General features: G+C 39.9%; 4 protein-coding genes and 1 non-coding gene across 5 annotated transcripts; 3 read left to right on the top strand and 2 right to left on the bottom strand.

Moving 5' to 3' along the window:
* The first annotated feature begins 45,017 nt into the window (after positions 1-45,017).
* LOC149023978 (uncharacterized) lies at positions 45,018-48,156 on the top strand. Its single transcript, XM_089144396.1, has 2 exons — positions 45,018-45,359; positions 45,919-48,156. Exon 2 carries the CDS (start codon positions 45,949-45,951, stop codon positions 47,449-47,451), a length of 1,503 nt encoding a protein of 500 aa, XP_089000522.1. The 5' UTR covers positions 45,018-45,359; positions 45,919-45,948; the 3' UTR covers positions 47,452-48,156.
* Positions 48,157-58,545: 10,389 nt separating this feature from the next.
* On the bottom strand, positions 58,546-61,388 carry LOC149023977 (heat shock cognate 70 kDa protein 2-like). Its single transcript, XM_089144395.1, has 2 exons — positions 61,071-61,388; positions 58,546-60,439 (listed from the first exon to the last, which is right to left on the bottom strand). Exons 1-2 carry the CDS (start codon positions 61,282-61,284, stop codon positions 58,704-58,706), a joined length of 1,950 nt encoding a protein of 649 aa, XP_089000521.1. The 5' UTR covers positions 61,285-61,388; the 3' UTR covers positions 58,546-58,703.
* A 17,750-nt stretch (positions 61,389-79,138) lies between these two features.
* On the top strand, positions 79,139-98,221 carry ALB3 (63 kDa inner membrane family protein). Its single transcript, XM_089144392.1, has 11 exons — positions 79,139-79,606; positions 87,243-87,353; positions 88,313-88,387; positions 91,035-91,095; positions 94,400-94,473; positions 94,568-94,672; positions 95,354-95,461; positions 95,561-95,664; positions 96,088-96,237; positions 96,319-96,445; positions 97,949-98,221. The coding sequence occupies exons 1-11, from the start codon at positions 79,277-79,279 to the stop codon at positions 98,054-98,056; spliced, it is 1,353 nt and encodes a 450-aa protein (XP_089000518.1). The 5' UTR covers positions 79,139-79,276; the 3' UTR covers positions 98,057-98,221.
* Positions 98,222-98,781: 560 nt separating this feature from the next.
* Positions 98,782-99,564, bottom strand: LOC149023975 (CLAVATA 3/ESR (CLE)-like protein). The gene is made up of 3 exons (XM_089144393.1): positions 99,448-99,564; positions 99,204-99,271; positions 98,782-99,081 (listed from the first exon to the last, which is right to left on the bottom strand). The coding sequence occupies exons 1-3, from the start codon at positions 99,557-99,559 to the stop codon at positions 98,989-98,991; spliced, it is 273 nt and encodes a 90-aa protein (XP_089000519.1). The 5' UTR covers positions 99,560-99,564; the 3' UTR covers positions 98,782-98,988.
* A 20,786-nt stretch (positions 99,565-120,350) lies between these two features.
* Positions 120,351-120,422, top strand: TRNAP-AGG (transfer RNA proline (anticodon AGG)). The gene has a single exon. It is a non-coding gene; the product is annotated as a tRNA-Pro (tRNA).
* The last annotated feature ends 23,757 nt before the right edge of the window (positions 120,423-144,179 follow it).

The raw sequence follows: 144,179 nt of genomic DNA, 5'->3' as shown, positions 1-144,179 counted from the left end.
CGTTGGAAACCCTGTCTTGTTCACTGTTTGAGCACCAACAAGGGTGCCTGATAGGGGTTGCCCTAGGTAATCCTATCCCCTAGAGTTGATTGGCAAGGGTCTCCCTAGACTACCCTACTCAGGCTACCCTACCTCCTGTTGTTTAGTGTTTTGTTTCTATTTTCAATGCTTGACTTCCTAGTTTAATTCTAACTTGAACCAGTGAATAATTAGGATAATTTGGGACGCATTAGGCCATCTTTTGTTTTGCATTGGAAATGTTATAATCTACTTGACAGGTGAGGAAATTCAACTATGTATGTTTACATTGAAACTTAATTTGATATTGAACATGCACATGCTACTATTATATGGTTCTTTCATTTAATTTATACTCTGAAAGTACTTAGAATCATTTTCTATTCTTGTTATAGTGAAATATGAAGTGACATGGTGGAGTTTGAGAAAAACAATGTTATTCATAGACTTAAGCTGGGTTGTGGTATGACCATTGCCGCAAGAACCTTAGAATAGACGTGTAGCTTAGGTTGCACATATAAGGTGTCTAGCTGTACATGGGTTAAGTAACACCCATCATATTGTTATCCTATTGACGAGGGTATTGATGCCAAATGACCCATGGCAATAGTGTTGGGTTGGTGGACACCTAAGATTGATAACCAACCCTTAAGAGGACACGAGAGCTCCTCCTCTTCTCCCATCATATGTGGATGACCAATAGGGTTAATACGAGGCATAGTCCGAGTTGGTCGATGCCATAAGATACATTGATTCTAGATAGGGAAGGACACTGAATTGAGTTGGTCGGTGCAATAGGGGAAGTATCTGAACCTAGAATGATGTGATTAAATAGATGACTTACATTAGGCCAATACTCATGCCAATGATCATGGTGAGAGAGAGAGGACCCAACCCTAGTCATGGTCAATGAGAGACTGATATCCCTATACCTTGATCATAACATCCAATTTGGTCGAAGGCATTGGGGTTTATGTGAGACTACTCAGAGTAGGCTAGTGGCATACCTAATATGTGTCTACCTAGATAGAGACTTGCATTGGTTAGATTAAAGGAGCATTACTTTATTGCATTACATTTTCATATCATATTTTCATATTTGTACTTTCTCATGTTTTGATTTTGTGGTTACATATACATTTTTGAATTACTCGTAGAGTTCTTTGGAACTCATCCCTTGTGGAAATGTTATTTTTAGATGGTTGCATAGGTATTGAAGAGATCCCGAGTTTAGAGGTAGTTCCCCTTGAGGATTCAACTGAGGCACTGGTGGGAGTTGATTATGACCTATGGTTCCATCTGTGTGCCAATCTAGAGCACTCTCACAACTCTAATCAATAGTGACAAGACCCACTTAGTTTGCTGTAGGGATTATGAACAAGAAATAGACCTAATGATGAAAACTTTTAAACATTAAGAAAAGATTATTGTAAACCTTGGGATTATTAAACTCCCCATTATTTCAAGTTTAACTTTCCAATCTAGATAGACAATTTGTCAATTTTGATTTTTCTTCCGCATGATTAAGATTCTTTTTTTGAGATTCCTTCCAATATTATTGTTATTGAGTATAAAATAATCATTGGATTTTATTGTTTTGCCCATTATTATGTTATTGTGTCGATTGGTTTGGTGATTGCGTGTGAACCTGATCTATTGATCGTGGATCACTCCTTGGGTATTCAAGTGGATCAGATACCAGCTAGGTAGATGAGACAGAGTGGTATCAAAGCCAAGGTTCATAGACAATCCTAACCTCGAAATATGATAGCTAAGCTTCCTTGGGTCATAGATCCAGAAGTAACCCAAAAATACTAGAGTGAATAATAGATAAAACCAAGAACTATATATCAAATCAAAAAGAGCATAAAACATCAAGTCTAATTAATATACAATTATCATGGTGAAATAAATGTGTACATTTCATACAAAGGGAAGAAAGGCATACTATATAATAATTAAAGTGAGACAAGCATAAACTAAACTCCATTAATTAACTGGTGAATATTTATGTAATCGACGAGGTCACACGCTATGTACTAAGTTAAAATAAAACTAGCTATAACTAAAGTCAATGTAGATCATAATCCTATAACTAATAGCCAATTGTGGTGGATACCCCTGGAACAATGTGCTCCACTGATCTGCTTGGGCACATGTAAGGCAAACCTTATCCTCTACCCGAGCTAAACAGGAATCCATCTAAGTCAAGCAGGCCCCCATCTACTTGTTGAGTTTAGTGGAGAAAAGCTAGGACCATTGAGTAGAGTCTGCAGGTGGTGCGTCTATAGGCTAGTCAAGAAAAGCTGATGTAACCCCAACCTTCATCTAGTGAGGCAAAACCTTATCCTAGTCCTCACCCTAGATGTCCTCCTGCTCCTCTACCTAGACCTAAACTTGCTCGTTGGCCTAATACTCGTCCTGCACCTCCTAGTCCTCCCCACCCTGGTCCTCCACCATAAACTCCAATGACCATGCCTCTCCATGGAGACCCATCATGGAGATCAGTTGCCTCCCGGTAACATTGCCCAACCTGCTGGTAAGCACCACCCTAGCTCCTCTACATGGAAGATCATAGCTCTCTAGATAATGTAGGCTAACTTGATATGATAGCCTATGTAAAGAGTGAATGTCACGAAGGCTTGCATGGAAGAAATCTTGTCCCAATGCCCTCTCTAGGCACTTTGTTCCTGCCTTTGATGAGGGCTAGAATGCTGGTAGATGGAAGCATGTTTGTACCACTAGTGATACGGTTGCACTCATCATCACATAGAGTGGAGTAGATAGTTGTGCACTTAAAAGGAAAGAGGTAGTCACCATCCTTTGCGACAGAAGGAACCCACAACGTTGATCTAAAATATAAGGCATGTGTAGGATGCGCGCCAAAACCCTAAAATATAAGGCATGTGGAGAAGTGAATGCAAGTCTCACATACTCTAGTGGAGACCACAAGTCACCAACCGCCCTAGCCATCATCCTCCTCTTGGTATGTTAGGTTAATAAAGAAATATCTAACTAACTCTAGATAGACTAGCTCATATAAGTACAACATACCCTCCCATCCTAGAGCCTGGAATCTCTCCTCTAGTCGAAAGGGCAGCAAATCTTGTGTGATCACTAACCTCCCATACTCAATGGGAGAGTTCTCAAAATAGGTGTGGTATAAGAATTTCATGTGCTACAAATCAAGGAGATTTGGACACTCAATATCCTATCCAGGACCCGATGCATAACCTCTACCATGCATGGGTCCATGGCATCCTCCTCAGTAAGCCATAAGAGTAGCTTTGGTAAGAAAAGACAAAGGAAAGATCAATTAACAATGAAAATTCAGCAAGAAGCATTATATGGGCAAAGAAGGAATAATAGGGATTTTTCGATTTGTAAGTTTTGGTTTAAAAAGCATTATAGGTGTTGGGGATTATGTTTTGAAGTAAAGTTATTGCATAAGAAAAGGTTTCAAACAAAAATCTCATTGCATTTTCAGTCAGAGATAAAACCCACCAAAAAATTGATCAATTTGTTAAGGAAATGTCAAGATTTGTTAAAAGATATGGGAAAGAAGTTTGGAAGATAGTGTGGATGGTGGGAAATGGTTTGAAAGTAAACAAGAACACTTCTAAACATGTTTCAAACAACAACTCAAGCTTATCTCATGATTTGAACCAAAAACACGATGAAACTAAAGTGATCTGAGATGAAACAATTGCTTACCCATGATTTGTTTTGCTCATAATTATGTTATTGTGTGGATTGGTTTAGTGATTGTGTGTAAATCTGATCTTGTGACTCTGGATCACTCCTTTGGGTATTCGGGTGGATTGGATATCGACTGGGCAGATGTGACACATATCGCCTTTTGCCTATAGATGTGCTGGCACTTGTGGAAGGCTAGGAGTGATATCGTATTTAACAAACGGCATTGGACTCAAAATAAATTGGATGGGTCACATGGAAAGCACCAATAGAATTTAGAGATGTCCATTTTTGGAGGAATTTAGATGTAACTGGATCACTATTGATCAAATACCTAAACATACCATCACTTAATTGGGTTCTCTCTTTGTCTTTTACTCTTTCTCACTTGATGTTTAGTACTAAGTTCACTTATCACAAATCACTTGATATCCTCTGGTCATCCTTTGTCACAAATTCTAGCTAATTTGCAACGTTGTAGTTTTATTTCTAGCATCCTTCAAGGCATATTTCTTATCCAACACAACCCAAATATACTGGGCACTATCATAGGATGCATAATAAACATAGTAAAGCTCATTGGACAATGAATTCAAGATGTGATTTTTCCATTGATAATCTGTCAAAATCCAAGCTTGCTTATGGGCCTTAAAGATGGTGTCATCACTATTGGCTAGCAAGGATGAGTTGAAGGCTAATGAGGCAGATAATTGTTCAAGAACAAACAACATTATCTATCTCCATCTTTTGTAATTTGGACCATCAAATTGCTCAATTTTTCCAAGTCAGAGATGATTTTTAGATTTTCCATTGTTGACACAATGTTATTGGTCATATCAAAAGGATATTGGCATCTCAATAAGCTGAATCTACAATCTTAAGTATTGTAGTAAAGTGTTTCAGAATATTGAGGCATTGAACTTAACTTTTGCCTCAAACGAAAGCTGGTTTTATAATGTCTCCTTCAGCGACCTTCTTGATACCTATAACAAAAATTATTAGAAAAACAAGTTTGGGCTAAGTAGTGTCAGATGACATTGTTCTTAAGACCATAGATGTCCCTTATAGTGCAACCAGGAAAATGCAAATTAATCTCCAAGATAAAACAACCCTGGCTCCCCAAATAATCATGCACTGGACTACTGGACCCCTTCGAGTGCTTTTAGGGTTGTACTCAACCTATTATAAAAACTTGTAATAGAATAACTTCCAAAAACTCAAGAGACTCTTGATGAGGTTTAATAAGGCTTGACACTTTTTTCTTCAACTCAAGATACGCTTAAGCACTCCTTAATGTATAGGCAAAGAATGGTAGCCATGAAGTGGAATAAGAGGTGGTAATTAATATCATGAAGCTGAAGTTAATAAAATCACAATTGGGTGTATGAAACAAGGGACTAAAAGAACTGAAACATGAAATTGAAGTAATTAAACGAATTAAACTCGATTAAATAAATTAACTTAAACTCTTAAATAAATATTTTTGATTCTTAAATGTTTTAAATTAAAACTGACAAATACTAATCCAACTCTTTATTGTCATGTATATCTTGATTCCAATTTTCAGTGAATGAAGCTCTTGCTACCTAAGTAACAATACCCATTGCAGTTGTATAACCTGTGCTGCAATATATTCCTCCAGCTAATCCAAATTTAACACAGATGAGCAAACAGTGAAATCAGGAGAAAGACCCACATAAGCAAGACTGATACACCAGAAGTGCTAGTTTTATGGTCTTGACCTATCATGAGAAGAAGCAGAGTTGCTACTTTTCTTGGGCTTGGCTTTGGCTTGATCATCAATCCATCCATTGAACTTATGAAGAACTATATTTGTAGAGGTTGTGCGGGTTGTGTGTGTGTGAAAGAGAGAGAGAGAGAGAGAGAGAGGCTTCCGAAACTGAACTCTTTCTTTGGAAAACGTATTATTTTCCTGAACTGATAATAATCTGTATCCATGTATTTGGCTGGTGTGGTGGAGGTAGGTGGACAACTATGGTGGCTGGCCCAGTGATATACCATTGAAAGTTCTAAAAGACATTATGATGGAAGAGTAGATACGCAGGAAATTAAAGAGGTCTAGTAGAGATATTGTGAGAGACTGACATGATAGAGAACACCTTTTAAAGATCCATCTCTATAGTAAGGCACTGAGCCACCTTCTTGACATCCTGATCAGCAGCTTCTCTGATTTGCATATGCTTTGCAGGTCAGTTTTGAAAGAACAAATTATATATACTCCCCCTGAATCTGTAGATTGTTTGGTTATATCCTTTTGAACCTTTTTTTTTTTTTTTTTCATTATGTTTACACCCCCTTATGTTTCAAATTGTATATCAATTGTATTCCTATCATCAGAATAGAATATTGGGTTAAGTAATGACTCAGCATCTATTGTGTTTTCAAAATTTCCATATTAGCCTCCCTTACTTTGCAAGAGTTGTGGATGTAACAAAAAAAATGAATGAGAAATTAGAATATTTTGAATGTGGAAATTGTGTACTCTAGTTACTTTTAGTTAGGGGTGTTAACGGATCAAATAGTGATGATACCATATCCGCATCCTATTACATTCTGATAGATTCAAATAATATCCTATTGGTTTTTGGACGGATTCAATTAGATTCAGATGATAGTCAAATAGTATCATACAAATTGGTTTTTGAATTCAAATTTCTATGATACAATTTGAATTCAAGTTTTCGATTACCTATTGATATCTTTACCATTTTTAGGCTTGAAATTTAAGAATTTAGCAACTTTCGTAGTTATTTTAGTAGAAAATCTAGAAAAACTGTTACATATCTCAAGTGAAAAATGTATGAAAATAAGAAAAACAAATTGAAGTAAGTAACTTAATCGGATAATTTTATCGGAAGGATAATAATCGGTAGAAAAGAGGAATACTATATCCGCATCCTAGTAGTGATCAGATGGATTCAGATGCCCCTAAACGGATGCAGATGCAAATTCGGAGATAGATTTCGGTTATCTATTTACACCCTTACTTTTAAGTACTCATCTAATTTTTTCTTTTGTCAAAAAGTCACTTTGTTTTTCCAATTTTTATCTCAATTATGGGAAGATTCAATAAAAGGAAAAATGTTATTTTTTATTTAAAACTAACAATGTTACACGTAGGGGGACATTTGTAATAGAAAGATTCAAAGGGCTTTATGTAGTAGTTATAAATCTAGGAGTTAAAGATGTAATTTGCTTATTTTAATTGATGATTGGATTTAATTTAAACACTTGACACTATCTAAACAATCACAACAAAATAGTAGATGTTAGGGAACAGAGGATCAAAATCGAGCTTAATCCTCTATCCCTGAGGGTAGAAGATTGTGCTCTCCTCCTCCACCTTACATTTAGGAGGAGCACACTCTGAGCACTAACAAGGTAAACCAAAGGTGGAGTCTAGATTCATCTACCCTTGTGGGAAGAGGATTATGCACCCCTCACATGCATCCACCCCATGCACATTTAAGAAGGAGGTCCACTTCTAAGCATTGACAAGAAAAACCAAACATGGATCCACTTCCTAAATATGTGATAGAAAGGTGTGAGGGAAGCACAATCATATATTCATTAACATAGGATGATAGGCCTGTATTTTATATAGTAAATTACTTTGGCACCGCTAAATGAATCTGGATCACCTCCTCATTAGAGGAGCATTATGTGCTTCCCTAATGCTTTTTGACTACACATACATATGTGTGGGGCCCATGTGGGACCCACTGGGGGTCCTACATCTAAATTATTTTATTATATTTTCACATGGACCCCACACAATATGTGTGGTGAAAAAGTGTCAGGGGAGAACTAATCTAGACTCCCACAAAACAAAGGCCTTTAAACATTGACACCCATTTTATCTTCGAAAAGCACATGACTCAATTCCATTCAAATGGTCAGTAGTATAGTTGTAAAACCATTATACCTTTATGCAATGTACGAAAGTTCGGCAAGCAAGCGGATTTCTCCTACATTTCGACCAAAATGTCGGCCAGATTTCAACCCCCCATTTCAGGGGGTATTTTAGGTCATTTTGGGCCCAAATTTGGTATCTAACCTAATTTGATGCCAATAAACAGAGTGGGATTGTTAGTCTGGCCTAAAACATCACCTAAATTGTGTTCTTGATCAGCACATACTCGACTACATACATACAAAACTGGAACTCTAGAACATTATTTTAAACCAAACTAAATATGCAAGGATGTAACAAATATCATTATACAATGCAAGTATACAGATATAACTAAGTAGTAGCCTATGATGGCTCCACCTCCATCATGTCAATACCATGTACTATGCCTTAGTGAATTCATCATCTGTTGTGAGTCCTATGACTTTTGTCCCGTGTCAAAGGGCCCCAAATGTACTACTATGCATGATCCCCTTGTTCAACATATTTTTATAGTCATCCCATGACATGTTATGCGGATGTTGCTCGAGGTACTCACAAAATGCAGCTCTGTAGTTGGCATCATCCATAGATGCAAGAGTACTCCTATCAGGAGGGTAATGAAAACAGGCATACGGAAGAGGCTTTGATGGGTGTGGGGTGCTGATGCATAAGGTGGTGGCATACTCTATATATATATATGGTGTGTCATATGAGACTAGAATTTTGAGAGACTGATATGCTAGAGAACACTTTTTGAAGATCCATATCTTTGGTAAGGCACTGAGCCACCTTCTTGACATCCTGATCAGCAGCTGCTCTGATTTGCATATGGTTTGCTGGTCAGTTTTGAAAGAGCAAAATATATATACTCCCTCTGCATCTGTAGAATGTGTGGTTATATCTTTTTGAACTCTTCTCTTCTTATTTTTTTTTTTTGTCAATGTTCACACCCCTTATGCTTCAAATTGTATATCAATTGTATTCTTATCAGTCAAAATAATTGGGTTAAGCAATGACTCAGCATCTATGGTGTTTCTAAAATTTCCACATTACTCCCCTTTACTTTGCAAGAGTTATGGATTTATAAAAAAAAAATGAATTGACAAGTTAGAAAATTTTGTGTGTGGAATTGTGTACTCTAGTTACTTTTAGGTACTCTTTTAATTTTCTTGCTAACAAAGGTTTTTTTACATTTTTTTTTTTTTTTATATTATTTACCTCAATTGTAGGAAGATTCAATAAAAGCAAAAGTGTCATTTTTTTATTTAAAACTAACCATGTTACGCACAAGGGGACATTTGTATTAGTAAAATTCAAAGGAGGAGGCCCACTCTAAGCACTGACAAGATAAACCAAAGGTGGAGTCTGGATTGTTCATCTATCATTGTGGCTGGAGGATTGTGCACCACTCACATACATCAACCCCATATTTAAGGAGGTCCACTTCTAGGCATTGACAAGGAGAATTAGATAGAGACCCCCCCTTCTAAATATGTAGTAGAGAGGTGTGAGAGAAGTAAGATCATATAACCCCTAACTTAGGGGGTATAGGCCTATATTTTATAGCATAAATTGCTTTGGCATCAAAAAATGAATCTAGATCACCCCCAGTTGGAGGAGCATTATGTGCTTCCCTAATACTTTTTGATCGCATATATTGTGTGGGGTCCATGTGAGACTCACTGGAGGTCCCGCCTTTGAATTATTTTATCATATTTTTACATGAATCCCACACAATATGTGTGGTGAAAAAACATTAGGGAAGCATTGATCTAGAATCCTGCAAAATAAAGGCCTTTAAACATTGATACCCATTTTATCTTTGAAAAATACATAGCTCCAATTCCATTCAAATGGTTAGTAGTATAGTAATAAAATTGTTACACCCTTACGTATAATAGGGTGAAAATACCTCATTTACACTTCTTCATTAGACTTATTCTCCAACAACTCTTCATGATTTCCTTCGCATCCCAACCTCTTTATTTTCTTTTGTTTTTTAAAATTGTATTTAGGTTATCTCATATAATTCAAAGGGTAGTTCTGGGATTTAGAAGAAAAAATAGCAATGGGTTTAAGAGCATTTAATAATGGATTGGATAACAATCCAATGAAAATCCAACTTTGGGGTGTTTTCAATAATAAAATCTCAATGTTTTAAAGACTCTATCTTGTGGTGCCAAAGCAATATTTGACTTCTTCTTTTTTTGAGGGGGGGGTGGGGAAGGGGGGATTGAGTTTCATCTAGGCCACTTTATTCTATTTTATATACATATGAGATCGTATTTTACGTATAGAAACCCAAACTCAAGGTATACGATGCACTATATTTAAGACAAAACTGATAATTAGGCCCTATCATTCTTTCTTACTATCACCACCTATAACTCCTGGAAGGTTTCGACACTGGTTTGGGACATCCTTCACCTGGCTACAATCTTCACAAAATGTCATTCTACTCATGTTCATTGAGAGGCTAATTTTACTACGGATGTGTTACCAAAAAGCACAGCTAAAACTCGGGATGGTTTTGTTCTCAACTCCCCCCCCCTCTTTTCCCTTATATATTGAGTCTTACTCTTTGATGACTTCACATTTAAACTTTCTCATGATTTTGTTATTAATGAATCACCCTCCCCCCCCCAAAAAAAAAAAAAAAAAAAAAACCTTGGAGGGTCTTCATGTAATTTCCTTTATTAGAATTTATATCATTATTAAATTATCCATTGTCTTATTCTTAATTTTTTTTAAAAATTAACATTTTTATTTTTTTTTGGGGGGCGGGTGGGGAATTAATCATCATTTTTCTATTTTATATACATATGAGATCGTATTTAAATTAGAAACCCAAACTCAAGGTATACAATGCACTGTATTTAAGACAAAACTGATAATTAGGCCCTAGCATTCTTTCTTACTACCACCACCTATAACTACTGGAAGGTTTCGGCACTAGTTCGGGACATCCTTCACCTAGCTACATCTTCCCCGTTTCCCCCCCCTTTTTTTTTTTTTTATTTTTTTTTTTTTTTTTTTAATAAATAATAAACCCCCCCCCCCCCCCACCAAAAACCCCGGGGGGGGTGTTTTTTTTTTTTTTTTTTTTTTTTTTTTTTTTTTTTTTTTTTTTTTTTTTTTTTTTTTTTTTTTTTTTTTTTTTTTTTTTATATTTTTTATATTTTAAGAATATAACACACATGGTATTGCATATGCCACCTAACTTGGTCCCCCACCTTAGTTGGTAGGGTTTCTAAGTAACTTAATTAACCTTTTTATATAAAAATTAGCTTAACTTAAGCCTCTCTTTTCTTTTTTTTTTTGGTTCTAACCACCCAATGCTTATAATCTATAAATTATAAGTCTTTGTTCGTATTCAACATCTATATAAGAGACTTCCTCTCCACTTCCTTTCATAGAAAACACCTCACTTTTCACACTTCTCTATCTAGACAGGCTCGATTTGATATTAATATTAATATTAATTAAAAACTTCATTAAGACTTCAACTATAGATAAATCCATATATAGATGCGGCGCTGTTTGAACACTAGAAAATAGTGGTGCACAAATTTATATTAATTTTTCTTTTCCACTTTAAAGGTCACTTGAATTATTACCACTTTCATGATGGCATTTGATTTTTATAACCTATACTCTCTCTCTCTCTATATATAGATATATGGTGTGGTCATATGAGACTAGAATTAATTTCATAAATAAGAAGATGACGGATGCATATTGACGTGTATGAAAGTGATATTATTAAAATTTGACAATTTCATGATGAATATCTAATTCTAATGTTGTATATATTATGTTCTTAAGTGAGAATAACAGCTATGATTACTAGTTACAATGCACTTGTCATCATGTGAAGGCAAGAAAATATTGTCTTATTACCAAAAGAAAAAATGAAACACTGTCTTTTATATTAAATAATGAGAGATTCCTTAGGTTGAAGATTGATTATTCAAAGATATTTAAAATAATATTGATTATTATTAATATGTACTTTTTTCTTATTATTATTCAGTGTTGAAAATTAGGTATAGAATTTAAAAATATACTTCGATATATAAAGAGTTTTGTGGATATAAGAGACCAATGATATTCTTATCTAATATGGTCATAGGTAAAGGGTTTATCAAGCTCCTTGGATTTACTATATCTATTTAAAGGTTGCTACCACTTTGCTAGAAGCACATATACTTGGAGGGGTTTTTTTTGGGTAGATGTCGATCAACAATGTGAAATTATGAATTATTTTATTGTTTTTAATGGGGTCAAGTTAAGATTTTAAAAAGCGGGGCCAACGTTATCGTGGTTCTAATATCAAGTGTGTGATACTAAGAATTGGTTTTAGTTTGGTTTGGGTTAGATTTTAATGCCTCTAGTTCATTTTTCTTTTTTTCTATTTGAGATTCATCTAGACCAGCTTATGCACCTCAACTATATCCTTAGAATAGCATTTGATACATAATTTAAATATAATGTGGAAGATTCAAATCCTTACCTCATACTAGTTGTAATATAATGATGTAACTTGTCTAGAAAATAATTATAGTACACCTTATTATTAGTCATGTACACAGTACATGTTCCTAAAACAAGCTTATTTGCTAATGAAACATTAGATTACACAAACACTTTTACTAGAGCTGCAACATGGCTGGACTTTTGCAATTCCAAGGGCCGATATATTCTAATTAATCTAAGTTCATTCTCACCCTGACTCTAATTTAGGGCTAAGGATTATTTTCCCTAATCCTAAGCCCTACAAGTCCAAGCCAAGCCCATTCCCACCCTAGTTAGGCGGGGTTGGCTCTAGCCCTGATTGGCCCTATCCTTGACAAAGTATGTTTTCATCCAAAATTATTCAATAAATTAACATCCATATCCAAACAAAGAAAAAAAATCCCTATTCAAAACCTTGTTAACAAGTAAATCAATAGTAAGAGTAAAAAAAAAAATGGTATTTTAGTTACAAACATAACAATCAGTCATTGATAAGTTTCTTTGAGGCACAACATTAGAAAGAAATGAAAGTTGTCAATATTTCTCGGAACTAAGAATGATTTAGGTCGAACCTCAAGGGGTCCAAATAAAAATTATCTTAAAAAATATATAAAAAATGAACTCAAAATCTAATATGATCAAAATGACTCAAGGTCAAAATCAAGGCTTACATTAAGGTTAATATAAAGATTAAGGTGAAAATCAAGGACATGATCAGGGTCAAGATTAAGGACAAAATGAACATCAAGATTAGGGCCAAAATTAGGGTCAGGATCAGGGACAAAACTAGGGTTAGGATCATGGACAAAATCAAGGTCAAGATCAGGGCCAAAATCAGGACTAAAATCAGGGCAAAAAATCATGGACGAGTTGGGACAAGCCCAATGAGCCAAAAAGTAATCACAAACCCGCCCTTGGCCCTAGTCAGGGCCAGAATACTTTTGCCCTGACCTACCCTTAGGGCCAAATATTTGGGCTCAGAGCGAGTCAGGGCCGCCAGTGCCAAACTTGCACCCCTAAATTTTACTCAAATGAATGTTCTTTGTTCTTGCAAAAGCTATAAATATATTTATTAATTTCTATAGACAAATATATTGATTAGCTTAGGGTTTAGGCAGGCCCAACCCATCCCTTCCGATTGACACCCCTATCTTTGAAATGGGTTTAAGGCTAGAAGATGGGATTGGGGTCCTCCCTATCCAACACTACAAGATGTGTACTTGTCACATCCACCCAGTCGGTACCCTATCTGGAATACTCGAGTGTGTGATCCATAGCCCCAAAGATGAAGTTAAGGGCTATCATATCCCACATAGCACAATAATACAATAAATAACAATAACAAATCATTGTAAATTAAGAATAATAATCAATAAAGGATCTCAGAAGGATCACAAAAGAATATCAAGGTGCGGATAATGGATATCAATCAAAAAGATAATTGTGGAGTATAGTGGAAATATACCCTACAAATAAACGCGGAAGGTAGATAGAAAAATCTAAAGCAAGGTCTAAAGCTATTATAATAAAAATAAAAGTCTAGAAGAACAAGAGTAAACTAGTCAACATCTTCCATAGGCTCTTCTTCTTTTTCAGTCTTCATCTTCTTCACCCTAGGATTGTGCTCTTGTAACTTCGGGTCAGCTTCTAGTTCACGATCCCATTAGCAAATAAGACGATGTCAACTGCCGTCAATAGAAGCCATCAGTGTAGTCCAAACCTGTGTGCTGGTCGCACCATTGGTCATGATCTTCTCCATTGATTTTGGAAGCTATACTATGTAGGGAAGGGTCCTCTGTACCGAAGCACGGGTTAAGCTCAAAAGAACTTAGCAAGTAGTTCAATCACAATAAACACTTACAAGCAATTCAAAGCAAACATAAGTGCAATGACATGAGATAATGAATGCAAGTATGCTTCTAACTTTATATATGCTGGTCTCTATTAGCAGACACACTTTAATTCATAGCACCATACTCCTCTGGGTAGGTCTCAAATCACTCTCCCTCAACCTTCCCGGTATCTTGTGTTCTCCGTTGATAATTGGGTCCTGCATCCTTCCATGACATTCCATGGTTGGGGTTTAGATTACCACTCTCTTACATCACCATTGGTCTGAATATTGGCGCATGTTCAGGGTTAAACTTAGCCCATGCAAGGCATCTACTGAGTCACATCTACTTAGGGTTAGATACATCCATTCATCACTTCCCGCAATCCTTTCCAGTATCCTTCCCCCTAAAGTCACCGTCTCCTTCCCGGCCACGTAGACTCTTAACCCTATTGGTCATCCACAAATAGTAAATGGGAAGCTCTCATGTCCTATCACGGGTTGATTATTGGTCTTGAGAGCCTATGAGCCCAAGTCTACTACTGCAACCCTACCAATGAATGGCCTCCATAATGTGATTCATGTCCTCTTATGGGTTGGTTACCGGTCTTGAGTGCCCCCAAATCCCCATTGCTACCATGGGTCACTCAGTCTTAATTCCCCTTCCAATAGGGTCAGATATGACAGGGGTTTCCTTAGCCAAACACTTCTAAACCAATCCTAGGTGTGTCAACCAGTAGAAACAAATCCAAAAGATCGGAGTCAAAACAGACACTAAAATAGGGAAATCTACTATCAGCAACATGCTTGGTCAATGGGATCAACCAAGCAGACAATGTACGGACAAAATCTCTAATTTTGATCAGAAACTCGCCGAAACACATCGGAACACTCCGAAATTAATAGAAAATTTCTAAAACAATATACTAAGGCTATCTATGATGATCTAAACATCTAATAAGATCATTGAAATAGAATTCTAATAAAACACCTAATAGACTAAAACTGCAGATCATCACGGAAAGGCTAGAATGAATGGGGATTCATTCAAAGGGATAAAAAATAGTAGATCAATCATAGAAAACTAATGAAACAAGTCAAACATAGATTAGAATAGAAAACTACAGTAATAGTAGATCATGCTATCAATACTAGATCAAATACATAGAGAAACACCATATGGCTTCAAGGGAGAACATAGAGTGAATATGGATTCACTCTAAGACTAAGAAGACCAGAGGTTGGGTCATTACAGTAGTGTAATACCTTCCTAAAAAACAACAAGAGGATACAGTGGAGATAATAGATCAGAGAAGAAAGAGATTGAATACTAACCTTGAAAGAGAGAAATCAAAGTAAAAACATTAGTTGAATGCTTGGGGATCTTCCTTGGCTTGAGGAGGAGGCTCTAGGGTTTTTCCCACGTTCTCCAATAGTTTAGAGACAAATTTTTTAGGTTTAGAACAAGGTTGCAATATATAGAGAATCCAAGATCCAAAATTTCCAAAATTAGAGTAATTCTGTTTCCGAAGCTGCTTTGGTCGATGGTATCGATCAAGGGAGGATCGACCAAAGGGTCTCCCTTTGTCAACTTGCTGAATTTTAGATCTTCAGGGTCAAAACCAATACTTGGGCCTTCAACCAACATAGGGAAAGGTCTGACCTAACTTCCTAGGACATTCCAAAGATATCAACACTGTACTCAAGGTCCAACTTCTAGGTCAAACATCATTCAAATCACTTCTTCATCCAAAACAAACAAGGTGTCCAGATTAGGGTTAGGTTGGATTTCACAGTACGCAGTGTATATCCAACCATTGGATGTTTTCTCGGCATATCTTGTCCGTACTCACAATTGAATCAAAATATGATTCATGAAAGAGAGGATCCAATGGCTTGGTTGGACTAGGGTTCAAATTAAGTTGACATCAAACCACATGAATACGGTCCTTAACCTTGAAAAAGTAAATAATAAACAATGTTTTCTATTTATAAACCACACATCTAGCTTCATATTTTTCAATATGAATTAAAATTTGTGACAAAAACCATCACACAAAAGAAAGGGATACAATTGATACATTTTCCCAATAAAAATCTAAATTAAACACTACACTAAAATGATATTTTATTGAAAATGTTTAAAGCTTACGTATATTTTATTTTATGATTTTTGTCGTTAATATTTAGTCTCACATTGTATAATAAAGAGCTGGTTATTTGGTTTGTATATAGAAAGCACATTTGTTACTTAGCTTTGTGGTAAGGGTCATACCATGTGGTATGGTGCAAACCCATGTGCGATGCGAACCCAGGTTGAACCCTAGTCCAACCAAGACACGATAATATAGTTTGTATATTAATTAATATTAATATTTCTATGTATATGACATGGGTCATGGGTCATGGGCCTTTATCCAAGAAAACCCATTGGGTCATGGACCTAGATCCAGGTTAACATAGAGAGATGTAATTAGATAAGTAGCTTTCCATAAATAGGTACCATCACTGTGAAACCCAGCCCTGACCCTAATCCGGAAACTCTGTTTATTGTAGGTCCAGTGACCCGAAGTAAGGCAAGAAGTCATCTTTGGGCCATTTCTGTTGAAGACTTGATGGCTGGATTGGAATCCATGAGTGTTGATGCTAGTGTTCCAATGGTGGAAACTGCACCCGGATGAAGATTGGATTAGTTGATGGTCTTGGAGTGGTCTCTGTATTGATTCAAAGGCATTTTTAACTCCTAGGTATGTCATTCTAGAGGTGTGCAAAACCCCTTGATGTTTGGACTTGATCTGAGCCTTCAATTCCCTGTTTTGAAGTTGCTGTCTTGATTGGTCGACTCATTGGTCGATTGGACCAATCGACCAATTGATTCTGTTTTTGAAATTTGAATCCTGTCACTTCTATTTAAGTCTAATCTCGGGAATACTCCGCCTCCTCTGCCTCCTAAGCCTCTAGAACGAGTTAGAACCCTAATCTAACCCATTCCCTTGCATTCTTTGGTGATCTCTTTCAAAGACTTGAAGAATTCTTCATCTTTCTACGGCAAAGGTATGATCTCAACCACTCTCTCTTATATCTCTGATTTTCTTTCTTTTATTCTGTTTTCATTGAGATCAGAAAGGTGATGAAGCATTCTTGTAATCATCAATTCTCTGATCTCACCATATTCTTTAAGACTCATGATCATCATCATGTTCTTAAACCCTACCTATTGAATTCTTGAAAACCCTAACCCTAATTCTTTGAAACCCTAGTCTGTGTGATTGTCTGGAGAACTTTTGGTAACCTCCCTTGTGAAGGAAAATCTTCTTGAGTAATATTGTGTTAACCTAAACTTCATCATTGAATGACCCTTCTTGTTATTCTTGGCTAACAATTTATCTCCCTTCATCCAGATCTCACAATTATTTTCCGAGGTAACCAAAAAGGGTAAAACCCTAATTCTTGGGTAAGATCAAGAACCTCTAGTTTAATCATGGTAACCCAATTATTATGTTTCCTTTACTAGATCTGAATTCTTTCATATCCTAGTTCATTATCTTTAATCTTTCTAATTTTTTTTTCCCTCCTAACCTATGATAACCCTAATCAGGTTAACCTCATGATTTCTAGGTTGTAACTTGAGAACTGTTTTGAGTTATGATTTGATATCCTCTATACCCTAGAATACTACCATGATAATTCCCCTCTTAATTGTACCCTTTTGAACCATCGAATTCGGTTCTGGATTCTCAAAATCCGGATTCTTGCAGCCATCACTTGTCTGCATTGGTCGACTAATTGGTCGACTGGTCCAGCTAGACCAATCAATCGACCAATGAGTACAGCAACCTCAATCTTGGTCTGTTTCGATTGATTTATGATCTTTTCCTTTATGCATCTTTCCTAACATGTTGTGTGCACTTGTTTAGGACTGTCTTCTCAGGTTTAGTCAAGATCATACTTGATTCTTTAAGATTCCATTCAAGTTAGAAGGTAAGGACAGTTGATTCCTTAACTACATAGATTGCTTGTTCTCTTGTTTCTACTTTATGAAACTATGAGATTACCTACATCTTTATTATTGTATTTTAATTCCGATCTCCTACCGTGGGAACAGTAGCACTTATTTATATCATCTTTTCATTGTTTATGTTATATGAATTACTTATTACTGCTTAATCTGATGTTGCTTTTACATTCTCTTTTATATGATGAACTACTAGTTGTGTATGTCATGACTGATCTAAGAATGTGTTTGCTTAATTTTGGTTTGGGATTGGGAAGTGTCCTTTTGACACTTCTGTCCTTGGACATTATCGAAAATAGTATGGGATGTTTCCGGGGTTGCCCATCGACACTTTCCCGAATCAATGGTTGTCATACCTAGGGATGTCTAGTAGTGTTTGGCTAGGATATACCCCTGTTATATCAGACCCGATTCGGAAGGGTATTGAGACCGAACGACCCGTGGTAGCAATGGGGATTCACGGGCACTCAAGACCGGTGAGTTATATCCGTGAGAGGACGGGAATCACATTGTGGGGGCCATTTATTGGAGGGTTGCATATGGCTAGACTTGGGCTCATGGGCGCTCGAGACCGGTGAGTTATATTCATGAGAGGACATGAGAGCTTCCCGTTTACCATATGTGGATAACCAATAGGGTTGATGAGTCCGGTGAGTAATATCCGTGACTCTAGTGGAAAGGATACCGGAAAGGATCCCGAGAGGGGAGGAATGGAAGTATCTGGACCTGACTTGATGTAACTGAGTAGATGACTTGCATTGGGCTAGGTTTTTCCCTGACATGCGCCAGTAGTTATGCCAAATGGTTGTGAGAGAGTGTGTTGACTTAACCCCCTACCATGGTTTGTCCGAGAGGGATGCCCAGACCCACTACCAACAGGAGCCGTATGCGTGACCTACCCAAAGAAGTATGGTGCTATGACTTAAAGCATGTCTGCCATAGAGACCAGCATACATAGAGTTTAGATGCATTCATACATTATCTGTTTCATACTGCATTGCATCATGTTATGTTTTGCCACATGTTATCTATGATGTTATGGATTAACTACCTTACTGAGTTTCTTCGAAACTCATTCCTGTTGTATATTTCTTTTTGTTAGATTATCATGCAGGTACAGAATACTATGACAAGCAGTACAGCGAAGCACAAGCTGATGAAGCGTATTACACGCAAAGTGCTGGCAACGATCAAGATTACTTTGATGATCCCCTGGCGGATCAAGCTGCATACTACTTTTGAGAACGGCATAGAGTTAGAACGGATTCATTGGATTGATGAAGTCCATACTTATGAAGACGTTATCTATAAACTTGAAGACGCTTGATCTTAGTTTATTTATTAGTACATTTGTTTCAGTTGTAATCCCTTTTGATTTTTATACTACGTTCCGCTATTTTGGTAAAGTGAGTTTCCGCCTCACTTCACTCCTTTTTGATATCATTGGATATCTGGTATCTTTCCGCACTCTGATTATTCTGATTGTTCATTTCTTGTTTTGAACCTTGTTTATAATATTAAACCTTGATTTATTTCTGTTCATGATTATGTTATTGCATATGTGGGAGGATGATTTCCTCAATACTTGATCTTCGGGGCTGTGGATCACACTCTCGGGTATGCCAGTTAGGGTACCGGCTGGGAGGATGTGACACTCACAAAGAGAAGTACATTACATTTTTGCTTATAGCTTTTTGTGCTCTATATAAACCCAGATTGTAGCTCATTTTGAACAATGAATTTTTCTCCTCTCTATCCCTGTTGTCATTCTGTTTAGCAGTGAAAACAACCTAATTGCACTTAAAGTAACATTTATGGGGTATAACCTTAAGGTTGGGGTTAACTGATCTTGGGGTTGAAGACACATTTGGAACCTGTGTTACACAAATTTTGGTGTCTAAATACTTTAAAGTAAGTATCATTGGTACGTTTCTACTCCATCAAGTTCTTGATTGCAACAGCCTTACAAGTCTTTGTGTAGAGTCTTTTTCAACAAGTTCTCAACATATTTTAACAATACAAGATATGTTATTGCATGCACCACCAGACTTGGTTCCCCACCTTTGTTGGTAGGCTTCAAAGTAACTTAATTCACTTCATTAACATTTTATATACAAATTTGTTTAACTTTGAGCACCTTTTTCCACCCACCCAATGCTTATAATCGATAGATTAGAAGTCTTTGTTAATATCCAACATCTATATGAGACTTCCTCACCAGTTCCTCAAATAGAAAACACCTCAGTTTCATAATTCTATCTAGACAGGCTTGATTCGGTTTTAATTAAAAACTAAATAATTCAATTATAGATAATCCTTAGATTCGGCAATGGTTTAACACCTGGATTAGTGGTGGAGACTTCAATAATCATTAAAAAGAACCCCACAACTCCCCCAGTTGCTTTTGCTCCCCATTCAATTCTTTTCTATTATCAATGGCCCTCATGCATGAATCTAAATTTAGTTTTAGTTTTAGTTTTTTTTTTTTTTTTTTCACATTAATGGTCACTTGAATTATTACCACTTTGATGATGGCATTTGATTTTTATAACCTACCCTATGGTATGTCACATGAAACTGAAATTTTATAAACAAGAGGATGACGGATGCACATTGATATATATGAGAGTGATACCATTAAAAATTGATAAGTAGCATATCTAGACAATTTTTTGGGTGTCTAACAGCTATGTTGTATGGTCATATAAATTATGGTTTGACCTTAAATTGGTAGTTAAATTGGGTTCATGATCACTTCTTCTTTTTTTTGTACTGGTGTTTTTTTATATTGGAAATGACCAAGGGTCAAACCCACAACCTCTCCACTGAGAAATATGGATCTTTACCACTCAACCAACCCTGCATTGACGGATTCATGATCTTCAATCAAGGAATATATGTCAGTCAGGGGAGCAACCTTGTATCCTCAAGAAACATGACAATAGAACAAAGCAAATGGTCGGAGAGAGAACATATTTAGATCAAACATGCATATCATGGGAAAAATCATTGATCAGGATTTTAGAAATGTAGCTAGAAAGGATCGATACTCTAGAATCGTGTCTAACTAAATGGAATACTCAACATAGATAATGCTCTCACTAGGGAATCCTTGAAGCAGTTATGGGAAGTATATCCCAATATGGGTGTAATACAAACTTAACTCTAAAATTCCACATAAAGATAGAGTTAGAGCTAAAGTGGGAAACTAACCAAGCACACGACAATAGGTTCATCTAATATAATCCTCATCTCAATTGTAGGTAACTGATTCTTATTGAATTAAGCTCATTGCATCTATTATTGCCTTTTCCTTTGGCCCTGCAACTCCTTAGTCGTGAGCTGTTTGCACCCCATTACGTGGGGGAGGGGTTACAAAAGACTTTTCTTAATGGTTTGGTTTCAAATTCACCCATACCACAACAAAACTGGTTCAACCTATGAAAAAGTGAACCTACATATAGATAGATCAAACACTTTACAAGATCAATAGTAGTTTGGATCACTAGAAACAACCAAAAGAACTTGAGAAATTGATCGTATCTAGGGTTTGGGGATCAGTGGGTTGAATAGGTGATGCAATGCATAACAACTATTGAATTTCACATCAAGATTGATGGAGCCTTGACAAAGAGTATTGTGTCGCATAGGGGGATTAGACAGGGTTGCCCCTTTGAGTCTTTGCATATTCATTTTATGTCAAGAAACCCTCACCCAAAGGTTAATGTCCAACCAAGGAATCCCTAGACTGGTAGGCATTAGAATTATACATCAGGCCGGAACCTGAAATTAATCATTTATTCTTTGCAGATGATTATAATATTTCTCTCCTGCGTCCAGATAAATATTCTATTACAGGACTATGAGTTCATAACAAGGTTATGCATGAACCCAAATAAATCAGGGGTGCTATTTAGCACCAAGGCTCCCCCAAATCTAAAGTTGATATTGTGTCAGCCTTGGACATCAAAGAGGTGCATTCCCATGGGACATACTTAGGGCCCCCATCCACAATTGGCATATCTAAGATTCAAACATTTCTTTCATTCTAGATTGATTAAATGCCAAATTAGTTGGATGGAAAGTGAAGTTTCTTTCACCTACAGGTAACGAAGTCTTAATAAAGACAGTGGCCTATACTTTATCTATGTATGGTATGTCTTGTATTCTCATCCTTAATGAATTATGCTACCTCATGACCCAAAAGATTAGACAATTGTGGTGAAAGAATGAATAAGGTAAGGTATTAACTAGGTCAAATGTGAACCATTGTTAAAAGCAAAAGGGATCGGGGTTTGTGTTTTAGGGATGTACATTGCTTTAATAAGGCCTTACTAACTAAACAAAGCTAGAGGTTACTAACCAAACATATTTCATTGTGGGCCCAAGTTGTCACGCCCTCCCAGCCGGTACCCTATCTGGCATACCCGAGAGTGTGATCCACAGCCCGAAGATCAGGTATCGAGTGATCAACCTCCCACATAAACAATAACATAATCATGAACAATCATAACATGAGTGCGGAAGATAAATCATAGATTCAATAAAGAAAGAATGAATCATAACTGAATCAGAATAATAAATATAATCAGAGTATCAAACAGATAAGTAAAGTGAAGCAAAAATCCCACTTTACATCCAGCGGAAAAGTAGCTCTAAAAGAATAAACTAGACAAAACCTAATCCCAGTAACAAGTACATTGGGTAACTAAATTGTTCTCCACTTTATAGACAACATCCTTGTAAGTGTAAATCTCATAAATAGCACAAGGACGCTTCCACTCAATGGTCGGACTAAGCATCGTACGGAGCATAACCACTCGCGGGATCTTCGGAGTAATTGTGGTAACCGCAATCACCTTCCCCGGAGATATGCCTCTTCGCCTTGCGCTTCTTCATAGGGACCGTCATAGTACTCAAGACTGCAGGATAGTCTAACAACATTGTACAATAAAGGAATGAGTTTCAAAGAAACTCGGTAAAGGCGATTAAAATCCATAATAACATAAATGGCGAGAATTCCGGAACAAACATAAATGCAATATGATATGAGACAAACAATGAATGAATGAATCTAACTCTATGTATGCTGGTCTCTATTGGCGGACATGCTTTAAGCCATAGCACCGTACTTCTTTAGGAAAGTCCACTCACATCCTCAACCATTTAAGATATCTTGGATTCTCTCACGGATCATTTCACCGGTCTTGAGCAGCCGTTTGGTAATGGGTCCTTCATCCCTCGGACAAACCTTGGCAGGGGGTTAAGTCAACACACTCTCTCACAACCATTTGGTATAAGTACTTGGCGCATGTCGGGGTAAAACCTAGCCAAATGCAAGTCTTCTACTTAGTTACATCAAGTCGATCCGGATACTTCCATTCCTCGTCCCCGACGATCCTTTCCGGTATCCTTCACACTAGAGTCAGCGTATCCTATGGCACCAACCAACTCGGACTACGGACTCATCAACCCTATTGATCATCCACATATGGTAAACGGGAAGCTCTCACGTCCTCTCACGGGTTGGTTACCGGTCTTAAGCGCCCGTGAGCCCAAGTCTAACCATATGCAACCCTACCAATAAATGGCCCCCACAATGTGATTCCTGTCCTCTCACGGGTTGGTTACCGGTCTTGAGCGCCCATGAATCCCCATTGCTACCACGGGTCGTTCGGTCTCAATACCCCTCCGATTAGGGTCCCGACATAACAGACATCCTAGCCAAACACTACTAGACAATCCTAGATATGTCATCCAACAGTTTAGGAAGGTGTCCAGAGGGCATCTCCGGAAACATCCCATAATATTCCCGTAGTAGTCCAAGGACAGAAGTGTCGAAAGGACACCTCTCCTTTCCAAACCATACGTAAGCATACACATGCATCAATCCATATCATCACATATATGGTAACTTCATATATGGAAAGAAATCAGTAATTACAATCACTTGTATAACATCGGTAAGTAAATCATACATGAATCAATTTAATATGAATAAGTAATGCTACTGTAATCAAAGTTATGCAACAGTAGTATATCATTGTAAGAATCTAATTTAGGAAACATATTAATGATATTCAAATATAGAAACTATATTCATGCTATCTATGTAATTAAGGAAATAACCATCCTTACCTTTTATAACTCGCAAGGAATCCTAAGAAATCAAGTAAGATCTTGGCAAACTTGAGAAGAAGGTCCTAAACAAGTATATACAACATATTAGGAAAGATCCCTAACAGCAAAGATATCAAAACATCCGAAACTGCACCAAATCCCGAGTTGCCGTACTCATTGGTCGAGTGGATTGGTCGAGTGGTCCAACGACCAATCAGTCGACCAATGCAGACAGTAGCCTATAAAATCAGAGTTTTAAGATATGAAATCCGAATTTGGTGGTTCAAAAGGATACTAATCAAGGGGTAGACTACATCAGTAGTATTCTAACATATAGGGGACCTCAAAACACTAATCAAATCAAGGTATCAAGATCCAAATTAGGAAACAAAAAGTTACCATAATTAACTCAAACATGGATCTTGATGAATTTGAAATAGAAAACAAAGACAAGAGCAATAGGAGGATGGATCATTGCTTTCGGTAATGAAAACATGAAAACATACATAGATCTTCATGAAATAAGGCTTAGAAGCATAAATCTAAATAAGGAAATAAAACCTACCATATATGTAACTATCATGCATCATGAAGAACACATAGTATGGTAGAAGAGAACATCTAGAAATCTATAGATTATGGATCATGGAAAGAAACACAGTAATTACTACTAACATGATCAACAAAAGAAGATCCAAAGAGATCAGAATTCAGATTAGAAGTTTAACAGAGATTAAATCATGGTTTGATCATGAATCCTTCAAAAGCTTGCAATGATCATGGTTAAGATCATTGTTCTAGCCTTAACTCCTTAGGATGATCATGAGAACATGTTCAGAGATGTTTGCAACAGAGAATGCAGCATCTCTTCTACTGTCTCAACTCAAAAAGGAAAGAAAAACAAAGATGGAGGAGAAGAAGAGAGAGTAGACATACCTTTTGATGCAAAAAGAAGAGTTCCGACGAAGATCCGTCAAGAAAACACCAAGGATGCAAGAGAGATGACTTGCAGAGGTCTTTGGTTCGTTCCAGAGGGTTTGGAGGCAGCAAATACGAAGTGGACTCGAGGTTGGACTTAAATAGAGCAAGAACAACCTAATTGCCAAAGACAGCACTCATTGGTCGAGTGGATTGGTCGACCTGGCCCGGTCGACCAATCGATCGACCAATGCCGACAAAGAAGACCAAAACAGGGAATTGAAGGTCCAGATCAAATCCAATCCTAAAGGGGTTTTGCACACAAGTCAAGTGACTTACCTAATAGGTAGAAATGCCTTCAAACCAAGATAGAGAGCACTCCAAGTCCATCAACTAATTAGATCATCATCGGGATTCGGTTTCCATAAATAGAACCTCATCATCAACTTTCATGGATTCAAAGCCGGACACCAAGTCCTCTACTGGGGATGGCCCAAAGCTGACTTCTTACTTTACTTCGGGTCATCGGACCTACAAATAACAAGGTTTCCGGGTCAAGGTTAGGGCTGGGTTTTACATTCTCCCCCCTTAAAGAAATTTCGTCCCCGAAATTGAAAGCGTACTGTGCTTCCAAAGAGGTAAGGAAACTTCTCCTTCATATCTTCTTCCTTCTCCCAAGAAGCTTCTTCAGGGGTATGGTTCTTCCACCGAATCTTCACCAAAGGAATGGCGCGATTCCGCAGCTGCTTGTCCTTCCTATCCAAGATTTCGGCCGGTTCTTCATCATAGGTCAAATCAGCACTAAGTCCTTCAGGTGCTTGCTGCAAAATGTGTTCCGGATTCTCTATGTATTTTCGGAGCATCGAAATATGAAACACATTGTGCACACCAGCAAGAGGCGGAGGTAATGCTAATCGATACGCAACAGGTCCAACCTTTTCCAAAATCTCGAAAGGTCCAATGTAACGAGGGCTAAGCTTTCCCTTAACATTGAATCTCATCACACCCTTCATTGGTGAGACCTTCGTAAAGACTTTCTCTCCAACTTGAAATTCCAAATCGGTCCTTCTCTTATCAAGATAAGATTTCTGTCTCGATCAAGTGACTTAATCCTTTCTCTTATCATATCTACCATAGCACTTGTAGCTTCAATCATCTCAGGACCTAAGACTTTTCTTTCACCTGTCTCACCCAAGACAAAGGTGTCCTACAAGTACTACCATACAAAGCCTTGAATGGAGCCATGCCTATTGTGGCTTGATAACCGTTGTTATAGGCAAACTCAACCAAAGCTAGGTGTTCATCCCAATTATCACCCATATCCACCACACAAGATCTCGAGCATGTCTTCCAATGTCCGAATTGTCCGCTCGCATTGTCCATCGACCGTGGATGATGAGCTGTACTCAAGTTCAATTGGGTTCCCAAGGCCTTCTGCAAACTATTCCAAAACCTTGAGGTGAACCTAGGATCACGATCCGAAACAATACTCAATGGCACACCATGCAGACGAACCACATTATCCACATAAAGCCCGGCTAGCTTATCCGGAGTATGAGTGATCTTCATAGGAATGAAATGGGCTGATTTGGTCAACCTATCAACAATCACCCACACAAGTGTCATTGCCTTTACTTGTCCGAGGCAAGCTAGTCACAAAGTCCATGGAGATATCTTCCCACTTCCAACTAGGAATAGGAAGAGGCTGAAGTAATCCAGATGGAGGTTGTCGAACGGCTTTCACACGTTGGCAAGTCTCACACTTGGCAACAAAATCATCAACATCCGCCTTTAGACCAATCCACCAAAAATGTTCCTTCAAGTCCTTGTACATCTTGGTGCTTCCCGGGTGTACAAAGAAAGACCGACTGGTGTGCTTCCTTCAATATTTCTTTCTTAACTTCTTCGTTTGCGGGCACACACAGTCTTCCTCTAAACAACAAAGCACCATCCATGGATATACCAAAGTCGGGGTCCGACTCAGGATTCGAAGAAATCTTCTCAACTTTGATCAAAAACTCTTGATCGAACTCTGCGAGAGCAACAATCTTATCTCTAAGACCAGATCTTGCCGTCATGGCGTAAAGAATAAAAACAGAATTCTCAGGAACGATTTCCAAACCAAAACTCTCAATAGAAGACCACAATGGTAAACTCAAAGCATTCAAATCCAAAGTCTTCTTCTGGTTCTTCCTACTAAGAGCATCAGCAACAACATTTGCTTTCCCAGGATGATACTGAATATCACAATCATAATCGAGAGACTAGTTCCAACCATCTCCTTTGTCTCATGTTCAACTCCTTTTGGGTAAAGAAGTATTTCAAACTCTTATGATCCGTGAAAATGGCAATCTTCTCACCGTAGAGATAATGTCTCCAAATCTTCAAAGCAAAGACAACGGCGGCAAGTTCTAGATCGTGAGTGGGGTAATTCCGCTCATAATCCTTCAATTGCCGAGAAGCATAGGCTACGACCTTGCCATGTTGCATCAGTACACAACCCAAACCAATCTTTGACGCATCGGTATAAACTGTCATACCACCGGAACTATCAGGTATAGTCAAAACCGGGGCACTTGTCAATCTATCTTTCAACTCTTGGAAATTCTTCTCACAAAGGCGTCGACCAAACAAACTTCTCTTCTTTCCTGGTCAACTTAGTCATAGGAGCAGCCAACCGAGAAAAGTTCTCAATAAACCTTCGGTAGTAACCCGCCAATCCAAGAAAACTTCTTATTTCCGTTACTGACTTCGGTCTCTCCCAATCAGCCACAGCTTGGACTTTTTCAGGATCGACACGAATACCTTCGGCTGAAACTACATGACCAAGGAATACCACTCTCTTAAGCCGTAAATCACACTTGCTAAACTTAGCGAACAACTTCTTTTCCCGCAACCTTTGCAAAGTGAAACTTAGATGACTCGCATGCTCTTCTTCGCTCTTCGAATAGATCAAGATGTCATCAATGAAGACAATCACAAACTTATCAAGCACATCATGAAATACTCGGTTCATGAGGTCCATGAACACCGCAGGAGCATTGGTCAATCCGAAGGGCATGACTCTAAACTCGTAGTGACCATACCGCGTTCGGAAAGCTGTCTTGAAGATATCACTAGACTTCACTTTCAATTGGTGATATCCGGACCTTAAGTCAATCTTCGAGAACACAATCGCACCCTTCAACCGATCGAAGAGATCATCGATTCCGGGCAGCGGATATCTATTCTTGATAGTCAACTTATTCAACTCACGGTAGTCGATGCACAAGCGCATACTACCGTCTTTCTTCTTGACGAACAAGACCGGAGCTCCCCAAGGTGACACACTAGGCTGTACGAAACCTCTATCAATGAGCTCATTCAACTGATTTTGCAACTCTTTCAACTCAGTAGGAGCCATCCTATACGGAGCTTTAGATACCGGAGCAGCACCAGGGACGAGATCAATAGAGAATTCGACATCTCTCGTCCGGAGGCACTCCCGATAGATCATCGTGGAAGACATCAACAAAGTCGCAGACAACTCGACTTCGTCGACTCTTTTCTCCACTATACCCTTGCCTTCGGATGAAGCATCATCCACTAGGGCATAGACTTGCATCAAGCAGACAAAGCACCTTCTTACAAACCCTTCTCTTTTCACCCCGAAATTCAAAGACCGGACTTCCACAAATATGGAACTGAATCTTCTTTGAGGAACAAAGGAACACAGCTTTGTGGGCTGTCAACCAATCAATTCCCAAAATAACATCGAAGTCCTTCATGTCAAGAATCACAAAATTGGCTTCCAAGTTCTTCTCACCAATCAACACAGGACATTTAGATAACCCCTTATCTAGTTTCACAACAGACCAGTAGGTGTACTAATCAATAAACAACTAGACAACTTCTCGTGGATTAGGTTAGTCTTCTTGATGAATGCAGATGACATGAACGAATGAGATGCACCCGTATCAAATAAGACAAATGCAGAAATAGAGGCGACTAACAATGTACCCGTAATCACATCATGGCTTGGATCCCGCTCGCATCGGAAATACCGAAAACTCTACCGGAGGGAGGAGCAGGAGCACTCTTCACCACCATGGGCAGGCTGCTGGGCAGGCGAGCCGCTTCGGACAGGCACGAGCAAAATGACCAGCTTGCTTGCAGAGAAGCAAACAGGATTGCTGGATCCAACAGGGGTGGCTGCAACAGAGGGCTTCCGAACAAAAGGCCTTGCACTTGCACTTGCACTTGCACTTGCCTTGGTGGTCGGTTTCCGCCATACCTGTCTAAACCGGCCGGGCTGCTGAAACCCCGTGTTCCGACCTACACTCTTAGCCCGAAAGGTAGGAGTGGGGTAGGGTGTAGGTCTCACAAAACGACGGTCATTGCGATCCACCAAACCAGAATTCCTTGATCGCCAAGGCTTTTGCACACGAGCACTTTCCTTCTCTCGTTTCTTCCAACTTCTTCGAGTTCCGCACCACTTGAGCATAGCTCACTATAGGCCGGACCGTGAGGTAAGCTTTAATGGCAGGGCGCAGTCCTTTGAAGAACTTCTTTGCTTTGGCGAGGTCTTCCTTCAAAGAATCTGGAGCAAAGAAATGAAGCTCCTCGAACTTCGTTGGTACTCCAACACGACAGAGTTCCTTGAGTCGAATCATAAACTCAGCTTCCTTCGCATCCTTCACCGCCTCGGGAAAGTAGTTCATACAAAAAGCCTCTTTGAATAACTCCCAAGTTACAACTCCCGCATGCAAACCTTCCAAAACAGGACGAGTGGAAATCCACCATGCATCGCCTTCTTGTTGCAACCTCTGCTCAAAGAAACAAAATCTTCCGAGCTTCCGAGCATTGCGGATGTCGGAAAGCCTTCTCCAACTCACGAAGCCACTTGTTAGGAAACAAGGGGTCCTTGGTAACTCCAAAGAAAATGTGGGTACTTGCATCTTCGAAAACTCTCCATCAAAGCAGTATGAGGAGTTCCAGCTAAACCTCCCGCATTCAGGATCGCGGCATGAGGATTCACATTAGCACCAGCCCGGGTCTCATTATGCAGAATCATGAAACCCACCAACATCTCGGTTGAACCGAGCCGCTTGCCGCCGCATCATATTGCCCATAATATTGGCAATATCTCTCAAACTTCCAACATTCGGGGCACCAGGGATCTCATGAGTACCCCGATCAACATTTGGTATCTCACCACCTCCATGAGGTACTTCACCACCTCCCCGAGGTACTTCACCACCTCCATGACCACCGGATTCACCACGCCCACTTCTCGTAGTAACCATTCTCGCAAAACCGAGAACATCAAAATACCGAATTTCGAAGATTCAACATAAACCACAAGTCCAAATGATTTGAAAACTTAAATCATGCTCAAATATATCCATATAGTCATCAAACAATATTCCATAAGGCAAAAATCACATTTTCCAAAAATTCAACAGCAAAAGAGGTCACTGTGACCATTGGTCGAGTGATTGGTCGAGTGACCCAATCGACCAATGAGTCGACCAATGAAGACGTAATGCGAAAATTCGCATTATAAGCCTCATTTTCACATTCCAACCTCATTCTAACTTCTTCCAAAGGTGAGAGAGCTCTAGGGAAAATCTCCAAGAGTTCCCACAAGTGTTCTTGAGGTGATTTAGTGCTTCAACAACAACACCACAACACACCATCTTCACAAACAAGGTAAATCTCTCATTCTTTCTTCTATTTTCATCTTCTCATGCTTGCATTTCAATAAAACCATGCTTTACTTGTATCCAATGCTAGAAATCATGCTTAGGAATGCTTAGAAACATATTCCCTAGGTTTTAAACACAATGCCATGCATAGACAACAAGTTTTAACACATTGGTGCTCATCTCGCAAAGTTTTATACCGAAATCGATATCTTTAGAAAAATTTCGTTTTCTCTCAAACCGCTTGAAATTTTCGCACGAGATCAAATGCTACATGCTCAAGATGACATTGTAGATAGGTCCATACAATTTGATTTAACCAATTTCAACTTTTCAAAAATCCAATTTTGACCTAAATTGCAAAATCCCCAAATTTCTTCTTGCTGAATTTTTCGCTTTAATCCAAGTTTTCGATCGATTTTCATCAAAACAACTTCATAGACATGAAATTCCAAGTATTGCGCACATGCTAGTACGTTCAAATCAAATTTCCCCCAAATTTGAAATTTTCCGAAAAATTACGAAAATACCCTTTTTGCTCAAATCTTAAAATAGCACTAATTGGAATTGTCTCTTGTCTCTTTCACGTATACACCATGCGCAGGGGAGGGCGAGGAGGAGGTAGAGGTCGTGGTCGCATCGTAGGTGCTCTTAGGGGCAGAGGTCGGTTCCTTTCGAGCCTAGAGAGGAGGTTAGGAGACCGGACATGTTTGACACACCTCAGCCGAGTTCCCCGTACGAGGCCTACTTCAGCTATTGTAACATCGAGATGGGACGCCTACTTCACTTACGCCAGCTCAGAGCCTTTAGGATTCGGCAGAGGTTCGACACTTTGCAGTGGACTCATCTCTTCACCGAGGATTTGCCGGTATACCCGGAGCTAGTGAGGTTGTTCTTCAAAGAACCTTACTTACACAGAGGAGGCTCGAGGCCAGGGACATCCACTTGGACTTGTCCTCGGGAGCAGTGGTCTTCCGGACTCGGATTCGCTTCTCTACCCGGACACCGGCTGAGATCTTGCAGGTTCCTTACTATCCACAAGCAGTGTGTGTGTGGATACCCGCAGGAGCAGATCCGGACAGCCATCCGATGCCGTACGAGCTTCGCGAGATATGCTCTACGCTATGGGATAGCCGTCGATGCTTCACACCGTGGACTAGCGGACGGATGACGGGTTCTGCACGTATTATCGGTCGCATAGTCGGCCGAAACATCATGCCGAAAGCCGGACATCACCATCGGGTCACGTTGATGGAGGCCTTGGTCATCTACCGCATCTACATGGGCTTCGAGATCGATCTCTCCTACATCATTCAGCAGGTCATGCTGGACTTAGTTCTCGCGGCCTAGCATGCGGAACCTTTGCTATGGGAGACTACCGACCTTGATCTTCAGGCATTTCGGGGTGAGTTTCGAGGATACACCGATGGACACTAGATCACGGGATACCCCATTGGGACTCGGACCATTCGTCGATGAGACTACATCGCCGAGAGATCTCCCGGTCCGGAGGGTGAGGATGATGATGAATCGTAGGATGAGGATCAGGGATCGCAGGATGGAGGAGAGGATATCGGTCCCGATAGTGATGATCAGGCCGGAGATGATGCAGATATGCGCGAGGGCCGAGCCTCGTGCATCACGAGTTTCCTTCATCACACTTCGAGGTAGGTGGCCCTTCACATGCAGTTCCGGAGACTTCAGATCTTGGTGCACAGATGAGATCGATGACTTCCATGCTAGAGAGGATGGAGGTCGACAGAGCAGATGTACGAGAGGATGGAGTCACGACAGATAGGATAGAGCATCGTGTGACTCAGCTAGCAGAGGAGTTCGAGCATACAGAGATCGGAGCAGATCACCTAGATAGACCGTACCTTAGGATTTCCATTTATGCATTTCAGATGTAATCCTTGTAAAAACTTTTGAAATTAATGAAGTTTATTTTTGTTCCTCTTTAATTATTGTATGTTATGCACCTTTCTTTTCCTTGCATTAGTGACATTTGTTCAAGTATAATTATGGTATGTTATTCGAAATGTTCTCATTATGCCTCAAAGGTCAAGTTTCTAATTCAAGTGTTCTATTATTCACTTCTAAGAGTAGATGAGTCATTTCGGATCAATGACTCAGAATGTTCAGTTGTTGTCTTTTGTGGTTAGGATCTCCTCGAACCTTGGGCTCGATACCAATCATCACGCCCTCCCAGCCGGTACCCTATCCGGCATACCCGAGAGTGTGATCCACAGCCCGAAGATCAAGTATCGAGTGATCAACCTCCCACATAAACAATAACATAATCATGAACAATCATAACATGAGTGCGGAAGATAAATCATAGATTCAATAAAGAAAGAATGAATCATAACTGAATCGAATAATAGATATAATCGTAGTATCAAACGGATAAGTAAAGTGAAGCAAAAATCCCACTTTACATCCAACGGAAAAGTAGCTCTAAAAGAATAAACTAGACAAAACCTAATCCCAAGAACAAGTACATTGGGTAACTAAATTGTTCTCCACTTTATAGACAACATCCTTGTAAGTGTAAATCTCATAAATAGCACAAGGACGCTTCCACTCAATGGTCGGACTAAGCATCGTACGGAGCATAACCACTGCGGGATCTTCAAAGTAATTGTGGTAACCGCAATCACCTTCCCGGAGATATGCCTCTTCGCCTTGCGCTTCTTCATAGGGACCGTCATAGTACTCAAGACTGCAGGATAGTCTAACAACATTGTACAATAAAGGAATGAGTTTCAAAGAAACTCAAGAAGGCGCTTAAAATCCATAATAACATAAATGGCAGAATTCCGAACAAACATAAATGCAATATGATATGAGACAAACAATGAATGAATGAATCTAACTCTATGTATGCTGGTCTCTATTGGCGTACATGCTTTAAGCCATAGCACCGTACTTCTTTAGGAAAGTCCACTCACATCCTCAACCATTTAAGATATCTTGGATTCTCTCACGGATCATTTCACCGGTCTTGAGCAGCCGTTTGGTAATGGGTCCTTCATCCCTCAGACAAACCTTGGCAGGGGTTAAGTCAACACACTCTCTCACAACCATTTGGTATAAGTACTGGCGCATGTCGTGGTAAAACCTAGCCAAATGCAAGTCTTCTACTTAGTTACATCAAGTCAGATCCAGATACTTCCATTCCTCGTCCCCCGACGATCCTTTCCGGTATCCTTCACACTAGAGTCGCCGTATCCTATGGCACCAACCAACTCGGACTACGGACTCATCAACCCTATTGATCATCCACATATGGTAAACGGGAAGCTCTCACGTCCTCTCACGGGTTGGTTACCGGTCTTAAGCGCCCGTGAGCCCAAGTCTAACCATATGCAACCCTACCAATAAATGGCCCCCACAATGTGATTCCCGTCCTCTCACGGGTTGGTTACCGGTCTTGAGCGCCCATGAATCCCCATTGCTACCACGGGTCGTTCGGTCTCAATACCCCTCCGATTAGGGTCCGACATAACAGACATCCTAGCCAAACACTACTAGACAATCCTAGATATGTCATCCAACAGTTTAGGAAGGTGTCCAGAGGGCATCTCCGGAAACATCCCATAATATTCCCGTAGTAGTCCAAGGACAGAAGTGTCGAAAGGACACCTCTCCTTTCCAAACCATACGTAAGCATACACATGCATCAATCCATATCATCACATATATGGTAACTTCATATATGGAAAGAAATCAGTAATTACAATCACTTGTATAACATCGGTAAGTAAATCATACATGAATCAATTTAATATGAATAAGTAATGCTACTGTAATCAAAGTTATGCAACAGTAGTATATCATTGTAAGAATCTAATTTAGGAAACATATTAATGATATTCAAATATAGAAACTATATTCATGCTATCTATGTAATTAAGGAAATAACCATCCTTACCTTTTATAACTCGCAAGGAATCCTAAGAAATCAAGTAAGATCTTGGCAAACTTGAGAAGAAGGTCCTAAACAAGTATATACAACATATTAGGAAAGATCCCTAACAGCAAAGATATCAAAACATCCGAAATGCACCAAATCTGGAGTTGCTGTACTCATTGGTCGAGTGGATTGGTCGAGTGGTCCAATCGACCAATCAGTCGACCAATGCAGACAGTAGCCTATAAAATCAGAGTTTTAAGATATGAAATCCGAATTTGGTGGTTCAAAAGGATACTAATCAAGGGGTAGACTACATCAGTAGTATTCTAACATATAGGGGACCTCAAAACACTAATCAAATCAAGGTATCAAGATCCAAATTAGGAAACAAAAAGTTACCATAATTAACTCAAACATGGATCTTGATGAATTTGAAATAGAAAACAAAGACAAGAGCAATAGGAGGATGGATCATTGCTTTCGGTAATGAAAACATGAAAACATACATAGATCTTCATGAAATAAGGCTTAGAAGCATAAATCTAAATAAGGAAATAAAACCTACCATATATGTAACTATCATGCATCATGAAGAACACATAGTATGGTAGAAGAGAACATCTAGAAATCTATAGATTATGGATCATGGAAAGAAACACAAGAATTACTACTAACATGATCAACAAAAGAAGATCCAAAGAGATCGGAATTCAGATTAGAAGTTTAACAGAGATTAAATCATGGTTTGATCATGAATCCTTCAAAAGCTTGCAATGATCATGGTTAAGATCATTGTTCTAGCCTTAACTCCTTAGGATGATCATGAGAACATGTTCGAGAGATGTTTGCAACAGAGAATGCAGCATCTCTTCTACTGTCTCAACTCAAAAAGGAAAGAAAAACAAAGATGGAGGAGAAGAAGAGAGAGTAGACATACCTTTTGATGCAAAAAGAAGAGTTCCGACGAAGATCCGTCAAGAAAACACCAAGGATGCAAGAGAGATGACTTGCAGAGGTCTTTGGTTCGTTCCAGAGGGTTTGGAGGCAGCAAATACGAAGTGGACTCGAGGTTGGACTTAAATAGAGCAAGAACAACCTAATTGCCAAAGACAAGACTCATTGGTCGAGTGGATTGGTCGATCGGCCCAATCGACCAATCGACGACCAATGCCGACAAAGAAGACCAAAACAGGGAATTGAAGGTCCAGATCAAATCCAATCCTAAAGGGGTTTTGCACACAAGTCAAGTGACTTACCTAATAGGTAGAAATGCCTTCAAACCAAGATAGAGAGCACTCCAAGTCCATCAACTAATTAGATCATCATCAGGATTCAGTTTCCAAAAAAACCCCCCCCCACCAATTTTCATGTACACACCCCCCGACCCCACCCAGTCCTCTCTTGGGATGGCCCAAAGCTGACTTCTTACTTTACTTCGGGTCATCGGACCTACAAATAACAAGGTTTCCGGGTCAAGGTTAGGGCTGGGTTTTACACAAGTTATGTCAACTAAATATTAGAGGGAGTCCTCCCTTTTGGAGGTGCAGGCACCATTAAATTGCTCTTGGGATTGGAGAAGTACTTTGACTAGTAGGGATGTACTACAGCAAGGGATCATAAAATAGGTGGGGAATGTACTTAACACTGACATTTACAAGGACCAATTGTTACCATCCCTTCACTTCAAGTGCCTTTATAGCCCCCCCCCCCCCCCCCCCCCCCACCCTCAAAATGTCATAGCCCCCAATTTGTGCATGATTTGATCTTTTAGCAATCTATGGAGTGGAATAGACCTTTGATTCAATAGTTATTTTCTCCCATTGAAGTGGAAGCAATTCTTGCATTGCCAATTCTTTCTCCTAAGACTATTGATTCTTGGGTATGGAGCAAACCTAAACATGAGAACTTTAAAGTTAAGTCATCTAACTATTAGTGTTTGGTTGTGGTTGACTCTCAAGGTATTATATCATCCTCTTCAACTTCATCTTTTTGTTGGAAAAAGATATAGAATATCCATACACTCCCAAAAATAAAAAATTTCTTGTTGAAAAACATCTCATGAAGCACTAGCCATTAGTAGAATTTGGAATGCTGGTAGAAGACACTTGTTGGCAGTCCAAGTAGAGACCATTGGATTAAAATTAGAACCAATGGATATGGATGGTGAAGATGAAGAATCTGTTGTTTTTCTAAGTTTTAGAAAAAGATCTGACATAAACACAGATGGACTGGGAAGATGGATTGACAGCTCACAGTTGATGCATTTGGAAGGTCCTCAAGTTCAGTTAAGACCCCCTAGTAATGTGTACAAAGTGGTAAGACAATACTACCGAGCAACCACCTGAGAAAACCCCTCCTGGAGTAAATCTGGGGGCGAGGTTGATTGGGTGGTGTTGCCCTGAGCGACCAACCCTAGTGTTCGTGGGTGGAAAAAGGGCATCAGGTTTTTGAGTTTGTGTAACCATATTTAAAGTTGTTTTCACCTTGAAAATGTATTATTTTATTGCCAACCAGGAAAGAACTCCAATATGTGTCAAAGAAGCCGTTTCGGAGAAGAATGAAGTTGTGAAATTGATCCAAGTTTTATTCTATAAAATTGAAGGTAAGTTACCCTTTCAAATATCTTATCAGTTATGTTATTATTGACAAAAGAAATTAATGACAGAAGATCGATTCAATCAAGGGAACCCTAACCTTGATTAGATCAAGCAATAAAAGTGATTCCCTAATCACTCTTAAGTTGTTGAATTTTCCTTCACGGAAAAATATCTGAGAAGACCTAGATTAAGATCTAATTAATTATTTGTTAGATTTGAGATCTAGATATGTTTGTGGGGATTGAACCATGTTTGGAGAAGTTTTTGAGAACCTTTGGGTGATCTAGAAGTTGTCGGAAACCAGAAAACGAAGCAGACGAGAACCTCGTCTGGTTGTTGTCCACTCACCTAATAGAGGTTGCCCCAGGGGGGCTGCCCTAGGCGACCACATCCCCTTGGGGATCAATTGGAGGGGTCTCCTAGGCAACCACCCCCTACTGTTTAGACTTTGAGACTATGTTTTGAGGCATGACTCTATAATTTAAACCATTAATTATTTAAGATATTTTGGGACATATTAGGCCATCATTTGGTATAATTTGAAAGGTTATATTTTTCTTATCAGATGAGGGAATTCAACCATGTATGCATATGTTTAAATTATGATTTTCTATCAAATGTCCATGATGTATTATATATTGTTTCTTTTGTTCATAAATGAACATGAAATTATCTAGAATTATGCTTTATCTATGTTTTGACAAGTTTTATTATGCTATGGATTGAGTGTGAGTTAACTAGGGGTTGTGGTTTGACCATTGCCCTCAAAACCTTAAAATAAACATAAAATTTAAGATACATATATTAGGATGTCTACTTGCACATGGTTAAGTATTACCCCATCATGTCGTTACCCTATCGGTGGAGGTATTGAGGCCGAGTGACCCATGGCAGCGGTTTGGGTTAGTAGGTGCCCAAAACCAATAACCAACCTATAAGGGGACACGACCCACCATGGGAGCCATTTATTGGTAGGGTTACATATGGTAGGGTTGGGCTCGTGGGTGCTCAAGACCATTAACCAACCCGTCAAATGACACGAGAGCTCCCCCCCCTCACATCATATGTGGATGACCAATAGGGTTAAGGGGAGGTGTAGTATGAGTTTCTCAGTGCCACAGGGGAGGTATCTGAACCTATAGCAATGTGATTAAGTAGATGACATTGAATTGGGCAAGATATACTCTTACACGTGCCAGTTCTCATGCAAATTGACGTGGTGAGAGAGTGTGGTTCTGATCCGCAACCATAGTTGATGGGTGGATTAATATCCATATACCTTGGTCGTGAGACTACCTAGAGGAGGCTAGTGGCATACCCTAATGCGTGTCTACCTAGTTAGATACTTGCATTGGTTAAAGTTTAAGAGCATCACTACATTGCATTGCACTGCACTTATGTATCATTTTATAATTATTCATTTTCTCATGTTCTTAAATATGTGGATATATGTTATGGATTGTCTCGCTGAGTTCCATGGAACTCATCCCTCATGGATTTTCTTTTTAGATGGTTGGGCAAGTATCAAAGTTACCCCAACCTTGGAGGTTTATGCCCCTGAGTATGTATTTGAGGTGCCTTTGGGAGTTGATTGTGATCCATGCTACAATTCATGGGCCAATTTGGAATACCCTTATGGTGCCGATCAATAATGATAGGACCCGCCTAGTTCGTCACTAGGACTTTGAGATAAAAAGATGCACTATAGTAAAATATTATAGATGTTAGGATCAGAAGATGTAACGTTATAGTTTGATTATCTTTCTAGTTTGTTTTTAGTCCTAGTTTTGATAACCTTTCGACAATATTCCTTAATACTTAAATTATTTAATTATTAAATTTATTATTCTTTTGCTCATGATGATGTTATTATATGGATTGATTTGTGATTGTACGGTGAATTTGACCTTGTGACTGTGGATCACTCCTTCGGGTATTTGGCCGGGTTCAATACTGGTTGGGTAGATGTGACATAAACAAACTCTTTTAGGTGGTCGTGGTTGTCTTTTATGGGATTCACACAACATTTGTTGTTGATTATTGCTTGGGGAGCAAAAACTTGTTTGCGTCAACAGCAAAACTTGAAGCTATTTATGATGGCATGACTTTGGCTAGAAATGCCGGTGTTTCAGATCTTCAAGTGTACTCAGATTGTCTCCCAACTATCCTTGCCCTGCAAAAGAGTGGTAACACTCTTAATTGGATGAGTAGAAGCATTGCTGCTAAGATTTTAAAACTTCAAAATAGTTTTAATTTTGTGGTGTGTAATTATATCCACAGATCTAGCAATGCATAAGCTGACTTCCTAGCTCATGGAGCTAGATGTTTTATTCTTTGTAAGACTTTATGGGGTATCCAACCCATGTTTATTGTAAATGGTTCTACATTGTCTACCAATTCCTCTGTTCTGGAGTGTTCTACTTGAATGAAAGGAATGTGTTATGGAAACCACCACACCCCCCCCCTTTCCAAAAGAAAAAAAAAAAAGAGGGAAGGGTTCAAGTTTGGCCTTGATGGCATGATTTCTTTAACTCAAATAAGATTTGGGCTCAATAATCTTGCCCTCAGGGCAAGTCAAGATTGGGACAAGATGGCCCTGCACTAAAGTCATTATCGAGTTAGGGTTGAATGTTTGACATGGCTATGCCTAACCCGAATCAACCCTACCACCTTGTAGGTTAATTTTAGTACATATGGTACAACAATATGAAATTACAGATTTTGTTTTATTGCTGTGTGGCCTGGTCAAACTATCAAGGGTGAGGGTCTTGTTAGGATATTCATGTTGTAGGTTAGGATTTTAAAAACAAGGCCCAACCAATATCAAATAAATTGTCATACCCCACCTAGATAGTATCAGACTTACCCGAATACCCATGGTTGTGATCCATCGCTAAGATCTAGGTTCAAGGCCAATCCATAATCACACAATACACAATAACATAGTCCAAAGAGCAAAGGAATAAAAGGTATCCAATATAAGTTATTACAGTCATCCCAAAATGATAATTAGAGTTAATGTTAAGAATCAATGTTAAGCAACAGAAGTCTCAATGTTATCAAATAACCTTGCCTAACAAATAAATAGAGAATTTAACTTGTCACACCCCAACCACCGCTATCGGACCTGCCCAACAACCCGTGGGTGCGATTCACAATCACAAGATCCACGGTTTACAATCAATGATAATAAATGCACGCAATAATAGTCAAGAGCAAGAATAATCCAAATAATTAAATAAAAATGAATTACATGAATCCAATTCTCAAAAAGAATGAATCAGAGAAAAAGGAATAAAGTATTATGTTCCAAAATTTATAGAGTTTAGCGAAGCAAAATAAGTTAATTTGGTTTGATTCTTTTAGTTCTCTCAAGGGCAATGGTCTTTTTCTTCAAATTTAGCAATGAACGGAGTCATCCAGCCTTCCTCCACTGACTTCTCAAAATGGCACCGTTATCTACCTCCATCTGCCATCAATGGGTGCTATAAGTGCACTCCAAGCATTCGTAGGTGGTTTCATGACATACATCTCCACTTCCCATTGGCGCCTCCATAACTTCTTCATAGGGGTCATTCCAGTCATACGGAATTTCTCCTGATTCCAAGATACCCATCTGTATAATATAATTCAACACGCAAAAATGAATGAGTTTTGACGAACTTAGAAAGGAAACACATGTCGCATACATATCGACGTAATATCACGATAAACAATCATATGTAAAGAATGATATAAAAGTATATGGATGAAGCTATAAATCCAACTATGCAAGCCTCTAAATGGCAGACATGCTTTGAGATATAATATCAACCCTCTTCTAGGTAGTTCTAGTCACTCTGATCCCTCACGGTTTCTAATCCAATGCAATGTCATACAGTGACATACTACATGTAGTCTAGATACTTCTCCTATGACACCAACCAACTCGGTTCAGTATCATTCTCTACCTAGGAATAAGAATCCTCACGGATTGGCTACCTCTGTTGGACTCCATTCTCTAACCCTATGGTCATCCACATATTGTTGGGGAGGATGCTTTTATGACCCCTCACGACTCCTGGCCGCTCCTTAGATGTCCATGGGCCCAACCCTAACATATGCAACCCTACCAATGCATGATCAACAGTGGACCACTGAGTCTCCGCATGAACTGGCTACCGCTGTAGGATGAAACAGAGTCACATCACTGCTATCACAGTCCTCTACTGAAAGAGTAATAGCATGTTTGGGTAACTAGCCATGCAATCTAGACTTCCTAAGTATGTCATCCAGCAACCATGATAGTGTTGGGGGCATCAGTAAGCAGTGTCCCATGCCACAACTCTTGATATCTCGAGCAATGGATACCCAATATGGATACCCTCCACCATAGTTACATCACTTCATCAACCATCAACATATAATTAAACATTCAACATCTCATAGTGATTGAAGTATAACTAATCATCATTCACAACACATAATTTAACTATAACTCACATGAACATATTGTTATAGCAAGTTACAATAATACAAATACATTCAATGATACAGGAATTCAATATAGATCATGTCAACACATATATGCAAGAATGTATCCTAACCTAGGAAGCGTAAAAACTACAGTAATTGCAACCGAACCTCACAATTAGAAAGTCCAGAGAACTTCAAAGATTACCTAGAATAAGGTTATAAAAATACATTAAGGACAGGAGTCAAATCAGAGCAACAATCCACTTGACTGGGCTATTGTGACCCAGCCAGTCGCTTATGGCAGTTGGTTGGGCAATCAACTGTCCTAAGCAACTACTCCTATTCCAGACAGCATCTCAAGTCCAAAATTCTAACTTTTGATCTCCCAATTTTAATCTGATTCTAGGGTGATCTAAATCTAAATCTTGTCCTTAAGGAGCCTACATCACAAGCATAAACCAAAACCCTAGAATTTTAATGATTCAATAACCACATCATCTTCTTCAATCAAATCGATCCTTTATTCAAATGCAAGGATCCGTTTTCGGACATGATCTAATCAAATATCACTAATGGAGGAATAGAACCAATCCAAATAACTTACCATAGAATTAAGGAGGATGGATTCACACTAATCTAAGACAAAAGGAAAGGATATAGAGAGTGTGACATCAACTTACCTCCAATTGATTCGCAAAACTGATGAGGGATTGGATCTTCATTGTGAAATACGCTTCCTTCACTTTCCAACACGTGTTCTCTGACTCCTACCCATCCACCGCAGTAATCCCGAATATAATAATGAGAAAAAAGGTCGAGGTTACTTATATATAGTGGACTAGAGAAAATTAGGGTTTAAATCCCACAAACAAACTTGGGCAGTCGCTTGGGGCAGTTGGTTGATCAATCAACCACCCCCAAGTACTTTACAATACTTGGGTGGTACTTGGGTGCTTTGCTTAGCCAGTTGATCCTCAACCCAAACCTAACCCTCACCAACAGGTGGGGGTGTTCTTACCTTGATCCTGGACATCTTCAATCACAACTTGACTCCGACTGGTGATCCATTTTTCCAGTCCATCAGGGTTTCCAATGAATCTCCTACGAGTTCCCAAAATGGCAAGTTCTTCATCAGCAAAATCCAGATCCATGGACTCAAGGTATGGATCATAGACTTCAATCCGGATACTCCACAACTTATTCTGGCTGGATCTTTTGGTACTCGGACCTACAATATGGATCCCAAGTTAGAAATATGAGAATTGTTACATAACTAATCGCAATCAAGGCAACCACATTTCCATAAAATTTCTTCGGGCCTCAGAATGGCTGGATTCCATAAGAGCGGTCTAAGAAGGGGTACAACTCTTTGTGTGACTTGGCGTCCTCTCCTACCAATCCCTCATAGGACTCGTTGACACTGAACTCTCCAAGTAAATGGTGTCCTCATAACCTACAACTGAATAAAGAAAAATATACTTTTGAGGAGTGAGTTCCATAAAACTCAGTGAAGTCAACAAAATCACATATCGTGCATCCGACACATACATATCGTATATAATATATAAGTGTAAGTGAAATGGGGTAATATATGTATATGCAAGTATGTTTCTATATTCTAACAAGTGCTAATCTCTATGGCAGAGAGGTATTAAGTCGTAACACTAGACTCCTCTGGGAAAGTCTCGTCACTCTTAATGGTTACCTCTATTGGGTTCTTGGGTAAAGGGGTTCAGTCACATCACACCATGGTTGGAGATTTGGCGACCTCTCTCTCAACACACCATTGGCAATGAATCGAGATAAGCTTAGTCCAATGCAAAGTCATCCACGTTTTATATTATATGTAATTCGGATACCTTCCCTCATACCTAATGCTCCATTGGTTTTTGTATCGTTCACGCCTTGGAATGTTGTTCCTCACTAGTCGGTCCAGTTGGATTAACATTTCGTAACCCTATGGTTGTCCACATATGCTTTGGAAGACGCTTTTGTGTCTTCTCACAGAATAGCTACCTCTGTTGGACATCCACAAGCCTTAATACTCCAAATATGCAACTTCCCATTGTATGATAACAATGGGCATGTGTCTCTTCACGGAATGGTTACCTCTATTGGACGCCCATAGAACTCAGCCACTACTATCACAAATCACTCGGCTTCAATACCATGTCGAATGTATAGTCGCATGCATTAAAGGTAGACTAGCCAATGCATTTAGACACCTACCGGCAATAAACATAGTTATCTAAGTGAATGCAAAGACACTAGGGGTAATGGGCGAACCCACAACCCAAGGTTGACATTCATGTAATGCATTACCACCAATTCCCAACACATCACATTAGTAATCATAATTTGAAATGAAGGGTTAGAGTGGGCTTAAGGCTGAGTCTTTGACTTAGCCAAACCTGACTTGACTTCACCAATTTGGAAGATGTTTTTGCATAGATGTGGGTTAATAATGTGAAATTATGGATTCTTTTATTGTTTCAAATTATGGTTAAGTTAGGATTTTAGAAAGTAGGGACCAACCCACCTTTCTCGTAGTGGTATGTGATATCCCAGTTCGATACTGACCTAGTAAGAATTGGTTTAGTTCAGTTCGGGTTAGGTTTTAACACTCTTTTTATTTATTTATTTTTATTTAAGATTTATTTGGACTGACTTATATATACCTCAATTGCATTCTATGATAGCTTTTCATATATAATTTAAATATACTATAAGAACTTCCACCTTGGGTCCCAAGGGGATTTAAACCCTTACTTCATACTTCTTGTAGTTTAGTGGTATAACTTGTTTAAAGAAGAATCATACTTACACTTAATTTTTAGTTAAGTACACGTGCCTAACACAAGCTTATTTGCTAATTAAACATAGATTACATAAACACTTCACTCAAATAAATCTTCTTTGTTCTTTTGTATGTAGTAAATATAATTTATCAATTTTTATATATAAATTTATTAGTCAAACAAACTTATCCCCACTAGAATAGTTTAAGCTTTTAGGTCTTTCAATTATGTTAATTTAAAAATTGTTTTTCTCTAGATTAAAAAAATAATTAAAGGCCTAAGCTTAAAAAATTGTGAAATGTACAGCAAAGGAGAAATAGATTCCATTATAAGGAGAAAAACCCAGAAATCAAAATAAATAGTTTTTAGTGGTGGGCCCATGGGTGGCTGCATTAGACAACCATAGCATGTTATTACTTAGCAAGTAGCAACCCAACCCTACAGATGAAAAGCAAACTCTCTTTTCAAGAGTGAGGCTTGAAGAGGAGAGAGAGAGGAGAGAGAAGAGGAGAGAGAGAGAGAGAGAGAGAGAGAGAGAGAGGGTTTCCGTGTTGGTGTTGTTGTTTGGTGACAGGTTGCAACAGCACGAGGATGGGTGGAGTGTTTGACGTTTCTTTTGACTTGAATTATGAGGGTTCACCGTTACCGTTAGGTGACGGTGACGGTGAAATGGGAACGGCGGTGTTAACCGGTGCAGGTGATTTCCGAAGAAATCCGTTTATCAATAAACAGAGTCCGTTATCAGTTTCGCTTCTTCTTGTATCACTTGGTACTTTTTCTCTTTCTACTTGTTTTGACGGAACGAACAACATTGTTGGAAGAAGATGAGGATCGCATACGCACGATTATGTTTTCGTGGATTCAAAGCTTATCATAAAAGGTAATCTTCCAAAGATCCCCTTCGGTTTTTATCTGGGTTTGGGTTCTCTTTTAGGTTCTAGGGTTAGGGTTGTTGGATTTCTAGAAATGTTTCCTTTTTCTTCAACTGTTGAGATTTCTTCCTCATGGAACTAATCGTTCTGATACGCTATTTTCCTCCTGTTTTTGGAGGGTTTCAGAAGAAGATTTTAAGGTTAGGTTACGGACAAATCTATAGTTTCTTCTAGCGTTATAGTGGTTTATAGAAGATGGGGTTGTTTCTGTTTGGGGTGGAGATCCAGAAGATTTAATCTGTGTAAAGGCTGAATTTTACATCATTTTTATGTGTGTTTGTGTTTTTTTTAGTAGGGTTTTTGTTTTTCTGAGCTAGAGGTTCTGAAACTTCTGCCAATTCTTCTTCTTTTCCAAATTTTTTCATTACTCATGTCTGGGGATGTTGTTAGTTGATGGATGAATCTAGGGTTTTGTTTGCTGGGTCTTTTGTGGGATTGATTTATGAAGTTCTTTATGAGGTGCTTCTGTTGACTTTGGTGGTAATTGAAAAATTCCACACCCACCAGCAAGAAAAACCCTAAAGAAGATAAGGGAAAATGGGGGAAGCGCTTCTCACGACGCTGTCCATGGAGAATCATCATCCATCCACTCTCTTATCCATGGATTCAAGCTCCAACTCACATGAAGAATTGGATCGAGAGCTGAATAGGCAGATAATCCTTTCCCGACCACCCGATATCAATCTGCCATTATCAGCAGAACGCAGCCCGCCGCCTCAATCGTGGAACCCTGATCCTTGTGATATCCTAGATGTTGGGCTTGGATCTCAGATCTATGAAACGGAGACCCTTCTCAGTCTCCCAAAGATTGGCCGGAAATGTGCCAAGCGGGTTGACAGCATCTGGGGTGCCTGGTTTTTCTTCAGCTTCTACTTCAAGCCTGCTTTGAATGAAAAGTCCAAGGGGAAGATTACCCGCGACAGCAATGGTGTTTCTGGGTTCGACAAATCTGATCTCCAGCTTGATGTTTTCCTTGTTCAACATGATATGGAGAATATGTACATGTGGGTGTTCAAGGAAAGGCCTGAGAATGCATTGGGTAAGATGCAGCTTAGGAGTTACATGAATGGGCACTCTCGCCAAGGGGAGCGGCCTTTCCCATTCAGCGTGGATAAGGGTTTTGTTCGATCTCACAGAATGCAGAGAAAGCATTACAGAGGCCTATCTAATCCTCAGTGTGTCCATGGTATCGAGGTTGTTCGAGCACCTAATCTTATGTGTCTTGACGAGGAAGAGCGGAAAAGGTGGATAGAACTTACCGGGCGGGATTTGAACTTCACCATTCCACAGGAAGCTAGTGACTTTGGTGCATGGAGGAACCTTCCAAATACTGAATTTGAGCTTGAGAGGCCCCCTCCAATAAAAAGCAATCCACAACCCCATCCAAAGAGATTGCTCAACGGGTCTGGCCTGAATTTATCTACCCAACCTTCTAACCATGTCAATGGGGATGGGATGGACCTTTCACCTTCCAACAAACGGAGGAAGGACTTCTTCTCACATGGGAATGATGACGATTGTTGTTTGCCGGTGAATCCACATTCTGATCGAGTTACTGATTTGGAGGTCCACCCGATTGAACCACCCTGGTTGAACGAATTCAGTGGCGTAATGAGGAACGTATATGGACCTGTCACAGCTGCGAAAACAATTTACGAGGATAGTGAAGGTTACTTGATCATTGTTAGTGTGCCTTTTGCAGATCTTCAGAGAGTGAAGGTTTCTTGGAGGAATACTCTTACTCGGGGGATTGTAAAGATATCCTGTGTTAGTACAGCCCGCATGCCATTCATCAAGAGGCATGATAGGACATTCAAGCTTACTGATCCATCACCCGAACACTGCCCTCCAGGGGAATTCATAAGGGAAATACCACTTGCAACCCGCATTCCAGAAGATGCCAAGCTAGAAGCATACTATGATGAGACTGGGACTGTGCTGGAGATTATGGTGCCCAAACATCGTGTGGGTCCGGAAGAACACGAGGTTCGTGTCTGCCTTCGCCCACATCTTGGACCCAATGAGCTGCTGTTGACTTGAAAAAGGCATTGAATTGAAAATCAAGGGTGGTTGCTCTGCTCAACGTTTTATAGTTCACTAACTCTGTATTATAAAACGAAATCTATGAAATTCATCCTTACTATGCATATGGCACTGGCTTTTGCCTCCCACTAGTTGCTCTGGTCTTTGCTGTTATGCATCTGGTTTAGCTTCTGACTTGGAGTGCTCCTGAGCTGCAAATTTATTTCACAAAGTTAATGGCAAGGATTCTGCAACATTGAATTCTTTTCCTTTCTACTGTGGAACCAATCGGATGCCCTTCCTATCTTCTTCTTACCTAGTCTTTTGCACATCTCTGGTGTACACGTTTGACTGAAAGCATTATTCATCACACTTGACTCTGTAGTTACTCTGGGGGAGAATTAACCTACACACATTAGTTGGAACATTTCATGGATTTGTGTTGTCGTAGTTCTTGGGTCTAGTAGTGTTGTTCTCAAATGTAATATACTTGAGATGCTGTGCTCTTGTTAGATTTTTTTTTTAATCATTTGGGCTTCTGTAGCTGTCTTGTTAATGTTTGCAGTATGGCTGTATATGTCTTGAGTCTTTCTTTGCTGTTGGAACTGGATATATTTCTTAAATTGTTCAGCAGCAGAGGCAAGTCTTTTAATAGTTCATCTTTGTAGGGATCAATGCATTGGAATTCAATCTGGGTATAGGCATATTTGAATTCCATTCTGAAATCTATAACCTAATAGCATAGTAGTTTTGTATGAAGACAAAGATTTGAGCAAATTTCTTCTGATGGACTTGAACAGAACAATATTGCAGTAAAGCTGGTTAAGTTGGCTCACACACCTGGAAAGGTTCAATCTTTTTCTATCGATCTTGATATTGTCATTGACATTTTACAGTTGTAGCAAACCTTTTTCTCATGCTCTTTCTCTCATGTTCTAGGATCTGCTAATAAAGTAACAGATTCCTTAGCCCGACTGCTTTATGGCTCCCAAATCTATGTGATGAGGGTGTCCTGTAATGCCTCTTTTGGACCCAAATTTTCATTTCCCCCTACCAAAAATAGTTGATCTTTCTGATTTTAGGTAGGTTTATTTGGGAAGTGGGTGGAACTTTGTTCCAGATTTTACTTTGTTCTTGGTCTGGTTCTTCTACCCTTTCAGGTAGAGAACAAGTCTACCTTGATATATTCAAAAGGGTCTATTTAGATGAGTCTCTCTCTTAAATGTGTATTGGAGAAAATTATAAACCTAACTAAGATAGGAAAGACTCACTTTCACCCAGAAAACCCTATCAGGAATGCAAGTAGATCTTGAGTGCTTCCAAGGAATCTGAGTTAGACCATCACATCAAATGTTCAAAATTGCATTTCCTGACAAAATTCAAATGCTAAAATGGATGCCTTACCAGCTTGCTTCAATTACATTATTGCATCTCCTCTCCCCCACTCCCTTTTTCCTAACATGGAAGGTAGGCCAATTATATTAATGGAGTCTTTTGAGATAGGGTCAGATGCAACCATAGAATGGAAGATCCATTGCTTCTAAATGCCAAATAATTAAAGTTGATCAGGAATTCCAACCGACCTTTATTCATATTCTGATGATTCCTAGCTTGACACAAGGATTATGCCAAAAGTAAAGTTGCCCATTTCAAAGAATCAAGTCTTTTCCTTTAAAGATCTTGAGGACATGATAAGGTGAAAGATAAGATAATAGCCTTGATCAGTTGTTTGATATATTGAGCTTTCATTCTCATGGTTATGGTTTCCTATAGTTTATTAGTTTATCACACATAGATCTTTAAAATCTTATCTTGAGAGAGAAGGAACATAGAAAATAACTACTAAGATTGGGGTTTATAATCCAAAAATAAGATGTCTTTATCTTTGTTTAATATACTTAAAAAGAGTAAAGTTGTAAATTTAAAAGATGTCAGGCATATGGGTTCATTCATTTAGATAGTTTGTTCCACCTGTTTTATTTAAATTATTCTATTCATTTTTGCTTGGAAACCTATTCATTGTGGATTTTTATTTGCAGCAGCAGGCAGCTGCTGCTGCCAATGGCTATGATTAAGCCACATAACCAAAAGGACATCAGACGGCTGTAAACAATAAATGCAAAATTTAATTTTTACATTCAAAAGTTTAAAGTTTTCGAGTTCACAAATCACATCCATGCCTCTATTCAACCCAATCGCTATACTCATCCGCTTCACCTTCACGTCGTTCCACCACCGTCACCTGCAAACCTCCGCCGCCGATTCCTACCAACCTTTTATTCGAGTTCGCCTCTTCACTGTGTTTTATGAATCAACAATGAAAAAGATAATAAAAATAATTGTCTATGGTGAACAACGTCTCTTCATTTTTCAAAAATGTCTTCCTTCGAGTTTTCAAGAGTCCGAACCCTAGGTTCTTTCTTCTCTAAATCAGAGTTAAAGAAGTTTCCTTTCAACCATTCCTTCTTGGGATTTCATTTTTTCGGTTGGGTTTTGCAGATCTTGAATTTATATAATGTTGATAGGGAATGGATGAGTCTGAGATTTTCTGATTTTTTTCCCCCGATTTATTGTAGATGCAAGAGATTGAAGCATCTTATACTTTCGGTATGGTTAGTCACTTTAATCTCTAATAATGAACAAAAATGGAGAGACCAATATTTGTTTTCTGAAATGGTTTTGTAGCTTATCAGTTTTCTTTTTGCCTCTAAGCGCAGATCCCATTTGGGGATTTTTTGCAAGAACCAGGGATGTGATTTGTAAATTCAAAAACCTTTAAACTTTTAAATGTAAAAATCAAAATTTGCATTTAGAGTTGACAACCGTCTGATTTTCTTTTCCTTACGTGGCTTCATCGTAGCCATTGGCAGCAGCAGGCAGCTGCTGCCGCAAATAAAAATCCATTCATTGTGTTCACTTGGTCAAAATAAAACAAAAGATTAGGAATGAAAGACCCATAAATTCATCATCAAATGCTACAATCCTAGATAGGGTAGACCCTAAATCCTAAACCTTGGATCCCTTGTTTTTATTTGTTAAGCCATAAATTTTGGAACAAATGGTCCCAAGATTTCAAAACCCTAACCATGAATAACCAAATGCTAACCATACCCTAAACCCTAAACATCATATATATAATTTATAAGTGCCAAACCAAACCCTTTAAAGTTTTATCTAATACATAATACTAACTCTGAAACATATACCCTAAACCTAAACTCAAATCACCTAACTATATCTTAATACCATGAACCAACAACAAAAACTCAAAATAAAACCACAAACAAACCCCCAACCCTAAATGCAAACTTAAACCCAAACAACGAGTCAAAGTTTGGTTTTTGAGATATTTAGGATTGTTAATGACTTCACTTATGTTCATTTTATCCTATAACTTAATTTCAATCCGAATCTTGAAACACCAAACTGAAATGCAAAACCATGTCTAGCTCCAAATCCTTGACCCAAATCATGAGCACCAAGCCTAAATCCTAACTCGAAATAGCCTAAAACCCCGCTCAATTCTCCCGCCCTGAATATTAAATCGTAAGTACTTAACTCCAAACCCTAACTGAAAAATCTTAACATCAACCCATAAGCCCTTAACACGAAACTTGGGTTCATTAACAAAAACACTCTAAACACCAAAATGATAAAATCCCTAAATGTGTATACCATAGATTGTAAACACAAACCGCGAACCCTAAACATAAACTATAAAATCCTAAACCCCATTTAACTAATTACTACATCTTAAGTACCAAATCTAGAAATGTTCAAACCTAAAATGCCTAGACCTACACAAAAAATCTTAATACCTAAACTTGAAGCCCAAAACCATAAACCCATAACAAGAGTCCTAACCTTGAATCATAAACCAAAAACTTTAGGTTCCTAATCCGACACTCCCATATTGGATACCCTAAATTGTGGGTTCACATCCTCTACAATTCTCACCTTCTACAATTCCCTGTAATTCCTATCTAGGATTGTGACACGTGATAGTTAATTATTCAAGAGGCATGATTAGAACCCAATTAGAAATTGAACCTAATAAATCCCTAAATTAAGCTTCGAGAAAAGAGGAGAGAGAAAATTTAGGAATTTATTAAGTTCAACTCTTAATTGAGTTTTAATCATGAGCCTTTTACTAATAATCTATGGTCCATAATCACCAATAATCTTGAGCACAAAATCTTGAAGCTATTCTCCTTCTACCCTATACCCTAAATATTGAAATATTGAACCCAAAATTCTGAAGCCCTAATCTTGAATCCTCCCCTGAACCATAAACAACTACTCCAAACACCATATGCTATATGCAAAATCCAAATCTTCTAAATTTAACTTAATACCCAAAACTTACTCTAAACTATATATTGCTAGAGTAAGCTTAACGAAACCCGAAACCCAGTATCCCACACGCTAAGCTAAAACTATAAATCCTAATACCTTGACACTAAGGAACCAAAACACAGGCACAAAAAGCCATAACTCAAACAATTAAAGTTGATGCATTCCCATCCCCGGTAGCCATCACTAGATGATTAATTTAGCTCTTATGCAATTAATCTTGTAGTAGAAAGTAGTGGCTTACAATCTAATATATGTAAGTGCTTTTAAGTAATACATTTTTTTTTTCTTTTATAAAAAAAAAAAAACCCATAACTCAAACCTAACCCTAAGGAGCTCTAGGGTTTGGGGAAGCAACCCTAGGCCCTGTGCTACCCCAAGAAATGGTCTACATCACCCTCTACCTATAAGTCCCTAGTCGAGGTAGTGTCGTGTGGCAATTGATGGTCAAATTTCTCCTATTCATACTCTTTTGTTTGGTCAATTCAGATGTTTCAGCCATTATCATACCCATAGGGGCTCCATAGATTGATTGTTTCCCCAATCTAGTAATGCCACGACCCTATTTCTAGGCTTAGGTGGGGCCCACATCACCAAAACCATAGAAAGAAGATGCATTGCTTACAAATGCCAAATAATTAAAGTAAATCAAGAATTCCACTGACCCTTAATTCATAACCTGATGATTCCTAGCTTGACACTAGGATTATGCTTAAAGTAAAGTTTCCTATTTCAAAGAATCTTAATCTTTTCTTTCAAAGAAAAATATCTTTACGACATGATTTGGTGAAAGATAAGATAATAGCTTTGATCAGTTGTTTGATATATAGTCATCTAAAGTTTAAGTTTCATTCTCCTGGTTATAGGGTTTCCTATAGTTTAGCACATATAGATCTCTTAAATTTTATCTGAACATGGAAAGTAAGTACCATTTGAGGTTTATAATCCACAAATAAAATGTCTTTATCTTTGTTTAACACTTAAGAGTAAAGTTGTGAATTTAAAAGGTGTTAGGCATATGGGTCCATTCATTTAGATAATCTAGTCCACCTGTTTCATTCAAGCCATTCATTCGGTTTGCTTTCTTTTGGCTTGGTAATCTGTTCATTCTGTTCACTGGGTCAAAATAAAACTAAAGATAACAAATAAAAAAATAACTCATAAATTCACCACCAAAAAGTTGTTCGGTTAAATGACTAACACTTCTTAGTGTAGATGTCATTGGTTAGACTCTCTCTACTTAGTATAAATAAAGTCTACCCGTTCCCCAAAAAAAATCCATAAACCTGTAAGTACTAAGCCCGAAACCTAGTACAACATACTGTAAACTGTTAAGCAAAAATAGCAATTCAAAATACTTAAAACTCTCAATTCAAAACCTCCTTATCAGATTCATAATTCAAAACATAATAACCTAACCATAAACCCCTAGACCCCAACCCTTCAATGGCAAACGCTACCATAGGTAAACCCTAAATCCTAAACCTTGGATCCCTTGTTCTTATTTCCTAAACCATAAATTTTGGAACACATGGTCCCAAGATTCCAGAACCCTAATCGTGGAAAATAACCCCAATCCTAACCATTCAATTTTTCTTATTTCGTACCCTAAACCCTAAGTGTCATACATAATTCATAAGTGTTATACCAAACCCTCTAAAGTTTTACGTAATACACAATATCAACTCCAAAACATATACCCTAAACCTCAACTCAAATCCCCTTATTCTATTTTCTTAATACCATAAACCAACAACAAAAACATAATGCTTCAAGCTAAAACCATTATCCAATCCCCAACCCTAAAAGCAAAACTTAAACCTAAACAATCTAGAACCAAAACCCTTCACATTAACCTTAGATTTGATGTCATTGCCTGAGATCCCTAACCCTAAACCCCTTAAAACTCAAAATTAAAACATCTAAACCAGAACCTCCATTCATCTTTAAAGTATACCCTAAATCCCAAACCTTAGACTTTCAAACCTGGTTACAAAATGCTATAAACTGCAATGCAAACCCTAAATGATAAAGCCTGAAGCTAATCCTATATCCTAACCTATTAAAATCCTAAACAATATGGGCTGGTGTGGTTCGGTTTTAACGGTTCGGACTGCAATTAGAATCCTGGCTTTGAATCATAAAACAAAAACTTTAAAATCCTAACCTATTATTCCCATATTGAATGCCCTAAATTGTTGAGCCAATAACACCAATTCTAAATACCTAAACCTCAATTTGAAACCGTATCGTCAAATTTAGAAGTGAAAACCCATCCACAAAACCATTAAAACATATCAAATTGCAAACCCCATAACATAAAATTAGTCATCATACTTTTATATGAAAATGTTGAATCTCAAATCTCGAAATACTAGGCCTCTAAGTGGGGCTAGACTGATTGGATCAGTGCTCGCACTGGTAGTTCACAAGGCTAATACTTGCATAGGTTGAACTCGAATGTCTGAACATTTCGCAACGGGGAGCCCAAGGTCGCCACTACTGCATCCCCTCTAATGTTTACCAAAAAACTACTAGACCATTAAAACCTGAAACTCAACCAAATTTCATAGCCACAAGACCTAGGTGTTGGAACACTAGACTATTGAATTCCATAAGGCTAAAACTTAAGGCCTAAATTCTGAAATACTAAATATTAATCCATGGCCGGTAATCACCAATAACCTTGAGCACAAAATTTTGAAGCTATTCTCCTTATAACATATAGCAATAGCCTAAATCTTGAAATATTGAACCCAAGATTTTAAAACCCTAACTTTGAATCCTACCCTAAACTATAAACAACTATTTAAATCACCATGTACTATATGTAATATCCAAATCTTTTAAGTTTAACCTAATTCCCAATACTTACACTAAACTGTATATTGTAAACCCTAAACCTGCAAAAATTAATCTAGATATCCTAAACCAAAAACCATAAACTAAAACCCCAAACCTTGAACTAAACTCAAAACTTACACACTAAAAATAATACCTAAACTATATACAATGTTTCCTAACACTACTACAAAGCCAAAAAAAACCTAAGCACGGAACCCAATGTCACGATAACATTCTAGAAAAAAAAATCATAAATTAGAAGAAGTACTAATCCTTTTGGACGAAGTGATAAAGGAATACTCAAGAGCGCTGATATATAAAAGCTTTTTATAGAAATTCACAAATAATAATTAACCTTGTCGAAATGTACAATAAATGTCATATCCATACTATTTTGCACTTTCTGACAAGTATAGTCTCTTTTGTTGCCCTACTTGGTTTCTCTATTTTACGCAATGAACTCTTGGCTTTAGAAATTCTCATACAATCTAAAACTAGTCCCTACCACCAACACAATATCTAAAGCCTAGGCCCCAATGACATAATTTTTATTCTATTCACAAACCTAGAAAAGCAAAGCCCTAAAAATTAAATCCCCTACTTTTATGCCTAAATCTTAATTTGTCTATAATCATAAACCAAAAAACCTAAACTTTGAAAGCTTCAAGATGAAATTCTTAATCTCGAAATTTATCTAGGTTAAACCTAGCCAAACCCCAATAGCCTTGTCCTTATTCCAAATGCTAAGCCTAACCATAAACACTAAACCCTGAACCTAAACCTCAAAGTGTGTATATCCAAAAGAGTCTTAAAAGTCTACACCCTATATGCCATCCCATTAAGCCAAAACAACAATGCTTGGTACCTAGACTTAAATCAAAACCTTCTTCTCAATTTCACAATTAGAAACCTCAACACCAGTTATGAACATTACAATATACACCAAACTCCAAACCTAGCATCTCACACACTATCAAAGTCTATAAGTTCTAATATCTTGGCACTGAAGAATCAAAATGCAAGCACAAAAAGTCGTAACTCAAACTCAATCCCAAATTAGGGGCCATAGGGTTTGAGAGAGCGACCCTAGGTCCTTTGGTGCCCAATTCTACAATTGATGTAGTGTTGTGTGGCAATTGAGGTGAACTTTGCTTGGGTACAGTGCATTAAGCCGGTCATTAGATCGGAATTTCGGTCGAAATGTTGAGATCGAAATTTCGATCTCAACTATAGAAATTCAACGGTCGAAATTCAATTTCGACCAAAATTTTGGATCTAACGGTCCAAAATCTCGGCTTAACAGTCATGCACATTTACCAAGCAAAATTAGAAATTTCTCCTGGAATAGTTGATACCATGGAACGATTTCTCGTTCGTTTCGCCCGGTTCGCCGGGCGGCGAACCGGGCGAAACAACAAGATATCGCCGAAAGTTCGCCTGAAGTTGACGGTGGAGTTCGTGGATTTCAGGTTTTCAACCTTTGGATCTCGACGTACTGGGAAAGCCTTGACGAGCGACGGCGACGAAGAAGATGGAGCGCCATGGAGCTCAGTTGCAGCTTTTTCCGAAACTGTCGAGAAAAAGTTCCTCTTCAAACAAGTAGTTGCCATCCATGAATATGACGATGACAAAGACAAGACTTTTGCTTTTAGCAGGCGGTTCAAACCCGCCATGGATTGAATTGAATTGCAGAGAGAGGAAGAAAGACCCAAAAAAAAAAAAAAAAAGGAAATTTCAAAGTCCTCCGGGAAATTTTCCTTGTATCTTACCGACAGAACCAGAAGGAAGAAAGCTAGAATTCGAAATGAGCCACCTCTTCCCTTCTTGGTTTACAGTAACTCTCATGGACCTCTTATTTTCTACTTTTTATTATTTCTTGGTCGACTTGTGAGTTGTGACCTCTGTTTTGGAAATCAGAACGGAGAAAGAAATGGCTTGCCGCAGTGGATCGATTGCGAGGTCGTTGATCTCTCTTCCTCATTTCGGTCACCACAGCCGCTACCACGCCTTCGTCCTCCACCACTCAGTTCTCCTCAGCTGCAATCTCGCCGGAGAGATCTCCAATCCAAATCAGATTCCGGGAATCTCGATCGCTGCAACTCTTTTGGCCGAAGTTCCGATTGTTCAGGCTTGTCTTTGTTGTATTCTTTGACTCAGTAGGTCACTAGGTCGAGCTTTGTGGAGGACGGTGGTTCCCAAATACAGAGAAGAGCGGCGATATTGCCTCTATTTTGCTGAATTGCCGAAATTTCGTCGATATTCCGGCGACATATTGTAAAGTCGACTTCAGTGTGGGTTTCGGTTCGCCCACCACCGAGATGGGCGAAATTCGCCGAAATTTCTTTCCATGGTTGATACCTGGAAGGTCATAATCTTTTGTTTAGTCATTTCAGATGTTTCAATCATTATCATGGTCTACAGGGTTCCATAGGTTGTTTTCCCAATCTATTAAAAACTTTAGGCAACTCCAAGAGAAACTTAAAACTTCACTTGAAGCACAAGGAAGCATGAAACTATGAGACAATCGATGAAGGAAGATTACTATAGAGTAAATTATGAAATTATCATGATATGGGCAGAAATAATATTTAACATACCAGTAAGTGTGAGTAACTGACTTGAGAAATTTCTGTGAGAGATAATGTTGATGAGTTGAAGCACATGAGCAAAGGACATTGGCTGAGATGTGCCTAAAAAGATGGCATCCTTAGTGTTTGAGACAGTGAAAAAAATCGTCTGCTGTGCACATCTCCCTGCTGTGCACAACAATGCGGCACTACAATTTGACACGTGGCATATTCTTAATAAATGGCTCAGATTCGAAAGCAAGGTTTTAAGTGAAACTGACCCATCTTATGACCCGTTTTAACAAAAAAAATAACCCGTTTTTGAGACCCGTTTCTAAATATGGTTTGCCCAAGATTTGTTTCCATTTTCTCCCATCGTTTCCACGATGTCTACTTCATCTTCTTCCCTCTTGTTCTTCAGTAGATCTTGGGCAACCATATGCTGTGCATTGCTGGATATGTGCACAGCAGACGATTTTTTTCCTTGAGACAGCACCTGCCATAGAAATTCGCTCAACCATATGAAGAGCATCAATAATATCGATTTCTCTCAATGAGGGGGTTTCTACTTTCTATGGCAGGTGTGACTCTGAACCATCTCTATGTCCTTGTATTCCATGGGAGAGGGGAGTTCAAATTTTTGACGGGGCTTTTCCAACTATTTCTGCAAAGTGGCACTCGGGGTGCTTTTTGTATTAATTCTACTCTAAAATTATTATGCTTCACTTGGGCTTGCGACTCTTCTTTTTTTTCTTCCTTCCTAAAAAACTGATTTATCTCTATTCCACACATTATTTTGGCCGACTACTACGCACCGACTCCCCCTTGTGAATAATTGTTTCACTTGGGTCATGTAAAGTTCTTGGTTTCAATTCAAAAAATCTAGAGCCAGATCAACGCCTGTGATGCTTCGCGCACCCTCTTGTTTTAGATTAGAAAATCAAAATTCATACTACGAACTTTTGCGTTAAAAATAAACACTGCCGTTTCCCACGGAATGACGCAGTCCTCTCCGGTGAGATGTTGTTATTTTGCGAAAAGAGAGTCTAGAAAATTGTCTCTCTCTGGTATTCATTTTTGTCAGAAAAGACGACAAGAGGTCCATCTCGTTTACTATGACGAGGGATTGCTAATTCATGGCCAAACGGCCCCAACCTGATCGACAAAACTACACCAAATTTGCACAGGACAAATATGTGTGCTACGAAAAAAATTCTCTGAATCATAGATGAGTTGATCAATCCAAATACAGAGTTAGAACAAAAAAGATAGTTGGTCCTGGGTTTCCCATCATACAATTGAAGGAAACTATGATAAAAATGAAAATTCAAACTGCAAGAATAGTTCGGAAGAAAAAAGCTTTAGCAAAAATCAAATTAAAGAGAGTAATAGGGTAAAGAAAATATTCCCAAAACTTGCTTTCTAAACTAAGAAGTAATTAGAAGAAAAAAAATGACGCCAGGGATTCAGAGATATTGGGGGAAAAAAAACCGAACTAAGACAAGCTTAGTCGACCTCTTCAATCTTGGGGCCAGCACCGCTTCCACCAGCAGGGGCTGCATCGTCTTCCATGCCTTCGCCTCCCATATCAGCGCCTGCACCTTGATACATCTTAGCGATGATCGGGTTACAGATGCTCTCCAACTCCTTCATCTTGTCATCAAATTCATCGGCTTCAGCAAGCTGGTTGCTGTCGAGCCACTGAATTGCTTGCTCAATGGCATCCTCTATCTTCTTCTTGTCAGCTGCTGCAATCTTGGATGCTATCTTCTCATCCTTGATTGTGTTCCTCATGTTATATGCATAATTCTCCAAAGCATTCTTTGATTCCACCTTCTTCTTGTGCTCTTCATCCTCTGATTTGTACTTCTCAGCATCGTGAACCATCTTCTCAATCTCTTCCTTGGACAATCTACCCTTGTCGTTGGTAATAGTGATCTTGTTCTTCTGACCTGTAGTCTTGTCCTCTGCAGACACATTCAAAATACCATTGGCATCAATGTCAAAGCATACAGTGATCTGTGGAACTCCCCTGGGGGCAGGAGGGATTCCAGAGAGTTCAAATTTGCCCAGAAGGTTGTTGTCCCTGGTTCTTGTCCTCTCGCCCTCGTACACTTGGATCAACACACCGGGTTGGTTGTCAGAGTAAGTAGAGAAGACTTGCTCTTTCTTTGTGGGAATGGTGGTGTTCCTTGGAATCAACACGGTCATGACACCTCCGGCTGTCTCCAGACCTAGGGACAGAGGGGTAACGTCAAGAAGCAAAAGGTCCTGCACCTTCTCGTTGCCTTCGCCGCTGAGAATAGCGGCCTGAACTGCAGCACCATAGGCCACGGCTTCATCGGGGTTGATGTTCTTGCAGAGTTCCTTCCCGTTGAAAAAGTCCTGCAAAAGTTGCTGCACCTTGGGAATTCTAGTGGATCCACCGACCAGGACAACTTCATGGACGGTGCTCTTGTCCATCTTTGCATCCCTCAAACACTTCTCTACAGGCTCCATGCACTTCCTGAAGAGATCCATGTTGAGCTCCTCAAATCTGGCACGGGTAATGGGGGCGTAGAAGTCAACACCCTCGTAAAGAGAGTCAATCTCAATAGTGGTCTGAGCAGTGGAAGAGAGAGTTCTCTTCGCCCTCTCACAAGAGGTTCTCAACCTCCTAAGAGCCCTGGGGTTTCCGGTGATGTCTTTCTTGTGCTTACGTTTGAACTCGAGGACGAAGTGGTTCACCATACGGTTATCGAAATCTTCTCCTCCAAGGTGAGTGTCTCCAGCTGTGGCTTTAACCTCGAAAATACCCTCTTCAATGGTAAGAAGAGAAACATCAAAAGTTCCACCACCAAGATCAAAGATGAGGACATTCTTTTCACCGACGCTCGTTGCCTTCTTGTCAAGACCATAAGCAATGGCAGCAGCAGTTGGCTCATTAATGATACGCATCACATTGAGACCTGCAATAACTCCGGCATCCTTGGTGGCCTGACGCTGAGAGTCATTGAAGTAGGCAGGGACTGTTACGACGGCGTTCTTCACTGTAGAACCAAGGTAGGCCTCAGCAATTTCACGCATTTTAATGAGGACCATGGAAGAAATTTCCTCGGCAGCAAACTGCTTATCCTCTCCCTTGTATTGCACCTCAATCATCGGCTTGTCACCAGGTCCAGGGATGACCTTGAAGGGCCATAGCTTAATGTCACTTTGGACCGAGGAATCAGAGAACCTCCGACCAATCAAACGCTTCGCATCTGCAACGACGGAACACAACCAGGTTGATTAACAGACGAGATCTAATAAATTGTAACGCTAACAGACGTAACTAAATAAGCATAAAACCTCATACGGAGATCACAAATACAGAATGCAGAACGGAGGTAAGATTTACTGCCGGTCAGAGTCGGACTCTGTTGAAGCAGTTAACGCAATGAAATATATGTAACAATCATAATTAATGAAAACATCTCAACGTCAACATTATTTCAAAGACGTCGACATTATCAAATCGGGAAAGACAAAGGAATCGTAAATTCGTTTAGAGAGATCAATTCAATCCAATACAAACCAAAAGAAAAACAAAGGTATTGAAAGCATTAAATCAAATCCAGAGAAAGGTCCACACGAAGAACAAACGCATCTGGAAAAAAGAAAAGAAAAGAAGAAAGAAGGAAGAAAAAAAAACACGAAACTTCCTGTAGCAGAGAAAATAACCAGGACACACTTTTTAGCACAGTAGTAAACATATATCAACATCAAAACATCACATCCGATGCATACGTAAGATGATACTTAGATCTACAGATATTAAGACCACAAGGAAAAAGAAAGAATACAAAAACAGATCTAGATCTGAGAATTAAAAGGAAATAGCAGAAAACTTACCGAAGACGGTGTTGATTGGATTCATCGCCACCTGGTTCTTGGCCGCATCTCCGATTAAACGCTCTGAATCGGTGAAGGCAACATAAGACGGTGTAGTTCTGTTACCTTGATCATTAGCGATGATCTCAACACGATCGTGTTGCCATACACCGACGCAAGAGTAGGTTGTTCCGAGATCGATTCCGATAGCCGGACCTTCACCTTTGCCCGCCATTGTTCTTGTTTTGAAATTCGAAAACAGACGAACGGCAACCTCCGGCAGGAAGTTAGAGAAAACTACAACTAGGGTTAGCTGGAACAAAAGAGACTCTTAAAGAGATAAACAAAAGTTCATTATATAGAAAAATTATGGATTCTAGAAAGTTCGATAGAAGAACTGCCAGCCGTTGGATTGAAAGAGATGGACGGTGTAAGCACTTCCCAAGAAACTGGTTAGGGCTCGCCGCTCTTTACTTTTTGTGGTTAATACCGAATCTGCCCTATTCTGCTGGAAGAAGAGCCTACAACTACGGATCTCGTCAATAGTTACTGACCGTCGATTTGTGTCTTGCAACGATCTCGAGCATGTGCTGGTTTTTCCTTCTGCGCGTGGTACAGAAAAGACTCGATTTTGGTTGGGAGTCGGCCACGACCCACGATTCAAGGAATCCACCAAAAGCCGCGTACTGCACTGTTGGCATCGTCGGTAGATATTAATGTGTTATCGAAAAAACTTTAAATTTGGATGGAAAAAAAAAAAAAACTTGGCTGAACCGTTATAAAAATCCTACCATTAAATTTGGTGAAATTAAATCTGAGTCGTCCATTATAAACGGTTCAGATTTAATTCAATACATTTAATGGTAGAATTTATTTACACAGTTGTTTAGCTACATTTATGCCAAAAAATAAAAATAGACATTTTCATGGCCACTTAAGATTTCAAGTGGAAAAATATCATCTGTTATACATAATATGTCAAATAACTAGTTGAGAAAGCAAAGAAATTATAAAGTTATTTTAAACTTTTCAAATTTGAAATCAATCTTTAAATCTCAAGTTATTGGGCATTGATGCATCAAAAAATTGTTTCACACTTGGGTTCTGCAAAGCAATTGTTAGAAGTGGGCCAACTCAGCAGTCAGAAACCCTCCTCCGAAAATTAAATCAATAATGGATCATCATAGAGTTCTAGCTAGTTGCAGAGCTTTAATTGAAAACGATAATGGAGGAAACGATTCAAATACATTTCTTGGATGTGAACCTTTAGTTTATATAGGATTTACCTGCCATTCTCAATTGTTGGATTCATCCATGCTCTTTCTTGGTGGCTGTCCGATTGTAGATTTTTTCCCATTTTTCGCAGTCATTGGTAGTTTTCTTGTAGGGCATGATCGTGTCTCCCAAATTTTCTGAGAGCACGTCTTTCTATAACTATCAGGTTCCTTCATCCTCACACTACTTGGTAGCTCAATCTCCAAACCAATCCCGACCAGGGTCATTGACCCGATCGTGGTCGAACTCGGTTCAGTGTTATTTTTTCCTTATCATGAGCCCCCCAGGCCAAATGATCGAGATTAAACAACCAATGGCTTGGTTTGTCTTTTGTCGATCATGATCATCAAACTCGGTAAGCAGAAAGCCAGATGTCCTCGTTGCATTTATTGCTTTGCCTGCGCAATGGTACATTCTCGAGCCATATGCGCTTTACGTAACCTATGCTGCAAATGCCACATGGTCTTTGAGAGGCGTTGCCATCAATACCTTCTCATGCTCAAACAATCATCATTCTTCAACCGTTGATCCTTAACTAATCTCATTAGTTGATTACTGCCACTCGAATCATCATTCATCCTCGTCCGTTGATTAAGGTTAATCTCGTTCATTCAAATCCTTCTCCCTAAGCCCAAGGAACTTAATTTCGGTGAATTTCGGCGAAATATCGCCGAAATTCGCTTGTTTCGCCCACCGGCGAACCGAAATAAGAGGGCGAAAAGAAATTTATCGGCGAATCAGCGAAAATCGCCGGAAATTGCCGAAATATCGCCTATTTTCCAACGAATCAAACAAAAACTTGGTCGTCGAAGGAGAAGAAGGAGGAGGAGAAGAAGAAGAAAGCATGGAAGGCAATATCAGTTGATCGGCGATATTTCTCCAAAGGGCTAGTTGATAATCGATGAAGGGGAGAACCCAACAGTCGGTTTCCATTGTCTGATTTTAGAAGATCAAACTGCTCTGCCAAGGAACGGTGGGCATGGTAGAAATCTTCAAAGAGAAATAAGAAATGGGTAGCATCAGGTATGAAGGAGACCTGAAACCCTAAAAAATCTTGAAATAAATCTGCAACCGTTTGATTTAATTCTTTGATCAAGGAGGGTTGGATAATCTGTGTAATTCCCAAAAACCAAGCATGAAATTGGAATGGGAGAATGTGTGGAACTTGGCAACTTGAAGTTGAAAATGCAGAGAAGGAACGGAAATTGGAAGCTTCAATTCCATCTCTTCAGTCTTGATTTTCATGGATCGGTTTGAAAAAACTGAAAAGGAGCTTTAAATCGAAGATGAACTACTCACCTGGTAGAGTGAGTTCAAGCAATTGGTGCAACCAGAGAAGCCCTGTTGCTACCCAAGCAGTCCTTCTCAACACAATTTACATTCTCACCACCGAGCAGATTTCCCTCTTTGGACACCGAGAATGCAACAAGGCAGTCAAGGGTTGAAACTAGAGGGGCAAAATATTGCCGAGATGTCGGCGATATTTAGCCAGCGGACCCGGCGACACAAAAGAAACTTCGTTCCTTGCCTAAGCCTCCTTAAACCCATTGTGTGTTCTCATTTCTCTTCTACTTTGGCATTTGTAAACTTGCCTGCATTCGAAGTCTCCAGCGAACTTTGTGGTTTCCAGTTCCTCAGCTTCCAACTCCAAATTCTTCTCCGTTTAAGATTTGAACAAGTAAGTCCCCTACCCTTAGCTTTGTTTCTTCTCTTATTACTTCATTTCTTTTCTATTTGAGTTCGTGACCTTTCCCATAGCTTATCTAGGTTTTCATTCCTTCTCCCTCAACCAGACTTTAAAAGTTGTTTTTCCTTTTTCAAAGGGTAGTGGCAAAAGCTTCGACGATGACTCCGTCAATCAAATGATCGACGTATATGATTATGCTAACTAGCCTAGCCCTTTAGCTTCAGTTGAGCTGTCGGCCAATAAGAATGAGAGGATCACCGACTGTTAGTTGTCCTCCATTCGCTCAAACCCTAGGGAACAACCAAGGCTTCTCATCAAGTGGTTGCTTGGAGTTTCCAACCGTCAAAGAGGCCTGCAAATGGCCCCTCTTTCTATGTCTCCCACATTTGCCCCAACGAAGTGTAACAAATCTCTTCCAATTTCTCTCTTCCCTTCTCATATCTCCTTCAGGTTCCCAACCTGGACAAGCGAGCTGATTCGAACCCTCCTAAAGAGTTCTCCATTTATGATGGGTACTCTAAAGAGTGGGGTGAGATTCCCCTTCTACTCTGCCCTCTTCACTGAAATTCTTAACCATTGGGACCTTTGTCTCGGTATGCTTTTCCTGAATAGTTGGACACATATCATTGGCTTCTTCAAGCTATGTCTTGACCTCCAGATTACCCCTTCTCTTCCTCTGTTTTCCCAATTCCACTGCCTTAGTAAGTCCAGCCCTCTTGGTTGGGTCTTTTTCTCCAAGTGTCCCAAAAGTGAGCTAGGATGGTCGGGAAGCATGCTTGCTGAGGGGACCTGTCCATCCAACCATAAGGGGGTGGCACCATTGGTATCAATTATGCCAAGCGCCACCTTCCAAACTTAACTTCCTGATCACCTGGAGTCACCGAACTCCTACACCCCCCTCTTCCCATCTCTCTTGCCTAAGACAAGGTCGTTCGATCAATAAAGGCTATCTGAGCACATCAGGAATCCATGGTCTTACCATGGAGTATGAGGCGATTCTTCAGTTGTGGGGTTTGTCCCCTGCTGAGCTCCCGATCCCTTATTGCTTCATCCTTATTGTTATGTATGTATGTTTTACTGTACTGGCATTCATTCTTTGTTTTGTAGTGCCTCCTAGATATAGCTTGAAGGCTGTTAAGGCCTTGGCTATTCAAGGCTTCAAGGCTGCCGAGGATTGGGCAACCCTAACCAAAAGGAAGGAGAAGGAGCCCGAGGGCCCTCCTGCTTTGAAGGGTGTTTCCAATGCCCCGAAGGGGCTACTGAAGATTAGGTAGGAACAAGCTACCAAGGGAAAAGAGCCCATTGGCGCCGAACCCACCCAAGATGATGTCAACCTAGCCAAGAGGAAGAAAGACTTGGCGAACAATGCTGCTTCGAAAAGTAGCAGGGTCGAGCAAGGGGGTGTATACATTCCCTCATAGAAGTTGAAGGCTTGAGACCTGGTCTCCTGTGATACAAACTTTAGTTTTTGATTGGGCCATTAACACCCGAATGCCAGCTGATCGAGAGATCCTGGATTCTATGCCCGATGAAGAGCTCTTATGCTCTTCCATAAGTAAACATTTTTATGGTTGCTCTTGTTTGTCCTTGATCTTTTTCTTTTGTATTCTCCTTTATTGCTAACTTCTTCTTTTTTTTTTTTTTTTTTTTTTGCTTAGAAAAGAAATATCTTCGTTAATTAAGATAACAAATACATAAGGTAGTTGGGTCTATTACATATGACCTACTAAAGTCTATAGAAGACTGAAAATGCTAAATATATGAGCCATTGGTGGAGTATGGTATCACTACAACTATTAAGGTTTGCATCCTTAATTTGAGTGAATATGTTTATCAAAATTGGGACATGAGATATCGGCCACTTACTGTGATTAAGTGCTATGAGTAGATCACGAACTTCTTTGTTATTGCACCATATATCTTGTATTTGGATATTGTGGTGCAGTGCTTGGTCTATCCCTTCCTTTAATCCAATCAAGAGTGTCTCAACGATGTTTCCCTTCCCTAGACCTCCTGTGCTTATAAACTTTAACTGCCCTTCATGCACAATTCCCACACTCCACCCTGTGCTGTCTAGCTCGCATTATGTACCCCTTGCGCACAATAAAGTTGGACAAATATTTAAGTTAGTTAAAATATCACAAAAGCAAGTATTTGGTTTAGATGGCTGTGTTTGTGTTTGGTGATGTGAGGTTTCAATACTTTCTTGTGGTGTGATTTTTAAATCCTGGATCCAACTTACTATGTTATTTAGAGCTCTAATGGGGTTTGGGATATCGTTATTAAAGATTTTATTATTCCGTTCTTTCCAAATAAAGTAGCATGTAATTATAAAAACGGACACCATCCATCTTTTTGATGCTTTATCCATCCCTGCATCGAGGATAAAGGAGTTGCATAGATCCCTGATTGATGGGCTTGTTAATCTTTCTGTTCTCAGACCCAACGGTCCTGCCGCCCAAGTCCTTTTCGCCCATTCACAAGAAAGGAATACATGCCATGTAGATTCAACACAACTTCCACAAAGTTCGCATTCTGTGGATATTGGTATCCATTGCACAAGTGTTGCCTTAACTGGTAATCCTGCATTTAACAGACGCCAAAAAAAGGTCTTAATTAAACACCTAAATGGTGCCAAATGATTGAGTGCTTAATCTCTACTGCTTTCTTTTCCATCAAACACAATGGAAATCCATACTTTTGTTTCTCAGGAACAAGAGGATTACGTCAAGGCTGCCCACTGAGTCCGTATCTTTTTCTATTCGTCATGGAAATTTTGTCTAGTTGCTGATGGAATATAGGACTCTAAATCTATTTAGAGGAATTAAGGTGGCTAGAAGCGCGCGCCACCGCATTTTGGGTTGAAGAGAATTCGGCAACTCTTCTTCTTTTAAGAGAATTAGAACCAACATCAGTTATGAAATGGTTTTGCCCTGCTCCAGCACAAACAAATTCCCCATCAACTGAAGAGGTACTTGCATCTTGCCCCATGGCCTTGTTAGCCATGCGTGCCAAGCTTGGTTTGACCACAGTTTCATTCATATTATCCTCTACACCTGCTGTAGAAGCTTGGAATTTGTTCTCAAATTTTTTCCAGCAATTTGGAAAGGATTGAGTTGGTAGTACCCTGTTCTTGTTTCTTCTGTGCTTCCATCATGATCTGTTGATCAATGAACTAATTTTTTATCATAGCTTCCATTTCAACCTGTCTTTCTAAGAAAAGTTGCAAGACTACATGATCTTCTTCTTCCTCTTCATCCACAACCTTTTTTCCTTTGCTTTTTGGCTGCAGAACTTTGGCTTCTTCATTCAAGGCACTCGATGTCACATCCCGCCCTAAATCCACCAAGGGGATACCCTATCTGGATTACCCGGGGAGTGAATTACAGTCCCGCCGATCAAGTTTAGGAACGATCATAGTCACTTAGCACAATAATATAATCAAAAGCAAGAACAATTCCTTGTATCCAAATAATTTAATAATAAAAGTAGAGAAAGTACCTCAGAAGGATTCATGAATAACATCAGAGTGCGGAAAGGATTTCATTAGAATAAACAATCAAGTGTGAAAAGGAGGGAGGAAACCCGTCCTATAATATTAGCGGAAGATGAAACGACTAAAAGTAAAGGTTAGAACCGATTCACCAAATAACAAGTGAAACAACTAAACTATAGTCCCGACAATTCAAATAAAAGGTTAAAAAGGGAATGAGGCAACATCCCATCCCTAACACACAAATATAAAACTGAACTGCTACAAACAAGTCCCGATCTCGGTCTACTCGTCTTTATCAACTGGTTCATCGCCACCAGTATGATACAAGTCTTCAACTCAGCCTTCAAAGGGTTGATCGCCACGATCAACGGTGGTAGTAGTACCTAAAAAAGTCTAACAAAATATGTTGCAAAAAGGAGTGAGTTCAAAAGAACTCAGCAAGGTAGTCATTCCATAAAAATATAAACTATATGATACAAGCCATAATATGATGCAATATGATATGGAACACATGATGCAAGTATGGTTCTAACTCTATGAATGCTGATCTCTAAGGTAGACATGCTTTAAGTCATATCACCGTACTTCTCTGGGTCGTCAGTCACTCTCCCATTTCCATATCTTGGGAATGCCCGGGGAAGATCGGTAAAGTCATCAAAAAAGCTGTGGTAAGGGGATCGGTCACCGCTCTCTCACATCACCATTTGGTCAAGTACTGGCGCATGTCACAGTAAAGCCTAGCCCAATGCAAGCCATCTACTCAGTGGGTCAAGTCAGATTCAGATACGTCCATTCCTCGCCCCCGGCGATCCTTTCCGGTATCCTTCACACTAGAGTCAGCGAAATCCCGGATTTCGGACTCATCAACCCTATTGGTCATCCACATATAGTAAACGGGAAGCTCTCACGTCCTCTCACGGATTGGTTACCGGTCTTGAGCGCCCGTGAGCCCAAGTCTATCCATATGCAACTCTACCAATAAATGGCCCCTTTCAGATATCCATAACATGGTTTATGTCCCCTACCGGATTGGTTACCGGCCTAGAGCGCCCATCCAACCATACACTACCACGAGTTGTTCGGTCTCAATGCCCTTCCGATTCGGGTTTGACACGACAAGGATAAACCTAGCCACCCAACTAGACAGCCCTATGTATGTCATCCAATAACCCGGGAAAGAGTCGATAGGCACCTTTGGAGAACATCCCATACTATTCCCTCCGGTGCCCAAGGACAGAAGTGTCAGTAGGACACCCCCCAATCCCAAGTCATACGTAAGCATTCACATATCCAATCTCATCATTTCTCATGCATCCAATGCATATCCATAATAGTAATCAAATCATGATATTGAAACGAATCATTATAAACATAAGCAAATCAAATTGATAAAGTAACACAACAAGAGTATAAAGATTTAAATGCTACTGTTCTAACACATATGTATCAGTCTCATAATGATTGAAAGAAAATCAAGAGATTTCATTCTTTAAATAAAACACAATTCAATATTTGATGACTTATATGTTTATGGAGATCACCATCCTTACCTTAGGTTGAGTTGATGATGAATTGAGAATACCAAGAATTAGTCTAAAAGAATTGTTAAGGCCCTAAACAAACATCAATAATAAGTTAGAGAAGAAGTCGGGAAGATCGGATGTCAAACGGATCAAAACGGAGCAAGGTTGCTGTCAACAACAAGTTTGGTCGATGGTCATGGTCGATGGTATCGACCAAAAGGATCGACCAAAATTGTCTTCGGGACAGAATAGAGGATTTTGGTCCGAAATGGGTCTTTCGGGGTTCGGATCGATCCGAAACTTGGAGGGATGATTAATAACAATGTAAGAACACTACCTATCAAGTATTATCACAATCCAATGGTCCAAATGAAAACCCCCAAATTGAGGTCCTATGTTCTAAAGACAAGAATCCTAGCATTCATGAGAAATTGATGTAATTGAAAGGGAAGCTAGAGAATTAGTTGGGGAATAGGTTAGGAACATGATTACAATCATTTGCAAGCCAGAGATTAGACTAATCATACTCCACATCTCAGTTTAGTATAAGAAATCAAGTTGTTAAGCAAGGAATCATGGTAATGTATATGTAAGGATCAAGATGCAAGTGAGACATAGCAAGAATGAAGGAAAAGCAAGTATAAATGGGAAGAGACGTTCATGGCAAGGTGTTTACAAGGTTGCAGCTCCTTGGCCATGGTCTCATCAGTAAAAAGAAGAAGAGAAGTGGGTAGGATAGAGAGCAAGAGAAGGAATCATACCTTGGAAGATGATAGTTGGAGAAAAGAGACAAGGATTCTTGTAGAAGGTCATCACCCAAGCTAAGGAGAAGCCTAAGAGGAGCCTTCCCACGTTCTCAGGTGTTGAAATGAGTAAAATATCGTTCTAGGTTCGAGGTTTCACTTAAATAGATGAAGGAATATCCAAAAAGCATCTTTTTCTCGATTCTGGGCAACTTTGGTCGTTGGTTTTGGTTGATGGCATCGACCAAAAGGATCGACCAAAAAAGGTAACAGGTTTCAGCAGAAAATCCAGAAATAGTTCAGCAACTTCGAACAGGGATTCGGAGGGCTATACAAGGTCAAATTGAGTGATATTTTCTCCTACAAGTCAATCAAGAAGTCTAGTTTCCAGAAATACTTTTGGATCAAGCATGGGAGGTCATTAGGTCCACCAAATAAGCTCACCTTCTTCGATGCGCAAGCAGGATTTGCCAGACATAGTTCAGCAACTTCGGACAGGGATTTGGAGGGCTATATGGGGTCAAATTGAGTGGGGTTTTCTCCTACAAGTCCATCAAGAAGTCTAGTTTTGGGAAATATAATCGGATTGGATACAGAAGTTCATTTGGTATTTCAACTAATTCACCCCTCTTCGGTGCGCAGATTCAAAACTAACACTGACAATGCTCTCAAGTGAGGGGCATCATCGTCAATGTCCACGGGCTTGGGTTCCGACACCAAATAAATAACCAAAAGGGTCCACAAGTATCATTTCTCCCACTTCGGGTTTTCGGACCTACAAACATAACAGGTCCCGAGCCGGGTCAAGGTTAGGATAAGGCCAGATAGTACAGGTCTACCCTAAGGGAAAGGTCTGGCATGGCTTCCTAAGGTTTTCAAAGATAATAATATTGAAATTAAAGTCCAACTTTTAAGGTTTAACATTGAACCAATCTTTCTTTATCCCAAAATAAATAGGGTGTCTGGGCTAGGTTTGGGCTGGATGTTACACTCGATTTCCCCACAAATGACCTAGCAGCTTTGTACCTAGCAGGATCGAAATTGTATTTCTCATTTGCAATCTTTTCTAGCTCGTTGCCCTTATGATCGGGCGTGCTTCTTTTTTTAGATGTTGTTTCTTCATCAGCTTCAGCAATGTTGGCCGATCCTTCCTCTTCCAATATATCTATCTGTTCCTCATTTAGTTGAATGTTAGGAACAAGCTGAACACCTGCAGCATCATCTTCCTCCTCAGAATTTGTATTTGAAACGATGCCAATGATGTAGTCAGCATACTCCAGATGAAAGCCGTGGTCATCACCTTCGGAAAACCTCTAGTTAAAGGTTTTGTTGCCACTCCCTCTTACAGTCTTGATTGGAAGGCTTCATCATTCAAAAGCACCTCCTCTGTTCCAAATTTCTTACAGAAACCAGTTTGGTGAGAGAGATGCCCACACCTAATACACAGAATTTTAACTTCATATTTTACTTCCAAGCTAACCCATTCATTTTTTAAGGTTCTGAAAGAAGTTGTAGTCTGCACTTTATTGTTGATATCAAACACGATCCTGACCTCACAACATTCCCTGGTAATCCAACCTCTGTTGAGTTCAGCTGGACTTCTAGTATTCTTCCCACTTTAGAAGCAGCCATCTAGATTCCTTCATAGTTCAGACAATCAGTTCTTAAACCACCAAGCTGTATCCAGATAATAATCGGTGGTAAGAGGGTGTTTTTCTGACATTTTGGAATGGGGTCTAAGGCCAAATGCAGAATGTGGTTTCCACACCACCAAGGAGACATGGATAGCACATGGTTTCTATGAGCCTTAGAGACGAACAGAGCCTTGAAATTTTCCCTACCAGTACTAACGATGGAGGTGGCTCCAAGAGGATGCCAGAGGTCCAAAAGTTTTTTCTTAGTAGCAGAGATTAATTCCCTTGGAAATCCCAGGGCATACCCTTAGAGAGGGAGGCCAGAAGAAGGAGCATCAGTGTGGTTCAGTACTTGACCATGACTACCTGGAGGTACTACTGCCTTCCAAGAGTCCGTGTCTAAATTCCTTCTTGTTGCAGTAACTTTGGTAGGGTAGCGGGACACTCCCGCAGATGGGGACCAACCAGAGGATGAAGGACAGAGAGGTGGGTAAATAGGATAGCCATGTCCATGTTGTCTATTCATCTTTGCAAGTAAAATGGCACTTTTTTATTTTTCACAACGATGCAAAAGTTCTATTTTCAAGAAGAAGAAGGTTCAGCATTCACAGAGTATTATCTTTTGAAACTTGCCTTTTTGGGTTCAGGGGTAATGTGGTGTCAAAACGGGTTGGTAAACTGAGTGGTTTGCACTTGTTATAGGGTGTGGGACGTGTTATGTAAGGGGATGTGTAGCTATAATGGATGTCAGTAAAGTCGGTGTAAGATGGCTGTATGCAGTTTTATCCAAAACAGTGACAGGTGGTTTGAAATTCTAGGTGAAGGATAAAAATAAAGGGGATAAGGCTTGAAACATCAACCTGTATTGCCACATACGGTGATCAAGATAACCACGTATCACATCTTAGACCTGAGAGAACCCACCGACACTCCTCAGCTACCAGAGATTGGTTCTTACCTCGAGCCCCATCTTCCTCAGGTTGACTCCCTCAGCCTGCCAAAGAAACAGAAATAGTAGCAGAACAGAGAAAAGTAGTGGAAAACAAAACAAAAAAAGGAGAGAAAATCGGAGGGAGGTTAGCCATGTTTTTTTATTTTTGAAACCAAAAGGGGTACTGATGTTTAGCCGTTGAAGACACAGTTGGCGTCTCCGTGGAAGACTTCAATTGTTGTTTCTGTAGTTGTTGTTCGCAGGAGATGGGTTGCGGGGTAGATTCAAGCACAGATATGTTTGGATTAGGGGACACACAGCAGCTGATGTTGTTGTTGTTATCATTACAAGACTTCAATTGTTGTTCATTTATTCTTCACATGCAGGGTCCTCACTGAAGACTTCCATAGGCATATGGAAGCTTTGCTGAGGGTTGGTCATCTCAACGCTTGGGCTAAGCGCTATGAGAGGGAAGTGGAGCCCAAGCAACAGGAGGTCTCCAAGCTGAAAGAAGAAGGCTCCAAGCTTCGGAAGGCTACAGAGGAGTTGATGGTGGCCAAGGCAAGGATCAAGGAGCTGGAGAAGGAGGTTGCACAGTTGAAATCTACTATGTCTTCCTCGGACGCCAAGGTCGAGAACTTGGTGAGGAAGAAGGAGGATCTCCACGATTGGTTGCTTGCTGCCATCCCTACCAGTCTCAACAGCTTGACACTTTCGGTGAGGAATGCTTGCACTCAAAAGTATCTGAATAGCAAGCCTTTTGCCTTTCTCCTAGCGCTCTACAACTTCATATATGGCTTACAGGGATGGCCAAAATGAGGTCTGGAGGTCCATCTTGCGAAGGGATCTTCCTTCCCCGATTGAGCTCCACCAAGATGTCTACAATGCTAAGGTCTTCGAGGAGTTAAAGTTAGAGGCTCCCAAATGGACAGTTCAAGGTCGACCACTCTCCGATGACCCCAACGTGGAAGGCTATTTGAGTAATGAGCCCCCAGCTACTCCCGAACTTGAGGCCATGGAGGAGAATGCTGACCTTCTAGACTTCCATGCTGAGCGACTTCCTAATGAGCAACTCCCGAATCTAGCAGACCGTGCGAAAAAAATCCTCCCGATCAATAGTAAAGAAAATTTTCCTTTTTCTCTTTTTTTATTTTTTATTTTTTAATTTTGTACACTGACTGCATTCGGTTCTCTCCCTTTTTTTGTGTAAAGGGTTGGCCCCCTATGGCCTTTATTAATAAAATCTCTCTTTAGTACTTGATATTGTCTATCACACTGTTCCAACAAATGCATTCGAACTTACCAGCGCCTGTCTAATCTAGCGACCTCGTCAGAGACTTTTGGCTTTATACGTTAGTATGAGAGAATCAATAGGTAGTCGATCATAATCGAGGCCTAGCTTTAGGAATTTTCAAAGAAATTCTCCAAGTATTAGAAGGTCTTAGTCGGGCATAGCCGAAGCCTTTACTTAAGAATTTCCGAAGAAATTCTCCATGTGTTAGAAAGTCTCAGTCAGGCATAGCCGAAGCCTTTACTTAGGAGTTTCCAAAGAAAATCTCCAAGTGTTAAAAGGTCTCAGTCGGGCATAGCCGAAGCCTTTACATAGGAATTTCTAAAGAAATTCTCCAAGTGTTAGAAGGTCTCAGTTGGGCATAGCTGAAGCCTTTACGTAGAAATTTCCGAAGAAATTCTCCAAGTGTTAGAAGGTCTTAGTAGGGCATAGCCGAAGCCTTTACTTAGGAATTTTCTAAGAAATTCTCCAAGTGTTAGAAGGTCTCAATCGGTAATTACCAAAGCCTTTTGAATTGCAACTATACCACATGCCCCCATTCAAAAGCGGTTTGGTTGTTGAAACTTGAACTTTATTTGAACATTGATTCATAAAATCTCACTCAGGAATACAAAAATAACTAAGGGTAAAACTTTTTCAAATGCCTTGCATTCCACAATCGATCCAGCTCTTAATCAGTTATTGGGTTCTTTAGTCTGTAGCACTCGATCCTACTTACTTTCTTGCTTCACGATCATGTAGGGTCCATCCTAGGAAGGGTCCAACTTCTTTTGATGCCAAGGGTCTAAAGCAGCTGTATTCCTTAGAACAAAATCTCCTGAACGGTACTGTCGGCGCTTTACTCGGGTGTTGTAGTGTGATGAGATGCTTCTGTGATAGTGTTGAATTAAGGCTATAGATTTTGTTCGGACTTCGTCCAAGAGATCCAAGCTATTCAATAGACCTTGTTCCTTTGCCTTTTCTTCAAATTCTCGTTCTCTGAGAGTCCCGACCATTACTTCCACTGGAGCCAAGGCTTCTAATCCATAGGCCATCTTAAATGGTATTCCTCCTGTTGGCATTCGAATTGTTGTTCTGTAAGCCCAGAGCATGTTCGAGACTTCTTCAACCCACAAGGCATTGTTAAATTCCAACCTCTTTTTTATTCCATCTAGTAAGGTTTGGTTGGTTACCTCTACTTGGCCCATTGCTTTGGGGGTATGCTACTAAAGACATTGGGTGCTTGATCATGTAAGTTCCAAAAAACTGAGTGAATTATGGATTATCAAACTGTGTTCCATCATCGGTAACAAGAACCTTCGGGATGCCAAACTTGTGTATGATGGATTCCAGCATAAATTTCTCAACCTTCTTCTAGATAATTGTAGCTAGTGGAATTGCTTCAATCCATTTGGTGAAGTAATCAATTGCCATGATCAGATACTCTTGACCGCTAGTTGCCTTAGTGAATATTCCTATAATGTCAATTCCCCAATAGCCAATAGGATAGGGTCTTGGAGAGACATTAAGGGTGCTGCAGGTCTTTTTGACGTTGTTGAATGTATTTGGCAGTTCCTGCTACGACGCACATACTCCAAAACATCTTCTTGTATCTTTGGCCAGCATATGCCGAGCCTAAGTATCTTATGTGCCAACACTCGTCTACCCATATGAGCTCCACATATGCCCTCGTGCACTTCTACTAGTGCACTCTTCGATCCTTTGGGTCCCAAACATCTGAGTAATGGCCTAGCGTAAGATCTTCAATATAATCTCCTGTGGATAGTGAATCCTGCTGCACGATCCCTAATGAGTCTGGCTTCTTTTGGGTCCTTGGGTAGCTTATCGTGTCGAGTGTACTCGATAATCGAGTCCATCCAGTATTGTTTGTCCTCCACATTTGCCACTTCTTTGCCCTTGGCATTGGGGAAGCCTAGTTCCTAAATATAGACCGAGGGTTCAAGGGTTTTCTCCTTTGCATTTGCCAACCTTGACAATTCATGTGCCATGGCATACTCCTTCCTTGGGATCTGAAAGACTCGTACCTCTTGGAATTCCTTCTTCAGAGCTTGTATTATTTCCTGATACTTCTGTAATTGGGGCTCCTTAATCCCTAACCCTCCTTATATCTAATTAATAATAAGTTATGAGTCATTATAAACGGCTATCTCAGATATGGCAAGTGCTTTTGCTAATCAAAGACCAGCAAAGAAAGCTTCATATCGGCCTCATTATTGCTTGCCTCGAACTCGAACCTCAGTGCATACCAGATAATGAACCCTCTTGGGCTCTTCAGCAAGACTCTAGCTCATGCTCCTTGTTTGTTGCTAGAGCCATCTACTTAAATGTCCCACATAATCAAGATAGTTTGTTTAGCCATTTTTTCAACAAGAGCTGTGGTTTCTACCACAAAATCTTCCAAGGCCTGTGCTTTTATGGCCATTTGCGGTTTGAAATCCACTTAGTATTCACCAAGCTCTACCGACCATGCCACCATCCTTCCCAAAAGATCTGGCTTATGAAGTATTTTCTTTAGAGGAAAAGTTGTTAATACCTTGATCAGGTGTACCTAAATGTAGTCTCAGCTTCCTTGCTGCCATCATTAGTGCCAAAGCTTGTTTCTTGGTCCCTGTGTATCTAGTTTCTGCATCAAGGATTACATGGCTGACATAGTAGATTGGTCATTGTTTCTTATCTTTCTCCTGAACGAGGACCACACTCACTGCCGAAGCCAAAGATAGTATATACACTTGTAAGGTTTCACCTTTCTCTAGTCGGGGTGGCTTTCCTAATATTACCTTCAAATTCTCGAACACTTTTTGGCACTCCTCTGTCCATCGTGCCTCTTTACTGCCCCTCAAATCCTTCAAAGCCTTGAAGAAAGGTAAACATCTTTCTCCCGATTATGCTATGAATCTGTTCAGAGCTGCCACTCGCCCTATTAAGCATTGTATTACCCAAACAGTCTTTGGAGGCTTCATATATATCTATCAGGGCCTTAATCTTAACTGGATTCGCTTCAATTCCTCCCTAAGAAACCATGAATCCTAAGAACTTTCCCGAAGACACTCCGAAGGCACACTTCTTAGGGTTAAGCTTCATTTGATAATTCTTGAGGACACTGAAGATTTCTGGTAAGTTTGAGATGTGACTCGAACGCTGAAGGCTTTTTATGAGCATGTCATCTATGTAGGACTCCATATTTCTCCCGATCAAGTCTTTGAAAATTTTTATTCACGGCTCTTTGGTAGGTTACTCCAGCATTTTTTAGCCCGAACGACATGACCTTGTAATAGAAGCTTTCATGATCGGTCATGAACGCAATGAACTTCTCATCCTCTTGTTCATTAGGATTTGGTTATACCCCGATTATGCGTCCATGAAACTCAAAGTCTCATAGCCAGTTGTTGCATCAATCAGGAGATCTATTCGGGGTAGAGTGTAGCTGTCACACCCCACTAGCCGGTCTCGGTTACCCGGCCGACAACCTGTGGGAGTGATTCGTCACAGGATCCACGGTTTTTGTCCATTAATATAAATAATGCAAGTAAAGATAATCGTGAGCAAGAATAAGTTCAATAATTAAATAAAAGGATTTCAGGAGTCCAAATACTCCAATAAAATAATCAAGGAAAGAATAAATGATCAGAATGAATATGAGTTCAGCGAAAATAATAAAAAAGAATTAAATGATTTTCTTTTCAGTTTCTTTCTCTAAAGCTAGATTATGTTTCTCATGTATTTCAAGAAAATGGGTTCTCCAATTCTTCTCCATACGATGGGCAAACTGCCTAGCAACTTGTCTCCTCTGCCCATCAATGGGTGCTATAAGCGCACTCCATGCACTTGTAGGAGCTCCCGCATAGGCTATCTCCATTTTCCATTGCCGGTGCCACATCTTCTTCATACAAGAAGGCTCCTTCATGGGAAACCAATCCATCTTCTGGTGTATATCCTCCATCTGTACAGGCTAATATAACATAGAGAAATAAAGGATTATCTTGTATCAGTTCTCTTTCAAGTAAATTAGATAATTTATTGTTGTCACTTTAGGATCCATAGACTTAATATATGAATTCGACAAATATTTGAAACCTCTGATTTTATATTTTCTCCAAGATAACCAAATAGATATTATTTCCCTCAGATATTGGTTATATTTAACTTATGGCTTTCTATTTTAATTGTTTCCTGATTTGGACTATGCCAACAAGCAAGATGTCTTAGAAAATTATAGATTGCAAAACTAGGCATTCTGGGTTGCTTGAATTTATCCTCACTTATGTACTTACAAGATTGTGTTCCGCCATTGCAGGGTCTTGACTTAAGTTTGTAGAGTGAAGTATCTGAAGAGGATAAAGAAAGAGTTGGAGAGAACAAGATCAGCTAACGTAGATAAACATGATATTGTAAGTTGATTTAACAATGAAGATCTTCATTGGCTCATTAGGAAGTAAACTTGTGCGTGGAAGATGAGATCATTAGAAGATGAACATCTGTAGTTAAAAATTCTAATTTCTCAGTAGTAACTTGGGAATTTTAGAATTACTTGAATTTGTAGCTAGTTTTGCACTAATTTATAGATTGATTTATCTCTAAACTATAACAGTCCTGCAGCATCAGTGGAAGACAATGCATTAAGTCACTACCGCATGTTACAAGAGAAGAGGATTTCTTTAACACGGTCATACTTTACTTTAACCCCATTGTCAAAAGCGCAAGTTAAGTAAAATTATATTATGATAAGATCATTCATCTGCCATTGCTGACATTTGAACATAAACAAAGGCCCCAGAAAAACTGCCCCTATTGAAGAATAGACGAAGATCCTTTGATTTATTGCTTGCTTTATTCATTAATTTTACATAGAAACAGTAGATAGGGATATAGGATTGTGAGTTGTAACATTCCAATCTATGATCAATTTCAAGTGCGAAGTAGATGATTCTTATAGTCTTATGTCAAACTCATACCAATTTTCATATCGTAATAAAATCGAACCGTATACCGAACTGCACCGTTTTTTCTTTCATACTGTACCATTTTTAAAATTACCGTTTCATACTGTACCGTATAAATTTAGTAGGGTACTATTTAGGTTTTCAAATTCAATACGGCACTGTACCGACACCCTTACCATACAAGAACGGATGGGACCCACCTACATACATTAATAAATGAATCCGGATCAGCAGGGCCCAGGGGTGGTGATGGGAGTGTGTTTTTTGTTTTAAATATCTTTCAGGATGGGGCCCACCATTTTTGGGGTGGAGAAAACCGTTGGGGAGCACCCTCCCCGTCGGGGGTGATGATCCAGATTCTTAATAAATCCAGGTATAAAAATATCAGTAGGTCTCCTGTGGGTCCCACCCTTTATTGTAAGGTTCACAATCGTAAAGGAGCATATTGTTCTCCCCCGACGTGGAGCTGATCTGGACACGATTCTAGATTCCAGAATATGCAGTGGAATCCAATCAGCGACGTCGAAATTAGTCCGACCGTTGTGGTTATCACGAAAAAAAAAAGGATAATGCAAGAAAAATCGCTCAAGCTCCAACACTCTCTCCTCTCTCTCTCTCTGTGCGCTGGTAGTTCACTGCTGCACTGCGGGTAGCTCGTCCCTCCTCATGAGAAGCTGAATTGAATTCTCTTATTGAGCTTTGGAAGCATGGCGAAAGCCCTAATTTCTTCTCCTCTGTTTCTTGGTACTCCTCTGCCTTCTCTTTCAGACCACGGTTTTCGCAGGTTCCCCTATCGGAGACTTAACGATACCAGGGTGAGATTCAGCTTCCATGAGGTTACTCCTCTTCATCAACTAGACAATTCGATCGATTTTCATGGAGTTTTTACCAGAGCTGAAAGTTTAATATACACGCTTGCTGATGCCGCTGTTGCCACGGGGTCTACTGATGCTGCTGCTGGGTCTACTGATGCTGCAGTTCAGAAAAACGGTGGTTGGTTTGGGTTCATCTCAGAGGCGATGGAGGTTGTTTTGAAGGTAGCTTTTTGTCTAAACAACTTGGGAATTGAATTTTATGCTTATCCTTTATTCCCGCCTTCAAAATTTAGCTGGAATTGGACGCATAAGCGTTGGTTTCGTCCCTGCAGTTAAAGTTTGTTTTGGCCAGGTATGAAAACCTTTAGGGTGCTACGTGGATTAGGGGTTATAAATTTCTTTTAATCTCCTTAAAACCTTCCTCTTGATCATCTTTGCTGGGGAGGATTCTGGGAGTTCTGTGGCTGGACATTAGGTTCCTTTTCTCGTTTTCTGGTATGTGAATAGCTTCTTCAGCGACCTAACCCGTTGCAGGAGGAAGAAACTACCGTAAGGAAGCCTAATGGTATGATTTCACACCATGTTTGGGGACTTCCTACTAAGTCAGTCCTTTTGAAGTATCCGCTGAAATATCTCTTTCAGTACCCTGCTTTCAGAAAGCATTTCCCTCCATAGCTGCATTAAGAGACATTAGATAAATTACAACGCTGCAATTAAGAGATTCAACACTTTATTAGTCTCAAATCTTACCAGTTCTGCTATGTAGACCAAATGATACAATGTTAGAGAAAGTTCATAGATTTGGGGAAATAAGCAACGAATGGATTAACATGCTTGTAAATCCATCATTTTTTCTCTTCAATAGTTATTCCAATTTTTAAATATCCAATTTGACCATGGATCAAAATGCAAGCATATTTTCATGCTCGTTTGAGTAACAACAATGAGATTCCCCAACTTCATGCTAAGAATAGGTAGGATTTTCCCCAAAAAAAGCCATTCATTGGAAATTTGAGTGGCTGAAGCTGAAGAATAAAGTAAAGAAGTAGTTCTCTGTAAGAAAGTATCCAATTTGACCATGGATCAAAATGCAAGCATATTTTCATGCTCGTTTGAGTAACAACAATGAGGTTCCCCTACTTCATGCTATGGATTGGTAGGAATTTCAGGAAAAACAAAAAGCCATTCATTGGAAATTTGAGTGGCTGAAGCTGAAGAATAAAGTAAAGAAGTAGTTCTTTGTAAGGGAGCAGTGTCTATGCAATGTCTTTTCTCCCCTTAAAATGTAGAGGCATAGGTGGCTTTTCATATGGGGAGGTGAGAATAGACTCATTGGAGTGCTGGCTTAGGCCACTTTACCTGATAGATAGAGTCCTTTTCCTATAAAATAATGCAAAAGCCAATACAAGTTACTGAGATGATTGATCTGATAAAATGGATTCTTTTTCTTGCTTTACTTTGTTGATAGAAATGAGTATACCTTTAATTCAATGATTGTGCTCCATAAAGACAAGAGATGAAATACTTTATCTACTGGCCTGCCCAAATCTGTTCCTGTCACACTACACTATTGGTTGTGTTTGATTGTCAGTGTGCCAATTTGTAAGTTGGGAGGCCCTCTTCTTCCTTTTATCAACAGAGGCTGGTTATGCCTTTGTACTAGTCAATCAGAGGATTGAAGATATTCAAATGGGAAGGCTAAGGATGATCTGGTCTGAAGTGGTGAAAGTAAACATGAAATGCTTATAAGTGGACAAGATCTGTGATCTTACGCAGTTAACCTCAAGTAGTTGGGAGAATGCTTGATGAGTTGACCATGTTCTTAAGGAGTCACCTAGGTTTTCAGGTGCATGTTCTAGCCTTGGTTGCTGATGCCACCTTCTTGGCGTTTATTTTAATTTTTGCCTCCTCAACCACCTTAGTTTGCCTGGACTCCATGACAGCTATGGCGGTTGACCAGAAACAAATAACTTTTGGCTTTGGGGACCAGCATTAATAGGCTTTAGAATAAATGACAAACTATGATAATGATAGCTGTCACAATATCAGAATAAGAACCTGCAACTAGAGAGTAGGGGATGAAAGAGAAAATGGAGGCTACTAGTGAGGCTAAAGATAGCACTGCACCTTGTCCAACTTTATTTAGATATAGAAATCATGGTACAAGTGGGCTCCTATTCAAACTAGGTGAAAACAAATAAAATAAAGCTAAGTTAAAACACTCCTTGTACAACTGGGAAAAGGATAACGAGGAAAGAAAGAGAGAACAATTAGTCCAAGATAGAGGGACTAGATAGTATAATGGGATAATTACTGTTGCCCCCCTGTAATTTGATTTTATTACTAATAAAACCCCTTTCTCTACTGGATCTGTTCCCTTCCTTATAACGGTGTTAAGTTGCTGTTAAGTTTGAATATGTAATGTCTAATTTGCCCTTCATTAAAATTAAGAAATCAAAAGACGATGCTACTCCATTTATAAAACCAGATTAAATGTCAATTTTACCCTAAACTTCATTTATTTTGAATTAATGAAATGGGCAAAATCCAAATCCGATTTGGTTTCCCACCTTCACTAAACTTCATTTATTTTGAATTAAAGAAATGAACAAAATCCAAATCCAATTTGATTTCCCACCCTCACTAAACTTCATTTATTTTGAAAAATTTTTAGGTGATATTTAGTTTCCAATTTGAGTTGAATTCGATTTTCCTTCCTCTTCCTTTTCTATTTGAGTTTTATTCAATCATTCATTCATTCTTCTTCTTCTCTCTCTCTCTTTTTTTTTTTTTTTTTTTTTTTTTTTTTTTTTGAGAATAAAATGGATTATAGTTTTTTTTTTGTCCACAGTTAATCAAGGGTTCTACTGTAACTTGACAAAAGGGTAAATAAGTAAAGAGATAAGTATAAGGGTATTTTGGGGTTTTTGAGAAAATATAAAATGCCACATCATCAGTTAACTAACGGAACTTAACGGTAGGGGGGCAATAGTAATTATAGACAAAGTTGAAGGTCGGATTAGTAATTTTGAAAAGTGCAGGGGATACGTAATAAAATCAAAGTACAGGGGGCCAATAGTAATTATCCCTAGTATAATTGGTCTACAATAGAGAGTCCCTCTATTGTGCGTACATTACTCTTGGTTTAATACTCTTCCTCAAGCTGGAGCATATGAATCACTCATATCGAGCTTGGAACAAGCCCTCTGGAAGGATATGTAGTGAACCAGTCACTGCATTGATCAGCAGAGGAGATGAATGGAGTACCCAATAGTTTCTTCATGATAGCATTCCACACAAAGTGACTGTCAACTTTTAATTTATTTGGTTCACTCGTGGAACACTGGATCATTAGTTATATAGTGCAGATTGATCATGACAGAATATCTGTAGGAGAGGTAACCAGAAACCCCCACTCTTGGACAAAAAACTTTAATCGCATAAGTTCAAAACTTGTGTAAGCCCCAGGTCTATACTCAGCTTAGGCACTGGACTTAGCCACAGTTGTTTGCTTCTTGCTACACCAGGTGACTTGGTTACCTCCAATAAAGGTACAATATCTAGTAATAGACTCCATCATCGGCAGAACAAGCCTATTCAGCATTCTAGAACCCTACTAGATCAACTCACTGTTGAGCTTTCTTGGGGGATTGCATAAACTGGCAACAGCAACACAAATAATGCATCTAGCCTAATAAGAGTTGAATAATTAATTTTACTCACCAATCTTCTATACTGATGTGTATCCTAAAATATCTGCCACAATCTGTCTCTCTAGTGAGGGTCTGTATGAGTATCCACTGGTTTGGAAGTTTGCTTACCTGTTCCAGATAGAAGATCTGATACTTATTTTCTTTGTAACAGACTGTGTCCCTTCTTACTGTGGAATACTTCCATTCCAAGTAAGTACCTAAGAGGACATAAGTCCATCTGAGGATGCCAATTTAGATATTATTTAACTGCTGTAGTACCTGAAATATCATTCCCAGAAATGGTTATATCATCTACATAAAAGACCTTCCCTTAAACCTTGGAATCCTTGCTTCACACACAATGGTCGGAATAACCTTGGAATAGCTACAATGAGTGACACTAGTGTCACACTTGTCAAATCAGGCTCTAGCGGGTTGCTTCAAGCCATAGTTAGCCTTATATAACTTGCATATTCTGGTAGAGTTCTCCCCCAAGCAACATATCTAGAATGTCGCTACATGGAAACACATAAATGAAGTGTTCTATCTCATGGAGGGATCTATCCAAATTGACCACCAGAGATGTGAGAACATAAAATGAATTCAGACCGGCAACAAGAAAAAATATCTTAAAGAGAGAACTCCATATATCTGACTGTACACTTTTGTGACAAGCCTGTCCTTGAAATGTTCAAATCAACTATTGAGGTTGTGTTTAGTAGGAGACTCCCAGTGACTAATGTAAAGCTAAGATCGTAGGTGACTTAGCCCCAACTAACCCACAAACAAATAAATAGATTGAGGACGGAAATCAGTAACTCAAGATCATTCACAGTTATGAAGGTGGATTGGGTCGAATTGTAGGCTTCAACAGCTTCTCAAAATAACAGCAAGACCTGATTGATTGGCTGGATCACCAACAGCATATGCTCAGCAGTTGAATGGTGTTAGATGCACAGCAGCCTTCAAGTTCTCTTCACAGCAGCAGCAGATGCTGGTGCCAGTTAATTAAATTCAAACAAGAGAAGAAAGGCAGAAATAGAAAAATAGAAAGTAAAGGATGAAGGTGGTTCATCTATCTCAACTATGTTCCTCACCTCTAGGTATTTAGATCTCAACAGCAAGGTCCTCACCTTTCAGATCACTCAAGCAAGAGACAATAGAATTAAGCAAAGGAAAGCTTCATAGTTAATTTCATAAAATCTGTAAGCTGAGAATAGCCAATTAAATATCTATAAAGCAAAGGTTTCCTCACCCAAAAATGAAACTGGATTTGCTGAGTTATTTAGTCAATATTCTCAGCAGTAACAAACTAAAAACTTATTACAAATGAAGTTAGAAACAAAGCTTTACAAAACAACTTTTAGAAATGTAGCAAACAATTAAAATTGAAACTAAATAAAGTCTTCAGTCTACCAAAGCTGCAGATGCAAGTAGGTTCCATCAAATCTTCAAATAGTATTCTCATTAAGACCCAAAAAGGAGCTGTGATACTGTTCATGTTACTGATAATTGGATTTGTTTGGGCTACAACCATTGATGGACTTATCTTAATTGAGTGTGAGTGCTGCTTTGAGCTTGCTAGCGTCTGTGACTACTAAATTTGTTCAAGGTTGGTGTTGCCTTTTGATAGAGCCCTGGGATCACAGTATTAGGCTACATTGAGGAGAGAGAGAGAGAGAGAATTAGGGTTGATTAGGGGTTATAAATAGGGGTAAGATGTTAGGAGGAGTTAATGATTATTTATGTGAATGTTTGGGCAGCTGTAGGCTGAGGGGCAGCAGTGTGCTGTGGGGGTGACTGGCACCATTGTAACCACTTTGCCATTGTTCTTCATTATTCTATCAATTAAATAATAATAATTTTGCATTCGAATTGGGTTCTTAACACCTTTCATATTTGCTCTTATTTGAGCCGGAGCGTTCTTCTTGTATGTGTATACACTCCAACTTAAGGGGGACTATTAAAGATATGATGTAACATGATAGGGAGACTACTATCATGGTCTCCTTATTTGAGCTGGAGCTTTCTTCTTGTACGTGTATACTCCAGCTTAAGGGGGACTATTAAAGATATGATGTAACATGATAGGGGGACTACTATCATGGTATCCTTATAGCTTGGGTCTTTAGTTAATAGTGTCCTGATGTAAGTAAGTTTTGTATAAGGCTTTAGGCTTAACTTTGGTAAGAGTTGCATTCCTTTTTGAGTAATTTTAAATATACATTGGTTGGTATGATAGTACGCATTCTATTGCATAACCCTTTTCTCCCATTGTTCTTTCTTCTTCTACTCCTTAAATTTCTCTTATTCTCTTTACTCAGTTCTGGTTACAGATTCTGGGATGGTATACAAGGTTCAACTTTGGAAGCAATAGATGTGCATTCAAGACATGAGAATGTTTTCATTTAGAGAAGGTATTTGTACTTCTTCATTTGCCTGAAGCTGGGACATAATTTGTGTTTAGTCAGCAAGGCACTTGGCATCGTGATTTCAGCACGGTTAATCTAATCCAGATCAATAGTAAGGGGTTGATGCTCCCTGTAACTACTGAAATATTCCTTCTAGAAATTAGCACCCTGCTACAGTTGAAATTACTTTTCATACAGGTCATTGAGCTCATGGGTTTGATAAGTATTTTTCTCCTGCGAGAAGCTTCTGTTCTGATCAATCCAAGCGACACAAAAATATCTTGCAGGAAAGAAGTTTAGGGATTGAAGATCATTGAAACCCATGAGATTCAGAAGAGAAATTCAATCCATGGAAGTAAGATTGGTCCCAGTGAAAAAAGTTAACAGTAGATAGCTGCTGCCCTCTAGCCAAGAAGTCTTCTGTGTTTCTAACATTCGGCAGTAAAAGTAACAAGACTAGATGCCTCAATAGCTGAAAGCCTGATTTGGGTGTCAAATAAGTTGTAGATAAACTATAGATCTGATGAGCTTGAACGTGTGACTGAAGGAGTTTGGTATCCTTACAGAAAAATTTCCAAAATGATTGGGAAAATCAGATGGCTGAGAAGAAAGCATATGTAAATCTTGGTAGTTGAAAACTTGCAAGAATATAGACTAGCCACAATGAGAATATAAATTGCAGAAAATAAGGATCTCAACAGCTCTATAGTACCATTTGGTGAGGCTTATAGCAGCAGTTATTAGCTCTCAAAATCTTAAAGGGATTAGGTTTCTGCAGAAAAACTAATTGAAAATCTTCAACAACCTAGGCTTTTGACAGGAAAGAACTTCATTAAACTTAAAGAAGTCGCACTTAAAGCCTAATAGATCAGCAATGTAGATTTAGGAGCCTCAGTTTGTCTTCATTCTATTATAAACTAGGGCAGAGAATGTATGTATAGCCAGCAAAGATGGTTGCAACCAGAAACCAAGATAACCTTCTTAAGAAACTCTCAAACCAGTGATGTAATTGGATGAGTTTTTAATTTTGATGCTCTGACACCATGTGTAAATATCAGAATAAGAACCAGCAGCTAATGAGAAAAATAAATAGAGGATGAAAGAGATGGGAAGGCTGCTAAAGAGGTTAACAGGTAAAAACAATAGTAGCCTTCCCCGTCCCAATCTTATCTACAGATAGAAATCATTGTAAATGGGTAGGTCTCTGATTGAGACTAGAAAAAGGCAGAAAATAAAGTTAGGCTAAAACACTCATAGTGCAACTAGGAAGGCAGCAAAGGAAGGAAGAAAGACCAAGAAGAACTAGGCCATGATAGAGGGATTTTATGTGATTGCAATAACACTATTCTTGGTTCTAAATTACTGTCATACTTTTGGTTGTTTATTACATGTTTAAGGGTTTTTGCTGTATGGTTGTCTCACTAAGCTCAGAAAGAGAATTTGTACCAGGTCCTATTTGTTATGTGTAATTGAGTATGTAATTACCTTTTCAGCTTTCTTTGGATCCTATATATATATGGATACTGTTGATATCTTTAACTTGAGGTAGTATAAATGGTATAGCAGTAAAGGTGAGGGATACTTGAATGTTGAGTAATTTTATGTAAAATTTATAGCATGTCCTCAGTCTTGTTCTGATATTCAAGTTTAAGCTTTGTTAGTTTGTTAGTAATAATTGTATTTTCAGATGTTCAAATCTATGCAAGAAAGATAGGGCAAGATTCATTGATAGTGAACATGTTTTATTGGTTGCAGGTGCTGAAGGATGGACTTACAGCTGTGCATGTTCCCTACTCCTATGGCTTTGCTATTATCTTGCTCACAGTTATCATCAAAGCAGCTACATTTCCTTTGACAAAGAAGCAGGTGAATGTTGATTCTGCCATCGAACTTGTGACTAATTAGAAAGCATATAATTCTGCCATGTAAAATGTAACATTGTGGTGTCTGTAAGCTTATCTGATGGGATGCTCTCTCACACCCTGGACATCTTGACCATGAAGGCCCTGCAAAAAAACTGTTTACACTGCCGTGATTGGTTTAAATTAGGAGACTTCCCCCTGCCCCCATTGTCGGTGTGGGAAATCCTCCCCTTTAATGTATTGATAGCTAAACTTAAATATTGGGTTCAATTTTAGAGATTACGTGTCAGCTATCTATGTTGACCAGGAGATTGTCAAATCTTCTTCTTAATATTTAATTTTTTATTTGTTTTTTGATTATTGTGATTATGGCCTATGGATTCAACTAAACTAAAGCATGGCTACATTAATATGATGAAAGTAGGGGGAGGATCTTTTTGAAGATGGAATTGTCATTCATGACACTTAGTGGCATTGTCATTGAGATTTATTTCATTGAATGAATGGTAGCAAGACCAGCTTATCCATGTGAGTGGGTGAATGTATAGATTAAAGGACAGATGATTTATAATAAATAAGATTTGATTGAATAGTTTGGACTTGTTCAGTGAAGACTAACAGCAACATTAACAAGAAGTGTTTATTGAAGGCTCTGAAAGATTAAGGGGATTCAAGAAAATGTGAACAGATAAAGATTCTGAAAGCACATGACATTATTTAAGGTGAAAAATTGGAAGCACTTTAATACATCATATGGCTCTCAATTGACTTAAAGGTTGAAGATAACTCTTTACTTGAATAGGGCTTGAAGGCTTTGATAATGATGATGACAATGTCATTCTTCCTGGATAAATTTCTTCCTTTGTTTTGATCACATCTTATTTATTCAGGTTTAAAATTACATTTTAGATCTGCCTACATTTTGTTTACTGTTGCAATCATATACTTCTATTTTGTCTGTAGGTTGAATCAACTCTGGCAATGCAAAATCTTCAGCCAAAGATCAAAGCGATTCAAGAAAGATATGCGGGCAATCAGGTAAAAAGCCTTCTAATGTAGGGGAAACCCTAGAGACTAGGGTTCTTACTAGGGCTGGTTATGTGTACTTCTAGGTGGATTCAAGCCTCAACTGGAAAATATCAAGCATAGGGGATTATAGCAGCTAAGAAATGATCAGCATGCAAGTTTGACAACCTAACAAAGCAATGGTCAATATCAGCCTAAAATTGATATGCAGGATCAAACAAAACTCAGTACGGAAACATGGGAATGAGATCATGGCAATATAACACGTACTCAAGTGCAAGCTTACCAAGAATTCCTAGAGAATACTTGCTGTCCTAGTCCAAAGATCCTACAACTTATGATAAGATTCAGTAAATAACAATGCAAAAGGATCCTGAAATTTAATACAAATAACCTACTGTAGGAAGAGATGAACAAGCCAGCTTAAGGTAGAAAATTTGAATATTCTAAACAGCAGCATGTGCAAGTTACCTTATTAAAACAGGGGCAGGGATTAGTTAACTTTTAGAAGGATATTAAAAAAAGATAAGGTTTGGGAACTACAATAACCTGTGTGGGATTTTAACTGTGACAATAAGAAAGTAGAAAATTATAAATATAAAGAAAAAAATTGCAGCAGTTTATTTTTTGAACAGAAAGAAAAGAGAGAAAAAGAATGCAAGAAAGAGGCATCAGATAGTTGCTGCAAAGAATGCAGGGAAAGGGCTCCTTCCAGGAAAAGGATAGGGGAAAGGAACAGCAGGGGCTGTCGACAGGGAGAAGATAAGAAAGAAAAAAATGGCAGCAAGCAACTGCCTTACATAGGAGAAAAGAATAAAAGAATAAAGGGAGGGAGTCACTAATTGCTGGACAGAAGGGGGGGGGGGGGGGGGGGGGGCCTTTCCCCCCACAGAGAGGGGAAGGGGGGGGGGAAAATCTACTGAGAATGTGGAGAGAGAGAGAGAGGGGGAGGGTTTTTTTTTTTTTTTTGGGGGGGGGGGGGGGTGGATCTTATTTCCTTCCAATAATTATGATTTCCATCATGGTTTATCTTTAGGAAAATTATAGAGACCTAGTATTTCTGGAGTTAGAATGATGAAGAACCTAGTGAAGGGAGGGAGTCACTGGGGGGGGTTTTTTTGGTTGGGGGGGGGGGGTGGGAGGGGGGGGTTTTTGTTGGGGGGGGGGGGGTGTTTTTTCTCCCCAACTCCGTTTGAAGGCCACGCCCCCCCCTTGCCCCCTCAAGTGCTGGGTACAGCAAGGGAGATGAAGGGATGCAGGGGCCTGATTGCTCATGTACTATTAGCGAGTTGGTTGACACATGGTACAATGTGATGTCCTGCACGTAGAGGTGTTTTGCCTCCTGCTATGTCCGGAATTGTTTGATAAGAAGGCTCAACTTTGTGGTTATGAGCAAACTTACTCCTTCAAACATGGTGAACTTGAAATGAAGTTCCTTCCAGTTAGAAATATCCTGGCAACAAAGCTTCAAAGGATAATATCTTTCTCTGCTAACTTGTCAAGTCTGTGATCTTCTCAGTCCTTAACCTTTTCTCAGAGAAAAATTGATGTAGTAGCACTTGACTGGTTGGACCAGAATGGCAAATTTGTGGAACTCAAACACACAGATTAGTCCAACCTGGGTTTTTGGTCTAATAAGGTGGCAGATATACCGATAGACTTTGGTCACTAGTTATTTTTAGTTTTAGAGAAGAATTAGGAGTCCATGATTTTCTCTTTATTTACATGCATGTATCTTGTAAGATTGACAGAAATTCAATAGTAAATTGGCTGGATAGTGCACAATGTGTGAGTAAAGAGTGATTGTGCTTGCTCTTCCCCTTGCAATTCTGAGTTCCTCCTCAGAGATTTCTCCCAGTTCTCTACTAACCCCCAGCAGCCAGCACAGTAACTCACAATTGAATTTAAAGAAACAGCTTGGTGGAATCTTGCCTCTGCTTGAAATTGTTCTCTTTTGCATTGGCTGTTCTGTCTTATTCTATTTCTATTTTTAGGCCATGCTTAAAAGAGAAAGGGTTGAGAAGATAAGAGCTTCAATGTACTTGTGAGGGTAGAGATGTTGTCAATGCTCTATCGAGATGCAACATTAGATATACACTAGAACCAAAAAGTGACAGTTGAATTTCATAATTACAGTTATTTAATGTTGATTTGCTGGGTGGAGAGTGACTCAGCTACTTGAACCACATGTTCAGATAAAAAAGGTTTTTAGAAAAGCCCCCTAACTTGGTGTGGTAAACTGGACCCAATTTGGTGTCTGATGGCTTCTTAAATATCTTCTTTGTCGCCATAAGTTAGACCTGATGGACTACACTTTTTAGCTATTCCGGCTGACATTTATGTAGCTAGTCTCCATCTGTTACCATTCACTTTATGTCAAATAGGTTGAGAGGTTGTAAATGTGCGTGTGAACTTGGGAAGCACTTTCTTTGCAATCACAGTCATCATAATATTTGATTGTAACTGTTTACACAGTAAAATATGACCTTGCTTTTACACCAGGTTGACCTATTCTCATTCTTATTGCATTCTTATTTTGGCTGTGTCTATGGAATGTAAAAGAAATAGTGAAGAATTATAGTGTATTATAATTCCTTTTGGTTCCTGGGCACGCAGTTTGGTGCTTATTAGTTTGTTTCACTATTTTTCTTACTGCCAGGAAAGAATACAGCTGGAGACATCACGCCTTTATAGGCAAGCAGGGGTTAACCCATTGGCAGGTTTGTCTTCAGTAAGAAGTTACATTGCCTTCGTGTTTCTTTTCTTGAATGGAGAGGAAAAGTTATTTGTTACTGGTAATTTGCTATGCTGTATGGATCTGTAGTTACGTTTTGGATTGAACTAATGGTCTTTCTTCTCTAGATTAATTGGTGAAACTGATGCAGTTAAGAAGAGCAGGATGGTGAATACTAAGGCTGGATATTGGACTGGAATAAAGATGTACCAATATGTTGAGTTTTAAGTGTTCAACGGGTTATCTGGCCATCAGCGTAGTACTAAGTTTTCTTTTATAACGGGTCCCATTCTCTAAGCCCAACTATAAGGACTTGTGTCAATTAAGTTTTCTTTTCTAACAGGCCAATTCGTTAAGCCCAAATATGAGGGTTTTGTATCACATAGGGGATTAGTCTTGGTTTCTGTCAGAAGTTATTAGGTACGGAGTTTATAGCACTATTCAGGTAAACAGTATTCACAGTTACTGTTTATATGAACAAAAATTCATGAACAGTAATTTTATTATTTAGATGTAGAGGGTTATGTCTTACTATAGTTTGAAGAGCAAATCACTGCTAGAACCCAACACCATTGCTTACCCATCTTAATATTAGTTGAATGACCTAACTACCCTTACTAACCCACTTAGAACCCAAATTGAACATATCCCAAACTTATCTCTTCTATGATCTCTAATTCTTTTTCCATTTTAAACTTGAAAGCTGACCCCTAAAAGCTCAGTAGGGGGTAAAATGACCACCCAGCCCTGTCTCCTATAAAAGGCAGAAATTCCCCTCTAGATGCTTTTGTGCATACATGGGCCATACAACAACAAGACTTGTCCCAACTAAATGGGGTCGGGTATACATGGGCCATGCTCCCCTAAATTAAATTAGGTTAGTTGGTGTGAGCTACTAATTAATCACTTGGAAGCATAAAGAAATAATCTCTAAGAAGGTGTTTTGAGGTGTGGATTGACTCAGCCACCGTGACTTTGTGACATTAATTGCCAGAACAGGTGATGCCACTATAATCAAGGCCACAATAGGGCTGAAATAGGACCTACGGTGATGGCCCAGCACCCTACGACCCTCTTGTAAACCAGGGATATTTGATAATTTTGCATTGTTCTAGTTGAGTCAAGTTAATGTTTGTTGGATCCAGTATATTAGTAGGATCCCAAATCTACCTTTGTTTCTAAATTTGGTTGGGTTTAGGACAAGTTATTGAAGAGTCCCAGTTAGAAATGGAGTCCCTTAGTTATAGTCCACTTCTTACAAGGAGTCCATGTCTACTCTTATTTTGCAATTTGGGTCATCCTAGGATGAGTTATGACAGAGTCCTTGTTTGACTGTGAGTCTCAAGTCTAGTTAGAGTTGAAGTTTGAGCAAACTTCTTATGTTGAGTCCTAATGTGAGCATACACATGTAAGGCTATAAATGAAGCCTCTCTAGCTTGTAAAAGACAGATTTGATGAATAATAAAAGTTGAGTTTGAAAACGCAAGGATTGGAGTCATAGGATCCCTAAGAGGGGACTTGCGGCTGCAGTGTGATTGAGTTTTCTGCAGCTTCTTCAAATCCCCATTCTCATAATCAAGTAAGTACAGACAACCCAACCCCAGCCCCTACCTTCTCCTTTTCTTCTCTCACTGACAGCCTTTCTTCCCCATCCCAAAAACCCTAATCCATTAGGTCCAGCCCCCCTCCTTATTGGACATCACCTTCCCTCCTTCCCATCCCCTAAGGCTGTGATCCCGCCTTCCTTCTTGCTCAACCTCTTTTCTCTTCTCCTCTCTCCTTGTGGCAACACCCACTCCCTTGCAAAGCCCTAGTTTTTCTATATCTTTTGATGTCCACCCCTTTTTCCTCACCTAAACCCTAAATTCTGGAGTTTCTCTTCTTCACACAAACCTGAACAACCCTAGACCCTCTTATCCCTATATCTCTCTAACCCCACATCCATCCAATTCTCTTTTGGATTCACCATCCCTTCTCTCTCTCCACCATCACTTCCAACCCTAACTAGGCCTACGGACCAGATTCGGCTCGGATACACCAATATCCGAATCCGAATCCGATTAGCAAATCCGCTATCCGAATCCGGCAAAAATTTAGAGAAGGCATCCGAATCCGAAACTTTATCGGATATCCGATAATAATCCGATCCGATAAAATATCTGATTATTGATTGATAACAATCACTTTTTTACATTTTTTATTATAAATTTCTAATTTCCGATTACCGAATACCGCTATCCGAATCCGATTACCGGTATCCGAATCCGATTATCATCTATTTCTAAAGAAAAAATGTTAAATACTTTACTCTATCTGGATAAAAATTTATCCGGATATTATCCGATCCGATAAGCAATTATCCGAATCCGATCCGGTTGCTTAGCAACGGATCGGATATTTTCCGGTAGAAATTTTTGGATCGGATACCCTTAACGATCGATGCGAATTTGGAGGCGGATTTCGGTTATCCATTTACAGGTCTAACCCTAACCCTAGCCCCTTTTAGAAACCCTAAAATTGAGGAAATCCTAATTGTTTAAACCTTGGAGTTCTGGAATTAAATCTGAACATTGAAATAACAAAATTCAGATTTATTTTTATCAAAAGCCTGACCCTAAACCTACTGGCTGAACCCTATTCCTCTTCCCCATCAACCTTAAATCCCCCTAGACCTCTAGAAATCCTAAATGCAGGGTTTAGGAGTCTCATCCCTATAGCCTCAGGGTATAATCAACCCTAATTAGCTGTTGTTCATCCATGAATTGCCCTAAGAAGCCCTAACGGCAGAGTTTTTAAGAGCCTAATTTACTGCTGAATTCAATCTAAGTGATCCTGAAGACTGGCCCTCAATTTGGGGTTATATCATTGATTCTATGGCAGACCTAAGATGACCTTAAGAGAAGAAGTGAAAAAGTATATGCATAGCTTAGGTCTTATATCTAGTATGGCTTCAAACTGAGCTTATTGGAAGGCAAGAATACATGTAGCCAAACCCATTTAGTTGGGACAAGGCTTCTTCTTGTTGTTGATCATCAAGTCAATGGCAGGTCCAAACTGAGTTTGATACAGATAAATCCTTGCTCAAAATTGAATTCTGACTTAGGTAGGCATGGATTATGTGTCTCATCAGTACCATGTCTCTGTCTATTTTGCATCCTGGTTTCTGTTCAGTCCATCTCAACTCTACGGGCTATGGTCGGCAGTCTCCCCGTTGGTCTAGCTCTTAATTCTATTGTGCTGCTGTGCTGATATTAGTTGATAACTTCTAACTATTTGTTGTTCCTGAACAGGATGTCTCCCAACTTTAGCGACAATACCTGTTTGGATTGGTTTATATCAAGCTCTTTCAAATGTAGCAAATGAGGTAAACGAAAACTTAATTTGCATCAATCTTAATGTGTTTTGTGTCATCTATGTACTGGTACTAGTGGTGACTAATTTGGTTTTCTTTTCTAAAGGGACTTCTGACAGAAGGTTTTATTTGGATTCCATCTTTGGGTGGGCCCACCACAATTGCTGCTCGACAAAGTGGTTCAGGCATTTCCTGGCTGTTTCCATTTGTGGTAACAAAGTTTTCTGTGTCTAGATATATTAACCTATTATTTTTATGCTATAGCCTATCGCTACCTCAGATTTAATTATTTCTGTCAACATCTTTTGTTACCTTCATCATGAATGCCTTAAGCAGTTACGCCACCTGAGCATCAGACACACCACATTTACGTAAACTTTCAATTGTGTAGCACACACCTGTAATGCTTAGATATGAGAAAACCTGGAGTATGTGGGTGGCATATAGTTTTGTCTTTTGGTCCTGGCTGTGTTTTCTATAGTTGGAAGAACCTTGTTGTTTCTATGCAATGTCTTAATGTTAGGTAACCCTTGTTATCAGTCCTTGGCTACTTGCACTGGTTATGTGTATCCCGCTCTTGAATGGTAATTCAATCAACAGTCAAAAATAATAACATGGACAACTAATGGAAAGGGCTGAAAGGCTTGAACAGTTGAGTGATGGCTTTCTCTTACGGCCTATGTATGTTGTGGTCTAGCAAGGTCTTCCATTTTTAAGTGCATGCTTGCCTATAGAAGCATATCTTGGGAATTTTAGCACCATAGAAACTTTTGTTGGTAAAGCATGATATGTGCTATTGGGGCGCAGATGCAGTAAGTGGCCACTTTTGTATCAGAATTTTTTGCATTTAATACAGAATAATAAACAATACATAATATAATCCTCCTTGCAGGATGGACACCCGCCCCTGGGCTGGCATGATACCGCAGCATACCTTGTTCTACCAGTCCTCCTCGTTGCTTCCCAATATATTTCAATGGAACTCATGAAGCCACCGCAGGTGCTCAGTTCTTTATTTTGTTAAACCCTTTTGTTTTTTCTGTTTTGATTTCCCTTGTTGATCAGTTTGTAATCCAATTAAAGTTGTTTTTTTTGGCAGACTAATGATCCATCTCAAAAAAACACGCTTCTCATTTTCAAGTTCCTTCCTCTCATGATTGGTTATTTTTCCTTGTCTGTTCCCTCGGGGCTGTCAATCTACTGGTTGGTATCTAATTTTCAATTCTTTTATTCAATGCCTATGAAGCTTTTATGCCAAAAAACATTGCTATAAGTCTATAACAACCTCTACTAACTTAATATATTTCCATCAATATCACACACGTCAGGTATATAATTTCTTATGAAATTACTATAATCTCATTTGTTCTAATTCATAAAAAAGGTGAAATCTGGGGAATGATATGGGAACATTTTTGTTACCATCCACGCATCCAATGCATTATGGCAGAAACCACTGAAAACGTTATATCTGTACCCTCTTTACCAATTTTTTTGTCCAAATGTCAACTATAAAAATGGTTTGGTTCTTGAGTATTCCCACTATGGATAATTTGCACAAACTTCTTGTGGTGCATGGCAAGTTTCCTGAGGTCAGTAATTTAGTCAAGCAATTTGCAATGTTAGGTTTACAAATAACGTCCTCAGTACAGCACAACAAGTTTGGTTACGGAATTTAGGTGGTGCAAAACCAGCTGTGAGTGGGAATGCAAGCGATATCATAACTGCAGGACGTGCAAAGCGAGAAACTTCTCAGCCACTCCGGGCCGGTGACAGGTAGGTCTAACATTTTGCAAGAATTCTTCACTTAGTTCTTAGCTGTTATATTACTTCGGTTACTAATATGACAAACATCAGATTTAGACTACAAAAAGAAGAAGAGAAGAAGAAAAAACTGAACAAAGTTCTTCCAGAAGAAGACATTCAGACTCAGGATTCTCCATCGGATTCTGGTGATGAGGCTGATGAACAGATTAATGACAGGGTACGTTTGAATTCCCAAATGGCTGACATGTCATTATTGAATGCTATGTCTTATCCAAGAAAGTTTGGTGTTTCTGTTAAGTGCATTTGAAATATAATATTATATATATATTGCACTAGAGTTGGTCTGGATGAAGTCTCCAATCTCCATCCTGTGCATTGAAATGACATATAACAGCTGCATCCTGAGTGGGAATCGTGGAATCAAATAATGACATTTGCTAAACCACAGAAAAGAAAACACGAGACTCTAATCCTGTCGTTGTAATAAGATTTGAAATTTACGACACCTATACACCCTTCACACCCCACCCCTTCCCTTTTCCCACACACCACCACAAAAAAAGAAAGGGTGGAGGGGTGGGGGAAGCAATCCACTTTATTCCTTCTGACCAGGAGAAGGCTGGAACATCAAAGGCTACGCTCAGAAGTCAATAAAAGACAAATATCAAAATTGAATCTGTTGAAGAGATGGATGCAGAAATCTCAATCAGTGCATCATTGTGAATTTTATTTTTCTTTCCATGTTTAAATTTTGAAGTGCTAAAGCCCAACTATACTTATGTCTTTTCATTCTCATTCTGACATTTTCATCATCATGCAGCCAATTACAGTCACTGTCATACACTCTTAAGGTAAGGTTATCATCAAGTCCATTCTAGGAGTCCTGGTTCTCTGCCATCTTCCTTCTTACATTTCCTTAATCCCTTGAGGCCTTAACCACCTGAAAGCACTCTTCAGGTGTTCCATCATTTATCCTGTCTGCATTTGGCATAATTCTTTTTGTCAAACTTCATTTGGTTCTTCACCTATTGAGGGTAATGCCTACCTTTATTGAATGCTCTTTGCTTTTTGGTTTCATTTCAAAACGACTTTCACATTCCCTTCAGCTGCACACTTTCAATGAGTACATTGATTTCTGAATTTCCAGCACTTTATTCGCAATCCCGAAATTCTTATTCCCATGTCTTTAAAAGTATCACCTTAGTTTAGCCTGCTGTGGTCAAATCAAACTGTTTTCTTTCTCCTTTGGTCACAGTGCGTCTGTTAAAGTTCTGGATCCTACAAAATGGTCAAGGTTAGGTGAACATGGTCGGATTGTTTGACGTAAAGCAGTCGGTATTGGACAGTTTGCTACACTACCTAGCTGATAATTTTGTTCCCTGTTCTGGAGTTATGGTCATCAAACCACAACTAGTGCAACTGGGTGTTGCCCTCTTATTATAAGCATCAGAGTCAAACAGTACAGAATCTGAGCTGTAGGCATGACTTGACACCACAGTCCAAAAAAGTAGAATGAACTAAAAATTATATAAAAGGACTGAATCCTTTGGCTGTGCTGCATCCTCTCACTATTTTATGGTGCCACTTGATCAATTCCAGATATAATTTGATGGAATGTTTATGCATAGTCTATCATTCTAAAACCTCAACAGTTATACTAATTTTGAAATAGATTTTTGCTGGATCTTGTAATTTATAATCTATTGATGACATTTGGCAGGATGAGGAAGTCCTTGAAGGGGCATATGCTTCCAGTAGTACCAAAGAGATCCCGAGCTATTCTGGGCCAAAGAAAAGCAAGCGATCAAAGCGCAAACGCACGGTGTAAAACTATCTTGTATATTCATTCATCATCCGTGGTCTTGTGGTGAGAAATGTATCTTACGTTGATATATATGATGGCCAATTTTATGTAGGCTATTCATTTTACTGCATATCATAAAAATCGATTGGCAATCTTAAAGGAAATGAAAATCATGGTTAATGGTGTCAAGAGAGAATTTTGTTGTCTCAAAGATATCCACTTCCAGATATTGAAGTCTTCGAAAACAAAATAATAGTTAGCCTCCAAGTAGGTGAGCATAATGATTTGTTATTGGAATTGATTTTTCAGAGTGAAAATTCTGGGGAGGTATGTTATCTCTGCATTTGTGAAACTCTGCTAGGAAAAATTATATTAGGGAAAAGAGAATTTTGTTTATGGAAAGATGTTTATATTCTTACAAATATGACTCTACAACATCTGTTATACTAGAAAATGTGGTCAGTGGCCTGCTGTTTGAAGTCAATTTTACTTGGTGAGTTTGATAAATTGTTCTCCATTGAGACACACTGACTCTGAAACTCTGCTTTTAATTTTGTGTGGTTGAAACTTTGACAGTATAAAGGAAGAAACCTAGTTAAAATTCATTTTGTGACTTCTCTTAATTTAAACTGGATATTTAGTCCATAAACTAGTATGGCCTCAAACAGAGGTGATTGGAAGGTAAGGATTCATATAGCCGGCCCATTTAGTTGGGAAAAGGCTTCTTGTTGTTGCATTTAATGCAGAAACTTAAAAATATCAATGCTAAAGGCAAACAGGATTTACACGTAGTTGTTGAATCCGAATCAGAAAATAAATTTCTTGCTGCTACAACAGAGTACTTCTAGACATGAAAGTATCACTCAAAATGTAAAAATATACCACCTTCTCCAGCTACAAGGTCTATCAACTACATCTTTTCTACTTGCAAAGTGGAAGAACCATAGTTCATCCACTCATGGCTTTGTTGGTGGGTGCCGGTTCCCAATTGGGCTTGGTCCAGATGGGACTTTACGGGCCTTCGTTCCTTGGATCGTATTTTTGTTGTTCTTGTTCATGCACAAAACACACACAAGTTCAGTTACATGGTATGTATGCATTATGCTAAGATGGAGAAAGAGAGTGCACTAGTTATGAATTGTGATCATGAGAACAAATAGTTGATACTCACCCGAGCAGACAAGTTGGATCCAGAGGCTGACGAAGATCCTGGTTGTGGACGTCCAAGCTTGAATTTGGCTGTGATCACCATTGCATCAAGAGGTAAGAAGATTCATTAAAATTGCATCTATTTAATGCTTTTTTATTTGTTACATGGCATAGATATTTCATCTACATACTTGGAAACCATAGTTTTTGGCATTAAGTGAACAGAACCAACAAAGGTAAGTGGAGAGAAGAGAATGGTGGCTTGCCTGAATCTATAGCTTGAACCATAATAGAACTGGAGAAATGGGAGTGTGATGCTGCATCTGCAAGGAGGATGGATGCCAAGAGAAGATAGATTAAGATTTGTCTGCCCTTCATCTTAACCAGGACCTTCTGCATGGCTGGAGAAACTTGGGATGGTGTGGAGGCTTTTGCAAACATATTTAAGAAACTGAATCACGTGTCTGGGAAATCATATCTTGGCTTGAAAATAACATTAGAATGTTTCAACCAAAGATGTGCTGGGGGAATCCAATGCCACACCTACAGCCCCAGGAGTTGATATGGATTGGTGAAAATAGGAATGCTGCTGCTGCTCTCTGTGTGTCTCTGTCTCTGTCTCTGTCTCTGTTCACCATGAGTTGACTTGGTTGTTATCATTTGGGTGTGGTAGTGTTACAAGTTGGGAACTGCAGCATTTTAACCTTGAGATGAAAGTGCCTAAAGGCTAAAGCCACGGCTTTCACTATTTTGTGCTTTGGGACTCGGGACCCGCCAATCATGGGATCAAGTGTCTTGCTGCTTGGAATGATGTATATATTCCCTGTCTGGTGATTCTGCTTCGATATCTCAGTGGATCCATTGACGTGGACCAATTTCTATTGCTAATCACTCAGCAAATGGATTTTCTACCCAAGAAAAAAAAGCAAATGGATTTCATCATGATGATGGCCTGATTTCCTGACATATCTGTCCCTTTTTCAATTTTGTTTTTGGGTAGAATGAGATATCTATCTGACTGTCAAGCATTCTGTGAGGTAGCTAATCAGCTTCATTCCTTGTTTCTATTTGTTCTTTATCATGGGGCGTCAATGCTTTTTGTGAACTAGACTTCAAATCATAGCTTGATTTGGTGCTTATTAGGGCTGTATTTAGTGTATGAGTGCTAAGACTAGTTTGAAGGGATTGTTCAACAAATCCCATGGAGTTTTGGAGATTTTCATCTTTTAGTTTTTCTTAGGAGCAAAAGGGATATAATAAAGAATTACATTTTGTAAAAATGCCTTCCCTAACAATGCTGCAAGAAGTCTAGGGGAGTCAAGTCACCAGAGTTTTTTAGGTTGAGATTTTAGCTCAAAGGAAATTTTATAGGACTATCATTAGGAATAGTTACGATACATTGAAGTATTAAAAAGTATTATATAGATAACTGTTGCTCTAATTAAATAGTAAACTACGAGAAAGTTGTTTGAAGTGGTATGACCACATTCAATAGAGGTCTTTAGATGTTTCTGTATAGGGAAGTGACTTAGTCTAAATCGGAGAAATTATAAGAGTTAGGAACAGACCGAAGATAACATTAGAAGAAGTGGTGAGAAAGAATATGTAAGTGGAGTTTTATAACTAGTCTGCCTTTAAATAGAATTGATTCAATGCAAGAATTCATATAATGCATTCCATTCACTTGGTAGAAGGTTTGTTGTTTTTAGGTTGTTGAGTTCTTAATTTAATACCAGTTGGCGACAAGCATCCCTCTGAGGATGTAATCAAAGTGTGCGCAAGTTGGCTCGGATGAATCTCAGATACCAAAAAAAAAGAAAAAAAATTAATACCAGTTGATCGGAAATCATCAGATCTTTTCTAAACCCTTGAGTTGATTACAATTGATCAATCAAGAACAGGAACTAAGGAATTGACCTCAAGCAGCTCAATTGATCAGTGAGCTTTCTCTAGTGTTGTATTTGAGTGGACTTGGTAATGATGATACATGAGACATTATGATGAAATAAGACAAAGATGTTAAACTAGAAGTCATAAGGTTATCTGTCAGGACATGTAGAATATTATATTAGGCATTCGATTGCATTGTTATTTAGGGATTTGAGCTGATTGGTAATTTCACAAGTGTTTGTCAGTCTTTCGAGGTCTTGCCGCTCCGGTGGTTGAGGTTTCATTATCCACACCACAATGCAACCAAGCTCCACACATGGTGGTTGAAGATTCCCCATCTCAATGTCTCTTTTGTTGTTTCTATATTTGGTTCTAGACTAGGGTTAAAATGGGTTTTGTCAATCAATTAAATAATAATTCGAATGATAGTGAATCCATTGAAGGATTTAGGGTTTGTTTTGGTTATTTGAATTTAGAGATTTCAAATCTCTGGATTCATGAATCAGAGAATTGGGCCTGTTTGGTTACATGAGTCTAGAAATTTTAAATATCTAGAAATTTCAAATCTATGAAATCATAATTTATGAAATTAATTGTTCGATTAACCGAATATGTGGAATGAAATCAGTGGGTTCATCAGTGATTTTTGTGAATGCGTAAATGTTTAGCTTTTTTATATTAGGGATGAAATTTCTTGATTTCACCCCATACCCATAAATCTATATATTCACGTTTTTAGTGTAAAAATATGAATCTCTAGATTTCATGAATCTAGAGATTTTCAATACCAAACAGGTATAAATCTCGCATTCATGAATTCAGATATTTGAAATCTTTGAATTCATGTAACTAAACAGACCCTAAATATAAAATTGATGAAATTTGCAAATTCATGCAGAGTAATCCAACGGAACTCTATGAATTTTGATAGATTTGAGGCTAACAAAACAGATAATTTTTTGAACTATGAATCCGGAGATTTCATTTCAAATTTATGGATCCATGTCAATGTAGGGTTGGTAGAGTAATAAGATCCATACTTTTCAGTGGAGAGGTCATGGGTTTGATTCTTGCGGACGACAAAGCTCCCCCCTAAGGGTGTAATCGAGGTGCGCGCAAGCTGACCAAGATGAACCTCAGATACAAGCAAAATAAAAATAAAAAATTTGTGGATTCATATAAAGCAAACATGCCCTTAGAGTTTCTTTCATCATATATATTTTATTATTTTTCATTCTATCGATTTTTGTTTGATTTAACCAATTTTTCTTTAAAAGAACAGAAACAAAATCTCATAATTCATAATAGATTATCATGGATTTTAGACAAAAAATTATTCTTCTCATTTTACAAGTCTTTAATGAGTAAGTATTCATATGACCTTTAAAAAAATAAAATAAATAAAAACATCATTTACTTTAAGATATTAAAAAATGTATCGTTTTCCACTTATTTTGTGTTGGATTCTCTAATCAGCCAGCATCCCATTTAAAAATTTATTATATAACTACTTCAAGTTATTTAGTTGTCAAATATATTTTTCAGTCCATAATTTACTCTAGACAATAGTTACAAAATTATTTTGTTATAAATAATATTGATTGTGATTGTCATTCACCCCCAAATAGATAATACTTCCATTGAATATCTAATCACTTCAGTATACAATCTTGGTAATTCACATTTCCATCTTAATTGAAGATCACAATCATTTCAACAGTCAATGTTGATAGTCAATATTTTCATTCTATGCACCTTCTATCTTAGGCAGCAATCTATCTGTTGCTGCACAATCCTGTTCGTCCCTTCAGCCAGTTAACAAGAATGAGCTCGACTATGGAGGTCGAGTTTTCATCTCCAACGATCTAGTTAGGAATCTAACTAAGGAAGACAAGAAAGTAATGAACAATAAGATTACGAATAGTGATAGTTCTATTCAACATACCTTTCTCTTGTGTTCTCATACTTTTTTATAGCTTTTTTCTGTATGAGTTTGACTGAGACTCAAATATTAGCCAATCTGCGATATGAATCTCAGTACTTGAATCCTACTCAAGTATGAGTAGTTGAGTTTCGACTGAATACCGTTTCTTCGGCTACAAGTCTTATTTAGATTCGTCTTTGCATTTCAGCCATTGTACTTATTCGACCGACCTTGACTTGGTCGGTCTAACTTAATCCGAACTGGTCGGACTAGGCTCAATCCAAATTAGTTCGGGTTTAATCGAACTGGTTCAAGTTTATTTATTCTTTCCTCATCACTATCTTTCTTTTTTCTTTTTTTCTTTTTTTTTTTGGGTAGAAAAATCTTTAATTAGAAGAATGGCAAGAAAAAGCCAAGACATCTTGAGTACAAGCTTCAAGAAGCCAAGGAACAGAAACAGACCAAACAGTCCTACTTGCCACGGATAGGGCCTTCCTAGCTAGACTATCGGCTACATAGTTAGCCCATCTAGAGACATATTGAACCGACCAAGATGGTTCAAGCATAAGAAGCTGGCGAATATCCTCCACCACTCTATAAGCATCTGACTCAAATGGAAGGAAGGGGTCCACAAAACAATGACTTAGCTTGAGTGAATCACATTCGAATAAAATATCTTTTAAACCTTCTCCCACACACCACAACATCGCCTCCCTCAACGCCAAAGCCTCGCCAGAGAAGATGCTCGAGCAATTGCAAGGGATTGAAACGGCAATGAGACAAAAGCCATTCGAATCTTTAAGAACAAAACCCAACCCCGCCGAATCTTCGCCGTCAGCCTTTGAGAAGTCAGAGTTCATCTTGAACAGGCCTACAGGAGGCGGAATCCAAACCCTACTCAAGTGATATGAAGAATCGTCAAGCTGCTCAAGGGAATTCCGGAATTCATAATAGGCTTTCCAAGATTTCTCCACAACTTGCTCAGGGTTCCAGATCAAGCCTTTGAAACAGAGATCATTTCTCGCTAACCAGGTAAACCAGCAAGTGAAGAAGAAGCGACTTAGAATTTTCTTACTGTTTTCCTGTCTGGGAATTTCAGAGTTCTCCACTTGTTCATGATCTGAATTAGGGATGTCTGATTCTGTGTTTCAGTGATGCTCGAAAGACTCATTCCAAACCAAATCGCCCTAGAGGAATCACACTCGAACAGTAGATGGTCAATTGATTCAATCTCTTTGCTGCATCTTCTGCAAGTAGGATCGATTTTTAACTGCCTGATTTGCATATTCTCTCCCGTGGCTACGGCTTGATTCATCGCCTTCCACATAAAGGCCTGAATTTTAGGATAACACTGAGCTTTCCACACTAATTTCCATGCTTCAGGAGAGATTTCTTCCCATCTGTGTCGCTTGGAGGTTGAAGGAGATAACAGAGCTTGGTTTTCTCTTTGATTACACAAAAGATGATATGCACTTTTCACCAAGAAAACACCATTAGCAGATCCTCCCCAGATTACTTTATCCTCTGCTGGTAAACGTCCATTATGGATTTTTTGAATTGCAATTACCTCTTGTGATGTAAGCAGTTGATGTAATAATTGCCTGTTCCAAGAACCTGTAGTGGGATCAAGAAGATCGGATATCTACCGTAAGGAACACCAGCTGGGTTTAACAGAAGCAATCTATATTTCCATATCAAGAACATCTTCCTGTGTGCAAGAATTATATATTATATTTATTTGTAGACTCTGATATTCCCATATCAGAGAAAATATTGTTTATACTATAATATGTAATGCACTCAACTCAATGAATAGTTTTGATTGCTCTCGTTCTGGTTTTCTTCTTTGTCTCTAATATATTTTCTTTATTTCATAACACACTATTAACACGACTCCGCTCAAAATATTGCATTTTGAGAAGAAAAACAACACATTATGTATCATTATGTTTTTTCATAATAGATGATCATGGATTTTAGACAAAATTTTATTGTTATCATTTTACAAGTCTTTAATGAGCAAGTATTCATATGATATTAAAAAATAAATAAATAAAAACATCATTTACTCTAAGATATTAAAAAAAACATATCGTTCTCCACTTATTTTTGTGTTAGATTCTTTAATCAGCCTGCATGCCATTTAAAAATTTATTATATAACTATTTCTAGTTATTTAGTTATCAAATATATTTTTTAGTCCATAATTTACTCTGGACAATAGTGACAAAATAAATTTTACTTTTTGATTTTATTGATGTCTTTTTTTTTTTCTTTCTTTGGTAACAAATAAACGGGGTTTAGCAACCCTGAAAAAAGAAAACTACTCAAGCATGCAAATCTTATCGATGTCTTTTAATAGAACAAAAGGAGATGAACATGATACTAAAAAGAGCCTTAATCATGGTGAATTTTATTTTTTATTATTATTTTAGGTAGGAAACCAACTAATTTATTAAGATGTGTTACATGTGTATCTAGGTTTTATGTCTAATAACCATGGAGTGGAGAGTGGTCGGATTCACTCATAGGTTTGAAACATATCTCGACAAACTAGGGAATTAGCTATACTTTCGGGTAAAGTGAAAATAGTACATCATAAACTTTTTTGAAAACTAGGATAGTGATGTCTTCGAGTATGTAGAGGATCTTAGTTGTAAGGTTTGGACTACATTTAATCATCGATAAGCTTAGGATGTGTTTCGTAATGGTCTCGGAGTATAGCTAAGCGTTCTTTAGTTCCAGGAGAACAGGAGAACAGAAGAACGAGTGTAGGGGTGTAAATGGATAACCGAATTCCGCTTCCGAATTCGCATCCGCATCCGTTTAGAGGTATCCGAATCCGTCCGATTACTAATAGGATGCGGATATGGTATACCCCTTTCTATCTGATTATTATCCGTCCGATAAAATTATCCGATTAAGTTACTGATATGGAGAGTTTATGATCAGACCGGGTTCATACCTGGTCCGACCCCCGACCCCGGTCGAGACGGAGAAAACCGAATCGCTCCCGAGCGAACCGGATCCAGAAGATGGCTTGCTGAAGAAGAAAGATTATTCTGCTGCAAGCGTGCCCTAATCTTACTTATGGATTAAGGTAATCACCCTGATGACAACAGACTCAAACTGACGGCTGCGGATAATCATCATCAAAGGGATAATTATCGTAACCTAACGGTTATCTCAGGAGTCCTCTACTAGCCCAAACTAGTAGAAGTCTATCGCTCAACGGATCTTATTGATAAGATCCAACGACTACCCGAAGAAGGCTCGAGTGCATCCAACGAAGGAGATTCGAAGGTACACTCTATATAAACCTCACTACCATACAAGGTGAGGGACGGATCAATCGATCAAGGAGAATACTATCTGAGACTCAGGTTAAGATACATACTGATAGACCTCAACTATCAGCGTCCTGCTATCTAGACCACCTTTCCCGTTTCTTCATTCATTAGCTCTGTGCTTCTAGCAGAGCCGTTTGTGATTAAGTTCATCAACTGACTTAGCCTTCGGAGGTGGACTCCCGACCCCAGCGGTCGGGCCACATCTGACGCTTTTGTTTTGCAGGACACTACGTGGAGATCCAAGGGCTGAGCAGATTTTGGACGCATCATTTGGCGCCGTCTGTGGGAAAGACTTGAAAAAGCCATGGTGACTAGATCAGCAGCCGCAGCAGCTCGCCGCACAACGCAATTCCGGTGTTCGGATACACGGGGTGAATAATCCAGATATTCCCCGGAAAGCCAAAATCCTATCGAAGTGGATAAGGGCCAGGGAGGACGTAATCCTCCCGATACAATCCAAGATCAATTGGATCAGGTAAAGATTCAACTCTTGGAGGTGAGCCAAGCACTCCGCTTGCTCACCAGACAAGTGGTTTTACCACAAGAACCTAATCAACACGATTCGGGGAGACGTGCATTGCCACGTGACCAAAGAATGGCTGAAGACCGGAATGTTGATCAGAATTTCCGTGAAGGAGACCGAGGACTTCGGAGGATTGATGATCAACCAAGGCGAGGCGATCGGTTCGATAGACCGCAAGAGAGTACAACCGATTCAAATACAAGGTTGGATTCAGGGGTAAGAACTCACTCACCCTATCGGAGAAGAACCGTTCGTGATGATCGAGCGATTCGTGACGAGAGAAACGTTCGTGAAGGACGGGCTGTTCGTGATGATCGAGTAGCACGTGATGATCGTGTTAATCGGGGTCGTGATCGTATTGCTGAAGATCACCCGACCCAGTTGGTCAAGAATTGGCCAACATCAATGAGAAGTTAGGGCAATTGGCTAAGGGAAGAATAACTCGAGGATATTTACTCGGTCATTCGAAAGACTCCTTTTGCTGAGCCAATCGCGGGATATCGGTTTCCCCATAACTTCCGTTTGCCTACCTTCTCAACATTCGATGAATCCGGAGATCCAACAGCTCACATTGGCTATTATCAACGAGACCATGGCGCTTTCGAGTAATTCGATGAAATTTTATGCGGGGTTTTCGGTTCATCTCTAACTGGAGCGGCACAAAAGTGGTTTTCTAACCTCCCCTCGGGAAGGATCGTAAACTTTGACGAATTGGCATGCCAATTCATAGGGCGATTCCAGTGGGATACGAGTCAAGAAAACGGAAGAAACCTTGTTTATCGTCAAACAGGGAAAGAGCGAATCGATCGGAGAGTTTCCGAAAAGATTCAACAAAGTGACGATGGAGATAGAAAACTTGGATGAACAGTGGCTTGAAACAGCTCTATTCACAGGACTCACAAATCGGAAACTCCTGGAGTTGTTACTACATGATATACCCACGACTTATGCTGAATTGGTACGAGAGATGCCGGAAGCGGCTGAAGTCATGGAGATTCTAGATGCGCGCCAAGGAGATAATAAAGTCTCCAATAAGGAACAAAAGGCTCCTGAGCGAAGCGAGAAGCCAAAGAAGAATGTTCGTGATCGGGTTGGAAGATCCCAACCTTGGCGCCAAAGATCCCCCGGCGAAGTGAGTACACTCCATTGAATGCTCCTCGGGCCGATATTCGAATATCCTCAAAAGAAAAAATATTTTGAAGTGGCCACCTAAAATTCTTTTGAAACCCGGAGAGCAAGCAGGATCGGGAAAAGTATTGCCGATTCCACAAGGACTATGGTCATTACACTAATGACTCGTCATCCGAAGGCGATATTGAGAGATTAATATCTCGGGGACATCTGTCCGCTTTTGTTAGCGAGAAGAAGGGAGGAGCCACGCGGGCCACGTGCGGCTGCCCCTAAAAGGAATCGTTCGGTTAGTTCGGAACGATCAAGGGAGGCCCCGAAGTCCAAAAAAGGCAAGCGGGTGATTGAAGCTGCTACTCGGTCACCGATCCTTACCATTTTCGGGGGTCCAGAGCCCGAATCATTCCGGAGTTTAAAAACCAAATCCAAATTTGTTGGAGCCGGAGAGGCGCGAAGCGGAAGAAGCTGAATGGTGAAGATTCTATCACCTTTAACGAAGAAGACGAGAGAGATGTTTGTTTACCTCATGATGATGCTATAGTCATCAAGGTAGAGATTGCACGGCGGGAAGTGCATAGAGTATTGATTGATACAGGGTCTGCAGCTGACCTAATTTCTTACGAAGTGTATCAAAAATTGAAGGTGGATCAAGATTTGATGAAACCTTCATCAACACACCTATATGGCTTTGCGGGGTCATCTCAGGTGGCGGAAGGATCGGTTCGATTGGATTTATCCATTGGAAGTTTTCCTAAGGAAACAACTGTCCGAATCAATTTTTTGGTAGTTCGAGAACTACCAGCCTATAATATGATTCTCGGGCGACCATCTTTATCTAAGATAGGTGCTATTGTTTCGACAAAACACACGAAGATAAAATTCCCGACCGATATGGGAATCGGTCAAGTCTCCTCTCGACCGGAAGATCTCTCGGCGGTGTTATGTTGCCTATTTAAAAGACAAGGAGGGTCCGAAGAAGGTTACTGCCCTCCCCATAGAAGTTCGAGATGATCTGGAAGAGACAAAGATGCAAAGGCCCGAACCAGTGGAGAAACTAGAGCAAATCCAGCTGTGTACCGAGGATGCGAAAAAGATTACTTATGTCGGGTCCGAACAGTGGAAGAGTTTAAAGATGAATTGAAGTTATTTCTTCAACAGAATAAAGATGTATTCGCGTGGTCTGCTGAGGACATGCCTGGGATCGATCGGACCATTGCAGAGCACAAACTCGGATAGACCCTAAGGCGAAACCAAGTGATACGAGAAAGAAGAAATTTCTCTATTGAAAAGTATGAAGCCGTTCGGAATGAAGTTGAAAAACTTAAGAATTCTGGTTTCATAGAACCAATTGAGTGCCCAACTTGGTTGGCCAACGTGGTGATGGTGAAAAAGGCGAATGGGAAGTGGAGGATGTGTACAGACTACACGGATCTAAACAAAGCTTGCCCAAAAGATTGTTACCCGTTGCCTCGGATTGACCTCTTGATAGATGCTCTTACAGGGGTATGAAACTTTAAGTTTCATGGATGCCTACTCGGGGTATAATCGGATCCTTATGAATAAGGAAGATGAGAAATATACGGCTTTTATGACTGATCGTGAAAGCTATTATTACAAGGTCATGCCTTTTGGCTTGAAAAATGCAGGAGCAACATATCAGAGGGCCGTCAACAAGATTTTCAAAGAGCTGATAGGAAAGAACGTTGAAGCATATGTTGACGACATGCTGGTGAAAAGCTTTACAAAAGCAAATCACATTGCAGATTTGACTGAGGTTTTCTCAATGCTAAGGAAACATCATATGAAGTTGAACCCCGAAAAATGCGCCTTTGGAGTCTCCTCGGGTAAATTCTTGGGTTTCATGGTATCACAGAGGGGAATTGAGGCAAATCCTGCCAAAATACAAGCTCTGATTGATATGGAGGCTCCCAAAACCGTTCGGGATGTACAATGTTTGACAGGGAGAGTTGCTGCCTTAAATCGATTTATCTCCAAGTCTGGAGAAAAATGTTTGCCTTTCTTCAAGGCACTTAAAGACCTGAAGGGCAGTAAGGAAGCAAAGTGGACTAAAGAGTGCCAGAAAGCTTTTGAGGAATTAAAAGATGCACTTGGACAACCACCGATCCTGTCCGGAGCCGAGAAGGGGGAAATATTACAGCTATATCTAGCGACATCCCTTTCCGCGGTCGGTGCGGTACTTGTTCGGGAGAAAGATAAGAAACAATGGCCGATTTACTATGTAAGCCACGTGTTGCTGGATGCGGAGACGAGATATTCGCAGATTGAGAAGCGAGCTCGGCTCTCATGATGGCCGCCGGGAAGCTAAGGCCATATTTTCAGGCTCATCCAATTGAGGTATTTACAACTTTTCCTCTTAGTAAAGTTCTTAACAAACCTGATTTGTCCGGAAGGATGGTATCCTGGTCGGTTGAGCTAAGTGAGTTCCAAGTGAGCTTTAAGCCCAGGACTGCAATTAAGGCTCAAGCATTAGCCGACTTTGTAGTAGAAACTACTTTGCACCAGTGGAACCCACCATTGAAGATCCCATTATACCAACCACTTGGGAGGTATATGTCGATGGATCGAGTAATAAAGATGGAGCAAGCGCTGGAATTCTATTAAAAAGTCCGGCAGGATTCATTATTCGATATGCTTTGAGATTCGCATTTGATGCGAGTAATAACGAAGCGGAGTACGAGGCCCTAATAGCGGGACCTCGGTTGTCAAAGGCATTAGCTATTACGGATGTTACTATTTATAGTGACTCTCGGCTTATAGTCAACCAAGTCCAGGGGGAGTATGGCATTAAAGAACCACGCTTGCAAAAATATCGGGAGATAGTGCGGGCATTTTAGAACCAATTTCGAATTTGAAGATATCTCAGATTTCGAGGAATGAAAATTCAGTGGCGAGATGAGCTATCCCGACTAGCCAATGCCAAGGAAAAGAATCTAGACCCTTCGGTCTATATTGAAGAGGTAACTTTTCCAAGTTATCATGAGAAAGAAATTTCTTATATTGAAGCGAACGTTCTTTGGATGGATCCAATAATTGAATATATAAGAGATGACAAGTTACCCGAGGATCCGGTAGAAGCAAGGTTGATCAAGATTCGATCAGCTAGATTTGTCATTCGAATGGGAGACTATATAAAAGATCTTATGCTGGACCCCTTATGAGATGTATAGGCCCCGAAGGAGCAAACTCAGCTTTAGGCGAGGTTCATGAAGGAATTTGTGGCGCTCACATGGGTGGCGAGCCCCGGCCCACAAAATTCTAAGATTGGGGTTATATTGGCCTAAGATCCAAGAAGTCTGCTATGGACTACGTTCGTCGATGTAGTAACTGTCAAATTCATGCTACAAGATCGAAGCGCCCGGCGGAGATTATGACTTCAATTCTAAATCCCATTCCCTTTGCAATGTGGGGAATTGATATCATGGGCAAATTCACCAAGGCATCGGGCGGACGAGAATATCCGATAGTAGCAATTGATTACTTCACAAAATGGGTAGAAGCCGATTACACGGCGACAATTACTGAGAAAAAAGTGGAGAAATTTGTGCTTGAATCAATCATATATCGCTTTGGGATTCCAAAGATAATTGTCATCGACCATGGTACTCGGTTCGACTTTGTCCACAATTTGAGCAATTACGTGGAACATATATGATCGAGCATCGTATATCCTCGGTGGCATACCCCCAAAGCAATGGCCAGGTAGAGGTTACTAACCGAACGCTACTGGAAGGAATAAAGAGAAGACTCGAAGTCGACAAAGCTTCTTGGGTCGAAGAACTATATAATGTCTTGTGGGCTTATAGAACTACGGTTCGAACACCTACAGGAGAAACTCCATTCAGGTTGGCATATGGATCCGAAGCATTGGCACCAGTGGAGATAATGGCAGGGACGTTAAGGGATCGTGAGTTCGAGGAAAAAGCAAATGAACAAGGACTGCTTGATAGTCTTGATTTGTTGGATGAAGTTCGGGCAAAGGCAATAGCACGAACTCAACATTATCAAAGAAGGATAGTGTCTCATTATAATACTCGAGTGAAGAATCGTCGGTACTTAGCCAGAGATTTGGTGTTGAGAAACACCCTAGCTTCCGACCCGCGTCACCAAAGAAAGTTGGACCCTTCCTGGGAAGGACCTTATATGGTTGTGAAACCGGTCGGTTCAGGAGCTTACAAGCTGAAGAACATTGATTCCCAGAAAGAATTGGATCGTTCGTGGAATGCTAGGCATCTCAAAAAGTTTTATCCTTGAAGATGATTTCAATTTTGTTCGCGATATAATCATTTTCAACTCAATCAATGCAATTTTTGGTTTTCAATAAACTATCTTTTGATTGGGGGGCATCATACACCACATTCAAGAACAAGATCCAACTATAAGGCATCGGTTTAAAACCCGAGTGAGTTCCTTCTCAGACTTATTGTATTTCTCCGGAAATCCTTAAGTATAAGGCATCGGTTTAAAACCCGAGTGAGTTCCTTCTCAGACTTATTGTATTTCTCCGGAAATCCTTAAGTGTAGGCATTGTTTCAGACAACTAAGACCTAATACAACGACGATTCAAGTGACTAGCAAAGTTCAAGATAAAGTAATTTCTTATTTCTTCAGAAGATCCAAAGAGGCCAGTATCAAAACAATTACAAGAGCTGGAGACAATCTCCGATCAAAGAAGAAGGTCATTACAGTGTGATCAAACAAGTTATACAAGATCGATGCGACTTTGCTAGAACAAACATATGAGTCAACCATTGAGAGGAGTCAAGGAAAAGAAGAGAAGATATGAGGATTACAAAAATATTCCAATATTCAGAAAATCCTCTGCAATTTCATACTCTTTGCCCAGCTTGTCCAGGAGAAGAATGGTCCTCGACCAAACTCGCATTCGGCACAAGCTCGTCATAATTGACTTCTTCCAGCGGAGAATAAACAGGAGAATCTTCCGGATATTGCATAATATCCCGGATCGGAAGGTGGAGGATCAATCTTATCCTTGGTCCAATCGGGAGGAGGAATACCCGGGTTGGTAAATACTTCAGGATGGCAAACAGACCTTGTAGGGAGTCGTATCAAAATGAGGATCTTTCCTTAGTATTGATTCCCATACTTCGTTCTCACCATCCCGGTACGCTTGCAAGTTGTAAGCATTCAACATATCAACAAAAGGCTTACTTGTGTAAATACTTGAAGGCACAGGCTCTGCGAACATCGGTTGGAAGGGATTCGGGCAAAGGAACGACGGCTTGCCTTTCGGGTAATGTTTCGATCCTTTAGCTCCCGACTTTCCAACTGTCCGTTCCGAGTCGCCGGATCTTCTCCCCGGCATCATCCAAATCCGACCGAAGACGACCAATCATCGAATTCTTTTCTCCCCGCCACCTCCCAAGCTAGATTCCGAAGGTGAGCAATCTCAACATCTTTAGCTTCAGAGATTCCCCTGAAGCCTAGAAACTTCATTGCTCAACCTACTAAGTTCTGCTAACTGCTTCCACTTGGTTGTGGAAGTTACTAGCAAGACTCCCGCAAACAACTTTCGAGTTAGCAAGGAGCGAAAGGTAATTTTTCAAAATCGAGGATAATGAAGAAAGACTTACATCACCAGTGACTTCGTAAAGACTTCATCTAGAAGTTTGGAAAGAAGCTGCGCTCTCGAAAGTCATTCGAGCAACAAGACACCATTCCAACTCTTTGTCAAACTCGTTTGACACTAATTCAAGCGAAGGATGAGAAGGATGAGCTACATCAAGAGAAGGATGAGCTGCATCACTTGTCACCCGACGGCGCTTCCCGGTGGCAAAGTCCTCCAACTCGAAGGAGAGGAGGAGGATGCCAAACAAGCACTAGAGTTAGAAATAGGAGCAGCACTGCTGGGGCCACACCTTCATCGACGCCAACGTAGTGGTTGCCTCGGATGCCCGAAGAGTCTCCTTCGGGGGTGCACCGACAGGCTCACCCAGCGGGATTGCCGCCGGGACCATCGGCAACCGAGTGATCAAGATCTTCCCGGGAAAGACGAGCGGTCACTTCGGGTAAAGGAGGCGCAGGGACGGCATCAACGAAGCTGCGGGAATCGACTTGAAGATTCACCGCCGGCGATCGCCTTACGCTTGGAGGATTCACTAGCTGAAACCACCGCACCGGCCCCAATCACCACCGACGGAACGCTATTCTTGCGAGATTTTGCTCCGATAAAGTCCGGGTTGATCTTGGGAGCCACTATACAAAAAACAAAAAACAAACAGCTGTATCAATACAGAAATAAACGACAGCAACAATGGGGAAACCCTAGTTTTCTAAAGCATCTGACAGACCAAAAAACTAAACCCCAAGTATAACTACTGTGCAGTTTACTATTGGGGGGAAAAGGGGAAGGAGATGAGAAATCTAAAACTCACTTGTTCAGAAATGGATAGAGCTGTCGTCGAAGTACGAGGAATACGGAGGCAGGCCGAAGGACGAAAGGTTGCTTTGGCACTTTAGCAAATCTATCTTGCAGGAGTCAGGATAGATGGAGGGTACCCACGAAGGCTTTAAATAGCCTCAGATATAAGACGACGGTTGAAGGCTAAGGACAACCGACGACCCAGATCGAAACGACGCTTCGAAATCCGTAAAAAGCAAGATCAACGGTCGAAGGGATGCCACATGGGAACATGTGGAAGCGAGCACCTGGTGCAGAGAAACCTCCAATCGTCGCACTGCCATTAAAATAATGGAGGTATTTCCGATTCATTGGAAACAGTGAATGGTACACAAAAGCAGGAAAACGTTTGAACTTCGCAGAAGGGAAACGTGCGGACTTTGCAATAAATGAAGTAGTGGGGAAGATTAACGCATCTTCCCGAAACACATCTTCACAATATTTCTACAAGATCATTATTCGGCGAGGAATGAAGAATTAAGTGATAAGTTTTATCATTAATACTTTGATATTCAAGGCGATACTTCGGCAAGAGATGGGGAAATTTTGAGGCCAACATGAGTAAAGAAATGTCTATTCATTAAAATGAGGGTACATCTTTACAAAGGAACAACACCCTAAGCCTCTTCTTCATTGTTGCCCGAGGGACCCTGGTCGGGATGACTTTTCTCAGGATCCTGAGAAGAGCCTTCCTCAAGAATGTCATCGGCTGAATCCTCTACAGCAACAACTTGAGACTCGGCTTGTGATTTCTCCTCTGGAAGTGCCGGCTCGTCATCTAGATATGCCTCATATTGAGGGTCAGCTGGAAAAGGATCATCTACTCCCTGGGCCCAGTCTGGGAGATCCATACCAACTTTCCCGAAGACCTTTGGGTGGCATACCTCACGAAAAGGAGCAGTGTCGAAGTCAGGGATCGTTCCAAGGATCTGCTCCCAAACGTCGTTCTGCCCTATACGATAAGCCTGAATGTTGTAGAAACCTAGAATTTCGGAGAAAGGTACGCTGTCCAGGTATTTCCGGATGCACTCCTTCCGAAGGTTTGGCTTGATATGCTCAGGCTTGCTAGGGATTGCCAACTTCAGATGTTCTTCGAGATCCCTACTCTTAATTTCAAGGCGGTCACCAAACAACGTGGCAGCTGCCTTTTGCTTCCTGGCCTCGCGCTCGGCAGCAGAGACACGAATTCTTGAAGCTTCAAGGGCTTCCTTGAGGGAGGTCACTTCTTCCTCATGCTTTTTCTGCAGCTCTACAAGAGGCTACGGTCAGCTGGTCTATTTCGGAATTGGCCTTGGCCAATTTCTCTTCACAAGTTTGCAGCAAGGAGCTGGTGCGACCAACACGGCTCAATGCTTCCATGTGTTGATAAAAGCTCAACACGGCATTCCCGGGAAGACAGAAGATATCAGAAGAAGTCATAAGAAATTATGAAGTCATAAGAAATTATGAAAACATAAATAAGCAAGAAAACCGTTACCTTGTAGATTGACTCACAAGGGAGGTGTCATCCAGGGCTTCAAACTCCTGGCGATCAGAAGGAGCAAGACTGAGAGAGCTCCACTCTGCAGCTTTCTCAGGATCCCGAGTGACCCCGTCGATCATCTTCGGGGTCCACTGGGAAGGAAGACTTCCTCACCATCCGTCGAAGCTTTGGATTTTTTGTTGGAGGGAGCATCAATTGTGTCATGCCTCCTCTTGGTTCGGACGGAGGAGGAGACGGTAGCCCTCTCCACCATTGGTTTCTTCCCTTTACCCGAAGCATCAGCTACGGGCTCGATATTCCCGATACCCCCGGTAAGAGGGGTCGGGAGAGGGAAGAGAAGCCTCTTGATCTGCAGTCAAGACCCAGGGCGATCGTTGTTCGGCTGTCACAACGGCTTTAGCGGCCTTTACCCGCAGGCTTTCGGGGTTCGTTCCGGGAGGCACTTGCAAAGAAGAAGGACAAGAATTAGAATTCAAGACATTTCACTTCGATCAAATCAAAGGATGATGGTTAGAAGCTCACAATGAGCCAAGCCCCAAGATCTTGAAGGATGGAGTTATACTCCATTTCATATCCATGTATCTCTTGATACCACGGAATGGATTTGATCTTCAAGATGACCGCCTCGTCTTCTTTGGATAAGGGAAGGCCCCGGTTACTTTCGGACGAAGAAGTAAACCTCCTCCGGGTGGTCGGGAAGTTAAGATCTGATGGAGGCGCTCGACGAAAAAAATATCGTTCGCGCCATCTTTTGTGGTTAGAAGGGCAAGTTCCTTTGGCGAGGATGCTGCCCTCCAATCAAGTTCAGCCCTATTGCGTTTGGAAAGAAAAACCCATCCGGGAGGATGGGAGATAGAAAGAACATGAAAATGTACAAAATGAGAAAGAGATGGCGTGATGCCAAGCTCAAAACACAAACCCAAGAAGCCGACGATGAGACGCCAGCTATTGGGGAGGAGCATTCCGGGACAAATGTTCCAGTGATTCAAAACTACGGAAAATAAAGGATTAAAAAAGGGAAAGCGAACCCCGCTTTCCAGTGTATCTATGTACAGAGAAAATTCACCCGAAAGGGATGAATCAACCCTCTCATCAGGGTGGGGAGCCCTAACCTGATATGAGGAAGGAAGGTCAAAATCTTGGACAGCGGAAAGAAGAGTTTCTCCATTATAAATGGAGGGAACAGAGCCAGGCCCACTATTGGACCCGGAGGTTTGAGGTTGCCTAGAGGAATCAACGATCTTGGAAGATCCAGACTCGACAAGGACAGGAGAAGTTTCGCTTTTTCTTTCAAAACCTTTTTGAGAAACTTCAGCGAACTCCCGCGGAGGACGACGGTTAGGGTTTTGTTATCACTATCCGACTGTTCGGGGGCGGAGAAGCAAAAGCATCACTTGCTATCACCAACATGGGGTACTAAAGAAGCCCTATCGTCCGCCATTACTCGTTTCGATAAACTACAAAAAGAAAAGACCAAGAAACTTACCGATTCGAGTGAGACGAAAGCTTGAGAGCGGAAAGGCGCGAAGGCGACGACAAAGGTTCAAATTCCGGACGGGAAGAATGAAACCTACGAAGACAACGAACCGCTTTTAAAACTCCCGCACGAGTGTTCGGGAATCTGAACGATCGAGATTAATTCAAAATCGACGATCGAGATTGAAAGACGTTTTGAAAGTTTGAACTCACGAATCCGAAATAGGCGTTCGGAAATCGTTGCTTGGATGACGTGAGCCACGACAGATCAACTGCAACGGAGACATGTGGCCTTACACTCACAACGCTCGAGGAAAAGTGACCACCGCATTAAATGTGATATGACATTTAATGAAGCACGCAGAGATCATCACTTGACGACGAACCCAGTTAAAAACCAAGCCCTCGGGATCGACCGAACGCTTGGTCTGGGGGGCTCGTGATATGGAGAGTTTATGATCAGACCGGGTTCATACCTGGTCCGACCCCCGACCCCGGTCGAGACGGAGAAAACCGAATCGCTCCCGAGCGAACCGGATCCAGAAGATGGCTTGCTAAAGAAGAAAGATTATTCTGCTGCAAGCGTGCCCTAATCTTACTTATGGATTAAGGTAATCACCCTGATGACAACAGACTCAAACTGACGGCTGCGGATAATCATCATCAAAGGGATAACTATCGCATAACCTAACGGTTATCTCGGAGTCCTCTACTAGCCCAAACTAGTAGAAGTCTATCGCTCAACGGATCTTATTGATAACATCCAACGACTACCCGAAGAAGGCTCGAGTGCATCCAACGAAGGAGATTCGAAGGTACACTCTATATAAACCTCACTACCATACAAGGTGAGGGACGGATCAATCGATCAAGGAGAATACTATCTGAGACTCAGGTTCAGATACATACTGATAGACCTCAACTATCAGCGTCCTGCTATCTAGATCACCTTTCCCATTTCTTCATTCATTAGCTCTGTGCTTCTAGCGAGCCGTTTGTGATTAAGTTCATCAACCGACTTAGCCCCCGGGGGGGCCCCCCCCCCCCCCGCCCCGCCCCCCCCCGCGCCCCTTTTTTTTTCCGGCCCCCACCGAGACCCCACGGGGGGGGGCGAGATGGGGGGGCGGGTCTATTTATTTTTTTTTATTTTTTTTTTTTTTTTTTATTTTTTTTTTTTAATAAATGAGTTTTTTTTTTTTTTTTTTTTATATAAATTTTTAATATTTTTATTTTTTTATTTTAAAAACCCCCCCCCCCCAAAAAAAGTGGTAAAGATGTTACTAAGTAGACGAAAACTTGTATTCAATCTATATTCATTGTCATTTAGAATAATTTATTCAAGAAAATAACTATCCGATTATCATCCGAATCCGGCTGAATCCGTCCGAAATCCGATAGGATATTATCCGAATCCGTCCGAATATAATAGGATGCGGATATGGTATTACTACTATCCGATCCGAATTCGATCTGTTTACACCCCTAAACGAGTGTTATGCGTTTACTTAAAGGTTTGTCCTTTTGTTCTTTAACAACAAACCATTGAGAAAAGTGGTTTAAAGACCAGTTTAACATGTTTTATCATGGGAAGAGAAACTTGATAAGATGGTCTTGATGGTGAAGGTCGCTCGAGACCATCCTTGTTCCCATCCATATTTGTTAACTCCTTCCACCTGGATTTTTGTTAGTGCCTGCGCGGGTAGCGTCAGCGTAGTGCATAGCAAATTGACAAGTGTTTTTTAATAATCCAATGAGTAAGAATAATGGCAAAAAAGTAATTACACTTCTTGAATTTACGAAAATCTGCCCCCAATGACAACCAAATTCACAATGAGACCCAAGTACTCCTAACTAACAAATCTTATCCCCGTCGTCTCTGGTGACCCAACCCCTTTTCTTAGACCCTCCATGGATGCATGACAGCAAAAGATCAAGGTGAGGATAGAGAACCACACTTGCAGGTGACTTGTGACTTGTTCTTGGTTGGAAGAATTATTCAGTCCTTTTCATTCAAAACAAAAGTGGATTCAGTGAACCTAATAGGGAAAGGGGGGGAAAAGAAACAAAAACAACCCACAAAAGTGTTAGATGCAAACAAAGATGACTAATTTCCCGTTCCCCTCATGAAACAAATAGGCTTTTCCATCGGAGGGAGCCAAATTTTAGCCAGCTGTCCATGTTAGAACATGAGCCCCACACCCAGATAGGGGAGACTTACACGACCAAGAGAGGAGAGAGTATATGATAATTAAAATTAGAAATTATGAAACAGAGGGCCACAGCATGATGATCTGAAGTAGAATGGGCAGGGCTTGATTGATTGGGTGGGCTGAGAGAGCAAGCGATGATGAGTTCAGGTGAAGAGACATTTCTTAGCTGATATGGAAATGATTGAGTTGATGAGAGAGAGAGAGAGAGAGAGATTACAGAAGGGAATAAGAAATAGAAAGAAAGCTTAATGGGTCAGAATGATGGAGGGCTTTTGATGGGTTTAGGTGGAAATGGATTTTGAATGGGCTAGGCAAGTGGTGTGGTGGGTTTGGTTTAGTGGAGGTGGGCTTTGGTGAGGAAGAAACTAAAACATACAAATCACCAAGGGTTTGAGTGAGTCTGGTTCCATAATCTAATTCACAGATTTTAGCTCCACAAGAGGAGGCTTTCCTTGTCTTCATTTTTATCTTCCCTCTACATGATATTGAAAATTGATCTACACTGATAGATTTTGATGGACGACCTAACGGATAGACCTGTTAATCCAATTAAAACTCTATCAATATGTCCACTATGTTTTTTGATGGAGTCACCATAAGATTGGGGGATTTTGCACTTTAAAGTTTTGAATGAGAGTGTTATATATATGTAGCACTGCTCTAGCAGTTGGTGAGAGATCTCCAAGTGCCGTATAAGTTACAAGCGTAATTTGTTAAAATTGTGTTATTACACATGACTCACACAAGGGCATTTGGTCTAGTGGTATGATTCTCGCTTAGGGTGCGAGAGGTCCCGAGTTCAATTCTCGGAATGCCCCTTCAAGTTTTTTGTACTGTTTTTTTACCTTGCTCTTGCTCTTCCTCCAAATTCATTCCTGGTATGATTCTCGCTTGAGCCTATCTATCCTTGAGGATGGATGAGGTGCGACCGTGCGAATGGTCCCGTGTTCAGTTCTGGCCTCTGGGAATGCCCATATGATGTTCCTTTTCTTTTCTACCTCGGTCAGTCAAAATTAGTGGTCTGATCGAACTCCACTCCGGTCCAATCCAAACTCGCAGGCGGTTCGAGATTGTCGTTTGTGGTCCATAAACCCCCGGGGCCCACCGCCCATGTGACGGGTCAGTCAGTCAGAACGACACCACCACCTCGGATCCTATTTCCTCGGATCCTTCTCAAAAACCGCAAGTCAAGTCAAGTCAAGTCCAGTTTACCCTTTTGAAAATTTTGAGGGCAAAAAACGCTTTTTCACACAACAGGCAGGGCAGCAGGCGCAGAGGGTACAGTTTTCAGTAAACACTAAACACTAAACACAACGCTGTCTGGTGGAACGTCCTTCTGGCTTCTGGGGAGGTTGAGGGTTTAGGGTTGAGGGCCCACTTTATTATTTTCTTATCCTCTTCTCCCACCGTATAAATCGTGATTCCCGTGAACTTGTGCTTGTAAAATGCTAAATTTACATCTATGACCCAAAAAAAGAAACATACTAAATTTACATCCTCTCACTTTTTTTTTATTTTATTTAAAATCTTAACACCATTAGTTTCAAACTAGAGCAAATTATGTATACACCCCTGACTTGTAACAATTATTTATATACCTTTTGAGGTTTTGTTATTCCATGTACATTTTCAAATTATATATTATTTTTATTTTTATTATTAGAATAAAGGGTTTAGTAATAATTCAACATTTACTGGATTTTCAAAATTTTTATATTATCTTTTTCTAATCTTTACTATCTGTTTTAGACTATGTAAATGTAATAATTTTTAAACCCTTATATCTTACCTTGATTAAGTATCAGTATCATGGTTACACCAAAATAAAATGTATTAATATTGTACAATAATTGAGTTTTTTTTACTCGTACTCACTTGGGGGGTGGGTGAAACTCTATTCTCCCCCCTTAAGTGAGAAATATTATGACAACCCAATTTCATCAAAAATAAGTATTACTCGTTACTTAGTTTTTAACTATGATTCTGTCAATGAGGTGTAATGAATGACAATTCCACCGTGAATGATTTCTAACAGGGGTCAGTGGTGGTAGGTATTTCCGGCCGGCAAGGTTTAGGTAAAAGGTGCTCCGTCCACTCACCTAAGGTTTGGTTATGAGAGAATAATTTAATCATAACACACCTTATGGGCAAAATGGTCATTTTAATTTCAAATTAACAGAATAAGTAATAGTAGGTAACGAGTAATATTTGCTTTTAATCATTCATTTTTTTTCACAGTAACATTTCTTTATGTGTAAAGACAGAACCGTGCTCCCCAATTTTGGCAGACTTCCGCCGGAAAACGTAAATTCTGGGCAACTTGCACTTCAGAGCAATACTGTTCCTAAAGCCACCAATTGGGCGAGCCTTTTTCACAAACAAGGTTCTCAGGATGAGAATACAGCCATGTACTTCATCCCACATGTTGCGTCTAGAACTTCTTCGAGGGCCGGATATTGAGATGACCGCCTTATGAGCTCTCCATCCAAGTTGGAATAACTGAGATGCCTGCACACACAAAGAAAGCAAGAACGGTCCGGCCAAGTTTTGGCCGGGGAACCGCCTCTGACGCCCAAGTCAGCCTAGGCAACAATAGGAGTTCTTGAGAGAGTTCTCAAGAACGTAATGAGTAATTATTCAGATGAAAGTTCTCGTACCTTTCTCCATGTAGGAGGTGGGTTTATATAGAGATTACTTGGAGGCGGCGATTCCTTAAGTTTCGGATCGATAGTTGAGGAGTGAGTGGAGTAGTGGAATAACGGCTCCTTCTTTGTCGCACCTGATAGTGCCGTTATGCTGACTCACCTCCCCAATTCTCGGAATAGATATACTGAGTGTTTATGTGTAACTAACTCTTTTTGACTTGGTCAAGAGAGTCTTCTGAGAAATGCTAGAGTTGGATATATATCCTTCCCGAGTGAGGCACTCGGGACCCTTCTCCAAATAAGAGATGAGCCTGCCTAAGGGGGTATATCTGTCCCGAGTGATGCACTCGGGACCTTCTTCAAGGAAGAGATCAGCCAACCCAAGGGGGTGCATCTGTCCCGAGTGAGGCACTCGGGACCCTTTATGAGGGAAGAGATGCACCAGCCCGAGGGGGGGGACTCGGGACCTTGGTTCCCCACAACACCACCAAAATCTGATAATGGAGTAAAGTACATGGAATATGATTTGGCAGGTGTTATTGATGAGAGGCAACAATGGGAGACTGCTCTTATCGGCTATGTATTTGGCCCTAAGCCAACCCTTACTAGCATGAAGAGATTTGTTTAGGAGAATTGGTCTGCCAAAGACCATGTTGAAGTTCACGGTACCGATGAAGGTATTTTCCTCTTTTTATTTCAATCAGTTGAACTTAGCAAGGAGGTATTGGATGAAGGTCCATGGTGTTTTGGATCTAGGCCTCTCATCCTTTGACCATGGTCACATTATGCACCTATGGACAAAATCGATGAACAACGACTCCCAGTATGGGTTTGATTACCTGGCCTTCCTATGGATCTGTGGAATCATAAACTGATATGCTCCATTGCCAGTGTTCTTGGAGAAACCATTTGTTTGGATTGATGCACTGCTAGGAGAGATAGTATTTCTTACGCCCATTTCTGTGTACTAGTTGATGCACAGGATGGCCTACGAGAATTTATTGACGTCCGTGAGAAAGATGGAGGTGTAATAAAACTACGAGTAGTATATGATTGGGCTCCTCCCCTTTGCAATCACTGTCATGTTTTTTGTCACTTTACAGAAGCATTGCCCTAAACACCCTAAACCATTGGTGAATGTGAACATCATTTGATCCAGGTTTGTGATTCTAAAATTAAACAAATGGCTAAAGTGAGGTGGCTTCAAGATGGAGACAACAACACTAATTTCTTTCATAAATGTATCAACGACCACCGTGCTCAAAACCGAATCAATTCTATCCTTAGCAGTACTGATGTTTGGCTCAACGATGAAGATGCTAGTAGGGAAGAGGCCACTGCCTTCTTTGAAAATCAAGGCATGAGTTCCCCACAAATTATATGTGATCACATTCCCATCTCTCCAAACCGAATCTTAACTCAAGAAGAAGGAGAATCCCTCATCCATCCCTTCACAAAGGATGAAATTAAAAGTGAGGTATTTTCTGTAGATGACCAAAGCTCCCCTGGGATGAATGGTTTTGGTCATATTTTTTCAAAAAGGCATGGCCCATTGTGGGAGATGACCTTTGCAGTGCTCTTCTTGATTTCTTCAAAAAAACCCTCCCTCCCAAATCAGATCAAATTATCCAGGATCACATTGATACTGAAAGGAGACATGCAAAATTCATTTCATGATTACAGGCCAATAGCAGTTAGCCCTTTTATTTATCGCTTCATTGCGAAATTAATTACTAATAGGCTGAATGTTGTTGCTAGCAGATTGATTGGGGATAACCAGACCGCTTTCACTGAAGGTCGTCTGATTCTTGATAATATTCTCCTCTGCCAAGAGCTTCTTCATGGTTACCATCTCAATCATAGAATGCCTAGGATTGCAGCGAAAGTGGATTTACGTAAAGCTTATGATACTATCCAATGGAGTTTTCTCTTCATGCTTCTTGACAAGATGAATTTCCCTGCAATTTTCTCGAAAATGGATTGAGCAATTGGTGGTAGGCCCCAATACGTGATATTTTTAAATGGAACACAATCTCGACGTTTCTCAGTAAACAAAGGTTTCCGTCAAGGCTGCCCTCTTTTGCCCATGCTTTTCAATCTTGTATTACAAGTCTTTACTAACACAATTGCAGAAGCAGCTTCATTTGGAGCATTTCAGTATCATCAACTGTGTGCAAAACCTAAGATTTCTTCTATATGTTTTGCTGATGACCTTTTTATATTTGGGAAGGCTACCCTTGATAGCGCCTCTTCTTTGCATTTTCTTCTGAAAAGTTTTTCTAAGCAATCTAGCCCCTACGTGAATCCAAAAAAAATTGCTTTGATGTTTTGCAACACTACAGAGACTATCCGGCATTTGTTCTGCAATACTTTGGGTTTCTCCATCCCAATTAGGTATCTTGGTGTACCTTTAACTACGAAGCAACCATCTCCCTCTGACTTTGCCTCACTTCTTTCTAAAGTTGAAATCAAGCTTAGCTCATGGAAGGCTAAATTGCTCTCTTATGCTGGTAGGGTAACCCTAATCAAATCAATCCTCTTTGGTTTGATAGGTTATTGGATGCAATGCTTTAATCTCCCTATCACAGTTATTCAATCCTTGGAAAGATCGATGGTAAAATTTTTGTGGTGGGGTGTGAATGACCATGGATCCTACAAGGTTTCTTGGAAAAAGGTCTGTTGTCTAGTTGAGGAAGGAGGGTTGGGCATTTGAAGCATTCGTGAATGGAATCAAGTTGCTCTCACCAAACAGTTATGGATTCTTTGTACCAATAAAGAATCTTGTTGGAAACGATTTGTTCATCAGAGATGGCTTCAAAAGCACACTATCTGATCACTCCTATTACCTTCAAATTGCTCTCCATCTTTCACTGCAATTCTTAAAACGAGAAGCAAGGCAAGTAGATACATCCGTTACCATATTGCAAATGGTGAGAAATTATCTCTATGGTTTGATCCATGGCCTAAAGATGGTCCTCTCCTCCCAAGTCTATTCTTGATACGGAGAGATTATGAGCAGACCGGGTTCATACCTGGTCCGACCCTCGACCCCGGTCGAGACGGAGAGAACCGACTCGCTCCCGAGCGAACCGGATCCAGAAGATGGCTTGCTGAAGAAGAAAGCTTATTCGGCTGCAAGCGTGCCCTAATCCTACTTATGGATTAGGGTAATTACCCTAATGATGGCAGACTCGAATTGACGGCTGCGGATAATCATTATCGAAGGGATAATCATCACATAACCTAAAGGTTATCTCAGGAGTCCTCTACTAGTCCAAACTAGTAGAAGTCTATTGCTCAACGGATCTAACTGTTAAGATCCAACGACTACCCGAAGAAGGCTCAAGTGCATCCAACGAAGGAGATTCGAAGGTACACTCTATATAAACCTCACTACCATACAAGGTGAGGGGATAAAAAAGAATACTATCTGAGACTCAGGTTCGGATACATGCGATAGACCTAAACTATCGGCGATCTGCTATCTAGATCACCTTTCCCGGTTCTTCATTCCTTAGCTCGTGCTTCTAGCGAGAGCCGTTTGTGATTAAGTTCATCAACTGACTTAGCCTTCGGAGGTGGACTCCCGACCCCAGCGGTTGGGCCACATCTGACGCTTTTGTTTTGCAGGTCATCACGAGAAAATCTAAGGGCTGAGCAGATTTTGGACGCATCAATTGGCGCCGTCTGTGGGAAACAACTTGAAAAGCCATGGTGACTAGATCAGCAGCCGCTGCACAAGGCAATTCCGGTGTTCAGATCCCTGGAGCGAATAATCCAGATATTCCCCAGGAAAGCCAAAATCCTATCGAGGTAGATGGTGGCCAGGGAGGACGTAATCCTCCTCCTGATACACTCCAAGATCAATTGGATCAGGTAAAGATTCAACTCTTGGAGGTGAGCCAAGCACTCCGCATGCTCACCAGACGAGTGGTTTTACCACAAGAACCTGATCAGCGCGATTCAGGGAGACGTGCATTGCCACGTGACCAGAGATTGGCTGAAGACCGGAATATCGGTTAGAATTTTCGTGAAGGAGACCGAGGACTTAGGAGGATTGATGATCAACCTAGGCGAGACGATCGGTTCGACAGACCTCAAGAGAGTACAACTGATTCAAATACAAGGTTGGATACAGGGGTAAGAACTCACTCACCCACTGTCAGAAGAACCGTTCGTGATGATCGAGCAGTTCGCGATGAGCGGAATGCTCGGGAAGGACGGGCTGTTCGTGATGATCGAGTAGCACGGGATGATCGTGTTAATCGAGGTCGTGATCATATTGCTGAAGATCACCCGACCCAGATTGGTCAGGAATTGGCCAACATCAATGAGAAATTAGGGCAGTTGGCTAAGGGAAGAATAACTGAGGATATTTACTCAGTCATTCGGAAGACTCCCTTTGCCGAGCCAATTGCGGGATATCAATTTCCCCGTAACTTCCGTTTGCTTACCTTTTCAACATTCGATGGCTCCGGAGATCCAACAGCTCACATCGGCTATTACCAACAGACCATGGCAGTTTCAGGTAATTCTGATGAAATTTTATGCAGGGTTTTTGGTTCATCTCTCACTGGAGCAGCACAAAAGTGGTTTTCTAACCTCCCCTCTGGAAGGATCGTAAACTTTGACGAATTGGCGCGCCAATTCATAGGGCGATTCCAGAGTGGAATACAGGTCAAGAAAACAGAAGAAACCTTGTTTACTGTTAAACAAGGAAAGAACGAATCAATCGGAGAGTTCCTGAAAAGATTCAACAAAGTGACGATGGAGATAGAAAATTTGGATGAGCAAGTAGCCAAAACTGCTCTATTTAAGGGACTCACTAATCGGAAACTCCTGGAGTTATTACTACAGGATATGCCTGCGACTTATGCTGAGTTGGTACAGAGATGCCAGAACCAGGCTGAAGTCATGGAGATTCTAGATGCGCGCTAGGGAGATAATAAAGTCTCCAATAAGGAACAGAAGGCTCCTGAGCAGAAGCAGAGCCAAAGAAAAATGTCCGTGATCGGGTTGGAAAATCTCAGGCTTGGCGCCAAAGGTCCCCCGGTAAAAGTGAGTACACTCCATTGAATGCTCCTCGGGCTGATATTTTAAATATCCTCAAAAGAAAAAATATTTTAAAGTGGCCGCCTAAAATTCTTTTGAAACCCGGAGAGCAGCAGGATCGAGAAAAGTATTGCCGATTCCACAAGGACTATAGTCATTATACTAATGACTGTCGTCATCTGAAAGCAGATATTGAGAGATTAATATCTCAGGGACATCTGTCCAGTTTGTTAGCAGAAGAAGGGAGGAGCCACGTGAGCCACGTGAGCCACGTACGGTTGCTCCTAAAAGGGATCGTTCGGTTAGTTCAGAACGATCAAGGGAGGCCCCGAAGTCTAAGAAGGGCAAGGAAGTGATTGAAGCTACTCGGTCACCAATCCTTACCATCTTCGGGGGACCAGAGCCCGAATCACTCCGGAGTCTGAAAACAAAATCTAAATTTGTTGGAACCGGAGAGACGTAGAAGCGGAAGAAGCTAAATGGTGAAGATTCTATCACCTTTAGCGAGGAGAACGAAAGAGATGTTTGTTTACCTCATGATGATGCTATAGTCATCAAGGTAGAGATTACACGTCGGGAAGTGCACAGAGTTTTGATTGATACAGGGTCTGCAGCTGACCTAATTTCTTACGAAGTGTATCAAAAATTGAAGGTGGATCAGGACTTGATGAAACCTTCATCCACACATCTATATGGTTTTGCAGGGTCATCTGCAGTGGCGGAAGGATCGGTCCAGTTGGATTTATCTATTGGAAGTTTTCCTAAGGAAACAACCGTCCGAATCAATTTTTTGGTGGTTCGGGAACTGCCAGTTTATAATATGATCCTCGGGCGATCATCTTTATCCAAGATAGGTGCTATTGTTTCGACAAAGCACCTGAAGATAAAATTCCCGACTGATATGGGAATTGGTCAAGTCTCCTCTGACCAGAAGATCTCTCGGCAGTGTTACGTTGCCTATTTAAAAGACAAGGAGGGCCCGAGGAAGGTAACTGCCCTGCCTATAGAAGTTCGAGACAATCGGGAAGAGACAGAGATGCAAAGACCCGAACCAGTGGAGAAGCTGGAACAAATCCAGCTGTGTACCGAGGATGAGAAAAAGATTACTTATATCGAGTCTGAACAGCTGGAAGAATTTAAAGATGAGTTGAAGTTTTTTCTTCAACAGAATAAAGATGTATTTGCATGGTCTGCTGAGGACATGCCAGGAATCGATCGGGCCATTGCAGAGCACAAACTCTGGATAGATCCTAAGGCAAAACCAATGATACAGAAAAGAAGAAATTTCTCCATTGAAAAATATGAAGCCGTTCGAAGCGAAGTTGAAAAACTCAAGAATTCTGGTTTCATAGAACCAATTGAATGCCCAACTTGGTTGGCCAACGTGGTAATGGTAAAAAAGGCGAATGGGAAGTGGAGGATGTGTACAGACTACACAGATCTTAACAAGGCTTGCCCAAAAGATTGCTACCCGTTGCCTCGGATTGACCTCTTGATAGATGCGATTGCAGGATATGAAACTTTAAGTTTCATGGATGCCTACTCAGGGTATAATCAGATCCTTATGAATAAGGAGGATGAGAAGTATACGGCTTTCATGACTGATCGTGAAAGCTATTATTACAAGGTCATGCCTTTTGGCCTAAAGAATGCAGGAGCAACATATCAGAGGGCCGTCAACAAGATTTTCAAAGAGCTGATAGGAAAGAATGTTGAAGCTTATGTTGACGACATGCTAGTGAAAAGCTTTACAAAAGCAAATCATATTGCAGATTTGACTAAGGTATTCTCAGTACTACGGAAATATCAAATGAAGCTAAACCCAGAAAAGTGTGCCTTTGGAGTCTCCTCGGGCAAATTTTTGGGCTTCATGGTATCACAGAGGGGAATCAAGGCTAATCCTGCCAAAATACAAGCTCTGATTGATATGGAGGCTCCCAAAACTGTTCGTGATGTGCAGTGTTTAACAGGGAGAGTTGCTGCTTTAAATCGATTCATCTCCAAGTCTGGAGAAAAATGTTTGCCTTTCTTCAAGGCACTTAAAGACCTGAAGGGCAGTAAGGAAGCAAAATGGACTGAAGAGTGCCAGAAAGCTTTCGAGGAATTAAAAGAAGCACTTGGACAACCACCGATCCTGTCCAGATCAGAGAAAGGGGAAATATTACAGCTATATCTAGAGACGTCCCTTTCAGCGGTCAGTGCAGTACTTGTTCGTGAAAAAGATAAAAAACAGCGGCCGATTTACTATGTAAGCCACGTGTTGCTAGATGCGGAGACAAGATATTCACAGATTGAGAAGCAGGCTCTGGCTCTCATGATGGCCGCCAGGAAGCTAAGGCCATATTTCAAGCTCATCCAATTGAGGTATTTACAACTTTTCCTCTTAGTAAAGTTCTTGATAAACCTGATTTGTCTGGAAGGATGGTGTCCTGGTCGGTTGAACTCAGCGAGTTCCAAGTGAGCTTTAAGCCCAGAATTGCAATCAAGGCTCAGGCATTAGCCGATTTTGTAGTAGAAACTACTGCACCGGTGGAACCCATTATCGAGGATCCCATTATACCAACCACTTGGGAGGTATATGTGGATGGTTCGAGTAATAAAGATGGAGCAGGAGCTGGAATTCTATTAAAAAGTCCAGCAGGATTTATTATTCGATATGCTTTGAGAATTGCATTTGAAGCAAGTAATAACGAAGCAGAATATGAGGCTCTGATAGCAGGACTTCGGTTGTCAAAAGCATTATCTATTGTAGATGTTACTATTTATAGTGACTCTCAACTTATAGTCAACCAAGTCCAGGGGGAGTATGGTATTAAAGAACCACGCTTGCAGAAATATCAAGAGATAGTGCAGGCATTTCAAAACCAATTTCGGAATTTGAAGATATCTCAGATTTCGAGGAATGAAAATTCAGTGGCAGATGAGCTATCCCGACTAGCCAATGCCAAAGAAAAGAATCTAGACCCTTCGGTCTATATTGAAGAGATAACTTTTCCAAGTTATCATGAGAAAGAAATTTCTTATATTGAAGCGAACGTTCTTTGGATGGATCCGATAATCGAGTATCTAAGGGATGACAAATTACCTGAGGATCCAATAGAGGCAAGGTTGATCAAGATTCGATCAGCTAGATTTGTCATTCAGAATGGGAGACTATACAAAAGATCTTATTCTGGACCCCTTATGAGATGTATAGGCCCCGAAGGAGCAAAATCAGCTTTGGCTGAGGTTCATGAAGGAATTTGTGGAGCTCACATGGGTGGCCGGGCCCTGGCTCACAAAATTCTGAGACTTGGGTTATATTGGCCTAAGGTCCAAGAGGCTGCTATGGAATATGTTCGTCGATGTGGTAACTGTCAAATTCATGCTACAGTATCGAAGCGCCCGGCGGAAACTATGACTTCAAATCTAAATCCCATTCCCTTTGCGATGTGGGGAATTGATATCATGGGCAAATTCACCAAGGCATCAGGCGGACGGGAATATCTGATAGTAGCAATTGATTACTTCACAAAATGGGTTGAAGCCAGTGCATTGGCGGCAATTACTGAGAAAAAAGTGGAGAAATTCGTGCTTGAATCAATCATATATCGCTTTGGGATTCCAAAGATTATCGTCACTGACCATGGTACTCGGTTCGATTGTCCACAATTTGAGCAATTCCGTGGAACATATATGATCGAGCATCGTATGTCCTCAGTGGCATACCCCCAAAGCAATGGACAGGTAGAGGTTACTAACCGAACGCTACTGGAAGGAATAAAGAGAAGACTCGAAGCTGACAAAGCTTCTTGGGTTGAAGAACTTCATAATGTACTGTGGGCTTATAGAACTACGGTTCGAACACCCACAGGAGAAACTCCATTCAGGTTGGCATATGGATCCGAAGCATTGGCACCAGTGGAGATAATGGCGGGGACATTACGGGATCGTGAGTTAAAGGAAAAAGCAAATGAACAAGGACTGCTTGATAGTCTTGATCTGTTGGACGAAGTTCGAGCAAAGGCAATAGCACGAACTCAACATTATCAAAGAAGGATAGCATCTCATTATAATACTCGAGTGAAGAATCGTCGGTACTTAGCCGGAGATTTGGTGTTGAGAAACACCCTAGCCGACCCGCGTCACCAAAGAAAATTGGACCCTTCCTGGGAAGGACCTTATATGGTTGTAAAACCAGTTGGTTCAGGAGCTTACAAGCTGAAGAACATCAACACCCAGAAAGAGTTGGATCGTTCGTGGAATGCCAGGCATCTCAAAAAGTTTTATCCTTGATGATGATTTCAATTTTGTTCGCGATATAATCATTTTCAACTCAATCAATGCAATTTTTGGTTTTCAACAAAATATCTTTTGATTGGGGGGCATCATACACTACAATCAAGAACAAGATCCAACTATAAGGCATCGGATGAAAATCCGAGTGAGTTCCTTTTGCAAGGCGTCGGTTTGAAACCCGAGTAAGTTCCTTCAAGACTTATTGAATTTTTGAATTATCCTTAAGTAAAGGCATCGGTTTAAAACCCGAGTGAGTTCCTTCAAGACTTATTGTATTTCTTCGGAAATCCTTAAGTAAAGGCATCAGTTTAAAACCCGAGTGAGTTCCTTCAAGACTTATTGTATTTCTCCGGAAATCCTTAAGTAAAGGCATCGGTTTAAAACCCGAGTGAGTTCCTTCTCAGACTTATTGTATTTCTCCGGAAATCTTTAAGTAAAGGCATTGTTTCAAACAACTAAGACCTAATGCAACAGCGATTCAAGTGGCTAGCAAAGTTCAAGATGAAGTTAATTTCTTATTTCTTCAAAAGATCGAAAGAGGCCAGTATCAAAACAATTACAAGAGCTGGATACAATCTTCGGTCAAAAAAGAAAGTCATCATCAGAGACTGTCAGAAGTTATACAAGATCGACGCGACTTTGGTAGACCAAAAATATAAGTCAACCATTGGAATGGATTCAAGGTAAAGAAGAGAAGAAATGAGGATTACAAAAAATATTTCGGTATGCATAAAATCCTCCGCAATTTCATACTCTTTGTCCAGTTTTTCCAGGAGAAGTATGGTCCTCGACCAAACTCGCATTCAGGACGAGCTCGTCATAATTGACTTCTTCCAGGGGAGAATAAACAGGAGAATCTTCCAGATAATGCATAATATCTGGATCGGAAGGTGGAGGATCAATCTTATCCTTGGTCCAGTCGGGAGGAGGAATACCCAGGTCGGTAAATACTTCAGGATGGCAGACAGCACTGTAGGGAGTCGTATCAAAATGAGGATCCTTCCTTAATATTGATTCCCATACTTCGTTCTCACCATCCCGGTACGCCTGCAAGTTATAAGCATTCAACATATCAACAAAGGGCTTACTGTGTAAATACTTGAAGACGCAGGCTCTGCAAACATCAGTTGGAAGGGATTCGGGCAAAGGAACGACAGTTTGCCTTTAAGGTAACGTTTCAGATCCTTTGGCTCCTGACTTTCCAACTGTTCGCTCCAGTCACCGGATCTTCTCCCTGGCATCATCCAAGTCCGACTAAAGACGACCAATCATCGAATTTTTTTCTCCTGCCACCTCCCAAGCTAGATTCCGAAGGCAAGCAATCTCAACATCTTTAGCTTCAGAGATTTTCCGAAGCCTAGAAACTTCATTGCTCAACCTACTGAGCCTAGAAACTACTTCCACTTGGTTGTGGAAGTTACTAGCAAGACTCCTGCAAACAACTTTCGAGTTAAGAAGGAGCAGAAGAGTAATTTTTCAGAATCAGAAGATAATGAAGAAAGACTTACATCACCAGTGACTTCGTAAAGACTTCATCTGGAAGTTTGGAAAGAACTGCGCTCTCAGAAGTCATTCGAGCAGCAATACACCATTCCAACGTTCTGTCAAACTTGTTTGACACTAATTCAGGCGAAGGATGAGAAGGATGAGCTACACCAAGAGAAGGATGAGCTGCATCACTTGTCAACCGACGGCGCTTCCTGGTGGCAAAATCTTCCGACTCGGAAGGAGAGGAGGAGGATGCCAAACAAGCACTAGAATGGGAAATAGGAGCAGCACCTGCTGGGACCACACCTTCATCAGACGCCAACATAGTTGCCTCAGATGCCCGAAGAGTCTCCTTCGGGGGTGCACCAACAGTCTCACCAGCAGGGGCGTCGGCAGCACCATCGGCAACGGAGTGATCAAGATCTTCCTGGGAAAGAAGAGCTATCACTTCGGGCAAAAGAGGCGCAGGGACGGCATCAATAGAAACTATGGGAATCTGACTTGAAGATTCACCGACAGTAGTCACCTTACGCTTGGAGGATTCACTAGCTGAAACCACCTCACTGGCCCCAACCACCACCGACAGAACGATTTTCTTGCAAGATTTTGCTCTGATAAAGTTCGAGTTGATCTTGGGAGCCACTATGCAAACAAACAAGTCGTATCAGTACAGAAATCAAACGACGACAAAAAGAGGGAAAACCCTAGTTTTTTATCACTTCCGACAAAACCAAATAACTAAACCCCAAGTATTACTACTGTGTAGTTTACTTGGGGGGAAGTGGGGAAAGAGATGAGTAATCAAGAAACTCACTTGTCCAGAAGTTGATAGAGCTATCGTTGGAGTACGAGGAATACGGAAGCAGGCCGAAGGACGAAAGGTCGCTTTAGCACTTTAGCAAATCTAACTTGCAGATAGCACGATAGATGGAGGGTACCCACGAAGGCTTTAAATAGCCTCAGGTACTAAGACGACGGTTGAAGGCTAAGGACAACCGACGACCTAGATCAAAATGACGCTTCGAAATCCGCAGAAAGCAAGATCAACGGTTGGAGGGATGCCACATGGAAACATGTGGAAACGAGCACTTGACGCAGAGATACCTCCAATCGTCGCACCGCCATTAAAACAATGGATGTATTTCCGATTCATTGAAAACAGTGAATGGTATACAAAAGCAGGAAAACGTTTGAACTTCGCAGAAGGGAAACGTGCGGACTTTGCAATAAATGAAGTGGTGGGGAAGATTAATGCATCTTTCCGAAACGCATCTTCACAATATTTCTACAAGATTATTATTCGGCGAGGAATGTAAAGTTAAGTGATAAGTTTTATCATTTATACTTTGATATTCAAGGCAAGATTTCGGCAGGAGACGGGGAAATATAAAGGCCAACATGAAAAAGAAATGTCTATTCATTAAATAGAGGGTAAATCTTTACAATAAAAGATAACTCCCTAAGCCTCTTCTTCATTGTTGCCCGAGGGACCCTGGTCGGGAGGACTTTTCTCAGGATCTTGAGAAGAGCCTTCCTCAAGAATGGCATCGGCTGAGTCCTCTACAGCAGCAATTTGAGACTCGGCTTGTGGTTTCTCCTCTGGAAGTGCCGGCTCGTCAGCCAGGTATGCCTCATATTGAGGGTCAGCTGGAAAAGGATCATCTTCTTCCTGAGCCCAGTCCGGGAGCTCCATACCAACTTTTCCGAAGACCTCTTTGTGGCACACCTCACGAAAGGGAGCAGTGTCGAAGGCATGGATTGATGCGAGAATTCGCTCCCAAACGTCGTTCTGCCCCAAGCGATAAGCTTGAATGTTGTAGATACCTAGCAGCTCGGAGAAAGGTACGCTGTTCAGGTATTTCCGAACACACTCCTTCCGAAGCTCTGGCTTTATATGCTCGGGCTTGCTAGGGATCGCCAACTTCAGATGTTCTTCGAGCTCCCTACTTTTAAATTCAAGCCTGTCACCAAACAACGTGGCAGCTGCTTTTTGCTTCCTGGCCTCGCGCTCGGCAGCAGCGACACGAATCTTCGAAGCTTCGAGGGCCTCCTTGAGGGAGATCACTTCTTCCTCATGCTTTTTCTGCAGCTCCACGGCAGCTGCAGTCAGCTGATCTATTTCAGATTCGGCCTTGGCCAAATTCTCTTCACAGGTTTGCAGCAAGGAGCTGGTGCGACCAACCCGGCTCAATGCTTCCATGTGTTGATAAAAGCTTAACACAGCATTCCTGGGAAGGCGGAAAATATCAGAAGAAGTCAGAAGAAATTATGAAAAAATAAGTAAGCAAGAAGACCGGTACCTTGTAGATTGACTAACAAGGGAGATGTCATCCAGGGCTTCAAATTCCTGGCGATCAAAAGGAGCAAGACTGAGGGAGCTCCACTCTGCAGCTTTCTCAGGATCCCGAGTCACCTTGTCGGTCAGCTTCAGGGTCCACTGGGGGGTGAAGACCTCTTCACAATCCGTTGAAGCTTTGGATTTTTTATTGGAGGAAGCATCAATTGTGTCATGCCTCCTTTTGGTTCGGGCGGAGGAAGAGACATTGGACCTCTCCACCATCGGTTTTTTTCCTTTACCCGAAGCATCAGCCACGGGCCTGATATTCCTGATACCCCTATAAGAGGGGTCAGGAGAGGGAATAGAAGCCTCTTGATCTACGGTCAAGGCTCTAGGTGATCGTTGCTTGGCTGTCACAACGGCCCTAGCGGCCTTCACCCGCAGGCTCTCAGGGTTCATTCTTGGAGGCATTGCAAAGAAGAATGACAAGAGTCAGAATTAAAGACATATCACTTCAGTAAAATTAAAGGATGGTGGTTAGAAACTCACAATGAGCCAAGCCCCAGTACTGAAGAATGGAGTTATACTCCACTTCAAGTCCATGTATCTCTTGATACCATGGAATGGATTTGATCTTCCTGACGGCCGCCTCGTCTTCTCTGGACAAGGGAAGGCCTCGATTATTCTCAGAAGAAGAAGTACACCTCCTCCAGGCGGTTGGGAAGTTAAGATCTGATGGAGGCGCTCAACAGAAAAAGTATCGTTCGCGCCATCTTTTGTGGTTAGAAGGGCAAGTTCCTTTGGCAAGGATGCTGCCCCTCCAATCAAGTTCAGCCTTATTGCGTTTGGACAGAAAAACCCATCCGGGAGGATGGGAGATAGAAAGAACATGAAAATGTACAAAGAGAGAAAGAGATGGCGTAATGCCAAGTTCAAAACACAAACCCAAGAAGCCGACGATGAGACGCCAGCTATTGGGGAGGAGCATTCCGGGACAAATGTTCCAATGATTCAGAACTGTGGAGAACAAAGGATTAAAAAAGGGAAAGCGAACCCCGCTTTCCAGTGCATCTATACACAGAGAAAATTCACCCGAAAGGGTTGAATAAACCCTCTCATCAGGGTGGGGAGCCCTAACTTGATAAGAGGAAAGAAAATCAAAATCTTGGATAGCTGAAAGAAGGGTTTCCTCATTATAAATGGAGGGAACAGAGCCAGGTCCACCATCGGACCCGGAAGTTTGAGGCTGCCTAGAAGACTCGACAATCTTGGAAGATCCAGACTCGAGAAGAACAGGAGAAGTTTCGGTTTTTCTTTCTAAACCTTTTTGAGAAACTTCAGCAAACTCGCACCAGAGGACAGTTAGGGTTTTGTTATCACTATCCGACTGTTCGGGAGTAGGAAAAGCAAAAGCCTCACTGCTATTACCAACACTGGGTACTAGAGAAGCCCTATCGTCCGCCATTACTTGTTTCAGTAAACTACAAAAAGAAAAAGACCAGTAAACTTACTGATTCAGTGAGGCGGAAGCTTGAGAGCAAGAAGGCGCGAAGCAGACAACAAAGGTTCAAATTCCAGACAGGAAGAATGAAACCTACGAAGACAACGAACCGCTTTTAAAACTCCCGCACGAGTGTTCGGGAATCTGAACGATCGAGGTTGATTCAAAATCAACGATCAAGATTGAAAGACGTTTTGAAAGTTTGAACTCACGAATCTGAAATAGGCGTTCGGAAACCGTCGCTTGGATGACGTGAGCCACGGCAGATCAACTGCAAGGAGATACGTGGCCTTACACTCACAACGCTCGAGGAAAAGTGACCACCGCATTAAATGTGATATGACATTTAATGAAGCGCGCAGAGATTATCACCTGACGACGAACCCAGTTAAAAACCAAGCCCTCGGGATCGACCAAACGCTTGGTCTGGGGGGCTCGTGATACGGAGAGATTATGATCAGACCGGGTTCATACCTGGTCCGACCCTTGACCCAGGTTGAGACGGAGAGAACCGACTCGCTCCCGAGCGAACCGGATCCAGAAGATGGCTTGCTGAAGAAGAAAGCTTATTCGGCTGCAAGCATGCCCTAATCCTACTTATGGATTAGGGTAATTACCCTAATGATGGCAGACTCGAATTGACGGCTGCGGATAATCATTATCGAAGGGATAATCATCACATAACCTAAAGGTTATCTCAGGAGTCCTCTACTAGTCCAAACTAGTAGAAGTCTATTGCTCAACGGATCTAACTGTTAAGATCCAACGACTACCCGAAGAAGGCTCAAGTGCATCCAACGAAGGAGATTCGAAGGTACACTCTATATAAACCTCACTACCATACAAGGTGAGGGGATAAAAAAGAATACTATCTGAGACTCAGGTTCAGATACATACTGATAGACCTAAACTATCAGCGATCTGCTATCTAGATCACCTTTCCCAGTTCTTCATTCCTTAGCTCTGTGCTTCTAGCAAAGCCGTTTGTGATTAAGTTCATCAACTGACTTAGCCTTCGGAGGTGGACTCTCGACCCCAGCGGTCGGGCCACATCTGACGCTTTTGTTTTGCAGGTCATCACGAGGAAATCTAAGGGCTGAGCAGATTTTGGACGCATCAATTCTCTGGCTAGAAACCCATACTCCCGTGTCAAGGATATTCTCACAAATGACCGAGTTTGAATCAACCATATGCATGATCCTATATTGCAACACAAATGGAATGATATTTCTAGCATCAAGACTCTAAGGAGAATGCTTGAAGATACTCCTATTTGACACCTTCACCTTCAGGTAAATTCACTCTTCGATCTGCCTATGACCTAACTCAAGAAGAGCAACCAAAAGCCTTGTATTTTACCAAAAAGGAGAATGATAGAGTAGAAGATAAAAATGATAAAAACTTTAGGCTGCGTTTGTTTGCAAAGGTGGGGTGGGAAAAAAACATGTGGCCCCTATGTGTAATAAAGTGAGGGAGAAAGAAGGAAAATGAAAGAATTTTGTGGAAAAAAGTTAATTATAGGTCATATATTTTACTTTTCCACACTTCTCCACAAAGTTCTACATATTTTGTAGGATTTTGAAAAGACTTTAGGGTGAGAAAGCAGGGTTGCCACATCACTCTCTAACTTTCTCAGTTTAAGATTTAAAGAAAAAATAGAAAAAATATTTTTTTTTAAAAAAAATTCACTTTTTTTTTTCTTTCTTTTTTTCTTTCTTCTATTCTACCTTTATTCCAGCAAACAAACACAACCTTAATCTTTTAGGCCAATGCCAGTTGCTTGATTGATAAGTAGTAAAAAAAATATTTTTTAATAAAGAGAGATCAAACTGACATATGTAATATCTCATGCTCTGTATAGAAAGCACCTCAAAAAGAGAAAGAAGAACTCTCCTATAGCTACCGGTCTTAAATTTTCATATCAATTAGGGGTATCAATTTATAGCCCAAACCGTTAAAACCGAATCGCACCGGCCCAAACCGAATCTTAATGGCTATAATTGGGTTGAGGGTTGTGGAGCCCGCCCCAACCCGAAACTGAAACACAACCCGTTTTGTAATTTTACATTAAACAATATTTGAATCATTATATTACCATTAGGTAGTTGATATAGACAATTAAAAAAATTAAGTATGAATTCAAAGATCAAATAGTCATTTTATTACTTAATATCTAGGTTCTTGATTTCTATAGAATGGGTGGGTTTTTTTTTAATGGAAATTGACCAATAGCAACTTTGCTTTACATATAATTTTCAGTTTTGTTGTAGGATGTTCAATTGTTTTTTCTTACACACCATAAACCGTTAGTCAACCCGAATCTAAATCGTCAACCGTTAGTTAGTCCAAATCCAAATCGCACAAAATCGAAACCAGCCCGAAACTATTTTTTTGCTAATAAGTCATGTTTGAACTAGATATTTTTCAGCCCAAAACCACACCCTTGACACCCGAATATCAATTAATACCGTGGCTTCAACCTTGGTTTTCTATATCTTTTTCTCTTTTTCCTTTTAGGTAAAGCAATCTTGAGTTTCTCGTTAAGAAAAAAAAAAAGAGAGATTGTTGTAACTTGTACCTCGATTTTCTGACAAACAACAAAGCTGACACTCCTTTTCTCCAAAAAAAAAACAAAGCTGACACTTGCGACGTGGAGAGATGAAGATGAAATTTCTATGGATGGGGTGTTTAGCTGTAATCCTTATCGGAACACCTTTTACGATAAAAGAATCACATTCTTCGTCTTCTTCAAGGTTTTTCTCCATGTTTAAAGACATTTCGGTACCGTTTGTTTGCATTTAAAAAACAAAAAACAAACTTAGAGTGGAAAACAAATAATAATAATAAATTTTAAAACACAAATTTTTCTATAAAACCTTGAGACTTGAGAGTATGATTTTTAGTTCGGTAAAATAATTGACAAGACAAGTTTTTTTAAATTAATTTTTTATCTGATGACATGATATATTAATGTTTTCATGTTTTCATTATCTATATTTTTAAATCTCATAAAATAGGTATATTGTTGGGGAAAAAATATGAAGAATAATAAAATGAGACTTATATTTAATATTTTTCCACAAATTTTTTTCTTTCTTTCTTTCTCTCACACTCCATTATATATAGGCTCATATATTTATTTTATCAGTGCATTCACCAAAAAATAAAAAATAAGGAGCACCTCTAGCTAATAGATCGACAGAAACATTGTCTGCTATCGAAATATGAACTACTACACAAGTGTCAAACCCCAGCAAAAAGTTCTTAATAAGCTGAACCAAATTTGAACAATTCCAATCTAAAGAACTAGGTGCATCATGTAAACTGGAAACCACGGCTTGACAATCAAAAAAAAGTTTGATATTCTTTATCCCTATAGTAAAAGCAAGTTGAAGGATGTCATACATCGCTTCCAGTTCCGCTTGCGGTGTAGATAGAGACCAACCTGCTTTCATACGAGTAGCTATAAAAGACCCAGAGGATGTCTTGATAATTCATCCACGACCAATACGAGAAGTTGTTGAATCCCATGAACCATTTGAAAAAACATGAAAAAAAATTAATATCATCAACGTTTGTCATTCGTAGAGACACATTATTAAATAATACGCCTAAGGAAACATTCAACATATGAGGATCCAACACTCCAGTTATAGCCGATGTAGAGGTAACCTAAAAAAAGAGACCACTAATATTCTGTAGCAAACCATTTAGAGACCAAAGAAAAGTATTTATGTTGGGCTCTCGTCCTTCAAACAAATAAATATTCCTAGCTTTCCAAATTAACCAAGCTACTACACTCCAAATAGTAAACACCCAATTTAAATTACCAGTAGGCTGAAAGAGAGATTCAATAAAGTTCCACCAGTCCATAATGTCATGGCCATGGAACATGCCTGTATCCAACCTAAGGGGAGAGACCTTCCAACAAAGTTTTGCAAAAGGACAATGAAATAAAATATGAACAATTGATTCATGGGCACATTTGCAATAAAGACACAAAGGAGTATAGCATCCACATCTTTGGAACAAGCGTAAATTTGTAGGAAGAGCATTATGACCTACTTTCTAGAGAAACATTTTAATCTTAGGTAGCGCATGAATTTTCCAAAGTGTAGACCAAACAGAAAATCATCATAGGAAAATATTTAGATTTAACAACCTTGGCCCACAAGGAACTAGGATTCTGAAGTAATCTCCATGCTTGTTTGGTTAATAAAGCTCTATTGAAAAAGTAGAGATCATGAAATCCTAAACCATCATGTTTTTTTGATTTACATAGCTTCTCCCATGATACCCAGAAAATACCCTTCTGAGAGCCCATTCCCCACCAAAAAGTCTAATTTGTCAGGATAACTCATCTGTTACCTGTTTCGGTAATAAAAAATTAGACATTGCATAGGTTGGAAGAGCTTGAGCAACTGCTTTAATTAGAATTTTCTTACCAGCACTTGATAAAAGCTTACCTTTCCAACATACCAACTTTTTAGCCATTCTTTCCCGAAAAGAAGCAAACACTTGACTCTTATATTTACCAAAAGTAGATGGTAAACCCATATATGTACCATGAGAACTCACCTCAGCAATCTGAAGAATAAAAGTGATAGCTCTCCGAACATTCAAAACTATACATTTACTAAACACCACAGAAGACTTCACCGAATTAATATGCTGTCTAGAAACATGCATGTATTTTTGAAGAATAAAATTTATATGATGAGCATTGGATTCACTTGCAGAATAAAAAATCATACAATCATCAGCGAAAAAAAATGGTTAAGATTGTGTTGAATTGGCAATACATACACAAGGAGAATGGACAAAAATTCATTTTTTTAAGATAAATGAATGGAAAAATGTTAACCTAAAAAATTACAGAAAACAAAAATATATTATCATAGTTTTTTTATTATTAATATAAATGAAGTAAAATAAAATTTTCACTATGTTATCTAAGGAGTAGACAGACACTTAAATTTGAGACTTAATTAGTCTAAAGACTATTATATAAGAAGTTATCACTATTATGCCAAAAAAATATTATTAAATCCATGTAAAGATATTAACGGAAAATACATACGACAAAATGAGGTTGTAGAATTTAGATTAAAAACAAAAAATTTGTAGAATCCAAATAAAAAGGGTTTGATTATTATTATTTTTGTCTTTTAATATCCAATCCAAGGTTATTTACAGATTATAAGTGATCAGAATCTACATATTCCAACATAGACGCTAACAACATCATAGGGTTTGTTGATCTTATGTACACACCAATTCTTCTATTACAGTCGAGTTGACAGAATTATCCCGACCGACCAAGGTTCGACTTAGTCGGCTTGTCAATACTATTTTTACTTATCACAACCATATTGAGATGATATTAACATATATTGATATGGATCAAAAGTAAAATTGTCAAAAAATATCAAGATTGTTTCCAATGTTGATTTAATCAAATTATTGTTAGTATTTTGGTTTAATTTACCAAATAAATTTTATGTGCATGGTGGATATATAGGGCTATTAGTGGATCATACATGATCAAATCCATATATGTCAGCATAAACACTAATAAGGTTGAAGAATTTAGACATAATAAATCATAAGTGACCAAATCTACATATTCCAACGTAGACACTAACAACATCGTAGAATCGATGTAAAAAGAGCTTGGCTAGATTTTTCAATGTCAACTGCTGACCTTGTGCGCCAATTCTTCTATTGTATTCAAGTTTAAAACCTATAGCAAGCATTTGCAGAGTTATCCCGAAGATTCATACCCATAGAATGCAAACACAAATTTATGTCTCTCATTTTGTGTTAACTTTCTTTTCACTTTCTCTAGAGCAAATCAGAATCTTCCTCTTTAACTACTTAATTAAATTCACACAGTTGCGGCAAACCCTGAATCATACGTCAAGACACCCCGAAATCGGACGGAACCCTAAAATTTTTCTCGTTCTGAAGCTTCTGCCGCAGCGTCGTCTTGAGGTGGAGAGACTCTCCTTCTCCACCTAATCTTTCTTCACGTAATATTCTCATCCCCTCCCGGCCTCCTCTCCCTCTCCGCCTCTGTGTTTTTTTTTAATTTTTTTGCTCCTCTTCCTCTATCCGACTCTCCTTTCTCTGGTTTTCTCTGGTTTTTTCTATTCTTTCCGACCCTTGATTCTGCTTTCTCCATCTCCTCTCTTCGATTCTTGGTCTCATTTTTTTACTGGTTTTTATCCATTACCTCCCTTCTCATCTACCATCTCATCTTTCTCAGTTTTTCGTTTTTCATTTTATTCTTCTCTGGTTTTATCTATAGCCCATATTTCTCATTCTCTGTCTTCGTTTTCTATTTTTCTGGGTTTTATCCATCGCCCCTACTCTCTCCATTTCTTAGCAGCTTTTTCTTCACTCCTCTGTTTCAAAGCTTCCGGAAAAAAGGCAAGACAACAGACAAGATGGTTGATGCAAGTGTTGGGCGATTTTTCTGGGATTTTGGAGTTTGTTTTGTTACTTTTTGTTCGTTTTCTGCTGATGGTGATATCCTGGGTGGCGGCTTCAAGATGGGAGTTCAGAAACGGGCTTTTGCCTCAACAACTGAGTTGGCGTCTTTGTGGCGTGTTCTGTCTTCGCGTTTGTGGCGTGCTCATTTGTAGCCCTGGTGGCGTGTGGTTTGTAAGCCCTTGGGGCGTGTGTTTTTGTCCGCCGTTGTGGCGTGTTCTGTCTTTGCCTATGAGGCGTGTGGTTTGTAAGCCCTTGGGGCGTATGGTTTGTCAGCCCTTGTGGCGTGCTTGGTTTTCGCTTTTGAGGCGTGGTTATGTCTGCGTCGGTGACCGCCTATATGGTGTGTATCCGCAGGCAGTTGTGGTTGTTATGTTTATTATACCCATTAGGTTTTTCTGACTCTGTGGTTGTCACAACCAGTATTTTGAGAGTTTATTGGGTTCAACCCATCCCTTGGTCTTTGTTTTTTCTTTTTATTGCGTGTTTGTGTCTGTATTATCTTTCAATTATGAATGAAATGTTTGAACTTTTGAAAGAAAAAAAATTAAATTAAATTCACAGGTAGATACCTCAAGTAGATTATGTTTAGCAAGACCATTGGATGGATGAAGGTGGCCTCCAAGTTGCCGACCTCTCACTTTTGTAATTATATATACAAGGAAGTATGCTTGAATGTTTGTTTTTTTCTTAAAGTGTCTTAGCCAGCTTTAAGTACACTCGTCTGATCTCCAGAGAAGAGCTTTTATATATATATATATATTATCATATTATCATATTATTATTATTATAAAAAAATATAAATGCAAGTCTTTGGTATGGTTTTTATTTTTTATTTTTA

Source organism: Hakea prostrata, chromosome 2, assembly GCF_041222555.1.
Source record: "Hakea prostrata isolate BN-2017 chromosome 2, UWA_Hpros_2, whole genome shotgun sequence".
Lineage (NCBI taxonomy): Eukaryota > Viridiplantae > Streptophyta > Magnoliopsida > Proteales > Proteaceae > Hakea > Hakea prostrata.
This window is presented reverse-complemented; position numbering and strand designations above follow the sequence as displayed.

What these genes read in the sequence shown, in the direction of transcription:
- LOC149023978 (XM_089144396.1), top strand. Translation starts at nt 45,949, where the DNA reads ATGGGGGAAGCGCTTCTCACGACGCTGTCCATGGAGAATCATCATCCA.
- ALB3 (XM_089144392.1), top strand. Translation starts at nt 79,277, where the DNA reads ATGGCGAAAGCCCTAATTTCTTCTCCTCTGTTTCTTGGTACTCCTCTG. An exon ending in TTCCTTTGACAAAGAAGCAG is followed by an intron (nt 87,354 to 88,312) that starts GTGAATGTTGAT and finishes TTTTGTCTGTAG; the next exon opens with GTTGAATCAACTCTGGCAAT. An exon ending in ATGAACAGATTAATGACAGG is followed by an intron (nt 96,446 to 97,948) that starts GTACGTTTGAAT and finishes GACATTTGGCAG; the next exon opens with GATGAGGAAGTCCTTGAAGG.
- LOC149023975 (XM_089144393.1), bottom strand. Translation starts at nt 99,559, where the DNA reads ATGAAGGGCAGACAAATCTTAATCTATCTTCTCTTGGCATCCATCCTC. An exon ending in GGTTCAAGCTATAGATTCAG is followed by an intron (nt 99,272 to 99,447) that starts GCAAGCCACCAT and finishes TGGTGATCACAG; the next exon opens with CCAAATTCAAGCTTGGACGT. An exon ending in GATCCAACTTGTCTGCTCGG is followed by an intron (nt 99,082 to 99,203) that starts GTGAGTATCAAC and finishes TGCATGAACAAG; the next exon opens with AACAACAAAAATACGATCCA.
- LOC149023977 (XM_089144395.1), bottom strand. Translation starts at nt 61,284, where the DNA reads ATGGCGGGCAAAGGTGAAGGTCCGGCTATCGGAATCGATCTCGGAACA. An exon ending in TCCAATCAACACCGTCTTCG is followed by an intron (nt 60,440 to 61,070) that starts GTAAGTTTTCTG and finishes CCGTCGTTGCAG; the next exon opens with ATGCGAAGCGTTTGATTGGT.